This window comes from Cygnus olor, chromosome 10 (assembly GCF_009769625.2).
Source record: "Cygnus olor isolate bCygOlo1 chromosome 10, bCygOlo1.pri.v2, whole genome shotgun sequence".
Taxonomy (NCBI): domain Eukaryota; kingdom Metazoa; phylum Chordata; class Aves; order Anseriformes; family Anatidae; genus Cygnus; species Cygnus olor.
The window spans coordinates 4680096-4803780 of record NC_049178.1 but is presented as its reverse complement, the minus strand read 5'-3'; the positions used below and the strand labels follow the sequence as shown (position 1 = coordinate 4803780).

Genomic DNA, 123685 nt, shown 5'->3' with positions numbered 1-123685 from the left:
GAAAGCATGTATTCATTATTTCCCTTTTCTTTGTTTTAGTATGATTGTTCTTACCTGTGTCAATGGAGATGTTATTCTCTGTAAAGACCTCATAATTTCATGCTAAGGAAAAATACGTGGTTTGACTTACATTTACACAGGAAAGACCAAAATGTGTTTGTATCAAGATTAGTCTCCTCTGAAGCTTAGAGAATGCGCTATTATGTAGTAAAACTTGCTTTAAAGGTGATTCACCGATTCAGTGAAAACTTGCAGAGAAATTCTTAACTGAAATAAGACATTGGTTCTCTAACTGTGCCATTCTTGAGTGCTGTCATATGCTATTTTACAGGTGTTAATAGACACCAATTCTGATTTTCATTTTGGCTGGATTTTAAGTATTTCAATTTTTGTGGCATCAGGAATAGCTTCACAAATATGGCTGATCACAAACAGTAGTATGAGAATCCTTGATGGATTCTCAAGAATTTGTTAAAAAAAAAAATTGTAAAATATCAAAGCACCTTACTACAAAATTGAATCTATTGTTTTTTATCTTGCAATGCATTTTAGAAGTATATTTGAAATCCGTTTTATGGCTTTATGTTGTGGAGACTCTGGACTATATTGCTCCAAAAAAATGCAAATTGCTTTATCTGGCAATTTTTATTTCCTGTATATATTATGAAAACTAGTTGGTAAATCCAATTATTTCAGTTTATTTTAGTTCCTTCCTTAACATAAGCTCTGAATATCTGGTGCAGGTAATTTCACAGCTTCTCTCTTACTCCACATCGGAGGAAGTTCTGTCAGGTCAGATTCACCTAAAAGCAAGGATATCTGCGACTCCTGTATTCCATTCATAAAAGAAGATTTATTGAAACATGCTGAGGTTTGCATTAAGTGTCTACAATATTTATTGTTTGTATTTCCTCTAACTATTATATTAATAACATTTATGTGATTACTTAAGCAGCTTTAAGGGAATGTCCTGTTTAGCTGACTTCATTGTAATATGTATATGAATCAAATTTTTTTAAAAGACTAATAACCATAGGAAGCCGATCTTTTGGTGGTTAGTTAATGATTAATAAGATTGATAACAGGCCATGTCTGTTTTAAAGCAGTTTATTAATATACAGAATTACTTATGAAGTCAAATGATTTGCTGATTTGCATTTCTGTAGTTCAACTGGAATCATTAGCAAGTATCAGGGTAGTTTAAAGGGAATCATCTCATTTTTATCTTTTGGAGTTGCTGAGTGTAGAGTGTAAGAGTCTTCTGCAGTTTTTGATTACCTGAAACTTCAAAACTAGACATCTTTCAGAAATCTGATAAGCATTAATCATTATTTTAAATATGTAAAACTTTGATTATCCTGTTAAGGTTACATTGCATCTTTACATTGAAATATCTATTTAATTGCAGAAGTATGCAAGATCTAAAAGTTCAGAACTCAGGGTTAATATGATGTTTCCTTACCTCTCTAATTTCAGTAACATACAATTCTCTGAGGCTGAGCTGCTTCCTGTACATATGCTTCCCAGATGTCTCTGATGTTCAGAAACACTTCAGTGTGACTTAGAATAACTTCCGTTGTCTAACTTTAATGTTGTTTTCTTTCTCCTTGTGGACCAAAATTGTTCTTATTTTGCTTTTATTCAATGTCTAGGCATTTACTGAGTGAGAAATCATGAGAATACATTCAAATGAAATACCATTAACATTTCCATTACCATTCAAATTCAAATACCATTAACAGATAAACATGTTTATTTACTGGCTTGTGTGTACTTTAATGGCAGGATTTTGGCACAGCCCCTTCAGCTGCAGATACTGCTGTTTAGTAGAAGCTAAACTTTGACCTTTCTTCGTGGAGTAGATGGGAGTTGTATTTGTTCTGCCATGACTTCCTAGGCAGTGCTGAAGAGCCCAAATTCATCTTTTTGCTGTACAACCCAGCAGCCACCATGGCTCCCCAGGAGTAAACCAAATCTGTTGGGAAGAGGGAATGAACAGCCTCAGAGGAACCTACTCTTCTTTCTAAGCTATCTAACAGAAATGTAATGGCATTACATGGCAGTGTGTTTGGGACCGTATCTCAGAGAACACAAATATGACACCTATATCTCACATCTGGAAAGCCATTTAATACTGTTAGAAGACGACAGATCTTGACAGAAAGCTGTTGACATCATTTTTGTGTTTGAATACTATAAAATCTCATGGAACAAATAGCTTCCATTTTGTTTTAATGCTTTTACTGTCCAGAATTTTTATTGTGTGCTATCTCTTCAATGTGTTTTGCTGGCTGAAGTCTAGGATTTGTTATGGAGTAGCACCACATTCTTAAAATGAGGAATTTGAAATTATCTATGAGTTCTTTAAGACCCTCACTTGCTTTCATGCTTGCTTTCACAATCTGCTGTTAAATCCTCTTTGCCTGTGTCTTAGTCTGTTGATCTGGAATAAATTTCACTTAGGGCATTCCCTTTATGTTAAGTGTAAATTGCCAGTAAAATTGTATGCAGTAGGGGTTTTAGACCACATGAGAATGTGCTCCATGGAGCATGGGGCTAGTTTGAGTCTGAAGCCTTCAACAAGTTCTACAAGGGAAAAGGGGCACAAATATGTAAACAACATTTAGATCCATGCAAAAAGATTCATGATGTTCCAGACATGTTGGTCTAGAAAGTCACCAAGGTATGGAACCTTAAATATATGCAATAGAAGTAGTAGCAAAAGTGAATATTTTTCCATGTATAAGTGGTTTCTTGTAGTTTCTCACTTGTCATTTGTAATTTCCCTCGTCCTTTAACTTCTTACTTATACTGTGGTAGAAGACTTTTACTGATATGGGTTTTGTGTGTTTCTGAACTTTTTACTCTGCTATTGTTTAGTATTCTATACTTAGGATCATGTTATATCACTGTTGTTTCTCCCTCGTACTGAATGTGTATTAGCTATTCTTTTAATTGGAATTGCTAATATCTAGTTCATTGTTGCACTACTCTGGCACAGCATTGGGTCATGCGCAGTTCCTGACTTGCCTTTGAATTTTCGTCCTCTTTTCAAGCTGGATCATAAAGAGTCAGATTGCTGAGATGTGACCGAGAGTAGTTTTTGGTCTGCAGGATTCCCAATATTGTCGATAATGTGTGAAACAATCACTCAGCTTCTGATACCAGTTTTTGGGATCAAGAACAGCTCTGCCTGTTTCTTACGGAACCGTTAAGAGCCATGACAGAATCCACGAGTGTATTTCATATGGTTTCCCTTCAGAGTACAACCATATCTTGAGAGTTCAAGGAGAGTCCTAACTCTCCTATGGGAATAGGAAGGATAGCTCACATTCTTGAAAATCTAAATATGTCACAAGCCAACACATAATTAAAACTTTCTTGTCATTCTGCCAGTTGAAGACATCTCTGTTGTGCAGTGCAAGTCCAGCCAGTCCTCCACGCGATGTCAATAGCCATTCTTATTCTGTCCAGTGGTTCAATGTTTGCTGTGTGAACTTTGCATTACAAGTACTCAAAAGCTGACGAGAGCATGAACAGCTGGATGGTAGGATTTTTTCTTGCTACTTTCCCAATTTTTACACCCAAAGTTTTAGTTTTTTCTTTTTTTGTTGTTATTTGTTTGTTTTTAAATAATAATGCAATACTTTCCTTAGAAACAAATAAGCATCTATATTAAAAAGAGAGCCATAAAAAAATATTTGTGACATGGTAAACTTCATCAGACTTCCTAAGAAATAGTCTGAAAGATGTCCTAAGCCTGTTATCATGTTTTCCCAAATCTTTTGACAAGACTTCCTTAATTGTTTTTTGTTTTATTTTATTATTATTATTTTTTAATAATTTTCAGTGCAGATGTTCTGCTTTTGTATATCATACCAAAATTAAACTTTTCCTTCTGGAGGGTTTTGTGCACCTTTTCTCTTTTAGAGCACCTGAATTAACAGTTATAAAAGACAGAAATGCCACACTAGAAGAACTTCGGACTGTCTCAGTCTGTCAATGTGTAAATTCCTAATCTGTGAAAAACCTGCCTACCTGTCCCATTTCAGTTCCAGATCTCTTTCCCTTCCAGTTGCCTGGACTTTCTCCAGAGCCCTAACGGTGTTTAAAAATACTGCAGAACCATACAGGTAGTGCTTTAGGTTTGAGATTAATACAGACTTTACCTATTAGCACTTCAGCTATCTGGTGTAATCATTTTTTCAAAGTTTTTCTTATTTGTACAGCACTTAACAGGTTTTGGAATAAAAAACAGAACAAAACAAAACAAAAACACAACACTGTTTATTGACAAAGAATGTTTTCAGTCTCCTTTATTATCATTAAACCACACCCTTTGGTCCACTACCACTGACAGTGGTGATTTACAGTGAGCAGTGACCAATGAATGGAGGGACTGAAGGGCTTCCTGCTTTGTGATAGTGCTGCTACTAGGTTGACACAGAGAGGTTAACAGTCCCTGCTTTTTTTTTAATTATTATTATTAATTCCCCAGCTGTAAAAAATGTAAAATGTACAGAAATTGGACATATATATATATATATATATATACACACTTGGCAAAGAATATCTCTGTTTTTTGTTTGCAGTTATCCCAGGTCAAAGGAACTAATCTGTTGCTCTGCCCCATTGTTTTGTTGAAGTATTGTTGAGGATTGTTTGAAGTCATGCAGTGCTAACCAAAATAGGCTGTGGCTTGGGCTAATTTGTAGCCACTTTTCTTTTAAGTACAGTAGCTGAAATTCAGCAATCCTTATTCTTCCACCAGCTAATGACTGGTGCTTTGTCCAGGTTATAGTGAAGTCTTCTGAGTGAGTCACTTGAGGATTATTTTAACCTGGCAAATTAAATCGGCACTGCAAAAGGGAAACTGAAGCTACTTCTAGAAGAATTAATAGCAACACACTGAAGTAGCAATGACATGATATACGTTAAGGTATTCTCTATCATAGAGCAGCAAATTTTTCCTCTTGTTTTCCAGTTTAAATGATCTCACCCCAGGATAAGGATGCAGAGGTGTACTCCAACCATCTATAATTTCAGATACAAATAGCTGCCCTCGGTAACTGACAATACAGTGTCTGCCAATGGCAACTTCACCATAGCATTTTTTCAAATCTGATGGAATTATTTTCGCCATTCTTTGACAAGGTAGTCAAAGCTTCCGTCAGCTGTTTGTCTGAAATTTGCATATGAATAGCATGTTTTTTTTCCTGTTTAGTCAGGCAGTGCTCACTCACAGTTGTACCTTCTTGCAGGCACTTCCTTGGATTTGGGAATAAAAGGGGACAGTCAAGAGTTCTAACACAAATGTGTTAGGTTTCCTGGCATGGTGTTTACTTTGTGTTCCCATTTCCTGTAGCAGTCTAAATGCCCGTTTCAACTTGTTTTGCCAATAGAGAGCTATATAGTACATTGATATAATGTACAATGCTTTGCCTCTGGAACTGGAGGTCACGTGCACACATGCATTTCATTTTAAGTGCTAGAAATTTCAGATTATTTATTAATAAAATATTTTAACAAGCTAACAGGAAGGCAGCAGCATACACATAGTGTTTTACTGCTGCAAATAAAGGTGTGTTTTTTTAATTCATTCTTTGTAACTTCTCTCCTTTCCCATACAGTTACTTTCTGTTCTTAAAGCACTCTTTAGGCATTCAAAAATTCAGGCTTGTGTGCAACTTCAGTTTACATTTTAGCACTGGGACATTTGATTTTTTTGTGTGATCTCAACAGAACAATTCATTTCTAGATTTGTTATTGAACTTTATGCAGTACATAAGTAAGAAATGGGAGGCGTTATTCTGGTTTCTTTCATACAGAGGAGGCCACTAATGTTTTCCTCACTTTCCCTTTTGGTCTAATGTGTGTGCGCGCTTAAAAAACTTCAGTTTATGCATCCCTGCCAAGATGAGGGAGCGCTAAAGGAGTTTGGTGCATTTGAAATACAAGCTGTCTTCTCATTTCTGTCATAATTCTACTTTCTAAATCAAAACCAGTATGGGCTAAAACCGTGTGGAGAAATGCTGCTAAAATTGTTGCCGCATCATGTCAGTATAGACTTGGAAGAACAGCGAGGGCAATGGAGCTTCCAAGTCTGGCCCATTCTGGCTGTGTTTGAACCTCTGTTTTTTGACAGCAGTAAATTGCTGCCCTCATTTTTTTCATCATCTCTTTTTGCTTTATTTCCTCCCCAGCCCCATTCTGCCCCTTGCTGGTAGGGGAGGGGTGTGGATGGACAAGCAAATTAATTTTTAGTGTAAAATCTCTTTCAAATTTGGATAAAAGGAAAGGAAATCTATGAAGTAGGTATAATTTGCTTGAGGGTTTTGCTTTGTCTTTAAATGTCTCTGTTTTCATTTTGTGCTTAAAAGTCTGACTTTCATACAGTAATTCTGTAGGTGTTACCACTTCCTCAGGAACCTGTGACTCAGGCAATGTATAAATGAAATGACATCACTGGCAACTTTTGTTTGAATTGCCTGTTTCCTAAATAGGGACTGTTGTTTTTTTTCTTTTAATACTTGCATAATTTTGTTTTGTTTTGTTTTGTTTGGGGGGGAGGGTGACAGTGAAATGAGGAGGTTTAGTTATCTAAGGCAGCCTTGCTATTACAACTAACCACACTGAGTGTTTTATCCTTTCGAATCATTGAAATTACCAATACTGCAGTTTACTTAGAAGATTGGCATTTCTACGCAAGGTATTTGTGAATGAAATCACTGTAATTAGGCGTTAGGAGAGTTCTGTTGGTATAAAGCATTCTTAATTCACTGCTGATATGTTGAGAAAGGAAGAGGGGGGAAACGGAAAAGGCCTGAGCAGGATTTTCCATTAGTATTCTGGAAGCAGTGCAAACAGAAGAAATGTTTTATACTACTGGCTAAACTGCAGTTCTAAGTGGCTCTCCCTTGCTGCTCTCAGTAGCTTCTATTTATACCGCAGGAGATTCTTGGTAGATTTCAGTGTTTATGTCCCTGTAACTGATATTTTTCAGTGATATCATCATGTATATATGTAAGTAAAATAGGAGGACCTGGAGTAAGGTTTGCTTCTTAGCAGAGTGTCTGCAGACAGGCAGGAGCGCCGGTTGCAGCAGGCCCGGGGGGACCCTCAGCAGCTGCATTTCTTCCTCGGACGCAACTCCCCTGATGTCACTGCAGGAGCTGGCTGCTAACCGTGAGGAGTCATGTCAGGAATTGTTGTCATCGGAGGAATGCGGGGAGTTGGATGTCTGTCTAGGTCATTTCTTCCTAGTGTTATGGGACAGGCTATAAAAGAGTTGCATTTATTTATTATTGTCACGCACAAAGGATCGCTGTTCTTTTGTTTAAATAGTAACAGCTTTGGGACTTCATAGGCACCAGTACAACAGAGGCTGCAGAGTACAGCAGAGTCATTTTGGCTCTGCTTCGGTTGTATCAGTTCTCACTGAGTAGACAATGCCATTGTGGCTGCACTTTAAAGGAAAATGCAGAGAAAGCCCATGTGTTCAGGGAGGTGGTGTTAGTGGCTACTGTAGGTTATGGTCTTTCTTCTGATTATCTCAGTCCATCTCAAACTTTGGCACTGTTAAGAACTGCATCACTAAAGTTATTTTTTAAATAAGATACTAAACCAAAGTCCTAAAAAAACCCCACAGGTTATATATGTCTTCGTAGGGTTTTGTTTTTAATAATGTAGATGGCTTGGTGATTTTTATTTGTATATTTTAATTATTATTTCATCCTCTCTTCCTGAAGTTACTGTTCAATTTCCTTTGGATCCTTCATTTTCTAAATGACCCTTGTGCAGGGAACTGCATGCTGTTATTGAAAAACTCCTACTCAAGTTCCACCCAGTGGCTATTAGAGCAATAGTTACGTATTATTATTGGTACTAAGTCAGAATGCTTTGAGATGATAGATGGTATAAATGTAACAACATTACAATTATTTGGTCACTCAGACACAACATGAAAACAGTTTTTCTCCACTTTAATTCAAATGTTTGCTGTTGTATGTCTCTTGCATGCTGAACTAGACAGTATATGTGATTTTATCTAGTACAGTACTAGGAGTGAGTGAGCTGTTCATGTTCTGCCCCATGAGCCCTGCTGGGCAGCAGCTGATGTATGGAACGTAGCTGGATCATATGCTTTTTAGAGACTAGTGCTCTCAAAAACCACAGGAGTAAGGCATCTCAGCTCCTTGCTAACTGTACTTTGTTGAATAGGAATTCGGCAGTGTTCAGCAGTGAAACATTGCAAACCAAGACTGGCTTCTTTGGAGCTGCTTGCTCAGATTTGCAAGGGAGAAGGAGGGAGCAAGTCAACGTGTGTGTGCACAGCGTTTCTCTGTTGCTGGAGATATTAAAGTTTCATTTCCAACAATAGTATCCATTACTTAATTTAGCTTCCTGCTGTTGGTATTTGGAAATGTCATTAAGAGATTCTGATGGATAATGTCAAGATACACAATGCTTAAAAATCAGCTAGGAACAGTAAATAGTAACATACCTGTTGATCTGAGTGCATGAAAAAGAATGTGATTTAAAAGTCAGTGGTATAGATTATATACTTGAGCATCAGGAGGAGGCTGTCTTTTTTGGCTATAAGGGCATGTAGTGGTATGTTGTTTCAGGATATGACCAAATTACTGTTTTTAAATTATTCTGTCGCTATAATAGTAAGTGACTGTGGCTTCATAAATTTTTGAAGCCAAAATGTTATGTTCCAGCTTTCACAGTATGAAGTGAGTTTTAAAAGCACTTCTTTATTTAAAGAAACTTTGTCCTCTCCATAATTGTCATAAACATGGAAAGAAGGATTGAGACAGGACACGGGCTGTACCACAGACCTCCAGTGAAGTCACAGTAAGTCACGTCATCTTTGCCTCCCATCCATTGTCTGAGCTTGTTTATTGGTAGAGTCTCTTTTGTTGGGTCAATGCCTACTACAGCAAGACCAATCTTGATCGAGTCAGCTAGGCAGTAGAAGAGCAGAAATGTATATACAGGTATATTGCATCTCTAACATAGTCAAATAATGCCTTTTAATTTAAGCACCGTGGTCAAGGAGTTAGTGAAATTCATTTGTCTTAATTTTTGGATGCCCGATTTTGGATGCTCTAAGCCAGACTTTCATTGATGTCTTAAACTGGGTTTCAGAGTTCTGAAAGGAGTCTGATTTCAAATGTAAAGACAATCATACATTAAGCATGTATTTTAAATTTTTTATGTGTGTAAAGGAGGATTAAATAAATAAATCTGTTGTTAACTTTTAAATGATTGCTGTGTCATTTTGACTCTTTATGTCTATATGTGCTGGAAAGTATGTTTACCAGAGCGAACATTAGGTTTTGTATAACAAATCAACTGTGAAATATTGAGAAGAGCTTTGTTATTCTGTGTAAAAGAAATAAGGAAAAGGAAGAAGTTAGCTGGATGCACTATTTAAAAACGACTTTCTGATTTTGAGGTTTGTGTTTGTTATCAATGTGACGACTAGAAGCTTAACTGTTTCACAGCAAGTGCACTCTATCCACATTATGCCTGGATTGTTAGCATAGTTGGCGAGCAGGGTAATATAATTTAGCAATCCAGTCTGAGAGTGGTCAGAAATAACACCAGTTTTGTTCTCCAAGGTCTGCACTCCCTTTTAAAGTCTCTGTTCTCTGCAATTAGAGGTTCGGGTTCATTTGCAAAAGGAAGGTGTGGATTGACTTTGGTAATGGAACAGAAGAACTAAGAAGCAAGAACAGATCTTAAAAGGGAGAACTGGGGTAAGAATTGGTCTTGGTTTTTTCATTTGCTTTCTTAACAAACATCTCTTAATTAGTTCTGATCATTTAATGTAAAGATACTCCAGAGGAGAAAAAAACTTTTTAATCCATTCCCAGGATAAAAGGTGTAAACAAGTTGCCATCACCTGTAGTTTGTTGGACTATATAGTAGTGGTGGTGATGTGTTTGCATTTTACTAAATTTTCACAGTGTTGCCATTGGCTGTTTTCCCCTGTTAATCTTTTCATGAATGAAGTACAAAATAAGTCTAGCCTTACATATACAATCACTTACTTCATAAAAGAGCAAGGAGAACTTCAGTTGTGAAAGAAGAACAAATAAGCTGAAATCCTTTGAAGTCATTCCCCACAGCCCCAAATCTCTATTGTAATGAAGCTTCTGTCATTCGTTTGTCTGGCCATGTTAATATTTCCTTTTCTTCCCGTTTCCATTCTAGCTGGGAGATATGAAGGGGCAGAAGAAAAGCACAAGTGCCAGAAGAAGAGGAACCTGGAGGAGAGCCAGGAAAGACAGCTATAAAGATATTTATGTTTGAGGCTTTAGAAGCAATGGATCAAGAATGACCCAGTTTAGGAGCTTTCCCGTCAGAGGTATTCTCATTGGCTTTGAGTAGCTTACATTCCTCCCAAGAGCTTCAGTTCATTTTCTGGTCAGGGTCTGTCTATGGGAAAGTCTCTAGAGACTTAGCATCAATTCTCTTCTATACTGGGGCTTCCACTTGAGTTGCTCTAACTATAAGGTTTCAAAGATTTACAGGGAGTACAGGTTAGCCAGGCAGCTTTCTGCCCTTTCATTCTGTTGCAAAAATTCAGTGCTGCTTCTGTCACCCAACTTTCAAGCACTCTCAGGGAAGAGAACATTCTTAATTTGTGATTATGGAGGAATTAGACTGATATGCTTGCTTAAGTAGACTTCTCACCCACAAACAAAGGGTCTTTATGTCTGGAAACTTCATGATGTGATCGTGCACCTTAACAAATGTTCCTTACACTCTCTAAACACCATCATATGTGGAAATTCTTAAAAATGTTTTGGTTTGAGGTTATAGTGTAGCTAATTCCCATGTCAGGTTTGCAAAGCTAAGCAATGAACGTTTCCCAAGGAGAGAATCTCTACTTTTCATCAGTCTGACTCGTTGGGTAGACGATAGTTTTTGCAACTCTCAAAATGTTGTTGCTGGTCTCTCAGCACTGTTGTTTTTTCTTCTTGGGGGAGGGGGAGAGTGTAGGGGGGGTGTTTTTGGTATTCCTTCAAGTCCCAAGAATCTGTTTTCTTTAGTTTTAAAAAGAACACATCTGTTTTGTGGCTGTGTAGAAAGACTTCAAATGTGAAGCTAAATGGCTCAAGAACAGAATTAATTCCAAATGTAATTATTTATAATAACCTGATTTTAGCTTTAATTTTGCTTCTGAAAAGATTCCAGTGAAATATTTTCTCATGCAGTGATTTCACTAAGTTCTAGAGTAAATAACATGGTTGTGGTGGGCTATCAGTGTTACTACCTTTCCACCTTATAATTGTTCACATAAGTTAAAACCAAAATAACTGCATGGCAAGAAAGCCTTCTAGTCGCTGAAACACTTTGGTATTGTTCTCTTCATTATACTTTGGTATCTGTGCAGGACAAACACCCCACAAATCAACTGAGATTTGTACAAGTAATACAAAAGCAGTGGTCTATATCCTTTCCTCAGTACCACAGAGCAGAATACCAATTTTTGAATCACTGTGGAGCAGTGTAAAGAAAGCCTGAAGTCCAAATCCCGTTGATTCTCTAGAAGCAAGATTATATATTTGGCAGCTGTGGTGTATTATTTCCTCTGTATACCAGCATTAAATGTTAAATTCTGGGCAGCTAATCAAATTGGATGCACTCACAGTTTTCTTTCTGTTGAGCTCTGGAAATCAGCATTCTGAGTATGGAGTGCTAGTCTATTAATAGCTCACGGGAAGAAATTCTTCTCTTATCGTTTAAGTCGGTTCAAAGGACTCTGCATAGTGGCAGATTTTGGAGCCTTGGGCAGATTTCACTTTCATAGTGACTAGGAGGTTACTGTAGGTATTGCTGTAGATAACTAACTCATGGGTTGGCACCCAACTGTGACCAAAATCATCCTGGTTTGATTCTGTTTCGTTCTAAAATACAATTGGATATCAGGAGAAATTTCTTTACGGAACGGGTTGTGCGGCATTGGAACAGGCTGCCCGGGGAAGTGGCTGAGTCACCAGCCCTGGTGGTCTTCAAGAAACGTGTAGATGTAGAACTTAGTAGCATGGTTTGGTGGTGGACTTCAGTACCAGGTTACAGGTTGGACTAGGTGATCTCAGAGGGCTTTTCCAACCTGAACGATTCTGGGATATCTATACCAGCCAGAAGAGTTGTGTGAAGAGGGTCTCGTGCTCCTCCTGAGTGCTGAACTTTGTGTGGATGGGAAGGGCAGGATCTAGTAGAAGATAAAGTGACAGGAAAACATTGATGTCAGAGCTAGATTTACCCGTGCTGATAAAACTAACACTTCTCTCAGGGGAAAATGTACATAGTCTACTCCGGGAGTGTGCCGCAGAAAGACAGAATGTGGAGAATCTGGCATGGGGCAACAGTTCAAAGGAACAAACTATTCATATAAATAAAGGAATATTTTTTCTTGCCTTCATTAGCTTCTCTTTCTTTAATGATGTATTATGGGTGGATCTACTGTTGACTTTAATCCTCAGCCTTTGCCCAGGCATTTTTCAAATGTCCTGTGAGAATTGGTAGGACCAAAACTGCCTCCAGAGTTCAGCTATAACTGGACAGAGCAGGAGGAGAATCCCACACTCTTTCCTGTATTTCCAGGCAGAAATTGTTTATTTGTTGGATTAATCACTAAAGTTACAGACATGTCAGCAAAGTCACAATTTGATTTATTACTGCTGATCTTGCATCATCCTGAAAGGTCATAGCCTGACTCACAGAGTACATTTATAAGCCTGGAAACAACAAAAGCATTATTTTTTCTTATGAGGAGAACTCATAAAAATTTTCAGAATGAGAGCCCCAGAATCTTGCCGTGTTCTTTGTGCTGCTGGCTTGGGATATTTTTTTTTATTTTTTTTTTCCCCCAAAACTCAATGTTTGACCTAATAACATCACACTAAATAGAGTAGGGCAGCTCTGAAGGGAAGATGAAGGCTAAATCAGCATATTTATGGAATGGCAGAGGAGTGGTTTCAAAGTAAAGGTGTCAGAAATGGCGTTTTATATGTCTGTAGTGCAGTCTTTAAAAATGGGAGTTCCTTTTGCATTTATATGGTTGATTATTCTGAATCCTGTTCTTAGGCTATATTCAGACCGGGCACATCTTTGTTACAATAACAAAGATGTCTTTTGTGCTCCTATATGTTATTTTCCCCTGGACTACTCTGCTTTCCTGATTTATGAATAAAATTTTCTCAAAGCAAAAGGGAAACTATATATGTGTGTGTGTGTGTGGCAAGGGGCAAAATGAGAGTATTGCCTGCCCTTGAAAAAAAAAAATATTTGTTTCAGTTGTTACTTTTCTAAGCTGGCTCTGCAGGTTAAGAAATGACTTCTGTGTGTTTTGATTTTGCAATTCCTGGGGGAGGTATGGGAACCACTAGAAAAAGCTTACAAAAAAGCGGCAGAAGGTTACCGTTCAGATGACAAGGTCTCTGAACAGTGGGCAGAGATGTTCTTCCTCAGGTAGATATTTGTTCCGGTTAATTTCTTTCCAGCATTGTCATTAGTAGGGGAAATCAGATTGATGGTAGGAGGTTTTCACCTGGGCTCTTGCCCATTTGAACCGAGTCCGAGTTTGTAACATCTCTGAAAGCAGCCACCTCATTCGGAGTGACCACAGGTGAGGCTGGCTGGGCCCTGGGGCACCCCGGAGGGAGCAGAGCAGGGGGTTCCCTCAAGCACTGCTGAGATTTGTGTCTGGGGGAGGTGGTGGTGGAGGTGGCCTCTGCCCAGGCACTGGTTTGCACGGGGCCTTGCCGGGGGAATTGCCTGGGGGCTGCTCCGGGAAGCCAGGGTAGTTCTGATGGCTGCCTGTGTGGCAGGAGTGTCAAGCAAGACCAATATCAGTAACCATTAATGACATGAGAAAATGTTTGATAAATAAAAGTAATGTTAAGTTAAATAAAGGTGCAACAGTGAAAGTAAGAGAAAAGCATTTTGCTGCTGTAAACTCCATAACAATGCTGTATTACCCATGGTGCCTCTTCAATACATGCGTTTTCTTCTGAAGAAGTTAATAGTCTGAGGCTTTCTGTAGCCTTAGCAGGAGCCCAGGAACTTGCCTTTTGGAAGGAAAAGGAAAAGGAAAGGCCCTTGCTTTAATCTGTAAGTATTGTTAGTACTTGCCACTATTTTCATCCCCACTCCCTGCCGCATACCCTACCCATTCCCTGCCCCCCCCCCCCCCAAAAAAAAAAAAAGACATCTTTTTTAACCACTTAAAGCATTTTTTTTCTGAAAATGAAAAAAAAAAGTACTTTGTTTTAACTAACTAGAAGTAATACAACTGAAATAGTTTATCACTGGTACATTTGCAGGGCACTTGCAGGGCAAGCAGGCGATCAGGCCCAGTCAGCATGGGTTTATGAAAGGCAGGTCCTGCTTGACGAACCTGATCTCCTTCTATGACAAAGTGACACACTTGGTGGATGAGGGAAAGCCTGTGGATGTGGTCTACCTTGACTTCAGTAAGGCTTTTGGCACCGTTTCCCACAGCATTCTCCTCGATAAAGTGGCTGCTCGTGGCTTGGACTGGCGTACGCTTCGTTGGGTTAGAAACTGGCTGGGTAGCCGGGCTCAAAGAGTTGTGGTGAATGGAGTTAAATCCAGTTGGAGGCCAGTCACTAGTGGAGTCCCCCAGGGCTCAGTACTGGGGCCAGTTCTCTTTAATATCTTTATCGATGATCTGGATGAGGGGATCGAGTGCACCCTCAGTAAGTTTGCAGACGACACCAAGGTAGGTGCGTGTGTCGATCTGCTCGAGGGAAGGAAGGCTCTGCAGGAGGATCTGGATAGGCTGGACCGATGGGCTGAGGCCAACTGTATGAAGTTCAACAAGGCCAAGTGCCGGGTCCTGCACCTGGGGCGCAACAACCCCAAGCAGAGCTACAGGCTGGGAGATGAGTGCTTAGAAAGCTGCCTGGCAGAGAAGGACCTGGGAGTATTGGTTGATAGTCGGCTGAATATGAGCCAGCAGTGTGCTCAGGTGGCCAAGAAGGCCAACAGCATCCTGGCTTGCATAAGAAACAGTGTGGCCAGCAGGGCTAGGGAAGCGATTGTCCCCCTGTGCTCGGCTCTGGTGAGGCCTCACCTTGAGTACTGTGTTCAGTTTTGGGCCCCTCGCTACAAGAAGGACGTGGAGGTGCTCGAGCGAGTCCGGAGAAGGGCGACGAAGCTGGTGAGGGAGAACAAGTCTTGCGAGGAGCGGCTGAGGGAGCTGGGATTGTTCAGCCTGGAGAAGAGGAGGTTCAGGGGCGACCTTATCGCACTCTACAGGTACTTAAAAGGAGGCTGTAGCGAGGCGGGGGTTGATCTATTCTCCCACGTGTCTGGTGACAGGACGAGGGGGAATGGGCTAAAGTTGTGCCAGGGGAGGTTTAGGTTGGATATTAGGAAGAACTTCTTTACTGAAAGGGTTGTTAGGCATTGGAATGGGCTGCCCAGGGAAGTGGTTGAGTCACCATCCCTGGAGGTCTTTAAGAGACGTTTAGATGTTGAGCTTAGTGATATGGTTTAGTGGAGGGTTTCTTAGTGTTAGGTCAGAGGTTGGACTGGGTGATCTTGGAGGTCTCTTCCAACCTAGATGATTCTGTGATTCTGTGATCTTAAATGTAACACACAAGTCATATGTCATTAACAGAGAACCATGGTATTTTACTGTTTCAGGAAGCAGGAGATTTGAGCTTTGTGTTTTCCTGAATTAGGAAAGGTAATGCTGATTGCACCATGAATAGCAGGACACTATCAGAAGCATTCTGCTTGCATAGTATTTGCTCAAACTGAGTAAACAGTTTAAAGATAAGCAGCTTTTTGACTATTAAATGTAGCTGGCATGTGGCTGACATGGCTTCATGTTGACAGATGCCTTTGTGTCTGTCTTTGTGATAGAGAGCACACAGATGTTCTCCTTAGCATTTAAGGAAGCTGCTGCTTAGCAAAATAAAATGTAAAATTAGAATGAACAGTGCAACTGTGAGCAGTGTAACTGCTTAGCCTCCCAGGAAAAAGAAATCAAAGAGTCTCATGCAGTAAGTGTTCTTACTGGAACTCAGTAGCTGCTTGGTCATTTTTTAAAAATAGCCTATAGAAAAAAAATCTGGTTTTGTGCCTCTGTTAAAATATAAACGCATGTCAATCTGAATGTCCATGTATGACTAATCCTATGCCAAGCATTTTTAACAGAGAAATGTGTCAGTCAGATGTAAATGCTTAATATACCAATTAGCAGTTAGAAACCCCCTTAAGTGAGTGTGCATTGTTGTCTCTTGAATTGGGCTCCTGATTGTGTCACAAAGGAAAGTACGGGAAATCCATATTTAATATTTTTGAGGGTGCTGGTGTCACGTGGGGACGGAGGCTGCCTTCAGTACAACCTTGTCCTCTGGCACCAGAGGAAGGAGCAGTGCGGGAGGAGCTTGGGCTGGGAGCAGCGTGGTGCTCCGGCACCAGGCCCACTGCGCGGCAGCTCTTTGGGCACGTACCTTGGTCCCATCCCGAGGCGGTGCATCTGGAGAGCTGCTGCTCTTCTTTCTCTTTGAACCATGTGTTGTCCACGTTAAGCATAGAGCATGTATGGAGACTTTAACAGTGGTCTCAGCGAGTCATCCGGTGCCCTTCATGAATGACACCGTGCTGGCCCAGTGACAGCTGTCTGTCTTAACTCAGTGGCTTACTGCTGTGGGAGTTCCTGCGGAGAGGGAAAACCCCATGCGTGACGTTCAGGAGCCCTGAACAGAGCCCAGGAGCTGTGCCCAGGGCGGTGATGTTGCCCTTGCACAGCCCCGAGAGTGTGCACAAGTGGCCTGCATAGGGGTCCCAGCCTCCCCCTAGCGGGGGGCTGGTGTGCTGCTCTGCTCACTGGAGCAAGCCTTGGTATATCTGGGGGTTCAAAAATGTGATGGTCAGATTTGCTGGGAATTACACAGGAAAATTTGAAACATTTCTGCAAATAAAAAGTCTGCTGTCAAGCTAATCAGTTAGTCTAGATTAAAACATGGAGAAACACTAAGTGCATCTCCTGATTAGAACTGTGTGGCAGACCAAGGACTAAGAAATTCAGACTGTACTTTTGAACTAAAAGCTACAGGGCTCTTCAGAAGATTCTCAACTAGTGCAAGGTGCTCCTCCTACTGCTTGGAAGTCAGGTAAAATGTATAAAGACCAGATTTGTCCTTGGACTTTAATTAAAAATAAAGTTTAATTTATTGTATTGCAGTTTAGTCACTGGTTTTGCAAATGCTGTTGTTCTATTCTGGACTTAGTCTTCTGCAGCTTGCTTTCAGCCTGTGCTTGGGGAGTGAGACCTGAGTTTGCTGAGTTACTATTAAATTATTAAATGCCTCAGAGAAAATTTCAAATTAGAGAATAGGAGAGAGCAGCAGTGCCTGTGGCGTTCGATCCAGGATGAAATTACTTGCTGTCCTCTACCTTTCTACAGAAATGATTGGTTGATGACAGTGTCTCCCTGGGATGATGCTTGGTCAGGATTAAGCCTGAATGCACTCAGGAAATCCGCTGCAATCCAGATGGCTTAATGCTGAGGGATGAGCACCACTGGGAATGCCACGTACTGAAGTCGATCAGGGACTGGCACTCAGAAGACTATGGTTATATTCCTGGTTTTGCACACGTGTAGAGGTAAGTGGTATCTACACAGTTTTGCTGGCTCTAGCCTGAATCATTTCAGCTCCCAGGGCCTCAGACCCCCTCCATCATTAAAGTGAGATAATTGAGTCTCTTTTTCAAGGCTTATGCCCTGCTGATGGAGGAAAAAACGTATTAAATATCACTCTTGGTGAGCAGCACTGTCCCTGTCAGCCTCCCAGCACCTCTCACGGGTGTACAAGCCTCTCCCATGGGAGGTGAACATACTGCTTAGAGTGTGTGCTTGGAGGAACATTCCCTCGGGCACCTCTGGAGCCACACGGTGCTGTTGCTTTGCATGCTGTGTTGGGAGAGCACCAAGTGAAACTAGGGCAGCTGTCTGAAGAACAAACCAGCTGCTCTGGAACTATATGTAACTATAATTTAAAATAAGCAATTAAAATATCTACCTTGGCTGTCTTATACCCAAGTAATGCACTTGAGATAGCTGTTCCACAGAGAGGGGCAGAATGTTCCCATTACAGCAGAGATAAAAAATTATTGTTATTAAATTGCTATATTTCTGGAATATATTTCCTGGTCTTTCAGGAATAAAGTGTGCTTCAACACACAACATAGTCCAGCTGTGTAATAACTGCGTGTTACGGAAAAAGAGATGGAGACACCCTTAATATGCTATGTGCAACACATTCTTGTATCTGTATCCGTGCCAGATGAAATGGAAGCTTTCGTGCATCATGAAGATGCAGACTAGTTTCTTATTTCACTGTTCCTCAAGAAGGATCTAAAGGTAGTAGTAAACATTCTCCTCGGCCAAGCATCAGCGTGCCAGCTCTGGTGAGCAGAGCTCTTACACAACATTTAAAATACTTCTGATGCATTTTGCCAGGATCACATTAAGCAATATCACATATTGGTGTGGTGGTTGGATACTGGAGACATCCTCATTCACATGGCCATTGTGGGTCATCTCTTTTGTAATGTAAGAAGTTATAACCCACCGTATATGTTGTAATAACTAACTGCTGTTGTCCAAAGGCTTCTGAATGAGGCAGAAAGATAATTTTACATCTTTTCTCTCTCAACTGATTTGGCCTCCTAGGAACATCTGGATTTGTTGCCACCCCTAGCAGCCCCTGCACCCTTCTGGGAGCAGTCAGCCCAGCAGTGACAGTTCAGCTGCTGCTTGTGAAGCAGCTTCCGAACTGCTGGTTACAACTCAAACGTATGATGGTGAATTGGTTACAATTTTGAGTTTTGTGCATTTGCCAGTTTTGAAGCCTAGCAGTTCAGTTACACAGTGTAGTAGTGTAGCTGCTTTATGAGCAGCTGAGCAGTCGCAGTAGTTCCCTGCTGAGTTCTCTACAGCAGTGGCAGGAACCTCTACAGCCATATGACTTCAAGATGCTTGCATTCAGCACAGACCATGGAAGGAGCAAAACTTGAGTTTGGTATTGTCTTTAAACTCCCTTCGCTGTGTCACATATTTTTTGTTTTAAAGGAACTAAACATTGTGCTAGGTCCTTTCTGCCCTACAGGGTAAGCACAACCTGCTGGGTAGGTTCAGTCATCATTTTCCAGCAATTAGGTAAGTACAAGGTCGGCAACTAAGCACAGTGCATGTGTCCGTATACCCAGTTATAGACGCCTCTTGTACAGTTATTGTGCCAATTTAGTTTCTACATGTATTTGCATATAAAGTTCATTTTCAGACCTAAAGCAGCTTGAAATACATAGACCCTGCATTCAGGAGAGGTCACTCACTGAGCTATGCAGAAAGATCTCAACTCAGTCTGTGGTATATTTGTGATTTCAGATCTGTCTTCTGAAATTAAATTTGTTTTGAATTAAAGTAGCAAAAAGAATGGGGGGGGTGTTTAACAGCACAGCTGGATGTTGCCTTTAATTTTGCTCACAGGGAAAGATAAGCCATTACAAATAGTATGACGTCTATGAAGTATATGTGTACAGACCAGTTTTCTGGGCTGTGGTGGTATGCTTTTGTATAAAATTAATATGTGCTGCTAATGAGAAAAATTATGTGTTAAGAAACTAAATTACTGTATTTTTCCTTTTGCCATGTAGAAAGTAGCACACACTATAAGCTACTGACCTGAAAGATAGCAATGGTGCTTGTCCTGTTTCATGTCGTCCCCAAAATGTTGATGTAGGGATGTCTTTTTCCTAAAAGGAAACCAGCTCCCTTCAGAAAGCAGACTGAGAGGCGTGTGAGGCTTGTTGTAGTTGGCCTCTCTCCCAAAAACTCTTAAAGCATCTATTTAGGCTTCTTTCCACAGATAGTTAGTGAGGGATGGTTTTTCAGATGTGTTAAACTAATCATTCTTGATGTATTCTCATGGAATCTCCCACACCCCAAAATAGCCATTTACTTCAACAATGTATATGCATGTAATGCCTGCTTTGTTTTTCAAGCCAGTTAGTCATTTCGACTACAATACAACAGTAACTGTGTCTCTTGTTATTTTTAGGGGGCTCCCTTTGGAAATTTGGTGACACATCTGCTACATTCAGAGTTGAAATTCTTCTGAATTCTTGCCTGGTTCAGCCTGATTCACCTGAACTTTCCCTAGATCAGGTAAGAAGAACAAGTAATTGTTTTTAAGGATTAATGGTCTCTTGTCAGATGAATGATCTTCTGTTGAAATGCTGCTTATCCAAAACACAAGACCATGCCTATCCGCATTTATAATACAGCTGTTGTCTTGAGGGAATAACTTCTGTTCTCTAGATAAAACTTGAAGACTTTGAGAGACAAAACAAAATGAAAGGAAATGAACACATTGGTCTTCTCACAAACAGTACAGAAATGCTTGACTAGCTGCTATTTTCCAAAACAGAAAGTGTTCAGGAGCTGCTACTGGTGAGCTACATTAGGATGAACAGCTGCCTCAGCCCTGCATGGAAAGCAATACTGGGCCAACACTCAAAGACCTGAGCAGTGGGAGGTCTGCCAGTGGCCTGGGATGTGCTCCTAAAGCTGGTGGTATTTCTGTCCATCGCGGCAGTGGCAGCAACAGGTTCTCTTTGTAGTTTGAAAGCCTATTACTTGGCAAATGCCTTAGCTGGGGAGGGGAAGAAGAAAAGAATATAGCTATCTCTAGTCACATCAACAGGGTAACAGAGTCCTAAAATGAGATGGGTTTCCTCAGAAGAAAAAAAACAGGACATGAACAGTAGTTTGTTTCTGCTTCCAGCCCATGAAGTATAGAAATCAGTTTCCTTTCTTACCAAACAATACAGAAGAGTATGTACACACCTGTGATTTAAGAGCACTTTATTGTTCTTTAAGGCTACTTTTAAGTACAAAAAAAAGATGGCCTGCCAAACCTTTTTTTTTTCCAGGTGAAACAAGGCCACAAAAGAATGGTATATTACAGATTTACAAACACAGAGAGAATCTTTCCAACTGAACTGTAGATAACCTGGCTCTGTGAATAAACTTCACCACGTCGTGATGGTGAGTTCAGTTTAGTTTCCTTCCACCTCCCCCCAACCCTTTGGCTTTCATGGCATTATTGTCTTTAATATATGTTTTACTGGACATATCACATTAAATCTTTATTGCCCTCAAATCCATTTACCTATCTCAGATAAGTAAATGTAACCTTGTAAAACAGCTATTATTGAAAATATTAGCTTTAAAAACATTATCTTATTTGTGTTTACAAAGAAATATAGGAGTCACATTTTCCACAGAGTCCATCTACAGTATTAGTATTTTACTGTTATAATGCTCAGTAGCCTGTAGCAATAACAAACTAGTGGCTATTAATGCTAATGCAGTGTTCTCATAGAATAACTGTGTTCCTGCACTTTTACTGTATTACAGACAAATCTACAACAAAAAAAAGATCAACTTTTTTCTCCAAACAAAAAAAATGAATGATTACAATAAAGGAAAGGGAAAAATTAAATAGCTACATATCATTAACAAATTAATTGTTCCTCAAAAAATACCTACAAATTTCTCTGTACATTCTTTACGCACAGCGTAACGATGGTCTTAAAGTTACCTATATAAAAAAGTGTTTTTTAACAATCTTCCTACAGAGAGTAGGGTACTGAATGCCAAAGCAAGTAAGCGTTGACTACCCAGTAAGATGGTAGTGAAATGTGTAAAACTGGGGGCTTAGGGTTTTTTTTTTTTGCCTTTTTTTTGATTTTTTAAAGAAAATTGAGCAGCCACCTTCTCAACAAGAGTAAGAGCCAATCTCCTGATCTTTCTACCCTGCACCTTTTCCAAATTAAATAGCTTAACTTTAAAAAACCCATAAAATAAAAGCCACAATGGACCCAATACTGTAACACAGTCCATAATACATCACATGTAGTTCATCTTCCAACTAGTTCTAACTTTCCACACTGAACCACTCATTTCAGGTAACGCAGTATAAAAAAAAAGCCCTAGTTGCAACTGTACTGGGAAGATGGAATGTATGGGGGAGAGTAGTTATACTTAACAAGAAGAAGAGAAGCTCTTAGTACTAGCACAGCTGTGGTTTTTATGCCTGCCTCTATTGCCTAATTTCTAGTTAGTAGCTATTAATATAGCAAATGATAATAAATGCAGTAATACCTGTATAAAGTTTTCTAATGGAGGAATGTATGCTGCAACTTGGCATAGGTTTATGAATAAGCTTACAAAAATTAAAGATCATATTTCACAAACTGTAACAATCTGTTGTCCAGCCAAGATACGTAACGGTAGCAGTTTCAGTTTCTGCAGCTAGTTAAAGGTGGATTACACAGACTTAGTTTTAGGAAGCAAATTCCTGTTAAGCAGACAGTGCTGCAGACAGAAACAATTACTTAGTCATGCGCAAAGCTATAGCATCCTGTACCACGCATCATATATTTCTAAACTGCGTCATTTGAGGCCTGTCCTGAGGCTGTCCTCTTTTGCTGGCTGCTACTAAAGTGAATATCAAATACAAATATCATAGAGTACAACTGTACCAGCAGTAAGTATATCTAGGATTGTTACTGACAAAAATAAACTAATTCTGAAGAAAAGCTAATAAGTATTATGATTCTTACTGTCTATACATTAATAGATACCAGCTATTTTTCATAAAACATGCATCGTTAAGCACTATTGAACCCTCCAACCTCAGCTCTATTCTAACAAACTGCAGTGTTTAGGAAAAAATGCCCGTGTTCTGTAAATTATGCAGTCCAGTTGCAAGCACTAAGCACCTGAAATCTAAAGAGAGAAAGACCTATAACCTGTATGAGACTTCCCCTTCCAAAGCTGTTTTGCTTTAAGAAAAATCAAACTGATAGAAATGTCATCCTTAAACCCTTTTTTCAGCAGTTTGCCCTCAAAATATTAGCATCTTACCAGAAAGTTGCTATGCAACTTCAGTCCTCCTCCAATAGTGCAAATCATACATGACAGTTCTTTTCAAGTATATACATACAAAATTACTTCACAGAGGGAAAAAAAAAAAAAAAAAAAAGCAATGTAAGCAAACCAGACAAATTCTAGTCTCAAGAAGCTAGTACAAGCAAAAAGCATTTGGGTCAACCAACTATGTGTAATGGCTTTTGTGGATTAGCGTGCATTTTTTAAGGGGCAGCAGATTTGCATCAGAGGTTTCTTTGGTAATTGAGGCAGGAAAAAAGGATGCTACATCATATGAATCTTTATGAAATAGTTCCTGCTATCATCTTTAAAGGGCACCCTTTTACAAATAAAAAGTGAGTACACAAAAAACGTGTTGAAAACTAATCTCCCCTCCCCCAACACTATTTTAAGCACTGTTCAAAGCTCAGTCAAACCATGCAAATTCACAAACGTAACGGTCCTCTCTTCATGAGACTACAGAGGGCGAGTGATTATGATTGACCATATGGGAGGAAGGGGAAGACTGGCCCCGCCGTGAAGCAGACTCAGGACTGCTGGACACTCCGTCCTTCGCAGCTTTAATCTGAAGCCATGTATCCCCAAGTGCTTTGGCAAAGTGGTCATCAACTGATCCTGTGATGGACACAGAGTTTGCCACTGGCTCAGGCTCCTTGTAATTCTTGCCAAGGCTTCGGCGGAAGTGCTCTTCCACCACTGGGTCACAGGCAGTGGTAGCTAGGCAGGGAAAGAAGATAGAAAATGCATTATTTCAGTGCAGGCAGGAATTCTTTACATCATTATAGAACTGGTAGTGAAGGGGGGGGGGGAGGGAAGAAGATGAAAGGATATAAAATGAAAACAAAAAAATGGAGCTTTTTTTCTTGTGTGTGAATGAGCTGCACCAGGTAAGTATTTTCTATATAATTACTGTTCTCCCTCAAGTTAGTAACAGGATTTTTACACAGCTGCAGTTCTGATTCTGTACAAACCCTCTCTCAAAGCAATCACATAGAACTTACATTTAGGCTTAAACAGAATTAAAGATGGGAACAGTTTTTGAAGTCAGCTCCCAAGCCTTCTGAAATCAGTCAGTTGTGAGGAGGACCCTGTCCTAATTTACTGCATGCCAAAAGCTGATGTCAGGGTTTCATCCTGCTTGATGTGCTTGTTACAAGAGCCAGACAGAAAACAGCATGAATCATTACCTCTGTATCAGGTACTACTAGCGTTAAAATGGTGTAATACAAGAACCTTAAAAATCAAGTGTTGAATAATAGCAATAAATAGTTCCTCAGACTAAATATTAGAGTGGCAAAATTACAACTTAGGAACAAAATCTGTGCCTAAATTATCTTTCAAAAACACTTAAAAGCATGGGATCTATGCCATTGTCCTTCATGCTACAAAAAAAGGTTTGATGGGTCCTAAAATAAACCAGTATCATGCACAAATGCCTCATCAAGTGACAAGAGAGAAATATTTTCTGAAAGCATTTATAACTATTCCAAATCCCATACAACTTCAGCTGGGGTCTCAGGGAAGAAGCTTTCCTTAGACAAGTAACAGCAGTTTTCTAGAAAACTTCTAATGACTTATATCTCTAACTGCCGCTGTCTCCAGCAGTGTAATGTATCCCCCGGGGTCTCACTTCAGCTTCTAATTCCAGTTTTCAACAATACATCAATCTTTTAAAATAAATAAATAAATCCTATCATGGTCTTTTAGGTCCCTATGCATGTCACACTGGTGCTCTTACATTGACACATTCTGATGATGAAGCTGCCAAGGAGTTGAACCAACCCAAGATATTCTGTCTGAAATGCTGTGTGCTGAATCTCGGCATCAGCAGCTATAACGTGATAGGAAGAAGGCTGTGCTCTTCCCCCAGTCACACAGTGAGAGAAACTGAACAAAAATTTTCCAAGGTTCGCCAGCATGCACTGCATGAAAAGATCTCATGAAAAGTACTAATTGCATGGAAGGCAGAAAATGCCATCCCTGCGTTGCTATAGCAACTGCCCTCCAAAACATGTTGTGTTATCCATGCAGAGAAAGGTGGAGGGTATGTGCTTTGGAAGAGTATTTGTATCTACAGGAACAGATTTTTTTGACTGCAGCTGAATCATAAATATCCACTCACTACTGAAAGGCTGGGAAAACTATGGCACGGTTGGGTTTGCTGGTCCTGTCTGCTTGCTGTTTGTCAGCTAGACTAAAATAAACATAATGACTTACTTGGCTGTGTGCGTGCCTGTCTTTTGTTGTTGTTTAAAAAAAAAACCTAAAACTTAGCAAATTAAGAAAAAAGAACAACACTCACTACCTTCTGCTGTGGCATGGCACTGACGGTTAGAAGTACTGCAGAGGGCACCTGTGCTGGTACGCCTCTGGGTAGAGAAAAAGACTTGCCTATTCTTTCACCTCCTTTTATTCTTGGTAATACACCTGTGCCTACACAGTTAAAGTTAGCGAACAATTTTGCTCTCCTCCACATGTAATCAATCAGGCAGGTTGAATGCTGATAGGTAACTTACTGCTAGAGGGTCTTCTGTAAGCAGGCACTGCCGAACCGCAGCCGCTGTGAGCAATGGGGCAGTGGGAGAGGTTGCAGTTCCGGTTGTTGGCAGAAGCACATGTAATTACGGATGGACGGTTCTAACATGGGAGAAGAAAGTAAACTGTCACTCAGTAAGACAGTTAGACAAACCCATATAGGAGCACAACACTGCAGAATCATTTGCTATGTACATAACTGAACTGAATCCCAGCACTGAAATAACTCATAGAATATCCAGTTCAATAAAGTGCATTAAAATCCCAAATATTCAGCTATTATTTCCTTCTATCTCATTAAAAAAATACATTAAATTTCCATAATGGTTCTTAGTTATTTAAGTGGCAAGCCGCCATACAAAAAACAGATGGTATAAAAGCATTAAGGTGATTTTTGTAAGGACAGTTTCAACTTTGTATGCATTACATAAGCAGCACTAAATGCTTGTTTCATTATTTATCCACATCCTTGTGATTACAGGACAAATTTTACAGGTATGCATCTTCTGAGTGTTAATCAAGTTTTAATGGCATCATTTTTCATTCAGAAGTTAGATTTCCTAGCCTAATTCTGTGCTTCAGCCACAAAACAAGAAGCCAAGAAGTATAAAACATTAAAAGCTCCTGAGCAAGTTTTGACTCTAAGTACTTTCCTGTTGAAATTAATCTGCCTTTCTAGCACTAATTAATGATCATTGTCCTTTTTCATTCAATGAAATACATGCAAATTAACCAAAATATGTATTCACATAATTTTAATTCCACTATGTATACTTTCTACAAAGCGTAAATACAAAATGCTCTCCTTACAGCTCTTTAGCATGTAAATGTCATATTGAAACAAGGCCTTAGCAAAAGAAATGTCCCAGTTTTACCAGATGGCAAAAGGGAAATAATGCAGGTATTGAACTATTTTTGCTTTGCATCTTTGGTATATTTTGTTACATAAGGAGTCCCTTCTGTTGTACTCAATTCAAGTTAATTGTTCGGTGTGTAAAAGACTAACATAATTAATTTAATTAACACAGTTTTAATTTCTTGTCCATTTTATAAATCTCCACAGCAAACCTGCAAAAATCACAATTTTACCTAACAGCATACAAAGTAAATGACGAAGTTTAGTGGTCCCGTAGTCTAGACAGGGTAAGAGCAAGAACAAAGTAAAAGAGATGAGCTTTCAAGTGAAGATTTAACTCTATTAAATTATTATTGTCTAGACACAATCAGAACAAATGCTATTCACATCTTACTGCACTAACAGAAAAGTCAAAAAGTAAATAAAGAAAAAATATTGAGTTATTTGATTTTTCTGTAAGAAGTTCATGTATGGCAGGTTGTTATTTTTTTATTTTTATAAGGGGCGAGATTTTGTGCATCTAAGAAGCTGTTTGGGCACTGTATATATGCGTTTTTAGATATGCAAGACGTGGGAAGTAGAGAGACAGGTAACAAGAGAGCTTGTTTCAGGAATGCATGTACCAGCACCGCAAACAATTTGAGAGGGAGGGATAAGGCATCTTACAGAATCCCCTGGTATGATTCTGGGTGTACAGGTGCACTGAGCAGATTGTACCTATTTATATAAAAATACTGAGATGAGAAGCTGAGAACTTAATAACAGTGACTACAGCACCTGTACACTGCCTAAAATAGGAAGGTATGTTTTCCTGCTCTCCGTCAGAAACATACAGTAAAATGAAATCACATTCAAGGTGCTAAGGTAAAAATAAATAAATAAAAAACAAACAAATGTAGGTTTTCTTATTGTTCAATACACTTTTCCTTCTTTTTATGATTTCTACTCTGTGATCTTGGCAAGGTACCTCAACATCCTATTTCCTCAAGAAAATAGATTGTAATCTAGCTCAAAATGTCAAAGATAACAAAATAGAGAGGAATCTGGTAATAGGCAATAGGAACGAGCCCAAGTCAAACACTAAAATAGAAGTGTCAGTGGTGTGAGCTGCCAAGCTGAGGCACAGCAGTAACACTATCAAAGGGCACCAGTGTCGTCAGTGGAAGCCTGTCCCTTCCTCTTCTGTCATCACTGAATGCTGAGAGCAAAGAAGAGCTGTTCTGCACAGAACAATAACTCTGTGACCTGGTGCCAACTGATGCAAGATATCAGTGACACTAGTGTAAAGCTAGGCATTTTGGCACAGCAAAATATAAAAGATTAGTGTATGTAGCCAACCATGTTAAAACGTACATAGTAGATGTAAAGTATATGCTCCAGTGGAAAAAGGCTTTCAACAAATTGCTTATAAAAATACCAACCTCCAAAAGACCATCCACTCGAAGCGTTTACCCTTTGCAGTGCATCATTGTAGGTGAGGAAGGAGGGAAGGAAGGAAGGAAGAGCTCGTGTACATGGGCCAATTTAATTTCTCATCACAACTCAATTATCTTGCTTCACCTCCCCACTTGTGAGACGGATAAAAGCAAGTCTGGCACATAAGAAAACTGTTTTTGTATAACTTGCAGAGAGATGGCTCATCTTCAGCAGTTCTCAAGGAAAACAAATGCAACGTATATGATGGCAAGCAAAAAAAAAAAAAAACAAAAAAAAACCAACCAGCCTGCCAGCCAAAAACAAAACAAAAAAACACTCCAGCATATGGAAATGAAGTGTAACATTATCAAAAATCATTACTTTGCTTTAGGAAAAGTCATCATGAAATAGTGATCCAACATTGGTCTGGAACAACACAGTGAATGCTTTTGGCTGGCTGAGACAACTAAAGTCACTCCACCTTCTTTCACTTGAACAATTCAGTTTAAAATTCTAACTAATGCCTTTTCCGTCACCTCTTCCTCAGCAGTACTGGCAGGATAGAGCTGGTAGACAGCAGTCCTGGCAGGGTAAAGGGTAGAACAGCACTCATGGATTGCCAGTGGGAGCACAAATAAAAACCCTCTTTACCTCTGAATTGCATCGGTTATTGCCTAACAGGTACTGGAGCCTTGCTTATCCACAGAGCAACTCAGACTTTGCATTCCCAATTCAAACACATGGGCTCAAAAGCTTAGCAAAGCATCAGAAGAAGCAGGGCGGCTAAGAACTCTCTGACATACATTTAAACACCAGAACTTCTTCACATAGAACACACTGCGCTGTGGCATTCATTGTGCATTTTTAAAATATACTTTGCCTGAAGAATTGTATCGCCTACTATTGTAGCTCACAACATGTTCTGCTTACGTCTGGGAAGTCCTCCCTGTGCCTACAGCAAGGATTTCTACAACCACCCAGAGCTTCTAGAAGCCACTACCTGCTGCCGTTCCACAGAAGTCAGTGTAGGTGTGATGCCGACTGTTCGGGTTGCATCCATGCTGTTTTTGGTCAGTGCTAGAGGTTGATCCATGGTCAAGCTTGGGATTGAGGCGTACATGGCGTGATTGGCATGAAGGCTCATTGTTGGGGCAGCAGCCCTCTCTATTGGGCTGCGACTCCTCTCTCTGTGCTCCTTCCGGTAATCTCCATTGGCAGTCTTGTTTCTAATACATGAAAGAGAAAAAAGTCAAAGGACTTACTGATTTTTTACAAGCTGTAATGACATACGCAGCATTCAATCCCTTTAAGAAAGGTGAGGCAGGGCATGTTGCTTGGTTTGGGGGGGGGGGGGGGGGTGTGCAGCATCCCTCAGTACGGTAACCCTGGTCTATCCAGCCACCTCCCAGCAAAGACAAGCAAATGATTCACACCTGCAAGCTCTGGCAACCAACTTCTTTTTTTCAGAATTCTTCAGACTTTTTTATAATTTCTTAAGATATTTATCTAAATGCAGTGAGCTAAAATAACAACTGATAATAACTGATCTGTTAAGATCAGACACCCCCACATTTAAAATACCATTAGTCCAGCTCTGCCTCCTAACATTGCAGTATTCTCTAAGCATTGCTGAAGTCCAAAAGTTTATTTTACTCAAAAGACATGGGTTGATACCAACAAATACAGTGGGTCAAAGCAGGAAGCACAATTTTCAGAGCAGCAAATGAAAGAAGCACACTACGCTGCACATCTAATTATTGCAGTTAGCCTTTAAAAGAGTCATTTCAAACTCCTGCTGAACAGTAAATCTCAGTGGCGGTACTCGCGCAGTTAGGCTATCACTCATTGCAATTAACAAAAACTGATTTTGTACTCATGAGATATTTCAGTTTCCATACACCCATAAAGTATGGTGTCAAGTGTTCACCCCTTCATGAAAGGGAAAGCAGCGCATCAAAGGAAAGGTGCTTCCTCCGCCTTGGTGAGGGCAGCCACTCGCAGCTGCTGGCAACTGCCAAGGTAAGCATGGGTACGCCTGGCAGTCTGGCACAGCCCCCAACTGCACGCTGCTATAGCCAGCACCTCGGTGGGAAATACCAAACTCAGCCCGTCCTTCACATAAGCAAGAACTAAAGGAGAAAGCTGGTTCCATGGAAAACACGTTCTGTCTTCAGCAGCTCTTGCTGAAGTTCCCTGAATGTCCTGTCTATAGCAGAAGTGGGTAAAATACATTTACAAGCCTTTCCCCCAATTTTTAACTGCATCATAGCAAATTAATATGCAGAACAATCTTTAAAAGTGCTCTGGTGAATGTTAGGCAAAGACAGAAAAGAAATAGAAAAATGTTTTCTCTGATAATGGAAATATGGATGTACGAATAGTATCCAATATTGGAACAAGTTACAACTCCAAGAAGGTACTGCCTATTTCAACCCCCGAGAGTCTCTCAGAAAAGGAATGCTAACAGCTGAAGCGGGGGGGAAAGCCCTGCAAACAGAGGGAAATAAGGAATCCCAGGGTTATTACAAAAATGCTATAGAAAAATCTTGTAGGGTTATATGGGGAACAGTCAACAGAATAAGGATACAATCTGCAGCCGTTCAGCCCCCTGCCCCACTGGCTATCACTTGTCCCTTAACTGAGAAGCTGCAGATTAGCAGAACCAACCATAAAACCTCACCTTTAAGGTTTCACAGCTGGTGCCCAAGATGTTCTCTGAAAATCACGTGTTTCTTGAATCCCTCTTTATAGGCCAGATTTAGATGCAACAAAGCAGCACACAAACCACAAGGAAATACATTCTCAGTGTCACATTTAGGTCTTTTGCCAGCTTTGGTACCATTTCAGTACACAAGACTACTTTACAGTATCAGCATTCAGAAGAGAGAAAGCTCAGGATTGCGTTGCTCTGAGCCAATGACTGATGAAGTGTGTGACTTAGTGGCAGCAAAACAGACTCTATATTTAAAGTACGGTAGCTTCATCTTAAGTTACAGTGCAGAAGACTCCCAATGAACGCTCAACAAACTGTAATCCTTCACTACCCCCTGAGAAGCAAGCTCACAAACAGTATGCCTTTACGGACTGCTTTCATACCTGGGCAACAGCCATCAGAGAGCCTGGTACGTAACATGTGGAAAGGCAGCACCAAAATCGCTGTTCAAGTGAGAAGGGCGGTGATGCTATGTAGGGATGGCTCATTCTTCTCACTGCAATGCGCTATCTGTGGTGTCTGCAAGCCAAAATCTTGCTTTTCAACTAAATATTACTGGTCTACTGCAATTTAAATAACAATTTGGAGGCTACAAAACCAAATACAGCTACAGTAGATTCCTACTTTCCACTGCCTCAAATTAAAAAAAAAAAAAAAAATCCCCGCTCAGAATGTCAGAACGATTATACTTTGTCTTAATAAGCATGAGCTAGTTCTCAAAGGAAGAACTTTGTTTTCTCCACCAAAAATACTTGTAAAATGAAACCAAAAATGTAGCTACACCAGTTTGTGTTGTTTTTTCCTTAGAACTGTGATTTCACCTTCTTAGAGCTGCATTTACAGCAGGGGGAAGGCTGTCCAGTGGCCAGAGATGAACAGACCTACCGGATTCCCAAGCAAAATAAATTCACCGTTTTACACAGTATTTCACCCCTCCTTCAAACAAGTAGTCACGGCCCTAAATACTGGTGACTGCTAGTTTTGCTGCCAAAAAGACTGAAGTTTCCTGCAAACGTTTTTGAAGAAGAAGGGACCAAGAAACTGGGATCAAGAAACTGGGCAATGGGATCAGCGTGAAGGCAGGGAGCAGCGCAGACCTTCCCGCAAGGTACCTAAAAGTAAGGAGTTATCTCCGTAACCTCAGCAGGCCCCACCCCGATCCTTTCTGCAGGCAAGTAACTCCCTCCTCCTCCATCACAGCAACAACTCTTCCAGACTGAGAACAATTTATACTCAAAAATCTGCTCAACATCTACCTTAAGATAAATAGTCTTGGCAAAAATGAGAAATACCTGAAGTTCCTACATCCACATCAGGTATTATTTTTTCTGAGGCCAGCTCAGAATTTGATGGCACTACGTAGCATAGGAACGTGATAGCTCTGCCCCTGTGAAAGCACACCAGCAGTCTGCAGTCCCTCCTGTTTTACTATAAATAGTAAATCCCACAGACATCTGACTCCACTTGTAAAACTACTGTATGTAAAATTCATCAATTTCATATTACTAAATAAGTTTTAAATATAGCTTTAAAAATAATTTTCTATTAAAAATGCCTTTATTCAACTGAAAATTTTCTCTCTTTTTGTTATTGAGAAAAGTAATCTGAAAAATGTAGGAAATGCAAATTTGGCTATCTATAAAAGAGGCACACAACTCGTAAATTAGAAATAGTTCTGTTCTTGCTAAAAAGCCAGACCACAGGAACAGTATGAAAACTATTACTCTATTAACTTATGTGAAAACAGCATTCGATGTAAATATTTCATTACGATATTTTGTATATTTTTCTTCTGACTACAGCGATGAAACTTCTGTTTTGGAAAACCGCTCTGTTCTTGTTCTGATGTTAGATGCTTTGACTGAAGGGGCAATCAGAACTGCATGTGTTTCATGGTAATTGTGTTTCACCACAGTGAATTAGTTTCAAAATTCCCCACGTGCTGAATGAGTACAGAGATGCATCTCTTAGTTTCAAATGCAGGGTCAGAAAGTTACAAAGGAGGATTTCTGGCCATGTTTGGAAAATAATTTGAAAATTCCAAAGAGCTTTACCATCCCCTGACTCCACTTTGTCTTAAAACTCATCAGTTACCTAACTCGGACCCCATCTTCAGAGGTGCATCCGCCAGTGCATCGCCATGGGCTGGAACATGGCTCTCGGTGTCAGGGGGAAGCTAAGCCAGCATCAGGCAGTGGGACGGCACTGCCGCAGCCTTACACGTCACCCTTACCTCCCTTCTAACGGAGTTATCCAAACTACTTGCAGGTTTATTTTAGCAAAATTATACATGACTCCAACCTTAAATTCATTTCTCCAGCACTTGAAAAACAGACATTGTTTTCCATGTTTCTCCCCAATGAATCATAACCGAGGCTCCAGCACTTACCAAGCATCATGTGCTCAGATGCATGTCATACCAAAACCACACACATCCTGACTGTTAGCTGAAAGCCTGCTTCAGTTCGCTTCTCAACGTTTGGTAATTGAAAGCAATGTTTCAGTCCTCTGCAGGAAGCAGTTCAGAAGTAGCTAAAATGCATTGTTCTTAGATATTTTTTGTACAACCTTTAAACGCAGCTGTTCTGTCCACTGGCACCAGGCAGCAGTAATTCACACTCGTCCTGGAGGAACAGGCTAACTCTGCCAACTGCTTAAGGAAAAGGAAAAAGAGAGGCCCACTGAAGGGGACAGTTTTGCTTACACTCACTTCCAGCCTTTAGATTGCTAAGGAACAGATGCCAAAAGTATTACTGTACCTCCAAGTGAAGAAATCACAGACGTTTCACACTCCCTTTGGCAGAAAGAGAGCTCTAACTTGAAATGGTTGTATTGTAGGAGTGTTTCTCTTGCAGAAAGAACAAGTATCCACTTACATTGCTTCTTAATTAGCATGTAAGATGTTTTTCTTCACACAAACACAATGCATACTATTGCTAAATGAAAACTATTTCATTTGTGTAACTTAATTCAAATATTATTATTTTTGGCATCCTTTATAACGTTCATTTTCTGACATCATCTACAGTACTTATTCACTAACACTTAGGCTTGAAAGAGGACAGCTGCTTTTGTTACAGACCACTTAAGGATTTATAGGCCACTGATACAAAGTGCCTCCTCCACGTGGTGGGGATCACTTCCTCCAGAACCAGCCATTTATATGCGTTGCTTCTGTTATTGTGAGGCAGCGAAACAAGAACAGAAGATATTGCAAAATACAATGATATATATCCAGGGGGGGAAAATCCTAAGTCGTCCTTACTCATATATTTTTTAAGCAATCTAAATTTCCTTGAAAAACAAACAACACAACACAAACCTGAAAATATTAGCAGTTTACTTGCCATGTGTCAGCCAATTACCTGAAACATTCACAACATGAAAAACCAGCCCAAACAGCTCTTCAAACCCGGTCTCCATTGACTGGCGGCCACCTAAGTACACGACCCTTTTTCATCCCCTTCTCTAAGCTCTGTGCCTCTCTCTTACGTTGAGTAGCCCTTCCTTTTTATGGCTTAGCACTCCATCCCAAAAAGCTTCCATGTAGGCAATATGCAACAGATAATTGTTTTTGCAAGAATCATTTCCTCCGCAGAACATGGACATGTTCTCTGGACATTCGATATGGTTTCCTAACAAAGATAAAGAACGCCTCCCCCTTTTTTTTTTTGCCACTGCTGCCATTTCAGCGTTACTTTTTTGGTGCATCCCCCCGCAGGGAATCTTCTGCCCTACCTAAAACTCTAGTTCTGCCCAAGGCAGGTAAAACGGGTGACTGAGCTCTGCTAATGCCCTTCTCACAGCACTGCTACAGCAGCTCTACGCTGTGGCTTTGGAGAATGTGTTAGGACTGCCAGAGCCCTGCAGCACAGCAGCTCCCGATCCAGCTGGCTGCCCAGTGGATCTTTAACCAAGGTCTACATCTGGCAAATCTGCCAGTTCTTCCCCCATTCTAGTGGAGAAGCAGGTGGCAAAGTTTTCACTGACCATCTCAGGCTAGAAACAACTCAGCAAAGGCACCCAGGAAGTTAAGCACTGCCTCAAAGCTTCTCCAGCTACCTATAAATAAACTTCACTCTTCCCTGAAAAGAGCTTTTGTTCTTTTGAATTTTTCAACTTGACCATCAGGCTGTTCGGAGAGTTAAGCATCATACTTACACAAGTTCTTCAAGCTCAGAAGTACGCATGCACTACTGATTTCTCCCCTGCTCTCTCCACCCTCTGTAATCAGAATGCTGCAGTTCCTTCCCATAAAAATTCAAATCATGATTATTTTTTTTTGCAGCTTAGTGCTACAGCCAGTGGAAAACCCTTTGAGATGAGAAGTCAACTTAAATAAAACAATTGAAACATATTAACAAGAAATAGGATAGCCTTACATACAAATATAGGTCAAACTTTCTAAATTTATCCTCGCTAAAACAAGATTTTTCAGAGTTTAAACCTTGGACTGGATAGTTACTTCCAAATGTAATCAGCCAGGAGACAATAAATCACAGTAAAAGAAAGAAAGAAAGAACAAGCTGTAAAACACATAAAGGAGCATCCCATCACTGCCTGCCTGCAGCAAGCGATACAGAAGAGCTTCCTGAAGGTATAATACTCAGAAGTATGAAAGAATGCAAGACAACCGCATGATGTAAGACCTTAGTCAAAAGCCAAACCCACAAAACTGAAATCTAAATCTAATGTACAGTAAAATCAATTAACGCAATCCCAGATCCTACTTACATCAAAAAAAGGAAAAGGAAATCACCCAAGTCTCTGCTCACCCACTGCTATCTCTGCTCCGCTCTTCCACTGGCTGCTCACTCACCTCCAAACCTCCTCAAGTTAGCGCCTGATGCCAGCCTGATGGCTTATTTTGAAGTACCATAATTTTTTGAAGAGGTCTTATGTGAGGTTATACCTGAGCTGTCAATAGCGAATTTTAATATATAGTAAGTATCTGCAAAAAATCTGAAATGGTAAGTGATCTATTTCGTTCTGCTGAGGTAACAGTATATATGAATTAGCCTGTTAAAAAATTAAATTAAAAAAAGACAAATCCCTAACATTTGAAAAAGTAGAATGACAGAAAGTTCCAGCATTTCAGTATTACCGCAATAACAAGGTGTCCAAGTATAACAGGACATTGCAGCAATTATAAAAAAGTTTCTTAAAATGCACCATTGTGGCTACGATTTCAGGAATGTAAACATGAGCCCATTTCATCTCTTCAACATGTTGTTAAACTTTGGGATCTAGGTGGAAACCAACCTCTGACTACAGCTCTCATCTGCTCTGGGTTTTTAGGGATTTGGGGATAAAAAAAAAAAAAAATGCTCAGCCAGTCTCATTAGCCAAAGAGAAAAATCTTTCTGGTTCTTTAACCTGTGACATGATATCCCTGGCTTCCCTGCTCTAATTATTTTATCACAGTGTCACAGAACAGCACATTTCTTGGAGGGGCGACAGGAGAAATAACTGAACCTTTAAGATTTACCTGATGCAGTCACCTCCCCATAACTCTACTCAAAGAGCAACAACAAATTAGCTCCGGTTTCGTTTGAAAAAACACACAATATCCTAAAAAATGCATAAGGGAAGAACCATTTCTGCCAACTGTGAAGACCAGAACACAAAAGATGCGGATGCTACAGAGCTGAAAAAAGGCTCTGCAGAAGCTGCAGTCTGTCCTTACAAGACACGGGTACTGAAATTACAGAGTACTTTTTTTTTTTTTGGAAGATATCTGCAGTAAAACTACAAACCTCATACAGATCAATGCAGACCTGACACTCAACCCTAGGCTTGCCAGTCAGGACCCAGAACTAACATTTCATTTCTTTCTCAAAAGCAAATTATACAAAAGTCACCATAGTACCTGGGTGCTTGAAGGCACAATAATCTAATTCTGAGAAAGTCAAAATTAAGCTGATGAAAGAGAGGGAAGCCACCCAATGTTGCCATCTGGAGTGCAAGTCAGGCTACCGCATATATTGGGATGAAAAGGACCTGATCAAGAAAGGGAAGTCACCACCGGTATGGAAATTAAAACTATCTGTGCATAAGTCTGAACTGTTTCACATCCATAAGGCACTTTGAATTGCTCGGAGGAGAAAAACATCCAGAAAAGCAAGCGATAAAAGATGAGGTTACAGAGACACTTCAAACTTTCCCTAAAATTTCTAACAAACAGGAAGGAAAATCCAACAGTTTAAGGAAAGAGTGAAGAGGCTTCCGGGAGAAAAGAAGGTCAGAGAGGTTACTGGAAAGATTCAGAGACGGGTACAAATTAATCATTTTATAGCTAACTGCAATGCCCACCCAAGAACTTCTGGCAGGCAATTCCTCTTACATTCTGCTCATTCATGTGCTGGGTCACGTGCAGCTTTTATACTTCAGCCATGTTAACATCCTTTTGAAGTCAAACTTGGCACATGCAACAAACCTTTTATACCGAGTCACTGGAAAATACTGTAAAAACTATTTATGATCACACAGAGAAAACTATGGGCCAATGTCAGGAGAAAGCTTGCATATAAAATACACACGGCAGTGGGTCATGCCCTAGTGCAACGAGATTAGCCACATACATGTGTGCTCAATATTGCCAGGGTACATCAGTCTGTTCTGCAGGCTCTGGGAAAACTTGGTGGTGTTGAAACTCAATGGTGAAACTGTGCAGAACTGTTAGAGGAAATAAAAAATGGCAGTTAAATTTTCTTACAATATTTTCTACTTTTTGATTTGAAAAAACAAAAATACTTGCATTCATTACTTAACACCTGTCATGCAATGATTTTTGTAAAAGTTGAAACCAGCTTAAGTCAATCCAAGAACCCCAAATTTGCAAAAGCGTATGGATTTTAGTTAGTTCAGTCACACAGAAGACTTCAGCAGATAGACTCGTAGGGCTGAGGAACAGATTAAACATTTCCTTCAAATACATGAAGTGCAAAGTAAAAGATGTCAACATGAGAACGGAAAGTTTACTTAGGAAGAGCTTTAACAACACAAGCCATTCTGGAAATAAGGTCAGAGTGCTGGAATTAACTGTGTCAAATTGTCAGGAGATAGGATTATAGAGATTCGTTTTCCAGCTTGAACAATTCTTAAGAGAAAAAGGGAAAAGGGCCTGGATCATTAATGCCTAGAAATTATGGTCTCTATCCATCAGATACACAATGTAACGTTAGCAGCTGTGAAGCAGGGAAAGCTGAGAATGCACATTCATTCAATTTCAGACAGAGATTTCAAAAATATCCAAAAACCAGGCTTTAGACCTTTGGACAAAAAATGGTGTTTAAATAACCTTTTTTTTTAAAAAAAAAAAAAAGATTTTTCATGGGCTGTTTTATAAAAGGAATAAACATTTCATTAAAACTTTATTGAAACTGTTTGTAATTGCTAATAAAATCTGAACTACTGAAACCTCTAGAAGCACTATAAATGCACTAACAGCTTCATTACATTTTGCACAACTACTCCTAACAATATAGTAAAATAATTCCTGTGAGAAGCTGATAACCAAAGCAGCCACAGCAGCAGCACCTCACATCAGTTACTCCTGTGTTCGAAGTGCCCAAGCCAAAGGTTGTCAAATTCTGCAGTCAACAGCTTCACCTTGCTTCTGGCTTAGGGGAAACTTCAGTCAGAAAAACAGATCACAAGGAAAAGCATCTGGGGTTTCTGTTTCCACCCTTCCTAAAAGACTGATTTGTGAATACTAAACGTTACTGATGTGAAACCTGTGACAGCAAGGGTCAGGAAGCATCACTCCTTCTCTCAGACAGGATGAAGCAACGCGTGCCCACACAGGCCACAAACGGCGGGACTTTGATAGGAGCAGGGGAATCGACCTTAACTTGACTGCAATGTGCGACTGCCCCGTTACTTGCAGCAACTGTACATCTGTGCCACATTAAAGGCTACATGAAGCAGTAATTAGTGTGTTCTAAGACTTCTCCCAGATGTTTTGGAAAGTTTTTCTCATGGCTTGTAGAAATCATCCCACCTCCCCCCCTCTCCTATTCTATTCACTCCGGCGGTGTGATGGGACGCATGAAGCCCAGCTCCAGGCATAAGCCTGTGGGCAGCCAGCAAACAGGGAGCTTCGGGCTCATGTTTTGGGCACAGCATTTACCTAGTTGGGCACCGCATGTACCTTGCTGGGCACATTTACCTAGTTGGGCAGCACGTGTACCTTGCTGGGCACATTTACCTACTTGGGCACCACATGCACCTTGTGGACAAGCACCTATGGAGCACTGCTGTGCTGCAGCGTTAGTTTGCGGTGCTGGAGGAGCTATACGAAAAATGTACAGGCCTGCCGGGTTTCAAGCAGGCAGCATGGACACGGGTATCTCGTTTATTCAACAGCATGGCAACTACAAAGCGTGGCGGCTTCCAGCAGAATTTTCCACCGGGGGAAGCGGCCAAATGGCTGAGGTCAAAGCCTCCACACTTCAATCGCGGCGAGGCCCTTCGCTTCCCCGGCACTCCTCTGTCGGGATAAGCCCTCGCCGACAACCGGCCCGGCGGGGCGCAGGGCCCGCCCCGTGCCCGGCACCGCCCGCGGCCGGCAGCGCCGCGCCCCCCCCCCAGCCCGCCCGGGGCCTCCCGGACTTGGCGAGCGGCGGCGGCGCGGTGCCTGCCCCTCGTCACGATAAGAGTCCCGGCCCGGCCCGGCCCGGCCCGGCGGAGGGCGGCCGGCGGGTCTCTGCACCGCGCCGCAAGAGGAGAGAAAACGAAAGGAGGCTGGGCAGGCCAGCGCGTTCAGTCTGGGGGAAAAAAATGTCCTTCTTCGAGTAGAAATTAATGTAGCGTTTTATTCCGATTCTTACTCTTACCGAGTCATTGTCTATAGCAACCGTGTCCATAACACTCTAATTCTCAAGAGCGCAACTTTCTAGTAAATGGTACATCTGTCAAACTGCAGGAAACATCTGGGAAAATGGTTAAATAAAAATGTGAGATTAAACCTTTGTTTCCATATGGTTATGATATACATCTAGAATATGTTTGTAAATGTTACTGGTTCTTTTCTTGCCTCTCGCTAGATATCCGGCTTTTGGCCCGGTGTTGAATTTCACCCCGGTGTAGATACATAACTTCTGCGATGTAAAATTCCCCATTAATGAAAACAAAGAATGGCCCCTTGGGATAAAAAACCAACAGCAGGGCTCGAGGGATGCGTGTTCTGTTCCTGCACACACAGGCTGCCTTGTTGCTCCGGTGAGCGGGTTAGGCCCTGCGCTGCGCTGGTGCCTCTGAAATGATGACACAGCTCTTCACCTCCCAGGGCAGCCTGGAGACTCAACGTACAAATGCCTATGGAAGCGTCATGCTACTTTACGAAAAGAAGGAAGATTAAAGTGGAAAACATTATATAGAAGTAGGGTTCTGGAACTAGCTAACAAAACCTTTCCATTTGCAACTGGAGACACGTGAGGAGTGGAGAGACCTGAACTAATCCTGCCTGTTTTTTTTGTTTGTTTGTTTCTCTCCAAATACTTACAAAATAGTTCCAAATTTTGACTGAGAGCCTATCGGTTGTGCACAGAAAGATCTGATCTGTCAAAATTTTTAATTTTTAACCCTGAAACCGTCCATACCCAGCCTTTCACACGTGTTTAGCTACAGGCTTCTGAACTGAAAGGGACTTGAGTATTTTCTGAAATGCCCCCTTGGTAAAGAACTTCTGTAAAACTCAGTGTTAAATATTAACTCAGACACATTAGCTCTTTCAAGTCAGTCTATGAAGGTTCAATTTAATCTACATTTGTTGGAAAGAAGAATTTTGTGTAGTGAGTGATCTCCATTAATAATTAGGAAAATATATCCAGTTGGTTTTGGTTTGGTCCATCATTCAAGGAATGCATTGGAGAAAGGACAAAAAAAGACAAAAGAAAAAACTTGGAAAAGCAATTTGAAACCTGCTATGTAATCCTTTGACCACTGTAATCAACGACAGCCACATTGTACCAGTTTCACTAGAAGTACAGCGAATTTCAGGTTTAGCAGAATCTCTTTGAAAACACCAGGTTAATCCCTAAAATACTTTAAAGGCATATATATTCATGTCAGAAGTAGTGAGTGAAGATGCCTGCAAGCAAATGAGAGACATTGGGTGTTCTGAGTTGTTTTGTTTTCCTAATTCCAATTTGTCACAATAAAATGACATTGTAAACATACTTCTTAATATCCCACGAATTTTGGAAACAAAAAAGGGGTAGTTAGCAGCTAAGACCATTTCTAAAAACTGCCACACTACCTCTGCAACCCAGTTCTAAATCTTTTCAAGCCCTGCTTGGAGCTGAAGCCAGCCTCTGCCACCACAGGGACCTGATTTTCTGCAGAGCATTTCAACCCTGCATTCTCAGCCCAGCTCAGAAAACAGTATGGAGGAAAGTAATGGGGTCCTCCTATAAAAAGGAATATTGTTTATTAAGTACTTCAGATCTTACACAAAATTCCTTGTCTTGAGCTACTACATGCTTGCAGAGAACACAGCTGAGCCTGCTTTGAGCAGGAGGCTGGATGAAATGATTTCCTGAGGCCTAACCTGAATTTTTCTGTGATTTGCAAATCCAGGTAACTTCTAGGACAGCTTAAGACAGATTTAAAAAAAATGGCGCCAAGGTAATTTCTGCTATAGTGTTATATTAAAGTAAGCAAACTCCATTGGATATTCATGGTAAGAAACTTGTGATACACAACGGCAGCTTCCAAACTCCAGGAATCTAGCCTGGCTTTATGAATCAGATTTGCCATGGTTCTTCATTGTAACAAAAGTGAAGACACAACCTATAATTTGAAACAGAAGTGTCTGGGTCTGCTTGGCTAGGTCTAAAACTAAACATTATCTTAAGCGATACACATTAAATTATTCATGTGTAGACCTTTCTTTTAGAATAGAACAGAGCAGTTCAGTTGGAAGAGACTTTCAAAGATCGAGTCCAACCGCCTGGCCACTGCAGAGCTAACCAAAAGTTGAGGCCTATCACTAAGGGCATCACCAAATGCCTCCTGAGCACCGCCAGGCCCGGGGCATCCGTCAGCCACCTCCCCAGCAGCCTGCGCCAGCCACCCCATGGTGAAGAAACCTTTCCTCAGGCCCAGCCTGAGCCGCCCCTGGCGCTGCCTTTGCCTTCTAACTTAACGGCTGCAAAATTTTGTAATGGTAATTTTCATGTAGAAAGTAATATTGTGATCCTATGCCACCATGCCAAACAGCAATTGAGACCAACAGATCAACAGAAACATTTCATTCATAGTACTGCATGTACTGTACACAGCCCCAAACCAAAAATGCTAACTTTCAGCCCGACGTACTCTACAAGCAAAGAGCAAAAATACTAGTATTCTTCCAAAACACATTCAAATGGTCAGTTTTACATACAATTTCACCAGTGACACAAAATTCAAATGCTTTTGAAGATGTCTGTGACAAACTCATTTTAACTGTAAATACAGTGATTTGAAACCACAATTTGCTAGCATACAAACTATTTTTAAAATTGCCACACCACAGCTATAAACTATTACCCATAACTGTCCCTTGTCCAAATGCAGTTCAGTTACTAATTTCTAGTTCCTAGTAAAAGCCAGAGAAGCAAAAACAGCACGGTACCATTTCTTTTAAAAAAGAAAGAAAGAAGAGAAAAAGATTAGAGAAAAAAAAGTCAAAAATTAAGAAAAAAAAAAAAAAAGATTTTTGTGCTCTTGGCATTTACCGATGTTATTTGCTCCTTGGCAAACAAAGTGCCATGAGCAGAAACTTATCAGACCTCAGTTCCCTGCGAGGACTTTTAAGGCAGAGATGATGCCTGCTGGGAAAAGGCTGATGTCAGCTCTCAGAGCTCCCTGCAAGGATAAGGCGGCCTTTGTTTTCAGCTGAACTGTGAAAATGAGAAAATGCCTCCAGCCTGACAAACAAGAAACCCACATAACATAGGTCAGGCCTGAGACCTTCACTTAAAGGTACAACACGCTTCACTCGCACTCCACTTACATCACAAAGCCCAGATATGGTTAATTTTACACCGGGCTTACCATGAAATGCTAAATACACCTTGGAAATATAACAAAGAAGCTTCATCTGTTAAGGACTGGTATAGCTCCAGCCACTTTACCCATACTTGTAATTCTTACATAAATCAAGTTCCTAATTACTCTTCTGTAAATCAAGGTGAATTTAGTGAGGTCATACAAAAACAGAGGCATGTTCCAACTTGGGGATTAAATAAACTCGCCTCTCCTTTACAAAGCAGCAGAAAATGAAGTACGGTACAAAGCACATTTTAGTTCAGCAGGATTATACTTTAGTGAGTGCATTTTAAAAAAAGCATTTGAGAGACAAGAAAGTATGCAATGCAAATAAAGGAATTTCATGTTACAGTGCCTGGGTTTTAATTTGAGGTGGAAGTATTCATTTTTCCCAAGTGAGGAGTTATGGGTGTAATCTCTACAACCACAAAAATACAAAAGCTGTATAAATGCAGTCCAGTACACGGCCACGAAGTATGGACTTTTAAAAATTAGTCTTGCAAGGTCTTGAGTATATTTTGATATCCTAAAGCTAAGAATTATCTCCTCTGAAAAACAGAGCCTTTGATAAATTTGTTTTGTGCACAGGAGTTACGTTAAATAGTTTAGAAACATAAGAAGATTGCCAGGGCATGTGATTTGCCCTACTCCAGAGCCCACTTCACTCCAGTAGTTGTGTTTTTCCATGATAAAAGTAAACCCGAGTACAACTCTGAAAGAACCTAATCAAAGAAAATACATGAGGCAGTTACACCTGAGCAGGGAATATCTCAGAGCTTTAAATTTCAGAACAAAAGGTTGGAATTGTTTAATAACCAGCGCATTTAAATGGATTCATTCCCATTGATGCACAGTGACTGAGATGCTAGGGTACTGGTACCTAGGAGTTAACATCAAATTGCTAACATTCTGCCATCTATAATGAACCACAGCGCACAGTTCTTGTCCTGTTCAATTACATTTCCACCCACAATATGCTGGTGTTAAGAGGATGAATATTCAACTGCTTCACAGTTCCACCAAGATGATCACAAAGACCCAGATGTCTGAACAAGAGATGCTTGTGGTTTTAAAGACTTCTGGCTTCCGAGCACTGCCTTCCAGATGAAAAAGATCTGTCCATTCTGGACAGTTAGAATAACTGAAGACATTCAGCTAAAGGAGTAAGGATTCAAACAGCGCTATGTGGCAAAGATGCGCAGCTTGTAGCTCTGCTATTGGGTGAGGCTGCTATGCCCAGAAACAGGTTTTGTATCACCAACTCCTTCCTCCTGTGCATTCAGGAGACTTCATGCTGAAAAGCTCAAAATACAGACGCTGAACCTCATCTTTGTGACTGCAAGTCACAAAAATGGATTTGTTGCCACCAAAGATACTGTGCCATCTATTCTCCAGATTACACTGTATAAGTGATAAGGGCATCGCGTATGGATTTGCTTTTCTAAATTGAACGTTATCAAAACTGAACTTCTAGAAGCTCGAAGTCACTACAATCTGTATTGTGCTCCAAGAAATATTTCTTTCTCCAAATTAACTTTTGGTTAGTGCAAGCAAATCAAGCTTCTACAACACACTTCCCATCTCCAGAATTTTTAGGAAACTTCCACAAAGTTTGAATAGTTCACTTCTATAGTTAAACCAGAATGAAAAAAAAAAAAAGACTATGAAAAACATGAGAAAAGGCAACTTTATTGGTGGTGGTGTTAGGGAAACAGGAGTAAAATTCAGAGAACATTTGTGATCTTTTCTGAAAAGTATTCAGCAATTTCAGTTATACTGTAAAAGTTCAAGATTTTGTAATACTCAGTTGAAAGAGCTGCAGCCAAATCTAACTTATAAAATATGGTGGAAAAAAGATGGTCTGTGTACGCTATGTTAGATTGTGGTTCCTATGCAGTTGAAGGTTTAATTGAAATAGATTAAGACTCATCTCATGAATACTAGACAGACCACCAGTGCCTTTTATTATCAGAAGACACACATTTCATATATGAAAGAATCTATTGAGTAAAAATGCACCACACCGGAAAAGAGTATGCAGCTTTAAAATATATCTAAGGGATCACGTGAAGTAACTGCCAGCATCTTTTAGTTTAGAACTTTGGTTGCACACAAGTCTGTTGGTTCAGACTTCATTATTTTTATGGCCTCCACTGTATAAAGTGTTATAATGTATGTAACTGCCAGCTGTGTTTTATTTCATCACTAGCATATGAATTTTTATAAATCACATCTTTTCCCACCAAGTTACATAATAATTCAAAAATGCCATAAAATTCTTCAGTTGTGTCATGTATGTATGCCACAGGAACAGAGCATATGGTTCTTTCCAGTACCACCATTTTCAGCGCCAAGAAAAGACTATAAATAGTTAAGTTTTTAGGAGAGAGAAGAAGGTATCTTGTAAATGAGAAGTCTCTCTCTGCTTGTGAGCTTTTATTGTTTTGCATTACTTCAGTGCTGGATTCCTGATTTGTAACAAATTCCAAGACTGCAGACTACAGGCCCAGCCTCTGACTAACACTATGGTGATTTATTTGAGGATAAATACCTCTGTCCGCATCTTATGACTGAACACAACAGTCCACAGCAGAGTGGAATGTAAGGAATGCAGAGGCTGTACGAGCTGAGGCAGCAGGGAACAGTGCTCAGCTATCAGGCTGCCCTGGACTGCTGAACCGCTCTGATCACTTCCTCCAGTCAAGAATGAAAGGAATTTTTAAGCCTGTACTTCATGCCAACCAGACCTGCATTCCCAGGAATGAGAACACAGCAAGAATGGCATTTGATGATTACCCAACACATGCACCTAACTCATCAACACCTTACCTGTATGAAACATTCCACATCCAACTGTCAGAGCTGGAGCGCAATCACGCAAGTAATGTTTAGCAACAACTGCAGCTTGCCCAGTTGTCAAGGCAGACTACAGAGCAGCTGGCTCACAATCTCCTGGCCTCTGAAAAATGCAAACCACTTCTGTTTCTCCTCCTCCTGCTTCCCCACCCCCAGAGTACAGACTGCTCAGAATCTGAGGAAGTGAAACGAGCAGATTACAAAGAACAAATGAACAATGCTTTAAAAATTCAAGGTGAGAACTTATGTTTTGTTACAAATAGTTAAGTTAAACTAATTCCTGTTTCTTTCTGTTGTATGCAAACAAAACAAAACGAGTCATCACCCATCTAATCACAACAGCCTTTGTGCAGATTTTCCATACAATCTGGAACAAAGGAAAAATCTAGCACAAAGTTTAGCATGCACAGAGATGAAGAGGATAGCACTAGATTCTGTGAACCAGAGGTAATAAAAGCAAGACACTTACAGATGTGGATTGAACATTCGACTCATTTTAGAAACATGTTCATTTTCACAGTCTAGCTCATCATCCCCTTGGTCCATGCTGAGCTTTCTCTTGCTGGGGCTGATAGGAGGAGGGCCTGTTCGATGGTTGGTTAGAGCAGAGGATACTGGAAGAGACTGCATTCTGGGCTCACCTCTTAGAGCTGCTTCACCTACAGGAAGAAGACAAGTGAGGATGAACACAATAGGGAAAACAGGTAAAATAGCGGGTTTTTTTGAAAACATAATTGCAGAAAAATTTCCCAAAGAGATGTCAGCTGTGCACAGGCACATTTGAGACATGGTCGCAGGATAAACAAGGCATCATAAGCCATACCTTAGTGCTTCATGCTGGAACAAAGCAACCATTGAAAAAAAGGTAATACAAGAGGGGTCAACTCACCCCCAGATAATCTGAAATGCTGAGCTAACACATCTTTCTAACAGTATTTTTATTCAGAAGCATTCCTTCTTACAAGCTGCCATTCCAACATTGAATTTGCATTACCTCATTCTGCAAAGCATGACTATTTGCAATGAAATGTGCTTTGTTCCTTTTCTTATGGTTGTGGTATAAATTCCAGGACTACAGTTCACATTTATGCCAAATATGCAAGATCTAAAACTGAATAAGCGTTCAAATTCTCAAATTATTCTTTTTATAAAAAGCTGTCCAAAACAAGCTTCTCTGGTATATAACTATGCAAGGTAAAAATTAGGGGCGAAAATGGAACTTGCTGATGCAAGTGTAAATTTGTCCTTAAATGTCCTTCTCCATACTTTTAAACTATGTTTGGTGCAATATACAAATAAGCACACTTTTTCAGCAGAAGAATCATAACATTTCAATTCTAAGAAAGCTGTTTTTCCACCAGGCAGACTGGTGTTAGAGTATTCAGTAGTTTATAAATTTTATATATTTTCTGATAACACTAATCAGAAAATGCCATTCACAGCATGCGGGAGTTACGTATAAATAATTCCAGAAATGATACAATTAGCTTGTATATAAACACGTTGACATAATGTTACTAAGCATGCATTAAATGTGACCATAGTATTTTTCCGGTTTCAATTAAATGTCTCACTAAATGTGTAGCCTGAAGCACAGTGCTGCATTTCATCAACAGTTATGGACTTTACTGGAACTCACATCCTTACAGCCACAGGTCATATTTAGACCTCATCAGGATGTAGAAATGTTAAAAGAAAAAAAAGTTTGGGGGGCTTTGAAGGGGGGCTTTGAAGGGGGGCTTGAAGATGAATTAAACTGAACAGTGTTCCCTATTCTGGTAATATCCCTGAAACAGCTACTTTTGCTAGAGTTTAAAATTTGTATTTTTCCTATGCTGCCAGAAGCATTTTGTTTTTTACATGGCCATAATTTCCAAAACTAAAATTAGGATAAAGTTAACTTCATCTACAGTCCTGAGGTACCTGAGAATAGAAACCTTTGTATGCCACCACACATTTTCACATCATCACTGAAGCAGACGATTTATAAAACGTTGACCTAATTCCACACACAACAAATACTATTTTGTTGGAAAAAGAACGAGTGAGGAGAAAACCTCCTGAATGTTTACCAGTAAAAATAAGCATTTTGCCAATTTAGTCAGCATAATATAAACTAGCAAATATACACTGACCTATAATACACCACAAGTCATGATTTCTATTAAAGACTCTGGCACCAGACCTAAATTGGAACTTTCCATCTCAGCTCTAAATAGTAAAAACTGTGCCCTAGTGCAGATGCTCTCAGACAGGCATCCAGACCCCTTCTGTTTGAAGCAACCAAAGTGTTAGTTTGGAAGACCCCCACGCCCCCCAAGCACCGACATATCTCAAGAGAAGCTTTTATCAAAAAGACCCCTCATTTTAAATAATCTTCCTATCAATACAATTTCTGTATTTTTTTTCCTTCAGCCTTTACATTTTGCCTAGACAGTGATCATGTTCTGACACAAACTTATTCAACTTCAGAAGTAAACCACATCATACCAATTTGTCTCGGTGAAATCAAGGAATCGATCTCAAGTCTCTCTTTGATAAGCAAGTTAATACCAATGTCAAAAGATAAAGCTTTTATAAATTAAGGTTTGTGATGCTTTCATCCCGCCCATATACAGTCACTCTCTCTGCAGTGTCCCAGATCACTTCTGAAGACTTGAACACAGAATTCCAGTAGAGAAGTCGCAAATTCCACGTCGGCATCTATTTCCTACTGATCTCCTGGGCTGCTCCTGGCAAGAACGCAGCCAACCTAAATGCCATGTAAGGCTGACTCTGGGGTTTACAAAAAAGACAAAAATTTCTAGACATAAAATTCTTCAAATGAACAGAGCTTCAGCTTAACGAGGCCGGGGGACAGCGAGCAGCGGAGGGCAGGAAGAGCTCCAATCACCTCGGCCTCCTTCCAGGAGCGGCTGGAGCTGCGCAGCTCCTCCTCAGCAGACCCAAGGGGCTGGTGCTGAGCACTTTATGCAGCCCACCCTGAGGCACAAGGCAAGCAGGGAACAACACCAAACAGAAGAGTCCAGATAACTGGGTGAGATCAAGAGGGAAAATATCCCTACATTGCACATGGGGGTAAATCACATACACATATACTGCATTTGTTCTGCACCAGGAGTTCTCGTGTGGCCTGTAATTTTGATTAGGGCTAGAACTGCTTTATACTTAAATAAAAGACGACTTCTTCCCCCACTACTTTCCTCCTTCCCAAACTTGAATTTAAACCAGAGAGGGAGAAACCACAGCAGAGTCTGTGACACAAAATGCTGCTTTTCTGACTGGATTTGTCTCCCCCAGCTGACCACACTCCATGGTAACCAGACTCGCATCATACAACTGGCAAAACAACACTCTGATAAAACAACTGTGTTTTATAAAATTCCCCAAGTCTAAACTCCAGTCTTCAAAATTCATTATTGTGAAGGGTTGTGTCTGCACTGCAACCGAAAGCATAGATAGCAAACACATTTATTGTGCCTCTCATACTTGCTTTGTTTCAGTAAGCAGCTGCTGTAAGGCACTCTAGATCTGCTGCTTTCAGATACTTCTGTGTACAACTGTTCATACCTTTTTCTTTTTTTTTTTTTTTTTTTTAAAGTTAGGCAACATGATAAAACACAAACAAGCAAAACCCAGATAACAACGTGACGTCGTGTCTGCCTATATACCAGTACTGCAGTAGCACACTCACTTGACAGAAGTTCATGCAGTCAGCAAGAATGTTCTTTATTTTAACCACTTAGGAGCCTAAACTGAAAGTGATCCAAACTAACACAAGCAAACTAAATGATTGTAAAAACAGCATGTCTCTTTTCAGACATAAACACCACCAGGATAGCTGAATCTTTAACATTATTTGTGTTCCTCTTGCAGTTCAGTCAGCAGTATCTGCGTCCCTACTGAAACATCCATGCAATACAAACATCACAACAGCAAAAGTCATGTTTTCACAAGTGTGGATTCGACAGCAAGACACCAGAGAAGTCTTGAAGTATGTCTGAGAACTGCAGGAGTTACCAAAGACTGGGGAAAAAAAAATACGCTATTTTGGCAGCTAGCTTCCTTCCTCTCTGACCTAGCAACTCTGCACTAAGAAATGGCTACCATATCCTATTCCCCCTCCCAGTTTCCTCTCTCCCGCTGGCTACCATTCATCCATAAAATCTGAGCATTAGTTACAATCCAGAAATGAAAGGCTTCATCTTTCCAGCTGGAGATTGACGTGATACAGACCTTGAAACAGAAGGGAAAAAAAACAAAAAACAAACAAAAAAAAAAAAAAAAAAACAAACAAACAAAAAAAACTTGAAAGAAAATCCAAGCACTGCCCTTGCCCATTTTACTTAGGATCTGACGAACAGATTTGTCCCAAGAGTAAGTTCCTGACTCACTAACTTTGCAAAAAAGCCAGGAGTTGTGTGTATCAGCAGGGTCTTTACCTTTAAGAACTTGGACTGAATTACCATGACCTCAGGCCACTACTAATTAATAAAATCATAGGCATGAGTGTTTAAAAGACTTTAATTAACACGCATTACACTTTAAATTACTTTTTCCAATATCTTCATGCAGACAAACTCTCATTAGTAAAAGGAGTTACCTCATGTTCTTAGAGCCAGACATTCCCAGGATTCAATAGTACATGAAGATCTTCAAGGGCAGTTTTCTGTACTGATCCAAGACCAAAATTAAGCATCAGGATGTATGAAATATTTCTTATGAAAGGCCAGGACATTCACAAAAGCTATATATATGTGAAGAGGATACTATATAATGAAACTTGTTTCATCTTTCACTCCTACAATCACGATGAGATTAAATTGTAAGTAGACTCAAATCAATTCATAAGCTATTGCATATTTTCTTCCATTATGTCAAACACAAAAGTCAGTCTGTGCCAACATGAATTGAGAAAAATGACATTAAATTTTCAATTTGTGGACAAAAATCACTTGATTTGAGATACCAGATATCAAGCAGGGAAGTCACTGTGGATTACTCAATTCAGTAAGTTATCAAAACCACTAAGAATCACAATGTAGTAACACTGAATTAATAGGCTGATTTTGTCAACTGTCTAGGTTAGGTATTACTTCACAGCATATTATACATTGTAAGAGGAGCGATATCTTTGAAATTGTGAAATTCCCCAGAATTTAAGTATGCGTGAAATATTTAGGCTGTTGTCTTAAAAGACTGTAACTTAAGGCAGATTTACTTCACTTGCATGGCCAATGCAAATTAATTAATCCTTTCGGACTCCTCAGCGGTAGATCTGTTTCATGATAAAAGATACCCTAAGAAGCAGCCACAAATAATATTACTTTTATAACTGCTGAACATTTCTATAACCCTATGCAAACAAAAGAAGTCTAAGTAAAAGTATGATTTTGTATTACTACATTATTTCTGGATTGCAGTTTTGATAAAAGGTATGATTTAGCTTAAGGAAGAATTGATTATGAGAAATACTCTGCCAAATACTGTAAACGAGTCACAGTAGCTTGTATTTGCTTTGAAGTATATAAAACCAGGCCTACCTGGAGAGCATAATAAACCAGCAAACTACAGGAAAAACAAAAAATTAAGTATTAATGAGAACAGCCTAATCGTAAAACACTGCTATGAAACCAGATCTTGGAAATATTTTTTTTATTACACTTGATAGACTTCTTTCAGCAGCAAACTCACTAATTCACGTATTTGACACACATTTTACAGACTTTCTTGCAAGATGACAAAAAACTAATTTAGGAAACCAAAAAAATCACATACACATTTACAGAAAAATTGGTAAAAGCCTGCTCTCATCAGCTTACAAAACATATGAAAGGCACTTATTACTCCTGGAACCACGCTCTGGCTACCAGTGTGCAGAGATATGTATGCCAGAAAACCCATGGCCAAAACCAAAATACAGTGATTAAACTGACTGTTCTATTCTGGCTCCTCCATCTGACCGTGCTTGCCAGTGAGGGACACGTTATGCTTGACATTGCAAGCAAGAACATAAAATAATGACCTCTGCATTCAATCACCTCCACCCAGTTTTTCCTCCTCTCTTGTCCAAAAGACTGCACAATGTAAGGAGTCAGAATTTAGGTGCTATGAAACCACTTGCAAAGCACAGGCATGGTTGCTTGAGGATCCACATCTTTGTTCATCATTGCTAAGTAGCACAGGCTAAAGTAAATTTCAACTTAATAGGCCTCGAAAATGCTGTATTGTATACAAAACACTAAATTGTAATAGGATGGAAAAATGGACTCCCCAAACCTAATTGTAACTGCTCCCTCAAATGTACTATGAAAAACTGACTACATCATCTTACATTCTTTCTCATGATACTGTAACAGCACAGCTGTACGAAAATAGCACATACTCTGTATATAGACAGACTTATATGAATAGGTGATTCAATTCTACGAATTAATTCATAAGCATGAGAGAAGTAAAAAGTCTCTGCTGGCCACTCAGACTAAGGCTGAAACAAATTCTCTTCACGCTGCTAACCAGGTACTTACTGTAAGAGCCTCCTTTTAATACGCTTTTGTTTGTGAGTAAAAAAAAATAATAATAACTGTAAAGATATATCTTGGTAAATAGACATGAAGTTGATGGTATGGAAAGGAGAAAGGGTAGCAGATACGCCATAAGGAAGGCAGGCTGGAGCAAATTCTAACGCTCCAGTCTGGCAGAGCTCCCTGATGTCATAACACTAATCCCCAAGTACGCTAATTTCCTCTGTCAAATTTCAATTTTCACACCTCAACAGTTGTGACTGTGGGGCTGTGTTGAGATTCAACACAACAATGAACTCAGGCTTAGGTCTAATTGTAGAGCATGAGACCACCTGAGAATTCTGAAAATCTCCCTTTAAGATAACGGCCCACCTAGCTAACTCTTGCAGCACCTCTCTGAGCTAGCAGTCTAAATGATTGTCCTGTCTTCTGCTTAGAGTGCCTGAATTCGTGCCAACTATGGCTAAAAAAGACACCAGTTATCTGGCAGACAAGATTTAAATGCAATCAATGCTAATTTACACTAATCTCCAATAAATAGTCCCAATAACGTCCACAATACTTGTTACTATCAATATCAAAAAAGGACTTCCCTCAGTTCGACTGATTTTTTTTTGGCTCAGAAAACAAGGTTGATCCCAAAGAACTCCTTTCTTGACCTTTTTGCCAGCTCTCCTGTATCAAAAATTTAAAGTCAATTAAGAGGGACTAAAAGTTAAAACAAGTTACCATTTTACGTTTGCTCAACGCATTACAAAGGAACATAAAAAGAAAGGTGAGCTGCTGTGCTAAGTAGAGCCACCAAGTAAGAGTGGGCACAGAAAGCCACCCCTGCCTTAGTACGGCCCTGAACGTGGGCCACCTAGCCCTGCTCAACAGCACAGGCCCGGGTATGCAACAAGAACAAGGCAGGGGATAAAAGAGAAATGAAGACAAAGGGAAAAGCATCATTTACATTTTCTGCAGCAAGCTGTGCATTTCACCTTCTGTATTTGCTTTTAGAACATGAGATTAGTATTTACTGGTCAGCAGAAAGACACATGATCCATTTAATTCCCTGGCAAAACATACTGCATCCTAAGTGCTATAAGAAGTTCTGGTGAATCCCAACACATACTCTATGTACAGAACCAGTGAAGTTTCTTTGGTGCTCAGTACTTTCTCCTTCCTGCAGTTTTAATCTCTTATGATCCCAGCTCAGTTCCTCTGGGCCAGATCCACAAGGGGAGGTGACTGTCCTCCACCCTTGGTGGCTCAAGGTAGGACACAGGCACTTTCACTTGTGACCTCATGGGAAGGCTTACTGGGGCACGTACACTTGAGAAAGTGAAAAACAAAGGCCGTGTTGATGGGTACAGTAATTCCTAACATAGAAAGTAAGTCCAGAATATGTAATTAAAACTGCCACTATGCAAAGCCTAAATAATAAACACATCATCAGCATTCAGTTTCCTTTAAACTACTTGAAAAACTGTTACAGGGCATTCTCTCACATTTCTGATACGCTGATTTTAAAATATGCCTGATAGATAGACTTTTGTCAGCATTAAAGTATTTTTTTTTAAAAGAGTAGTGTAAAACAATCAATAAAAAATGTGAATGAAATATAACTGTATATCAACACGTTGAAGATGTTGCTTTCCACTATGATGGTTAGTTTCCACACCTAGGTGTTCTTTCTTTTGTCACTCAGATAAATGCCTTACTGTGTAACATAAAAGACGGGAAAGCTGAACAGATCAAAGACTAGCCTGTCTTTCAGCAGAAACAATCAAAGCTACAAGATCTGCCATCTACTTCAAAAGTAAATTTCAAAAGTCACAGCAAGGTCACAACAGAAAAAAAAAAAAAAAAAAAACCTGTTAGGTGCTTAAGCAGTATTTCAACATCCTAAATACCTCACAACTATGTATTTGCACACAGTGGCAAAGAGTGACAAATAGGAAAGTCAATTTGTGAAAACACAGATTTGAATAATTCTTCCTAAGCAGGCAGAAAACATTTGCTGACCTTCCCCCCCTCACACACCTTTCTTTTCTTAGATACCGTTTCTGTTAGTAGACAGCAATGTAGATACTCAGATCTGAAGCAACACATTTTGCTCAGAATATTTTAGACTGCCATATCTACATAGGCTCTGCCTAACTGGTTTTCCTTGGGCATAGCACACCTATGTTTTCTCAGCATTCTGTCCTACTTAAAATAGACAAAATGATTGAATATATTTGAGAACACACTGCAAGAATGTGAGACGACTTCTCAACAGACTATGCACCTTGGTTTTCTTGAAATTCCTTAAGCAATGCTAAGAGGGGTATGATCTTGTAACATAAGTTGAACTCCAGACTATTGCACTGGGTGTCCCTTGCAGTCAGTATCTTCTATGGGAACTGTTTTTCAGACATTAATTTTGTGATGTTTTCCTGTAACATGGCCACATTAAATCCAATAAATCATACATTGTTTCTTTCATGAGTATTTGAAGCAAAATCAGCTAAGCAAAAGTAATATATATATATATATATATATATCTCCACTTATTGAAATTGGAGAGTATTATTAGATAAACTGCAATATTTTATTGTAGTTTGCTATAAGCATACTCCAAACACCTTTTCTCACATTATTCTCCTTTGCTACATGTGCAAAAAAATCAGAGCATTACTAAAAGTGAGCTTACCAAAGGAAGGTTAATATCTGATACTGCACTTTAAAGCACTGTTTCTTTTATTGCTATTTGATTTTTCCGCAAATTGCCTGGAAGGTAGAAGGACCTTGAGAGAGAGGGAATAAATGCTGTATCTTTAAAATAAAAACACAAAAGCAAATATATTCAAAATATGTTACGGAAAAATACATATGCACAGGTGGCTCTCTCCAGAAAGGATCTGGAGAAAAATAGGGTCTCTGATAAGAACCCTGCATTGTGTGCAACTCCCGCAAAGCTTAGTGCCAAGTTCCCAGACTGGATTCCCTTTTGTAGCACACAAGTGACCTTGGAACGTTAAAGGAAAAAAAAAGCCACAAAAAACAAAGAAGCCCAGACTACTACATTTTTCGCATATGGCACATAGCCAAACAATCAAATGGCAGAAGCTGCTCCTGCCACAGGACTGGAGGGAAGGGGTTTGGAGAGAGATGCCTTTATCACACGTGTGGGCAGACACACGACTAGGAGCTGCTCCTGCCCTCACGGTCACCAGTGTGATAATCTCTTCCTAACTGAGGTGACATCTCTTCTTGAGGAAAACTACTTTTGGCCTAACAAAAAAACACAGGAAAAACTTCAATTTCGGTTTTCTGCTACATGATTGCAGCCTGTCTGAAATGGACTCACTTATTTAAGGAATACAGAGCTCCTTCAACCAGGCTGGACAGAATATTGCAGACTGCACTCCACAGTGTCAGAACAATTCCAAGCCATCTCCACAAAGAATCCTTTGTACGGTACAAAATCCCCTTGTCCTTCAAAATGGGCTCTAAAATCCCTTCTACAGAAGGAAAGAAAGAGTGAAATGACAACTGTGTAGGGCAGTCAAGCACTCTGAATCCAACAGCAAACTACACGAACCATTCAGATAAAAAAAGATATGGTCTTCTGATCATGCTATTTACATAGAAAAAATAAGGAGGATGTGTCAGCTTGCCAATTCCTTGTGCACAGAGGTTTACTGTAACTGATGGTAGTCACTCAGTAGGCTGGGCTACAGCCAGTGTCTCTGCCTGTAAAAGAGGATAGATTTAAGTTCATCGTAAGCACTACAAGGTTGAATAATACAGAACATTCAACCCACTGGCTTTGTCTTGTTCTGAGACATAATGCAATAGACTTCCTCAGATGTTGCTCACATGCAGTGTTTTAATAACCAAAAACTGTAAAGGCTTCATCTTCTAGAAAAGCCCAGCCAGCAGTGTGACTCACGAGATGGAGAGGAAAGGATGTCCTATAATTTCTCTGGGGGTAGCGGAGCTGATATAAAGAACACACATAAGAAAATCCCCAATATTACCATTCTTTCTTCAAGGACTGCCCTCCAAAACAAACAACCCCACCACTACTACTCCTGAGGATAACAGATTGGAAAGTGCCATTGATAAATTCGCTTACTGCAATAATCGAGCTTGAGTTAACAGCTCAGTGCTTCCGTTAATCAATGTTTTCCTGGTAACATCCAACACAGTCAGAGGCGAGAATCTTACCAAAGAAGCATGCATCCCTACTGGGAAGGAGAGCTCTAGGCCCATCGACCTGTCTGATAATTGGACTTCTCGTGCTCAAAATAGAGGCTTCTGAATACCAATTTGTATTTTGGGCAAGGTGGGACTAAGCCACTTACTGCATGCCGATCGGCTCTCAGCAAGGGTTGTTGCACTGTTCGTCTGGAAGAAAAGAGCTGAGGCCAACATTTGGTACAGACAGGTTGCTTTCCTGGCTTCACTTGAAACAACACCGGGCTGTGGGCCTTCCGCCTCACCCCAGGCCCCGCATCACTGCTGGAGTTGCAGGCCTCATATATGCTGCAGATCCAACTGCAAACCTCCAACACCTGTCCTGCTTTGGCCAGATGAGCCAGATAAGCATGTCAATTACCTCACATTCCTGCATGTTAATTACCTGACATTCCTGCATGTCAGTTACCTCGCAAGTCTCAAGTCTCAGCAATATTCTGCTGATTTATGGTCACTCTGTATTTCAACACCAACAAGCCTGGCAATATTCCACTAAGGAAAAGGACAAAACTAATTTTATTCCTCTGACATAGCAGTTTTTAACATGTCTTGGGTCCATGACACATAACTAAGATAAGTAGTTTATTGAAAAAAAAATCAAAATGAAGAGATCCACAGGAAAGTTTTAGGTAACCACAGAGTTCGAGAGCTTGAAAACTGTTGTTCCACTTGAAGACTCAGTTGTCCAAAACCTGGTACCAGAGAACATTATTCATTCATTTGCTTCCCAAAAGGGAAAACGGGTCCGAATTCATGCTCCCAGCCACTCCAATAGTCAGCACTACTATGTGGTGACTGAGGTTGTCAGGTTCCAAGAGAAAAGAGAGCCCTATGGCACTAAGGGATAGATGGGAGCACTGTCTAAATCATAGCTGAGCTGTTTATCTCACGAGGAGGAGGAGGACAGTTTATGGGGCCAAGTTGCAGGGTCACTTATAATACGTGTTCTCTCCAAGGGAAGCTGAGATGGAGGGAGGGATTGTGTTTGCTACCAAGAAATTACATGCTGACTGGATAGCCTTTCTCACAGATTTCTGGGCACTGAAGGCTGGTTTTCCAGGGCACAAGCATATATTCACATATTTGAAGTTATCTTTACAGTCACGGGATTGGAATTGGTGACCAGTACCAAAGTTACACTCTGCTTCTCAAAGACCCTTAACTGGGGCTTCATCTTCCTCCCCCTAAAAGTACTCATCTTAAGCTGAATCTCCCTTTTGATTAACTTAGCTCCAGGCTCCTTGTTTATTTATTTAAAAGCTGCAGAAGACAACTTATTCCTGACAAAACACAACATGGGGGGGGGGGGGGAAGTGAAGTGCAGATGGGCTGATAAAAGAAGGTAACTAACAAAAATCATCTGTAAGTCTATCCTGCCATTCATATGAGACTAGCTCCACAGGATCCAGAAATTAAATCTCCCAGTATATTAGTATGGTTATCACTCCCCAGTTAATTATCTATTAAATCCTTCCCCGTTTACTTGAATGATGTACATCCGCAGATCTCTAACCTCCACCACATATTAAAGATGTTCCACCCCATATACACTCTATTAAATACCACCGTGACATGTTTGGGTTTTAATGAAACCAAATAGCCACTTCAGGTGCAGTTGGACAGTGTATTAATTTAAAAGGTTTCAAAGTACTGCGTTAGGTCATAAATGGTTTATCAGCTTGCCTTTTGCTGAGCCTTGCATTGCATGGCCACAGTTGGACAGTTATTCAGCTATTTAACTGAAGTTTCTTACACCAGCTCATCTTGTGAAGAGAAGATGAAGCTAACTGCTGGCATCAGTGGACACGTTCCTTTTATGCAACTCGACAGGGCTGAGTTAAAAGAACAGACCTGTAGAGGTCTTTGAGCCTTGTGGCTCAAAGAGGGGAACTCACAATCCTTCTATCCCCCAGTTCTTTGTAAGAACTCACTCCTGGCATCAACTGGAAAGTCTTGACTACTTTCACTGAAACAGCTTTCATCATCTCAGTTTAGAAGGACACCACAATAGATGAACCACAGTCACAGTAAATTTAGCCCAAAATATCCTGTTCCCTCCATGACTGCTATCCAGAAAGCAAGCATCTAGTCTATATATCACAGTCCAATTTTCAAAGATCAGAAATTTTCTCTAGTCAGTTGATTAATTACATATATATATATATATTGCACATCTCAAACAGCTAAAAGCACTGTTTGATTACTAAGAAATCAAAGTAAGACTTAGTGGTTATGGCAAAGTATTACAGTCAAGGCACTGCATCTGTTGCTGTCAGCTTTATCCCTGAGTTATGTGAATTTAACCAATTACAACTCTTTTCTTCCCCTCTGTAAATAAGAATAACACTCGCTATTTTGTGGGGGTAGCTGAAGGCTGAAGTAATTAGACTCCTGTGAGGGTTAAAAAAAAAGTACAATACATTACAGTGACTATTAAAATGTTTGTTATCACACTTGCTTCTAAACAGACTGGTTACGAAATACTTGAAACCAAAGAGAGTACTGTTGAATTTACTGTACTACAAAGAAAATCTCAGTACTTCCACTAATTAGCTTTTAAAGTAAGCATTCTGTACCTCCAAGTAGTTAGTCTTAGAAATTATGACTTAAGTATTTTTGAAGGAAGAGGACCTTTTTTTTTCTGATAAGCTAGATTAAATACAAAAACATTGATAAGAGAAACTTTTTCTAAAAGACAGAAACTAGTTAACATTCTGTAAATATCACTGCTAATGCTGGAATTCCTATTTTTGACACCTTTGGTAAATAGCTCGGTATGATGCCTACAGCAAGACAAGAGCAAAGTGTTCACCTCTTTAACTGTAGCCACCGGTTTTAGAGTATTCAGCAGGAAAAGTGTGCACGTCAGCATTCTCCCAGCTGGCTCTATGAGATCTAATTTACGCCGACCACAGAGTGACTGCGATAGCTCTCCGAGATGCCACAGCATGAAAACTGAAGGGTGGGGGTTAAACAAGCAGCAATGCACACCAGATGTCTGAGGAGGACATCTAAAAGATCAGGAGCACAAGGAAGCATATTTAAAAAAAAAAATCCCCTTCGATGCCATAAATATTTATACTAAATCCAAGAAACTGGCTGAGTTCAAACTTGTCCTATATGAATCACACAGCACTTCCCTTACCCCATCTTCATTTAACGCGTTCTGGATAAAACCACCACAAAGGAGGTGTCATAGTTATGTCAACTTTTTTTTTTTTTTTTAATATATATACTAAAGAGTATTTTTTGTAAAGCTACTGCTTTTGAACAGATTACTTTCCAAAGAATATAACCAGAACAACTAGAGAGTCTTAATTTACTCGGCCAGCTCTTGTGTGGTATTTACTGGTCTTCCTAGATAATTTAGATTCATAAAACTAGTTTCCTTTCGACTAGACAACACTAATTTCCTTCATATGGCCATACAATAACAATTAGGAACACATCACACAGAAGATGAATCCAACAGAGTAACCTGGAACCAAGGAATAATAATTTTCTGAAAGGTTCTACCCTGGAAGTGTCAAAACCTGCTAATTTTACAAATTTTTAAATCTACTCTCAGAAGCGAGACATACAAAACGTTAACAACTATGCAACAAAACCGGAAGTCACAGCATCATCTCTAGAGTGCAACCTGAGCGCACTAATGCCATTTTAATACATGTAAATACCCATTCCCCAAAAGACAACAGTTATTCCAAAATCTCCAATGACTTTGCAGCTTTGGTTTTCACTTTTCTTACACAAAGAACTGCTGTGCTTGGCACTTAGTAGATGGTAACTACAAAGACTATCAGCAATTTGGGGTTCTGTGATTTCTCATTAAAATAAAACAGTATTTCAATATTGGCTTATATTCCCCTACTGCAATGCCATTCACATCCTGGTGTGCTAAAAGACAGGCCAATCTACTAAACTTCTCTTACTTGTAACTACAGTTCATGTTTAAAGACCCCAAATCCATTATTTTTGCATGCTGAGGAATAAATACTAAACCTTGTGAACCTGGGAAGCATAATGCTGAGCGGTTTCCATGCCTGCCCTGTCAAAACGGGTTTCCAAGAAAAACTACTGTTTTTTAAACACAACAGGTTCCAAACTTTTCCTGGGAGAGCAAAGATATTTCCTGGAACCTGCTAGCAATGTTTGGAAGAATAGGAGGAAAGTTACACACTACAGAGCTTGATTCTCACAGCTGACAAATACTCCAAAATGATGAGGAGTGAAAAAGAGTCTTTAAATAATCAAAGATAGACTCCTGCAACAATGTAAATCCTGAAGACAGGAGACATTTTCTGTGATGGAACGAAATCTGTACTTACCAGTTGAAATCCTACTTTTCCCCCTCCTCCTATGCCCCAAAGGCTCTAACAACTTTCCACTTTATCCTGACTACCTACCATCATCAATGCACACTACATTGTAAATGTTCTTTTCCTTCAAAGACAAAATGAGGCAGAGTTTCACATGAAAAGTTTGAAGGAAGAAGATGGCCTTCACAATGCACTATGTTTAACAGGGTTTTCTTTTTTACACTAGCAATAGCAAAGTTAAAAGGCAAAGATAAAAGCAATTAGTGTTAACTAAAAAAATAATAATCTGATACCAAACAGTGCCATAAAACTTTGATAAAGCAAACATTCTAAAGCTGCACTTCACACCTTTCCCCTACACAAGCACACTCCTATCACTTGTATTACTTTTTACCAAGAGTCTTTCAGTAATTAAACTCCTGTTAAAATGAGATATCTACATACTTTGATAAAGACTCATGGCCTCATTATTGAAGTTTCTGGATGACTTTTTCTTTAGCTAGAACCAATACTGCGGTGGTCCCAGGAACATCCTTACTTTGGTATCACCAAGGCTATACCAGAAAAGCTGTATGGAGCTCTTTCCAACAAATCAGGACACGCCAAGCTTGCCTTATCTCAGAATCAGTACCAAACTACTATCAACGTTCAAAATAAAACTCTTCCCACCCCATCCATCTGTAGCACAAAGTTTACAAGTTGACAGAGATAACCCCAATTGAGACCTCAACCGCCTGTTCAAGGCTGCACTTATGCGAGATGACGTACGGCCGGCCTCCCTTGCTTTCCCACCGAGGCTTGTGAGATAGGTGCCAGCACACCCCAAGCCACATGCGCCACTGCATCAACTTGCAGGGAGAGGCTGAGCGTGTTGGGTCTTTCTTAAAAAAGTCGTTAGATGAAGCACCAAGGGAAACCTGCCTCCAGGAAATAAAACCTGTGCATCATGGCACTCGTGGTGTGTGTTACTGCACCCACAGACTTGGCGCGGTGCTTATACAACATCGAGCAGCGCCGTATCACACAGTCCATTATCTTCCAAAGCGTGCGGCTTTTACCGAAAGGGAAAGGCAACAATGACTCTTTGTGTGTCAAGCAACCATTCCATGCTGAATTGTAAAGTAATTTTGAGGGAGATGATACAGACTGCACAACGAAGAAAAAATTGGCTGGTTTTAAAATTAATGTTAAAAACAAAAACGCTTGTGATTCTTCAACACTGAAAAAGTGTAATACAATTTTTGTAAACACTCCTCCAGAAACTTGTATTTGTCACTACCTCATGCTATTATCAGTGAAGAATTATAGGCTCTGTTCTGCTGGATTATTGTTAGTGTAAACAACTTTGCTAAATTGCTTGGCACACTGTCTGCATTCAGCATGTTAAAACTCTGTAGTCTATTCAGCCAAAATCAAATATAAAGGCCCATCTGTATTAATCCTCAAGAAGAAATTAATAGACAACTATTTTCATGCAAAGCAGATATTTAAAAAAGGCAAAACCAATACATATGGATGAACTTTTTCATTCATAATTTTAGATGCCACACAATGAAGACTGTTATTTAAGCTTTTAGTTTTTCTCTAACAGTTCTCCATACAATACAGCGCATTGTTCAAACTCTGGAGCAATTTAAGCTTTTTCAATGTCTCCTAAAATCCCTGGATTTATATCCAAAGAGACCTGGCACTGTAACAAATCTGACTTGTGAGTAACAAGTTACAGCCTTTAAGCAAATTGCTCATTAACAGAGAATTCAAGTTACTGCTACAAACCTCACTACCTTTTATCACAGGGAAAAAAAAAAATGCTATCTCATCTGCTTAAAAGTTGTGGGATAAGGCTATTCTTAAGTGTTTTTTTTTGTTTTGTTTTAATTTCCTTGCTTGAATTCTCAGTATACATGCTGAACTAGCATCAAGGGTGAGGAAAACAAGAGAACTCCAGGTAAAAATGCTTAAATATGACCTAAATCTATCTTGCCTTTGCTGAATGAGGAAAATACACTTTTTTTTTTCTTTTTTATGTCAGTACTGAAAAGGATATTCCCAGCTTCATGCTAGGAGGAAATGAGTAAGAAAAGCCCAACTGTGAAGTTGGAGCTCTTTGTTTTTTCCTAAAGATAAGACACTGAAAAAGAAAAACCTACAGAATGTTCTATAAATAGGGGACATTCAGTAGGTGCATCTTAATTTACATGACTTTGAACAGAGATTTTACACTTCATTACAAACAACAACACTTAATTCACTATGAAGATTTCTAGCCCATTTATTATTTCACTAATTCTTAGTAGTATAGTGTTAAAGTCATTTTATATATTTAGGAACTAAACCAAACTTTGGAGTTAATAGCAGAAACTGATGTTACAACCCCAGAGTAAAATGCAAGGTCAGCAAAGAAATCTGATGGAAAGTATTCTTTAGAACTTAAGAAAACAAGTTATATTTCATTAAAAAGCAAATGAAGTTACCAGAAACTGTTTCATGCTCCACATTTGATATCAAACATCTAAGCTGGCCTTTCTGGGAAGATATATATTCAAAATGGCTTGCAGTGCCCTAAGAAAATACATGGTTCTGTAAGTTCAGTACTGTAGCCAACTAACGCTTCATTGTTACAGGAAGTCAGTGAAATAATTATGTAATATGCCACTAACTAATGTAAGCTGTCCTGAAACCAAAAAGGGGTGTTTTTCTTTAAATCTGGATCCAATTTATTCATTAAAAAAAAAAATCCAGTCTTCTGGACTGTCCAGAGAACCCTGTATAACTATTTTGAGTGCTCCAAGTCTCATAGCATGCCTGGGGGATTTCTTAGCATCTTATTGCATTTCTTTATACCTTTCCCAGCACAGCCGTTCAAGCCTTGAGAATGCAGTAATAACACAAGGCATTTGAAAATGCGAGAGAGGAAGGAAGACAGAAATCTGCCTTCCAACACACACCATCTGTACACTCCCTCAGATAAACAACGAAATGAAACAAATCTTTGACTTGGAGACTGCACCTTCTCATACATATTCTATTTGAAATGGGGAGCCCAAACTTGCCCGACTGCCCCTGCATTAGTCAAAGCGCAAGATCACCTGTGATTTGTTTTTGTTTAACCCAGAGCCCTCCTGCCATTACCTCACACACAAGGCTCTCAGAGAAAGAATATTAAGCTAAAGTTAAGCGAGTTTCCATTGCAAAACAAGATGCAGATGTTCTACCCCTGAATACATGCCCAGATCAAGTGCTTGTCACTTGATATGAAGCACGGGGGATGCCAGACTGGTACAGAATGGTTCTGCTTCACGGCCTTTTCACCTCAGTGAGGACAACTGTCTCCCAAGAGTTTTCTGTTGTCTCTGAGCTACTTAGGAAGAAAACAGTGATATGAAAGCACTACTCATTAAACTGGCCACTGCTGGTAACTGGCAACAAATGTTTAGTAGGAGAGCATCAGATGTGTTTACACTAAGAATCGGTATCAAGATGCTGAGTCAACAAGTCTCTGTAATTATTTCTTCTTTTCTTTTCTACTGCACCAAAAACATTACAATTAATTGCTTGAAATGCTAATATAGTTGTCATTTTTCCATTGTTGAAGACTGAGCAGTCTTATTTCAATGGTTTAGAAAGCTCTGCCTTCACTGGTGAAGGAGAAACCATTCAAATATTCATTTTTATGAACTTGTTTAAAAGACTATGTTGTTAAAATTAAGATTTTCCCCAAAAACATCACTTAAAACTGAGATTTTATCATGGAGCATCATGAGGAGCTCAAAACTACTAATTATATCAAGACAATGCTCAAAAGGACACAAGTTAGCCATATGAAACAAAGCTCCCTGAGGAAAGGAAATGGCTTATTCTGTGGTTCAAAGTTATGGACTCCCATTCAAAAACCCTCTCACCTCATCCTTGGTTATAATCTTTTCGCTGGTTGGGGTTGTCTTAATTATACACGTGTGCAAACCCTTCCATCACATTACAGCATCACAGAGGAGTTAAGGCTGGAAGGCACGTCTGGAGATAAGCTCGTCCAAACCTCCTGCTCAAAGCCAGGGTCAACTCAGAGAGGTTGCTCAGGGCCGTGTCCAGGTGGGTTTTGTGTTATCTCCAAAGACAAAGAGATTCCACAACCTCTCTGGGCAACACGTGCCAGGGTTTGACCACCCTCACAGTTACAAATAAACAAACAAACAAACAAACAAAATATTTTCCTTATATTTGCAAGAACCGTCAACTTCAGTTAAGATTTCATACTACAAAGCACTCTTAGCTGTACCTGCAACACAGCACTCCTTTGGGGTTAATGGAAGAACTTCTAGATCTCCCATTTTGCCCCCAACCTCACCAAAAGCCAATTTTCTGTCCATATGCAGATCCCATCCATATTAGTCATCATTCTGCCCTCTTCCCATAAACATCCACTAAGTAAGGCAAAATGAGAAATTTGTTTCGTGAACTGAACAGCACTGTCAATAAATGTTCTCACACTCACTGGAGCATGATCGTGACACTACTTTTTAGGAACAGAATAAGATTAAGACAAATCTGAGGGTTCTTGCACCTACCAGTCAAGGAAGACTAACCAAGTGATGGCATTAACTCCGTACCTGGAAGCTTCCTAACAATTATTTGCTGTCTGTAACTCTCGCTGGGCAAAACCAAGGACTCTTCTTACAATGCAAACTATGCACTTTTACTTCATATCCATCTAAAGAGCTGCCAAAGGCATGTGATGGAAGAACTTTTCCCCTTTCTTACGTACCACAGTACACCTATTAACCATAAGTTGCACCTATAAGTCAATAGCATGTAATTCCAGTGGCTTGGGCCAGAGGTTAAAGATTAGAACAGCTAGTAAAAACCTTAGAAAATGATAATGGTACATTTCACCAGCATACAAATTCTCTCAGTAAACAACAGCAAGTGCTTCAAGAGAAAATCTAAAGGAATAAGGAATCCATTTCATTTGTTTCCTGTAGGATATAGGTCCATAATTATTTCAGCTGAAATTTCAAACCTATTTTCACATCATACAATGCATTTGTGTCTATGTCTGCAAAAAGTACTTTTCAGGAAGACATCTATTTATAAGTAGTTCAAGTATGACCTTCAATAAATCCTAATTAATTGAGTTTGAAAGGGCACTTTGTCCTCAATATACTTACTACCATAGCAGTATCTTTGAAAAGACAAGATCCATCACTGCTGACACAACTCTCTTATAAAATAAATACTATGGCAGAGGCATGGAAGATCTGTAGGCATCTCAAAAATACCCTTAGAGTTCAGTGCAGATGTTGTCAGTGTTTATACTTTTTAAACCACTAGGATATAAACACCTCACTATAAACACCACTGAAGTTTTGCTTTTTTTCCCCTTCATTTTTTTGTGTGTTTATTTTAGTGTTAAAAATGTTAACTTCCATAATAAGGAAAATAGCAGCAGATGTTTAAGCTAAACAAAGACTGCTATAGTAGAGTGTATTCCTTAAGCTGTTCTTTTGCTTTTGAACTACTAAAGGAAAGATCTGTTCAAATAACAATTAATGGAGAAGAGGGTTGGAAAAAAGGGGCTGGAAAGAATCATCCATAAATATTAGGCATAATTTTAATGAATTGAACTAGTGAGCCAAAACTACAGTTTTTCTGCCTTAATCAACACAACACTCAGAAACATGCACATAAGTAGTATTTTATGCCAAACTTTGTGGCCTCCAACAGAAGCTGTCACTTGTTTACGAACAAAGCACTGGTTACTACAGAGAGCAACGACAAAGTTGAAGGATCCTGCAAGTTGTCTTTCTTTAACCAGCCCTGTTGATATAAAGAAGAAAGCATTGGATAGGAAAGAGATTGAAAGTTCAACTAATCTCACACTATCCCAGCTCTGAATTATTCAGTACTGGAGGGCAAGCTCAATCTTCTGTAAAAAGCTTTCTTCAAGCAAACATCTTTGTTATTTGTATAGGAAAGAAAAAGAAAGGAAGGAAAAGAATGAAACTGATATGTACAGTTCTCCACACTTCTCACAGGAAGGAAATGTGGCCATTCTGATTTAATGGTAAAAAAGATGGTATTTTCCAAAGTGAAGTTCAGCTCCCCGTCTTATTTCTTACTTCTTTTTTTAAATGTAGGAATAGATAGCTCCTATTCCTATGTGTACTACTTATTGTTTCTTCCCTGACAACTACAGCAAGTTTATTTTCCAAATGAACATGGAAAATGTTCCTGCTGAATCAGAAAAAAGATTTCTGCAAGGCTTGTGTGTGGCTACAGCAAAAACAGTTCTACTGCCAAGCTGAATTAGCTCAGTGGTGCCTTTCTTTCCAGTCAAAGCCAAGCCATAACCACTTCTTCAAACTGCACGTAGATAAAACTCCACTAAGATTAAGAAACTGATTTTACCCTATTACCTCAGGCAACTTCAAAACAAGACTATTAATGCTTACAAAATGAAGAGCAAATGCCAACCTACATTAGCCGAAGACGACATAAGTAAGACTCAGAGTCCAGCAAAGAGAAAAAAAAATTACGTTTTCCAGCTAGTTGTGTAATTCTTTCCACAGGGGACTGGAGCGTGGGGTGGTTCTTGGGAAAGGAGGGGTGTGCACGGTGGAGGAGGGGGAGGCATCGCGCAGCCAGGGCTTTCTCCGAGCTGTGCAGGAAATGAGAAGTCAAACAATGGGCCGCTCTGTGCTCCCTACGCTGCGCCTCGGCAAGCCCCATGGCTGCGCACTGAGGCTCCTCATTGTTCGGCACCTCGCTGCTGCACCGACACGAAACGAGTCCCAGGCACACTGCCTAAAAGCGTCTCTCACGTCTAAAAGTGGCAGTGCCCGACTGCTAGGTTGGATCACAAGGAGAAATGTGAATTAACACTTGCACCCATGTTACAAACTATTTCCTTCACAGCAGCAGAAATTACGAACAAAAACTCTACCTGGCAGTCACAAAAACAACACGGTCCTTTAATCTAACTAATGTTAGCTTTAAGAAAAAGAAAGAAAAGAAGAAAGAAAGAACACTAGAAATATTCTTTGTAAAACAAACAAACAAAACAGAAAAATTATGTGGAAAAAAATCCTTCCTTAAACAGAGCCTCAGCAACAACACAGACTGCAAGGTATCTTACAACCAACAGCACCAATCTCCTTTTGGGAGGAACATTTCATGCTTAGAAACAACAGAAAACACACCCGACAAGAGACACTTCGTGAAACGAAAGCATTACCTTCATAGCACAGAATGCCAATATTGTTGTTCATCTTGTCCAAGTATTGGTAGTTCAACAGGTCCATCTTCATAAATAGCATTTATCGGGCTAGCAAAAAAGACCAGCTTGTTTGCTTTCGCCCAGGTTCAGGGAGAAGTAAGCCAGGCAAATGGTGCCGAGTAAGCTCCCGGCTCCCTAAACTTCACTAGCACAAGGCCCAGCCTTCAGCTAATCAAAACAAAGTATATTAAAGGAAAGTTGGAGGGATTAAAACACACGCTCCCTTCCAAACTTCTGCAAACTACAAGTATATTGTGTCCTTCAGTACAAAGAAGACTGTCTGAAAACTTTTCAAGTCTTTTTCCAATTTAAAAAAAAAAAAGGGGGTGGGGGGAGGGGGGAAGAAAGAAAACAGAAACAAGGGAAATTTCCTAGGACAAAGACACACTAGTTCTCCTCACAGCCCGCTGCAAGTTAACTGCACTGACATGCAGGCTATGCTTGGTATGACTCGTATGTAAACCAGCTTCCTCTCTCTATCAGGCGGGGAGGACTGAGCATGCTCAGTGAATCCCTGGAGCTCTTCAAATGTCAGGGATATTTTCTGCACAAGATCAGGCTCTAAATGCACTAAGTGTTTGAAAGAAAGAGAAGGAGGAGGTGGAGAGCCTGCACAGAAGGGGCCTGTACAGAAGGGGCCATGTCGGAGCGGCTCCTGACAGGAAGCAGCGCTGCTGCTGCAAGCGGTGCGGGGCGCACGGCGTTGGAGCCCGGGGAGCAGAGGCCTCAGCGCGGGCAGGGGCCCGGCGGGCTGCTCAGCAACACCACTGCATTAAATCAACCCTGCAAAAGCCATTGTTTCTCTTAAACCTTTACTTAATTTCCCAGCACGGCCTCAGACATGGCCTGGTATTGCTGCAGTGAAAATAACGCCATTTGCCAGGGGCAGAAGAGAACAGCTGCTCTGTTATGATACAGATAACTGCAGCTAAGGGACCGAGACCCAGCGGGTATACCTGTCCGCATACACACCCTGCCATGATTCAATCACACCGTTACGTGTGATTTCTTTAAGGAACATTAGCAGTTAAAAATTTCTGTGTTCTGGATTTTTAACAATTGCCACCGCTCCACTTTACGTGACACAAATAATGGAGATTTTTACAGCAGTTGCTGTCATCCCAGGATGTGGTCTGCCCTTCTGCAGCTCAAACCTTGATCACAAAGGCTCCAGCCGCTTCTACAGATGTGTGCGACTCATCAGGAGAGGGCAGGACATCTGTACGTATGTAAGCATGTGCTAGCCTAATGGGCATCAGCCTGCATTTCCTGTGGCTGATCAACACCTGAAGTCTGATCTGACAGAAAAGGAGAAATAAATATGGAGGAAGTTTGGTCTAAGATGAACAACAACAACAAAAAAAAAGCGCTAATGGAGTCCTAATCTTGCCACTGCCTCTCTCCTCTTTGGCTTGGACCATAATTCTTCCCTGCCTTCCTGGAAAAGAGAATTTTAATGGTACACAAAGGAGCGTGCACCCACTGAGAACCAATAACACACTTTGATTTCCACCTTAGGAATTTCTCCACTTTGTTAGACAAGGGGAAGATAGTACTTTACAGAAGCACTCGTGGAATGACATTTTGTTAAAGCATGTTGAAAACTGCTGCTTTAAAATGTTCTGGATATTTCAATGAGACTAGGTAATTTAGGTAAAGTTACTACTACTAAAAAGGAATAAGAAATTTATCTCCAAGGAAGATTCTCCAGAACCCAAATAAAGTTTCTTCTCCCTTCAAAACCAAAAAGTAGTCATGTGCATTACCTATATGCTTCATTTGAAAGATAATGTCCACTGAACAACAATGAATTTAATACAGCAAGAAACAAACTACCTGAAAGGAACCATTACGAGGAAAATGAAGGTCTAGAAGTCTTTTATTCGTTATTTATATGCAAAAAGGGCCCTCTCCTTACTAGAAGCATTATTAATCTTTAAGATTTTAATATGGTACAAAGATTTAATGGTTAAATGGCAATATATTTCTCAGATAGTATCTAATAAAAAATGTGTGTTTTTCCGCCCCCCCCCCCTCACAGGATTCATTACTGCTAAAGTTGCAATCACTCATCTCCAGACTGAAGTAGTAAGTAGTACCTGGTAGTTTCTAGAAAGAGAAATGTTTTTAATAGTGAGAAGAAAATTATTATTTTCAAGCATGGGGACCAGAAGTTTTAAGTAGCAGATCATGTTGTCCATATGCAAAATTCAAAGCTACTATACATCAATTTTATAGATTAAAACAACCACTTAATAAAGGCATCAAAAAAAGTGTTAGCCCTTTATAGTGCAAACCGAGATAAAAATCCATACCTACAACTTAACAAAAAGAGGCAAGTTTCTTCAGCATGAAATGCAAGTTTTTTATGTAGATATGCCAAAGCTTTCGGGGAAAATATTTGTAATATGTGAAGTTTTTAATAAACAGAGCATCCCTGAATTTACATTACTACAACACATTTTATGGATCCTTAGGAGGGATAAGAAGAGGCAAGCATTGAATTTTTCCAGTTTAAAATACTTAAATTTTTACGAGAAGTGCAGGTGATGAGGAAGAAAAAAAGTCATATTCTAAACTTCTTTAGAGTAGTGGTCTACACAACAGGGCTTGCAAATAATGTGTTAGCTATACAAGGACATTATAGCTCCTAGTCCAATATAAATTCCCCTCTACATGCAAAGATACATTTTTCTTCAAATTGTTTGGAAAAGAAGTATTGGGTATTGTCTACAAATCACTCACTCCTCAGTATTGTTGACCACACACTAATTAAGAAGTTGTCCTCATTAGACCAGTAGTCACAGCTCTACTGGTTTTTAGACAATGGTGATCATTTTATTGTATGAATGACTTCAGTATACACTATGATTAACACTTGTGAAATGTTACAGAATGAACTTAGATGCTGCATGTTAAATAATAACAACCTGTTACCTGGAAGCTTTATCAATACCTAAATTAAAATATCAATACTGAAAGTAGAGGAATGCCTGGTTAAAGAATAAAAAAGAAAAATTATCAATGTAAACACATCTCAAGCATTCCAAAGCCCAAATCCACTCACATGAAATGAGTTTTCTTTGAAAGAAAACTTTCAAAAGCTCAACAACCAGAGGACGTTAACTTTTAAATAGTGATAGGTTTCCTGTAAAGTACTGTCTGCTCTTGAAAGCACAGAATTACCAACTGCTTCATCCAAACTGCTGTTCACCAAAGTCTTCACCAGTTTGAGATACCTTCCACTGAACTGAAAACAATCACTGCATCAGCAGATTAGATGCAACATACATAGAAAAACAAGCTGTTATCACCCCAGGACCTTTGTTAGTTCTTACCTGCTCTTCTGTACATTGATGGTTGCAAACGCAGTTATATGCTGTACTATCTCTGTTTTATATTAGCTAGAGTACTTCCCATAGCATTACACACACTTTTCTTTTGTAAGGCAGATAAATACCCAAATCTATATATAAAATGTTTAATACACTGGAACTTTTGACACAACAGCATCCCCTAGAGGTAGTTGAAAATCCACATCTTTCTGAATCACTCTGGACTTCACATCAAAGTCCATTAAATTTGACTCTAATTAGCACACATAGCAGATGAGGTAGTTCAACTTCTTAGTGATCTTTGGATTCACTTTAATAGGAAAAGCAAATTCAGTCTTCACAGAAGAATGTCTTATTGAAGTAGTCTGAGACAAGGAAAGCAAAACAAAACAAAAAAGCAGTTCTAAGAAGTAGGTAAATCACCATTGTCAAAAACAGGGAATTATATATGCACTTAGACAGCTAGTGCCTACATCAAGGAAGGAGTCAAACTTGGAGTTTGACAAGATTTTTGTGTTGCTTTTCTACAATTCTCATGATAAAAAAAATAACAAAACTGTCCCTCTTAGACAATACAGTGGTATGTCTTCAAAAGTTGTGTGAAGCAAATGGTACAGTGGCCTCAACATCTACAGTCTGTATGCTTTCTCTTGACTTGCTTATGTCTGGTCAGATGGACCGATGCACTTTAGTAGCTGAAGCACATCAGGAGCACTCTTAGTGAACCTCCTTCAGCTTCTTCTCATCTGAACAGAATCTCATTTATGGCCAAGACCACCCTGTGACAACGAAAGGAGGGCAGTTAGGAGATGCACTGTGAAAGCAAACACCTGACCCAGTAAGAACACTGGTGCCAGTATACCCAGTGCGACTAGCCAAGAGCTGATGAGCGGAACAGAGTATTTTTCAGATTTAAAAAAATCTTGACAAACTTGTCTTTTCAAAGAGTTACAGTGCACGTTACAAACGTTGTACATTACTGTATCAATTACTAGTTCCTAAATGGTGGTGGAACTCTTCCACTATAAAAACAAATAAACCTGGCTTAGTTGAGCAATAATAGGAATTTAATTTAAAAAATAAATTCTTATACTTGTGTATTGTTTATCTGAATTTCTGTAGGAAATAATGGAAAAAATCCTGGATATATTAAATCTGTAATACTGGATTTGACAGTAAGAATTTACATGATTCTTACAGCTCTTAAACGTATAGTGCGCTGCTTCAGAACAAACTGTTTCAAATAAGCTACCATGGAGCATTCTTTTCTACCTTCTCTCTGATGTCCTTAAGCCTGTCCAGTCCCTCTACCTCTGTCCTCACCTCACCTTTTCGTACTCTCTCCCAGAGTGAGTACTTTTCTCTCATAGAATGGCTCGGGTTGGAAGGGTCCTCAAAGATCACCTAGTTCCAACCCCCTGCCATAAGCAGGGATGCCACCTACTAGATAAGGTTGGCCAAGGCCCCTTCCAACCTGGTCTTGAACACCTCCAAGGATGGGGCATCTCAGTCCTGTGCTGCCTTAGGCAGTAGCACCGAAGGGCCTGCAAAAATGGAGTTGGTGCAGTTCTACTAGTTTGGTCCACACTCCACACCACACACCATCTTTCAGTGGGGAAATGTATGGCACTGGCTGAGAATCAACACTGTAGAAGATCTGCAATCCACTCAGTTGGATGTGACTCAAATTTCATTCTTGATGATCATCAGCACAGAGGAGCTATTTCAACAGTGATCAATTTTGCAACTAAGAAAAAATACAGTCTTTATAGAGGTGTAACACACCGATGTCAAACACCTTACAGTATTACCCCATATAACTCTCATTTCTGAATGGACAGAAATATGTTACAGCTCCTGAGGTCTGGCATGCGTTTATGATCTATGATCTAGCTGATATATCAATATCCTTTATGAAAGAGGCAGAGGAGTACTTCAGATATAGGTTTTACCTTTTACTTCAACCAAAAAAAGAGCAAATTTTAGTTAGCAGCTGCTAGGTGGCGATGTGCCTGAAGGAAAAACACTGCTTCTCCTTTTCCTGATACTCAACTGCAAAGTTGCTGTACTTACCACCTACTTTTTTTTTTTCTTGAATTTCAGTTAGAATACATTTCACAGAAAAAAAGAAAATACAAAAACTTCTCATTTGAGCAAGATGAAGTATTTGCTTTTAAAATACACTCAGATATGATAAGGAAATATAGTTAACATGTATGAAACACTCAGGAAATTCAGAGATACATGATAAGGAAAATGATTTTTAATGTTTCCCACAAATGGCCATCTCCTACCCCAGACTAAATTCACCCCACTATTGTACCATTGACCTAAGTAAAGAAAAAGTTAGAGGATAGAAGACCGGGTGGTAAACATATGCAGATGACAACAATGTTTTTTAGTGAACAGTGAGTAGGAGGAACATGCAAAACACACATTCTGCACATCTTTCTAAAACTAAATAACTGTTCCACAGCTGTGGAAAACTGCAGGGCAGTGGAGGCAGTGAGCAAGGTGATCGCTTCCATGTTCCACAAAGTGAAATACAAAGGAGAAGAGCATTCACTAGCACCTGATTTATCTTGACTTACTTCTTTGACTGTTTGCTCAAACAGAACAGCAGGCAATGGAGATCAGATTTGCCAAAAATATTATTTGTTTCACGGTAACACTTTGCAATTTATAATTCGTTGGTGTTTTTCTCTTTTTATTCTCTTAAGCCAGGTTAAAAACAGTTTAAAAATGCAGCTATATGTAACAGATAAATCTTGTTTATCTAGGTTGAAAAATTATTTGCTGATTAAAATCTTGATATTCTTTCTTGTTATTTGCATACTATTTTGAATTTCTGAAGGGTTGATGATAATCAGAAACATAATTTATCTTGAGCTACAAGAATCTCATACACCATCATGGCCTCCAAATGCACACAGAGAAGTGTTAACTTCACCATGTTCTAAAAGCTAAAATATAAAGTGATGAGGAGGGGGAAAAAAAAAAAAAAAAAAAAACAAGAAGAAAACCTGAAAAGAGTGCATTAAAGAAAAAAGCTAGTCAGCTTGATGTGAACAGCTCATGCATCTGAAACTCTTTTTACTTAGAAAAGTTAGGAGGCAGACCACGCTTAGAGGCTAGATTTCAAAATTACTGTGCGTATCCCTCATCTTTGGGAAGAAGCAAATCCAGTTTCCAGAAACCACTAATTACAGGGTTTAGAATAAAGCAAAGGGCTCTAAGATTGCTAAAGTCTTTGAAAAGATTTCCCCTTTATTGCTAGCTTGGCAAGACATCAGATATACTCACAGGGCCTAACTCTACTTACATGTCAACGTATGTAAATCTACTTAAGTGTGTGGAGTTGACCTTGTTTGCAAAGACTGAATGAATATATTATAGGCAGCACAGGTAACAATCTATAAATTAGATTAAAAAATGAATTCCAATGCTATCTTACAGACGACTGTGTAGCACAATCAGCTATAACTTTTGTCACAGAAGAAATTAATTTTGTCTTTTGAACGTCAAAGTAATTACTTATCCTTGACATTCGGATGAAAATGTTAATAAGCATTTATTACAGGATCCAACTATATAACTTGCAAGGTATTACTTCATTAAGTGAAAAAGAAATTTCATTCAAATTTTAAGATTTCTTTTCCAATTGAGGGTCTTGTTCTCTACGATTAAAAAAGTATTTGATCTTAATAAATCATTCTACCATCCTAAACAAACAAATAAACAAACTGAAATTAAAAAAAAAATACACTCACTTATCCCAAAATGTAGTGTTCTCAAAAACAAACCAGCCACCCAAGGAACAGTGCCTTTTCTCGAGATGCTGGTGATCTGTTGTCCTCTGCATCAAGCAGAAGAAAACAAGAAATAAGAAGCACCACATACTAGCTATCGGTGTTGCACTTATATTATTTAAAGTAGTAATACAAGGAAGAATACGTTTTAATATGCTTGTGTACAACATACACTCACATACATATGCATGTGTATAGTATTATGTATCATACATGTAGAATGTCAAAAAAAATTCTTCATTCCTCTAGCTACTAGGGAGAATGCCCATGTTGTCCGTAAGTACAACTTCACAGGACTCAGAATTAATGAAATAACACTCCCAACAACCCTTTTTAAGAGAAGACCTTTCAGAAGTAGTCAGCCCTCCCTGTTCCAAAATATTTTTATAAATTTCAAAAGTTCATGGTCTGAGAGCCTTTTCAAGCACTGACAATGAATGATGTGGCATTTACGAGGAAGCTGAAAAAAAGCTGACTTTTTCCAATGGATCAAAATTATCATTTCTAGTCCTACAGGTACACAAGATGAGACATTTTCCCTTCCAGAAAGTCCATTTTCAGTCTCAAAATCAGATGTAGATATTGCTGAAAACTCTGTTTTCCAGTGGAGAAACAGCTAGTTTTTCTTACTTGGCTTTTGCTTTCCCCCTCACCTCTAAAAAAATGGCAACAAGAGGTTTTAAATAAAGTTTTTCACATTTTAAACAAAAGATACTTGTTTTTATTACTTGTTATTAATTTCCAGATTTCTGACAAAATAGCAAAGTATTGGGAATTTGTATGTATCCCATATTGTTTCCTCTCTGCACAGCTGACACCAGCCCTATTCACACAGGGGTCACAACTACCACTCACCAGTTTAATAGGAGAGACTATTGTACAGCAGGGAAAGTAACAACATGAGGCTTCCAAACTGCAGTGCTAAAAATTGCATTTTAAAACCAAATGTTAGCATTTGATTTACCACAAAGAAGTCCAAATTTCCCTTTGATGAATCCTGCCCACGGCAAAAATTTTACTCAACAGTCTGTGGGACTACAGACAAATGCAGCTGTAATTTGAGAGTGAAAACTATCAGAGCACAAAGCTTTGACTTGGTTTTGTCACTTGCTTGTCTTCAATCCAGTTGTCGATGAAAACATGCATTGTACAGCCATATGTCCTGCCACTCTCCTTACCCCAAACTTGGAAATGGTGGGCAAGTGTCAATGATACTTCAAAGAGAGCTATAGTCCTCAAAGATAACTGTGCTCCTGTCCTTCCTGTGAAAACAGTGGCAGGGAGAGAAGACTGACCACAGTTATGTCACCACTCTGGGAAAAGCCACAACTCAACTGTTGTCCCTTCTGGAGTGCTGGCAGGAAGAAGCAAGCTAGCCCTGACTACGGAGGAGGGAAAACAGAGGTAGGGAATAAAGGATAAAAACTACCAAATTTGTAACAGCAAATATGGGCACATGTCAGGTAACCTCGTGCATGACAGCAGGACCTGGTCAGTGTTTGCCTGTCACCACACCAAGGCGTCATTGATAGATGCAAAGCTGAAACTAATATTTTATGCTAATTCCAGTTCCCTTCAAAAAAGTGCTTTTAAACTGTAGAAACCCTCTTTCCCTTTTCACTACCATAGGTTTATGTTTCAGTGACGCTACTTCATACTCTTCCCACAAAACTCATATCCAGGAACCCCTTCACTTCCTGAAATTCAGTGCTTCCCAAACAAGAAAAATATTCCCAGATGCCCACAAAATTTCCTCAGCTTTTTAAAGCATTTCCCATCTTAACATCCCTTCTCATCCATCTCAAAGCTTCTCTCTCTTTCCTTCCAACTGTCCCAAACACCCTTTCTCAGGACACATTCTCCAACTGCCCTGAATTCCCCCCACACTTTCTCCCTGCACTAAGCAGCTCCTTGTCTCTTCAACCTCTACTTACCAATCACCCCAGAGCCTCCTGTCCTCTCTCACACCACGTTTTTGCAGCCCTTCCAAACCCAAGTGTAATACTCTATATCAGGCCCTAAAGTTCACTCTGACTTCTCACATCTATAGCAGCAACGGCTGCTGCGCTTCTCTAGCTCTGGGTGCTACCAATCCTGGAGTAACAGGCCTGAGCGCACAGTACTAAAAGATGTATGATCCCCAAAATGAAACGAAATGGCAGATCTCACTTTCAGCTTTATACCTATTTATACTTCTCTGACTTTTTTTTTGCCTCTCGACCTTCCATTTCCTTTCTCTGAGCCACAGCTACAGGAACAGAGACTCAGGATACACAGCATTTACTTCTATTAACCTGGTAATACAACATCATCTTCCTAAAGTGCTAGAAAAAGGCAGAGTTGTTCTGGGTATAATGGAATCTACATACATACTCCTTCAAGGGTTTTACTTTCAGAGCGTAAAAACGACATACTTTTGTAACAAGACTGGTGGCTAAAGAGGATGAGGTCCTAACAGTCCCAGCATCTTCTTCTGATAGACTCCACTGTGGAGAAGATTCCCCTTGAGGTAGATCCCAGCTCCCATGCAAGAAAAAAACAGTTGTAGAAGGTGAGCTGAGGGTAGCAGAGACTTACTGTCAGCTAAGCCAATCTAGCTCCCGCACATTTCTCGCTCAATAGACTGAATATCACAATGTACACTTTTGGTTTTGGTATCATTAATCCAAAATTACTTCCTATTATTACTGCTGCTATTCAATTCGCTCAGCTCTCACCCATTAGGCTGCTGGTGTGTAGGTCACTCCTGTAATCTGCTATGGTCAACCAAACCTGTCTTTATACAGCTTATCCTACAGAAATAAGCCCAGCGTACCCTCTTAGGGATTTAAAAAACACAGGCACAAACCATGCTTATCAAAAATTTGTGTTGACATGTTCCTTGAGGGCCAGGTGACAAAAAAAAAAAAAAGAAAAAAGAAAAGTAATAAGGCAGCTCCAGGTCAACAGCACATAAAAATACAATATATCACTTCAGCATGCAGTGTTACTCAGCAAACTTTCTTCACTTTTGTTAAAAGCTCATCTTGTGAATTTGAGAGTCAAAACCACTAGCCTAATGGAGACTGACATCCACAAAAATATAATGAGAAGTTGCATAAATCTGAGTTGTTTTTAAAATGCTGCCTAAATATATCGAGATTGACATAATACAGGTCATCAGTCTGGGTTGACTACACTTTAGACAGACTTAGTACAAAGCATTCATTGTATATACTGAATCTCCCCTGGCCAGAGAAGTTTGTAATACCTGAATGTTATCATTCTCTTTCCTTTTTATGCATATTACTCATGTAAAAGATGATGCATTTCTGAAACAAGCCTTCTCTTTCAGAGATGCAGAATATTAAATTTATTAACATCACAGTGTAGTTTGCATGTGCAAAGGTCATTAGTGTGCCTTAAAATTAAGTAACTGTATAGGCAAAAGCTAGCCTATCACTAATTTAACCACACATTTTTCACACGTGGCCTATAAATCAGAAGATTTTATATAAATGTTGCATTCTTGAAGTTTATGTTGATTAGGACTAGTACCAGTGGCCTCCTTATTTTCCATAAAGCAATGAATAGATTGCACAAAGACAACAGTATCCATCTTGAATGAAAATATTATCTTAGTGCAACCTTATTTATACAAATAGAATAGGCACTTATCTCAGGTCTCCATTCAGAAACTTAAGGAAAAAAAGAAACTTTAAAAAAAATACCAAGGAAACAATTGCAGTTAGCACTTGGCAGAAGATTCATCTCTGTAGCAAACAAAACAAATTCATTTTTTTCTAATTATATCACACCAACCCTAAATGAGGAAACTCATACCACTGATGCTGCCATACTGAAAACCTTATTAGCAAAATTTAACTAAAAATATGAATGTATTAACTAAAAGCTAGGTAATCACCATATGCTAGTGCAGAACTGGAATTGTCCAGATATCCACTGCACAGAATAAATTCTGTGCTCTGCCCTTTCACAGACCTAGAATTTGGCAGGACAGAAAGAACATTGTACTTAACTCTTCAGTTTAGCCTTCCACCCACAACATAAAATTATGGCTCACACTTACTGTATCAAATTCCATTTGGGGACATGGTTAGAAACAAAAACAATCCGATCCCATTGTGAAATAAGGCAGTAGAAAATTACTAAGCTTTACAACAAGGCGAAACTATTGCTAACCGTATTTCAGCAGAAATCCCCTGTTAGTATGACTCCACTCAATGCAGCAAGCATACATAGGAAACAATATGCAAATTAATTTACTATACAAAGTACTATTTGCCTACAAATGATTCTTGGGAAAAGGAAACACATAGAATATCCCAATTTGTAAGGGACCCACAAGGATCATCAACTCCAGCTCCTGGCTCCACACAGGACTACCTAAAAATTAAACCATATGTCTTGAAGCATTCTCCAAACACTTCTTGAACTCCAGCAGGCTCAGTGCCATGACCACTACCGTGGGGAGCCTGTCCCAGTGCCTGACCACCCTCTCAGCGAAGAGCCTTTTCCTAAAATCCAAGCTGAACCTGAATATTCTTTTTATCAACTCACTTGGAGATTGCCAATATTATAATTCTCCAACTAACTTAAGAATATCATTTACTTATCCTTAAATAACAAGAAGAAAACCATTAGAACTGATTAGTACGCGTAGAAGGAGAACAGGAGTCTTTTCTATAAGTGATTCTTTTGAGACAAGATAGGGAACCCCATTTAAGTGAGGTTACTGCACTTTCAACATAGACTACACTTTCAATTATTCACAAATACATTTTTTTGGAGCAAAATGGTAGGGCAAAAACTTAATTACATAACTCATATTATTGCCAAAAATTCTGGGCTTGCTCCTTCCAGAAGTTAGAGAAATTAAACTGTCACATGAAAGCAATTGCTCTGGCTTGGTAAGAACAACTAAATAAGGAGTCGTATCATTGGTTTGAATTACCGATTTGTTGAAACAATGACAAATGAAGAGACAAACAGACATAACGTGTACTAAGAAAAGCATTTAAACCATGCATGAAAGTATGCTTTATATCCCCCAAATCAAAAGCTCTCAATTTACAACCTTAATATTCAGCATAACTGAGTTTGTGTCAGCCTTGGTAATCAGTCTAGAAGCCAGACTCCAACACATGCAAGATGCCCTGACTAAACTACTCTACGAAGTACACAGCCCTGAAATGCGTGTGCACATACCTGAGCTAAGTCTGGTTTTGCTGGTAGTCTTAGCTGTGCAGGTTTTCTTTGTGTTTTTTAAAGGCAGAACTAGTATAAAGGTTATAAAACATAACAAATAAAAAAAGCCCAAAATCCTGACCTAAAGGTGTTCTGTCCTTTCCACTACATGTCTTAAGAAGCCGTTTTCAGGATAAATACTGTTATATATAATTTTTACTGTGGAGAAATGTTTAATGAGTATTACCATGATTGAAAAATCCAACACTCTCAAGTTAAAAAATGATAGCAAAATGATTTTGGGGGGTAATCCTGATTTGCCATCCTTACACAGTTTTATTGTATAATCATATTTGATTACCTCACAGGTTACTATATTCCCACAAGACCTCACCTCATTTTGTGTAAAGAAAGATTTACTGGCTCTGGTCCTGAATAATGATTGAATTGAATCATATCAAAGAGGTGTTGTAAAGATTAATTAAAGGTTTATGAAGCTTTGTGACAGTACAGTGGTGTCATACAAAATCGTACAAGGAACTGAATAATCCTGCCTGTTGAGCCTTGTTTGAATAGTGGGCAGAAAGTGAAGTTTTGGCTCCACACAAAGCAATGCGGAAAAAAATAAATTAGATAGTTCTCTCAGTAAGCACTGTGCCTCTCACTAAATGAGACTAAGGCCTTATGTAAAAAATAGCTTACGATGAGGAATGCTCTATAACATACAATTTTAACATAGAAGCTGAATTTAAGCACCAACTTCAAAACGTCTTTCCAACACAGTATTCGAGTATATATTATTTTCCTCACAGGGCAAGTGAAAAACAAAAGAACAACCCCGCAGCTACTTCACAATACTAGCCGCCACAAGAACTAACAGGGAGGCTGAAATACTTCTATCTGCCAAACAGGCAAAATGCTTAGCAGCCTCTTTTGTCTTGTCCCTTTTCCAAGTGCTCATATTGCCCTCTTTCTCATACCTGACCTCCTATGCCCGTCTCAGTGCCCTCCTGCAGCTAGTCCTAATATCTGAGTCTCAGACTCCCGTGTTCATTTCCAATACCCTTTTACTAGTACCTACTTGTCCCAAACTCTTGCCCAACCAGTCCCAATTCCCATATTCTCCTGCCAAAATCCATTCTTGCTTTCCAAACCACGCCTTCCTCCTCAGACACCTCACCTCAGCCTGCTCGCCCCTGAGCCTTCAGCACGGGACGCATCGTCCCAAGCAGCAGCTCCCTCTTGGGCACCGCCAGACCTGCGACTGGACGAACGCTGCCTGTTCTCACTCTGCCTCGCACAATGGCAGCCCCAGCAGCCCCACTCACCATAAGAAGTACAATATTCATCGTAGGCAGAAACATTCACATTTTTAGGGACAACCACCTTCAAGTTTCTTGTTACCTTAAACAGATTTTTACACGGTGGTAGAAAGTATATGTGTGACACAAAGGTCAGACCTCAACACCTCCTCCAGAACAGAAGCTCACCAGAATGAATGTTCTTCTAAACACGCAGAAAAGAATGCTTTATTTCCTTTTGAGTTTTGCTTTTGAAAATTGGTAACTCATTCTGAAGTTACACAAAAAGAATTGGTCATTTTGTGTGTGTGTGGTTTTTTTTTTTGTTGTTTGTTTGTTTTTTTAAACAAACACACACAAAAGGTCAGGAAAAAAGCATCACCCTATTTAGACCTTTATCATGAAAAATCACATCTGAGGCTGTTAAAATCCAATTTAATATTAATTAGAATATTAATTAAGATTAGGATTTTAAGAAGCCTCTTGTCACTAAAAAAAAACATGAAAACAATCAGTGTTACCTATTCCAGCTATGTATACACACATGTAGTGATTTCTAAAAAAATAAAATAAAATAAACCCAACAAACACTAAATCATTAAAACAGAACTGAAGAAGTGAAATACATTTTCCCATGCATGCTGTTGACTGAATTACAGTTAAAAAAATTAAAAATATTAGCAATATTCAGCTTAGCTAGAGAGAGTAGATGACCTATTTTCTTTTTTTTTTTTTAATTATTTCATTTTATTTATCACACTATTTATGTAGATTACTAAATCATTTCATGTTCTCAAGAGTATTTAAAATTATGCTTTGGACAATGCCACTCACTGATATAAGAATAGTAGATTATATTAATACTGTTTAAAAAAAAAAGTCAACTTATTATTCTTTTCCATTTTTTGATCTAAATATCCATAAATCAAATCCTCCATTAAATGACGGTAAGATCCTTTATCAAAGAAAGCAGAGTAAATATTGCCACCAAAATTAATCCTACAGGCTATAGAGAAAGAGGATTAGTGAAACAATTCACTGCATCTCTTGTAAGTCAGAATGTATTTGTCACACCAGGTAGTAAAACACTGTGATGCCTATGGACACGTTACAGCCTACAAAGTACAACAACTATTTGCAGTTAAGAGAGAAATGCAACAAAACCAGTAAATACAGTCACCATTTCCCAGCGTTTTACCCGAGTCTTTCCTGTACTAGTCATTTTGCATGTGGATTTAAACATCTAAATGGTGAAATTGTGTCTAGAAAAAAAAAAAAAAAAAAGGCAATCATAAATAAATAAAGAGATCAGTACACAAAGACAAACTGCGTTTCAGCTTTCCTCTGCTCAGCTGCATAACCAGCCCAAGCTTCAACTCCCAACACGTTTTCATTGGCTTGTATGTTGCTCTGCCAAAACTCATTGACAGCATGCACTTACCAAACAGCCTCTAGGGCAGGGCGAGAGAGCTTCTCTACAGCTGGGGAAAGCAGTTAAACCGTTCTCCTCTGTGGTGATATCACACACTCTTGTCCACACTTGCAGTCACATGAAATGCAAATCACAAGATATGTGGATGAATAACTAACAATTTAAACCCACAGCACTGGAGTTGAAGAAGGATAGGACCCAGAACAGAAAACATTTCCAAGTATTTCATATATGTCTCCAGAAAAATTAAATATAGCAGAGAGATGACAGCGCTGGGGTCAAAGAGAACAAAATCCTGATGTGCCTGGAACAGTATTCATGTTTCACATTTCCAACTACGACCACAGACTGCGTAAAGAAAATGAAATAAGGAGACTCCAGTTCTGACAAACTAGAACCCAGCAGTGACCTTGTCCCCTTCTCCCCCATGTTCTTTATGTTGCAACTCCATAATGTTGCAAAGTTTTGCAAGACTTATGTTTTTTTTTAAAGCTCCATTTCTCCCAAGGGCATCTGAAGAAATTACACATAATTTATTTTTACCTTTTAAGCTTTTAATTCTAAAGGATAAACAAAGAATCTGGTAAATTATAGCTCAAAGTGAGTCCAAAAGCTCAAAACTAGAAAGCAGTGAAGTCTTATTAATTGAATAATTTTGAAGGCCGATCCTGAAATGCTAAAATGTTTGGGTTTGGCAGAGCACAAAACTTTAAAAACAACATAAATGGATAAATACTCTTAAAAGGTTCTTTCTTACAGGTCTCATTCATCAAATACACTTGATCCTTTCAATACTCTCTTCTGTCTCAGGGCAAGTTTGCTATCATAAGCTCTCTCTGAAGTCAGATATTCAGGAAACTCATAACACAAAATTGAAGAAATTATCATTTTGGAAATATTTACAATAGACATCTTGAGAGGAAATTTTCCAGTTACTTTCCACAAAAAGAATGCAACTAAACCAAACTGAAGCCACGTGATCAATGTTTTTATTAAAATACATTTATTAAAGAGACTTAATTTTCTAACATCTAATACATACAACATATTAGAAATATTATGTGCATAACAATTTCTATCTCCAAGGAACCTAGCAAACATGAATATATTCAGTTTCCTCCTGAGGCAAGTATCACGCCTATATCACAGCTGGAGAAATCAAGGCAGGAAGACGAAATTTACCTGGAGGCATAGAAGCTAGTCAGTTCCTGACTCTACACCGGGCCAAAGACCACACCTTGCTTTCATCCACTCTAGTAATTAAAAATAAAAGAATTCTTGGTCTGTATATTCTTTTCAGGCAGAACCTGTCTGACCTGCTAATTTACTGACAATGTATTTTAAAAAAATCACAAGACAGCCAGCCAGTGGAGAGCCCTGATTAAAAGAATCTTGGCACTTCATGTTTCTTGTAGAACACCTACCTCCTTTTCCTTACTCGGCACTGTGGTTGTTCCATATACCACCCTCTGCAGAAAGCTCAGCTGGGGCTGATGCATGACATAAATTATACCAGATCCCTGTCCTAGGGAGGGAATGCCTTCTCTAAACATTGCTTACAGGAAAACAGAGAAATTAATTCAGTCATTGGGAAAAAAAAATAAATATGGGACTTTACTTTTTTCAGGCAGAATGAACTATAAAGAAACTGCGAAGTGGTAGAAATTCACAGAAGGGATGCTGGTGGAGCTCAGATTCTTCCAGGGACTGCAAGGGAGAGGATTTGATCTGCTCACAAGAAAGCGCAGCCTGCATTTGCCCTCTGCAAAGTCAACTGCTTTCATAAAAGTGAGTGAAGGCAGCTAATTCTTGCCTCTAAGTCCTGATTTGCAAGCCTGGCATTGCATTAACCGAAATGTTGCTGTGGACAGCCCTTGGGTAGGCAGCTGGTCGAATTGCACATCAGCTGACATAACTGGATTCTTCTTGTAAACCTTTATACACCCAGGTGAGCATAATCTGTTTCTTAACTAGAAAAAACAGTCTGATGATGGTCTGAGAAAGCCTTCCTTTCAGAGTTTCTTTGGGTTTAAATTGGGATATGTCTGACGCCACCAGAATATAGGAAATATAGCAAAACTAGTCAAATGAGGACTTTATATCCACATATATTACATTAATTAGAATTTCACAATACTGTTCATGGGAATAAGCAATGGCAAGATTGCAGCCTTGGTAAAAAAAATAAAAAATAAAAAAAATCTGCAGTACAGATGATCTCAAGATCAAAGTTCACCTTACAGACTTATCAGCGGGGTTCAGCTACAAAGGGAAACATACCATCATAATTATATCACATATCTATACCAACACAGCTCGCCATGTGTATGCATCATTTCCTTGGGGAAAAGTACCTTCCTGGGGTGGCCTGAAGAATATAAACAGGGTGCTGAAGGCATGCCTGTAATTTTTTCCTAAATGAATAATCCTACTCAATTCAGAAGCCAATAGGTGCTTTATATTTTGTCAGGCTGCAACAGATATGCAACAAGTAAATGAACGTCGTTAATACCATAGCAGACCAACTGGGCTGCCTGCATAAAACACACACGTTATTCCCTGTCAAAACTACTGTCTGATTGTTAGATTCTGTGCCACCAAGAAAATCAGTCTCAGGAGAGCGATACAGTCTTTACACCCCTCCGTTCTTCTCTGAACACAAACACGTATATGTAGAACAGGAATTTTCAAAGTTTAGCACAATTTTTACAGAGTAGTAATTTTGCAAGCAGTAATACTTGCACTGTAGTCAGTAATCTCATGTAACTCTTTTACTGATAGGCAGTAACAGCTTCCTTTTTAGACACCACTTTCTCCTACAGTTTTCCGCATACTTATTGAAAACAGAAAACTCTTATAGCTTCAGAAGTTTGTGAACTGTCTGTGCTGATTGACGCTTCTCTCCAGTTAGACTAACACAAGAGATAGCCATCACATTATAGCATAATATTTGAGTAGAGGGTCTGTATTACACGCGTTGTGCTAATTTATGCTTTTTTTTTTTTTCCCTATAATCCCGAACAGGCCAACCAACTTGGGTTGAAGCCTGTTTGATGAAGCTTTCCTTTGCTTGCTGGAAGACAGAATTTTTCTCAGGAATGTCTGTGCAATGAAGACAATCCCGAAGAAACCAATTAGCCACACCAACCACCACAGCAGTTGGCTTGGGATTAGATATCAAGAATACTATCTGGAGACTGTCGGAGATTATATATCAAATAACTTGTTAGGTTTAAATGAAAAAAAAAAAAAGACTATTAAAGTGATACAATTCAGTGAACTGTGTTGCATAACAAGCTTTCAAAATAAATTCTGAATCTTTGAATGTCACTGCAAAAACTTGTGTAATATCATTTACCATAAACTTAGTAAGACAGCGATTCTAGATAAACAGCTGTAGTTGCAGAATTTCAGTAGATGACAGTGAGGCCTCCTAACTTAAAAAACACATAAGAAATTAATAGAAACATCAAGTCCTTGTCTTCACACACTGACATGTATACCACCTGCCCTTACATTCCAGTTATGAAGTTTAAGAATAAACGTATTTAGTTTAACTGCACTAAGCTCTAATAAGACGTGAATCATTTTAAATGGTTGTATATTGATGAAGGGTATGTTAATTACAGGAATAAACTCCAAATTAGATACTATTTTGTCATCATAAGGGTCTGCACCAGTTACACTAAGTTGATTCTTTGCATTAGTTTCCAAGTAAAGTTGCTATAACTTCTATACATAGCCTAAAACTGAGGAAGTATGATACCAGTATCTAATTGTTTAAATAAATAAATTCTGATTCCTTTGCAGTTGTGGAGAATCCTGCTTTCCAATACTCAATGTGCACAGTGGAAAGGAATCAAAAACAAAACAAACAAAAAAACAACATAGCAGAAATGTTGGCTTGGTTTCAGAGACTAAATTGCAGAAAACTCCTCAGTAGCACCTCTGGGAAGTCAGTGGCAGACAAGCATCTCTGACCCAAGCCAGGGAAGGAGCCTAACTGATCCAGGTGCAAGGCAGTGATTCCTGTGCCAGCAGAAAATCCGGGGGAGTAAGTAGAGAGGCATAACCCATCCACTACTTTCCACAGAAATCAGACAGAAAGTCAACAACCTCACCTCAGCCACCCTCAGCTCCTGCGGATTTCTGAACTCAGCGGGAGCCAGACCTCACAAGATAACCACTCTACTCAGTGCTGCTTACATCGGAAATACGAAGGCACAGCACACTGAGCATCACCCATAACCTCTTTAGAAAAAGCAAGACTGGGTTTATGAAAAAGAAAAAGCTGAAACAGCTTTTAATGAAGAAATACACCGATCTACCATGCAAATTGTCACCAGTAGTCATCTGAAGTTTAGGCTAAAGTCCTTGGCCACTTGGAGAATTCATGTTAAAAGCACGATTATACCTTAGTTAAGGGTTAATGGGTTGTTTGTTTGTTTGTTCTTCCTGCATGGTTCTAAATTAAGTTAGGAATGAAGCCTGATGTTGTAGTTACATGAGCATTACATACACAGCATAGCATGGCTTCAAGAAAACTGTGATGGTTCTTAAATACACCCAACCATCAGATCAAAACTATCTGTAGTCTGACAATCTAGAAAGCAAGGAAATCAGTCAATTTCTCAAATTCAGAGGAAACTGGAACAGTTACCATTTTGCACTGTGATAATTTTATTCCTCATATTTGTCTAACATAGCACCAGTAAAGTTAGAGACTTTTGCCATTCATTTAAATCATGACAGATTCAATGCCTATTTCACAGTATAGTGACAAAACCAAATCCTATAGCCTGAAAAAATCATTATCAGCTAAAATATGACTGTAACAGACGTTAAGAAATAACTTTGCAGCTCTTAAAGGGTCTTTTAAGGCATCAATTCCTCCTCTCCCTCCCCCCAGCTTAATTCCCAGTAGAACCTGCTATGCTTTTCCAGCTTTCTCCTCACACATTTGCTTCAGAATGACCTGGATATTATGGCTTATAAAAATGTTTATATACCCAGACTTATGAATTACAGGCTAAAACAGCCCGTCAAAAATTCACACCACTGCAAAGAAATTGCGCTAAATGTGCTAAGAATGTACAATTGTGGGACAGCCATAATCAACCATCTCATAATTCCTGCACCCCTATATTCCTACATTTCGCACCCCATCTTTCACTCATTGTTAGCAATATACTCTCAGAAGAACAAATCTCAAATTGCAGTGAGGTACGTTTCAGTTGAAGCTGATGGCCCAAAACCTCTCTGTTCCACTGTTCTAGGCATACTATCTCACCTCAAACCAAGTATCTTCAAATTATTTCTTGCTATTTCAGCAAAAGGCAAAAGAAACATTAAAAAAATAAACAAAAAATCAAGACTGACATATTACTTAGTTATTGGATAAAAGTATCTAATAGTTTAAATATCTCATTACATTAATACAATTAATTTCAGTGTAATTTCTTGAAATTAAAATAATCTGTTACCTTACAAATGACATTAAGTGGATTTTCTCACAGACATACAAACACCAGAAATGTGATGACAACAATTCACAATGAACATTTAATTAAACAGTTAGCCTATGGAACTTAATTCCAACAATAAATTGTAGATTCATTTTCAGCCTGCAATCTATTACCCCTATGCACAAAGCAAAGAACTACGAGTAACCACACAATACTGCCACCATGGTGGCAGGTAAAAAAGCAAATCAAACAAAAGACCTCAGAGAATGCAGAGGACTAATTTTGAAAAAAAAAAAAAAAAAAAAAAAAAAAAAAAAAAAAAAAAAAAAAAAAAAAAAAAAAAAAAGATCTGATTTACTTATCACAAATACCAGAACTTATTTGCATGTTCTGGAGGGCATAAAACAATTGCCGTAGGGATTAGGAACGAACACTGCTGGGATTAGGAACGAACACTGCTCTCTCACACGTGCATACCTCATGTGAAGAATTATGCAAAAATTACCGAAATGCGTGCAACCTTTAACATGTGGCTGCCTCCTGCAGCTGCCAGGACACAGGGTTATCAGCAGCTAAGCTGCTGTCCTGCTTGGGATCCAAAGACATCCTTTGGGTGATTACACACATACGCTACTACACATGTCCCCAGTCCCTCTCAGGATTAAAACTGTGATAAGCCATTTATCAACATTGACTAATTTTTCTGTACTTGCAACAATTCTCATTCTGAAACAGCTGGTAGTTGCCCCTAAATACAAGAATTTAAGCATTATTTTTTCCACAATCTCAGACTGAATGCACATGCATATTTGCCTATCTCACTTTTACAGACAAGTACATACTCTCTAAAATCTGTTTGCGGGCCACCAATCACAAATCCTTTTTGCTCTGTTTTATCTTTTCTTTGTTTTAAATGAATGCATGTGTGTAACTATTTTTCTTCATATGTTTAAGTATTGGCTTAAAAAAACAAGAAACAAAACACAGCTCAAAGCAAAAATCTACTCCCAGGAACATGAGCATAAATACAGAATACATGCAGAAAACCAATTAAATTTTGAATGATCCAGATCAAAACTTAGACATAACTAATCTAAGGGAACACAAAGGAAAAGAAAATCATTACAAAATAGAGATTAGCACATACTCTTTCTGAAGCTCCCATATCTGCCACATCTTTTCATAAAATAATGGTTAGAAGAAATACAAGAAAAGGTCTGAAGAAGAAAAATTGTAATCTGCTTTAAACCATAACAGTACCACTGGAAAATATGATCTCACATTAGTGCATTTGATGCTACCTCTACATTTATCGTTATTGCAGAGGTTCATCGCTTCCAGAACAGGGCATGACAAAAAGAGAAGTGAGGGGCTAAGACGGACTCTGAGTGACCCAAAGAAGCTGGGGAGCATTCAATATTCCTAGTCAGACCCCTCAAAACACTGTACAGAATTTCTAATACTATTCTATAGCTAACGCCAGTTCCTCGACAGTAAGAAATCATGAAAACATGCAACACTTCATTGCACCTTTTGGGTGTTTTTTCAAACCCCTTTTCCTTTAGGGGGAAAAAATACAAAATTGTTTGTAATCATTCTGTATATCACACCAGAAAATAAAAAAGCACCTCCCCCTTTTCCTACCAGTTTAGAATCACCATGTAACAATTACTAAGCTTAAAATGAAGCGTATAGTATAGACTCATTCATTTTTATTGTATCATGAAAATAGAACCTTGAGTGGAATACGTGGAATAGCAAGCAAGCACCCAACCTGTCTGCCAGCAGTGACCTTCGCTGCAAGAGGATCCTGGCAGAGAAATTGCAGTTCTGGGTTCAAAAAGTGAAAGAACATAAGACCAGAGTGGAAACTGTCATATCCATAAGGGAGCTCCCCACTGAAATATGATTTTTATTTTCAATTGAGGTAAGGTACATTTGCCTTTAAATGTTGAGATGCTGTGGTTTACAAGAATGTAGTAAAAAAAACTCAGCTAAGTTTTTTCCCCCCAGTATGGGAGACAAAGAGAACCTGAAGTACCTTTAAGAGAAGACATAGCTCTACTGGAGTTCTGACACATCATGAAGTAATTCAAATAACGATAAGAAAGTTGACCAAGAAGAGACACATGCTAGCAACATAAGCTTACCCTTTTTTTTCTGGACATTTGAGTGTCTGGGTGAGCTATAGATACTCGCACATAGGAAATTACCAAACCTTCTCAGAAAAAAAGATAAAGCAGATTTATCCTCTGGCAGAAAGGCACTTATGGCTATTTGTACTCTGTTAGAAATTCCAAGCAGTTATCAGAGCATAGCATCAAGCACAGGCAACAACAATAGGAAAAATCCTGGACATAAGAAGTTGGTAACTATAACACTTGGAACAAGATAACAGACAGATAACAACAAATCAAGGCCATGTACTGATGAATTCCTACCTTTAACATTAACAAGCAGCATCTGCAGCTTGCAACAATATGTAAATGAAAGAGCTTTTGAAACACCGCTCATCTGTACTGAAGCTTCTATTTCTGATATGCAATAACAGGTGTTCTATACCTACTGGAGAAATTCTTCATCTGTTTTGGGTAACAGACGTCAAAGGAAAAGTCAAAGTAGCATCATTTTTAGAAATATGTCCACTTACTTCATTGAACATACGAATTTCAGCCATAAAATGAAAATGATAACCTCCTAACAACTTCATGGAGAACAGGGATTTATAGGGAAAAAGGAAACAGAGTACATTAAAACATAATATTTAGTATCCAAACTGAAAAATATAAGAAACGTCATCCACCCAAATCCTCCTTTATTACTTTATACATCCTCATTATATTCACAGAATCCCATACTATATATCACAGGGGAAAAAAAAATCTATGAAACTGGTTTACAGACTCACTGCTACATTCCAATGTCTACCATCTCCTATCTTGCTGGCACATCACTTTCCAGCTTCTCAAAACCATCAAAAAAAAGTCTAGTATACCACCCCCCTCCCCCCCCAAACATCCTGTGTTGCATTTCAGCCAGAAGACTTGGACCTCCGTTTCTGAGCTGTACACACAAACGTCCCCAAACAGAGCCCACAAACGTTACGTCCTGCTAGAGATCACCTAAGTGGTCACAACTCTTTTCAACCAGAAAGTCCATCGCTGTCATTCCTTAAAAGTTTCTCCTGGCTTGCAACATTCATCCCATGCTGGACCCTTACCAGTATAATTTGTTTTCAAATACAACACTGCAAGGCAGAAAGCATGCACCTATCCTGCTTTAAAAGTGACTTGGAAAGACTTGAGTGCTACCAGAAAGAACAGAACACCACTGTTGTTAATAACTGAAATAAACAGCTAAGGAGAGCATAAGCGCACATGTTCAAACAGATCACCGCATTGCCAGGAGTGAATAGCCAAAAGTGGCAGTGAAAACCTGCATTTGTCTATTGTCACAATCTTCCCCTCATTACTATTAACTTTTGGGTACAATTGAAAACAGAAAGCAGCATTAGTGTTTTTGCATTAAGGTCAGTGGAACAGCATATACTACCACTAATGCCATATATCTGAGAAATAAAAGAAAAAAGAATTGTAAAATAGACCTGTGAGATTATCGAAAGATCAGGCAGACACCTGAGCAGATCACCATTAAAAAATAACAGTCTAGATAGGAAGAATTATGAAGTACTAGACAGCTACATAAGATTGAAGTTATTATTTCAGCATGGCACTGTAGCTGTCATGTGGACCTAGCAATTTGTTTGGTTCTTCTCTACCTATAGAAATGGAGATCTTAAACTTTCAAGGGAGAATTAAGTGAAGAAACATTTTTTTTCCGCCCTCTCCTGAATACAGGAGAATTCCTGAACCCTTCAGCAAAGCTGCTGGTTGGGAACCCAATATTGTGCATGATTATTTTAACAATGAAAATTATTTTAGTAGTGGTGGTAAAATACTGAAATTTTCACACAGCAGATATACACAAAACATATACATGTGTGCCAAATGATGTTTTCAGTTACATCATGGAGTAAAAAGTCACATGACTGAGCACCATAATAAGCACAGTAATAATTCACACATGGAAATCTGCTGCATGTTTGGCCACAGGTTGTGGGAACAATCTACAAAACAAAGTCACAAAATATTAGCAGGAATCCCAACACGGATGCAACCTCCCTATTGCATTCCAGCACGGTTACGTTAGACAGGCCAACCTGACATGCTTCAGGTGTGAGCCAACAAGTAACTGTCCATGGTTGAGAAGAACTTTTCTTTGAAATACCTGCTGCAGACTTCTGCCAGTCACAGGGTGTACAACTCTGCTTCAGCAAAACACATCTCCCCTTCCAACAGAGGAGCAAATTATGACTCTCTCTAACATTAGGATACAATCGTATCTCCTTTTAAAAGCTAAGTTTCCTGCTGAGAGCGTATGATTTACTTTAACTTCATTGCTTTCTCTGGTCTTCCGTGGGGCACCTTTTCCTTGCCACTTCCACTGTTAAGAATGGTGTTGGAGTCCATTAACTGACTGGGTTGGTTTCTCTGCACGCATTTTGTTTTAACATCAAACATGGATATGCACAGCATACATTTTGGATGGGAATTTAATTATGCCTATGTTTTAATGCCTAGCACAACCATGCTGCAATATACTATTGTAATACAGGCAAACCTTACTAAAATACACTACTTGGAATGATTCTGCCTTACAGCTTAAAGCTATTCGCAGTAACAACATGATCTAATTCTTCATGTTATCTTCTTCTTCTGACATTGTATTTTCCTTTTAAAACATGCTCTGCAGTTGTTACGAAAGTGGGTATCATATGAGATTTGATTGAATAACTAAGGAAGTGAAAAAGAAATTCATGAGATTTCATTCCTGATGTCAAACTACATTCCAGTTCTTAACTATGTTGGCATGCTCTGGGAAGCAAGGAGCTAGTCTGTTCAGAAAGTTAAACTGACCTTTAAAGGCAAAACATCTGTTGAGAGTCATGAGAAGTTCAGTCAAATGGATTAAGGCAGCTGACCCACTGCTTGATGGAACCACAAGACAACAACATAACCAGTTATTGCTATTAACTCACGGAAAGCCTATCGATATCAAGTACTTTGGACAAGAAGAGTCAGTGCAGAGGTTTCTATCGGGACTAGTTAACTATTATTAGACTTTTAAAAAAATATAGATTTTTTTAAAAAGACATTGAAAATTCACAAATTGTTTTTTCTTTACACGGAGAAGTATGAATATTGTCACTTTTTCAAGGCTTTAATATTAAAGAAAGCAGTCTTAAGTTTTTCACATATTTAAAAGAGCAATAATATTACCGATTTCAAACTATTTTACTAAGGACTACTATAAATGTTAATACAGCTAATAATTTTAAAGCTAATTAGCTATTCAACTATACTTCTAATAATAGAGCTCATCATTTTCATATATAAGGATAGTTTGGTCAGGTAAATATGACAAAAGAAAGCAGTATAACTATGGTAAGTGCTAGCATTATGCAATACACACGTTCTGAAATTCTCACCAAGACCGAGGCCCTTGCACAGTAAGATCATTAATTTCCATCAGAGGCCAACACTGCTGAACTTCAATGTATTTAAAATCTAGACCCTGTTGGAAAACCACGATGTAGTCCACCGACAAGATAACTCTAAAGATAAGAACTACTGAAAGAGGTTCTCCATTCATGTCGTTATTTGGAGGTAAGTTCGGGGGGGAAGTAAAATTCTTGCATGCTTAGACAGTCAAATTCATTCCAGGCCAGGCTAAGCAAGAGGTACATTAGGATATAAAAACTGGGAGGGGAGGCAGATGGAGCCATAGAATAACCGTTGCTCTTTTGCTGTTATGAACCAGATATATCCTGGCTCTAAAGGCCAGAGATTTATAGTAGTAAAGTTACAACTGCAGTAAACAGCTGTTCTCACAGGAACCAAACAGACAACATGGACATGACCCAGAAAACAAGAGCAGTTACTGCTATGGCCGATTTTTCAGGAAAATTTAAGCCTAGTGCATGGGATAAAATGAATTAATTTAAAACAAAACCACAAGAACACAAAGACAATTTCTGTCCAGCTACCCTTTAGAATTTATCTTTCTTACAAAACAATAAATCTATTTAAACAAATTTAATTCCTGTGTTATCAAGGTATTATCACCTAATACAGTATTGTTGTATCAGATGGACTAAAATACTCCTTTTTATACAGTTTAGGGTGTTTGTTTTTTTTTAGACCCATTTTAATGTATGTATCATTGAATTTAAAATCAGAACAGAAGTAAAAAAAAAAAGAGTAATAAATCACTTCACAATTTGCGAAACAAGAATTTCTCCTTTTAAGCTTATGGATGATAGACAATTCTGTAGTGACACTGTTTATAGCTGCATGGAAGATTTGTAGCAAGTGTGCTTACACAAGTAATTGATTTTTGGTTCAGCAGCAAAAGAGGGGAATATTTAAAAGCAAGTCATTCTGGTGTTTGCATCTTAGGGGAGAAATATGCTCTCTGCAGCCTGAAGCAAAGTATTGCAGGGTTTTTTGTTCGGTTGGTTTTTTACTAACAACAAAAGGAATGAGTTGTAAAGCAGAGTGGGATAGCTGCCTCTATCCTCCCTGTATTTCATTAGCCATTAACACTCATCCTGGACTGGAAAAACCCATGATCAGCACTCTCCTCCTTCAGGTCAGAATCTCAGCGGCATGCCATAAATGAAGTCCAGGCTCCCAGCAAGGGAAAAGAAAACACCAAACATATGTTCATTAACTAAGCACTTACATATTTCTGTTTACAACAGAACTGCAAATACTCAACAATCATTCCACTGAAGACTGTACAACAGAAAAAGGAGTCGAGATTGCATAAGACCACTTCAATTTTAACACTGCAGGGCTTCTAAAAGAATTGACTTCACAACTTTAATACTATTTTAACATTGTGTGTATAAAAACAATGCATTTAAATAAAACCATCCCTTTATTTCAGCATAAGGTCTTTAAATCATAACAGAACACAAAGCTTTCAGAGTCCTCCTTTCTTAAATACAATCTTGTAATTTACTTACAGAAAAAGGTACTTTCATATCTGCTTGCCTGCATAAACAAAGTGGGGAATTGTTACATAGCACCAAAGACATTATCTTTCCCCAAAAGCCAAGTTTTCCCATCTGGAAGATGAATTACACTCATTCCAGAATGCATGGCATCTGGTGCATAGAACCTGAGCGACAGGAGGGGCAGCACGCCTAGCGGCAACGAGCCGGGCAGGAAGTTGTAAAGCACTCCTACTCCTAACATTTCCAGACACATGGATAAAACTTTGCAGTAACTATAAAAATATTAAACAAGGAAAGGGATAGACAACAGAAAATATATCAAACCCAAAGTATTTCTGAGACATTCCAACTCCTTTCTCTCGAATTCTGCCCTAAATGAGAGCAGTAGCTTTGCATGTGTGACACAGATTTCCAAGCACGTCCTGACTCTCTGTGCTCTTACAGATGCAGGAAGAACATCCTGGGAAAGCACCCTGCATTTCACAGCGCAGCCTGTAGCATTCCTAAGTAAGGTAGAACTTTATTTTATTTTATTTATTTTTTAATATTTTTTTCGTGAAATAAGCTGAATAATGAATATGAATATGAATGAATATGAATAATGAATAATCTACATTAAGAATGGCCTGATTTCCACATGCTACTATATTCTGCTTATCTGGAAGAAAAGGCAACATCCATTTGTGTAGTTGCAATTACCCACCATAAAACAGAAAAAACACAATGACCAAATATTTTTCTCCATTTTTTTCCCCAAATGCAGAATACAACAAATATTACTGAGCATAAAGCTCCAGGTATTGTGTTTCAGGGAATACAACCGTTCAGAAGCACGTGCACTGACAAGTTGCACATGGTGGTGTATGTGCTATCACACTCACAATATGGCATTCACTCAGCTGCAATTTTCTGAGCAGTGGTTGGTATCTGATGACAAATTCCATTCTAGTAAGAAGATTCTTCTCCCTCCCCGTGCCAAACAACATTTAAAGAGATAGTGTTTCAGTAAACATAATTTCCTTGGAGGTAATGCCACCAATCACTGCAAATGTTTTATCACCAACTACCTAAAAGGGATTCACAAAGAAAAGACACATTGTCTGGCTGACATTGCTCAGGAACTCTGAGCAGCCTGTTTCTGAGTCAATGCAGCTTGGGCAGAAACATCTGGTATGTTGAAGGATGCTACATGTTTACAAACTATAGGCAGATGAACGTCTTGATTTTTTTTTAATTAATTTGAAAAAATATATATTTAGACAGTTTGTTCCTGAAGGCATTACCATCACTCCACTGGCTATGCTAATGGTGTTCTACTCCTATTAAAATACATGTAGGCGCCATGCAGACAATAGCCCCATTTTCCAGCCTATTTAACAAGTTGAAAACATAACTCTACTCATTCTTTATCTCCTTGCTACAATAAACTTGGGGGGAGGGCGTGGAGTGAAGCTTTCTGGAGGTAAGAATATTTGATGGAGGGAAGAGGGGAGGAGAACATACCAGGCAATGAGTTTTCCCATTTAACACTCCTACTTTCAAGAAAATCCTAAAAACGATTAAATGGCCCTGATATCATTTTACAGAAAGCTCCTCTGTGAAAGCGTTGAGTAATAAAAACAGCTGAAGTGTTTCTGAAAAACAAAGAGTTGAAGGCCAGGAATTCATCCATTTGAGTATTTTATCTAAAAAAAATAAAATGAATTAACTGATATTTAAAACAGGGAAGATATTAGCATTTTCCTGGTTCGTATGGTTCATAAATCTAAAAGCAGAACACTACGCATGTTATTACTCAGAGAGTTTTATTATTTAAGGCTTTTGGTATTCATGCAGCAACAACAGATGATTCAGGCTGCACTTCAATGATTGAATCACATATGTTTTTCCATCACACGATTACCAAACTGAAACATCACACTTCAATACTTTTCCTCCTTTCAGTACTAACAGATGAGTTATGCCACAAATTCTGCTCCAAAACATAGTAGGACTCCTGATCTTCTCCTACTATTGATTAAATGTTAAGTAAATGACTAGCTAACAAATTTATTTTAACACCTCCAATAGCTGTTGAGGGTTCATAAATGTAAATCTTCGCTGATACTGCTGCTTAGAAATTGTATTTGCCTCCAGAAAACTTAAATTTCTGTTTTGCTAGACATCACATATAAGTTCTGACCATATAGTTTCTAATTCATAAAAGCTGTTCAATAACTTAATTGCTCATTAATTTCTGTAATTAAAGAATTCAGTATGTTAAACTGAGTTGCAGAACACTGAAGTCTAACCTTACAACTCATTTTCATAATTTAACTCTGTCTTTAGTACATATCTGCCTTTTCTCTAAACCTACAAACACATTCATCCAATCATCAAACTGATAGAAAGATAACAAAATTGTTATTTTAATTTACCATGAAAGAGGAAATAACAATTCATATGGACAATTCACTTACTTTCACAGGAGAAATAATTGTGAAGCACTTCATTTTCCCTCCTTTCACCCAGTGAGGGAAAAGTCTTCTGAAGAAGTCAAGCTCTACATGAAAGATTGGGCTGGGTTGGTTAGTAAGAGACACCTAAGAAGAGCTGACAAACCCTGATTAAAAATCCTCAGACTTTGAAAGTAGTGAAGAAAAATGTGCATACAAACTACTGTGAAATCTATTTACAGAGTGCAAAAGAAATAGCCTGGTTTGGATGGTTGTGTTGTCCTCAACTTAGCCAAGTGGGATTTCAGCAAGCATTGTCAGCAAAACAAAAAGTAGAACATTCAGATAAAAAAAGTGACTCGCTCATTTACTGGTCTTGAAAGTCACAAGAAGCAAGATTTTCAGTAGAATTACATAAAAGTTTTTTATTATAAGGGAGATATTTATCTACTCGAAACTGGGGAAAAAACAAGACACTGATTTAGTCAGTACCCAGTGGCAATGGTATCTTAAGATTATCTATAATGACTGATCACTTGCTCAGGTAAAGGAACAGAAACTTGCACGATATTCTTCAAAGCAAAGGATTTTTAAAGGACAGTTTCCCTATGCACAATTTTATGGTGCTACTATGAGCTCCTGTAAAAGACAATAGCAAATTTATTTCCTGAATATTCCAAAATCAACATGCAGAAAAGGATAAGTACTGCCACCCACCCACCAAATTCCACTTCTATGGTAGCAAAAATTTTTGTGGCATCAAACTCTTGTAGGATTTTTTGCCAGACTGCTTTGCACACTAAGAACTCAGGCTTTAAATGAAGTTAGGGCATTAGCAGCATAGTGAATAAAGTGCTACAACCAGGTACCAGGAAATGCAAATTTCCATCTCTGCTTTTGACATCCTACCTAAGCAGATGTGGCCCCATCTCACCACAGCAGTGCTCTGCTTCCTGCCCTTGACGGCCTCGAGAACAGGGACTACATTTTCCCCTGTATATGTACAGCACCAAGTGTTACAGATAACATTAGCATTCTCAACAGTGTTACATTAAAAATAAATAAAATAAAAAAGATCAACTACAGAAGTACAGGCAAAACAATTAAGACAAAACATAAAACTGGTGATATACTAAATTATTAGAGTATTATACCTATTACTGGGGACGTAAAATGAAGGATTTTAGCACGAGAGGAAAATAGTTTACCATCAATATAGTCTGTATGAGAATTAATGTTTAAAGAACTCAAAATATGTTCTAGGTTGCCCTTACTGAACCACTTTGATTCCCTTCCACCCCTAAAACAACCACTCCATAAGTGACAAATGATAGTGAATTCTCTCTTACCTACAATATGCAGCTGTAACCGTTGCCTTGTATTGCTTTCTTACAAGATTTGCTTTGGACATATAAATGTAAATAAAAATACAAAAAGCAAGTCACATTACAGACTATGCTCTATTAGAAATTTATCATCTCTTATTAAGGACTACACTGCTGTAGAATATTTATCACCCTTACTGCAAACATGTATTACTCCCCTCGCTTCTACCAGGAATAGGCTGAATTTTTGACTAGAAAACGAACAAGGACTGTGACTTGATGCCTCTGTTTCACTGCTTGTAAAAATGCTATCACTGTTTCTCATTTTTCTAAAGCAGATAAATCTCTTTAGCAAAGAAATAAAATAAATAAATAAATGAAACTGATCTTTAAGGCTGCCCTTGTGCTAATTTAATTCATATAGCAAGTTCCATGCTATTCCTCACTTTTAGTCAGCCACAAAATATTCAGGATCTTGAATATTTTCATTGCTGATTTAATTGTTCACACAGTAGGATGGAAGATATTTAAGATTCTGCAAAGATTGCTAAGAAAACCTCCCTTAGACTCATTGTCCGTAATTTGCTATAAATTTACAAAGCAGACAGAAGAGTACAGGAAGACTGCTAGTGATGCTAGAAACGCTGTCATTAATTTGTTCAGCACAAATAACAACACTCAAGTCCAATTCTATCACAAATATTGTCCACTTTGTATTTTAAAGTAATAAGCTTACAGTCACTATCTTCAAGAGTGTTAAAAAATAATGAATTGTTCTCAACTCAGCCTGAAAGTATTCTTTTTAGGGTCAGCTTTCAAAAACAACGAATTACTGTATATTAATTAATTAAGAGATGGTAGACAGCACAAAATTCATTCTCCTAGCTGAACTGATTGACCTAAATGAAGAAAAGTAAAAACTTATCCGTAGGTATTGTCTACATGAGAAATTTATTGCAAAATAGATTAGGGTAGGGATTTTAAAGCACAGCAGTTCTTCTGCACTAGAAATACCGACTACACAGTCTAGCTTATTATTTGAAGTGAATCAAACTAAGCCACATAAAAGGAACCATCGCCAAAGAATAATAGTCTTCACAGACAAGAAGTGTAAAATAGCAATTCCAGGTTTACTTACATACAAAGATGGCACACACAACTGCAGTACACATGCAAGAAGCATGACTTGATCAAAGCTTTATTATTATTATTATTTTAAATGCAGTCCTCTATCACAGGATTTCAAAATATAAAGCAAGACTCAATAGGTACGGACTTGGTACACTGTATTAGAATCCAAAGCTATTACCCTGGACTTTGCTGTGCCGTTTATCAGCTGTTTCTAAAACTTTCATTTCCTCATGGAAGCATATTATCTTCTGTCTGCCAACAACAGACTTTTCACTATAATATCCTGAGAGGGTAAGAAGCAACATGTATTTTTCTCATTCATTCCCATATTCTTAAACTGGAATTGCATGCTGGAGGGAAGCACAACTGAAATGTTACTACAAAATAAGCACATGACAAGAACACAGTGCTTTCAATGCATTCTGCAAGTACAAGTCCTCATTTTCTGTCAAACATCTCAAAATAAACTTGACTTTTGCAATGATACATTAATCCACGTTTGATAAGGTTTCTACCAGCTCTGATAACAATTAATAGACAGCACACATACACAGGTCTTGCAGGTGTTCACTTCATAAACAGCCCACTTTCCAGGCTCTGGAAAACAAAAAAATAAACAAAAAAAAACACAGCAAAACCTTACAGGTGCCACTTACAGATAAATAGTTGCTCATCACCTACTCTTGCACTGAACAGTCACTCATAAACAGCACAGACTTCCTACATCCTATCCCTTTCACTGTTGAAAATTGAGTGATTAGAGACAAGCCTTCAAGATGACAGGCATCCTTGTATGCTTTCTTTCCAGTGAAACAAGAAATCAAGTTTGGACAGCAAGTAAAAGTTGCTTATCCCATCCCTGGCAGTGCCCAGGGCCAGGCTGGATGGGGCTTTGAGCAACCTGGCCTGGTGAGAGGTGTCCTGGCCCACGGCAGGGGGTTGGGATTGGATGGGCTTTAGGGTCCCTTCCAGCGCAAACCATTCTGTGATTCTTTAAAAAAAAAAAAACAGCTCCATTAGAAAATATCTTTGTCCTCTGCTTTAACTGTTATCATGTCCAAAGCAGTGTCAATTTACCTTCTTTTGTTTGGCTGCAGTTTTGGTGTGTTGGTTTTTTTTTTTTTTTTAAAAGTATAGATCCACTACAACATAAGCTTAAATTATTACATCACTCTGGTAAGAGTTACAAATAGAAAATTACATTAATAATTTATTTTCTGTAATTAATCATTTCCATGAAACAGTAGTTAAGCAAATGTTTTGTAAATTTTCTTTCATAACAAGTGCAGCATGATTTATACTGGGAGTTGTTGAAATAACTGCCAGCATAGTTCATGAAATAAAAAAAAGAGATGCCATTGAAAGCAACATACAGTGCAAACATATCACCAAAGGTCAACCTTACTAACATTGGTGAAAAAACAAAACAAAACAAAACAAAAAAACCCACCCTCAAAGTCATATTTGTTTTAAAAAAACACACACTAACAATTCCAGGAAATCTAATAGCCATACATCACATTCATTTGTTATTTGTTTAAGTACTGGTACAGTTAAAAAGATACTTGTTTTCAACTGAGTGTAACCTACGCACACACTAAGACACTTCTACATTACTTGGCATTTCAGTGAGTGTCCCACAGAGATAAAAGAGGATACTTCATGTTAGAAAGAATTAAATTTATAAATAATGATAATATTCCTCCTGAGAATACAGTTAGACAACCAAGAATAAAATGAAATACATAGCAGCTTCAGGAAATAAGCCTTGCTATTAACAGGAACCTGTATGTGTACTGCTTAGGTACAGTAAATGCACTTGAAAGCTGCTGATTTATTTAAGTTAGTTTGAAGTTGAGGTTGAGATAGAATTAAAGTGTATCAGGGTGCTCAAGTTTGTAATTTGTCTGCAAGAGGATCAATGTCTTGTATACAAATAGTACTAACACTTTCAGGAAAAGAAGTGGCTAAATTAGTGATATGCATGAATAAGAGCACTAACAACTTAAGCTAGCTTTATATCTTACGTAGGAGCATACATAGTTTAACTCCAAAAACATTTTATACATGTTATATACTATTATATACAGCATACACTTCCTTCCTCATACTACATGACAGAATTGTTAAGGTCACGTTCATTTTTATTTTAAAAGCTTTAATATTAAAATACTTTGAAGAGGAATAATTTTCAGTGATTATAGTTAAAATGGACGATATCTTAATTGCTTAAGTTGATCTTGAGGTAACAGATTAGCTGTTTTTAATTCTTATACTGTATGTGGCTTAGATGAGCCTAATCATCCTTACGAGGAGATTTATTGTCTCACTGGAACCTAACCACTATTTTCTTCATAGTACTTTAATGTCAGAAAAGTGTATGGCTTCATTTCCTCCTGGTCCCCATTGGAGAAAAAAAAAAAAAAAAAAGGTAAATTTCAAATATGAAATGTGCAAAGAGCATCAGGAATTATCTGGTAGATAAATTTCTATTCCAGAACAAAAATAAAAGACCACAGGTAAGACAGAAATGTTCCAGAAGCTTAAAGTATCTGAAATCCTTATTCAAAAGTCAGGAAGCAGGAAAGTTCACATTATCATTGTCAATGTCAAGAAGAACCTGTTGTTTTTGTCATTCCTGTCACTGTCCATCCCCGTCCCTGCAATGAATGAACAATAAAATGACCTGGATAGTATTACCTAAATACAATCAACATCACTGAAATAATTCAATAGCTTGTTCAGATACCAAGTATCTAAGAATAATGTGATTTAAGGAGGAAAAACAAAACAAAAAAGAAATGACTGGAGTACAGGTCATGACTGGAGTATGAGGAAATCCACAGAATTCCATTTGTTACATAAAGTCAGCATGGGATATACAAGTCCAGAGACGAACCACTGCTAAAGCTTCAGGAGCAGCCTGCCAGGCACTTTACTGGAAAGCTCAAGGATAATCGCTAAACTTAAGATTAAGGCTAATTTCAGCCTGTTAGTATCCATTCGGCAACACCACAGAGGGAACTGCGCTTGCTGGTGCAGTTTCCAAAAAAATGCAATACAAAAAAGTACAGGTTCAGAGCCTGGTCTGCACTCCTCAGATCTTCCTTTTCGCAGCTTTACATACAATAGCGTGCTTGGTGTGCAGCACGCTCAACAACAGGACAAACTTAGAGACAGTATAAGTTAGAAGCTGCAGAGTGGCATAAATCTAATTAAGTCTAAGTGGTAAAACTAAAGGAATGTAAATTAGAACCAGATACATATCAGCTTCCTCACATGCGAGCTGCACTGAATCAGACTTCCTTTGGATTCTCTAAACACAGCCCAACATTCCTACCCTATGGAACTCAGAATCAAAATCAAACTAGAGTCTCAGGCAGTGTATATATATATATATATATATATATATATAAATGTAGTCAAAAGAAAATAAGCTAGGCTTTTGCCCTTTGAGTAAACATGCAAGTTAATTTACAAGAGAAATCCCCCAGCCAAAATCAGTTATAACAATTTCCTTGAGGACTTTCACTGCTGTTCTTTTTACCAGTAATAGTCAACAACTGTAGCATTCAACTAAATCATCCCATTACAGAGGGATCAGTACAAACTTAGTCCTTATCTAGCAGTAAGGTGAACATGAAAGAGCAACAAAAGCAATATTCATTATAAAGCTAAGAGACAGTAACACAGAAGTATGAAACTTTCATTTTGCAAACTTCTTCAACAGTGAGCTACTGTTATCTTGACTATTTGAACATACACAAAAAATCTGGGACTTGATCTCCAAATGTGTTTGTTTCATATTTCAATTACTTTAATATGTTGATTAGCAGCAGCAGTAAATCAATTGCTTAATTCAACATTCAAAACCTTCACTTTTCAAAAAATATATGCAGAATAAAAAAGCAAAGACTGAAGGAAGAAAAGCAGAAGTCATCTTAAAAGGCAACTTTATGCACAGAAGCTACACACACACACACACACACACACACAAAGCGCAGTTTAAAATCCAGAATACCATTTTTCTAGTTAGTATCTATTTAGGTTGATAACCATGATGCATACATTACTCAGAGAAAAAAAAAAAAAGAAAGAAAAGGTTATTACTAACACGCCATTCTACACAGTAGCACTGCAATTTGGCAGAAGAGAAAACATTCTTCTAACATCGGCTAACCCATCTTACACATTTTTTGTGAATGGTAAGAGAAGTAAAAATATTACTCAAATGAATGGCAATGTGATACTCTGTAGCTGCAACTGACATCATTTACAATGTTAACATCCTGTACTAATCTTTTACTAGCACTGAAGGGAAAATGAAGTGCTTATTACTAATTGTAACTGTCTACCTCTAAGTTTTTATGAGCTGGAAAGGAACCTTTGCCCATCCATCCATGCACACCTGGTTACATGTTCTTAAAACGGAACAGGCCTACCTGATGTAAAACGCCTCTTTAATTTGACAGTGATTCCAATACAAGTTTTTGTCTGCTAACAATCCAAAAGTAACTGGGAAAAGAAGGGCACCTTTCTATGGATTGCTAAGTACATTTTTAAAAATAACAGAAACAATTGTCTTGCATCTTGCACACTAACCAACTTAAATGCAATTTTTATTTTTTTTCACCTTAAGACGACAACCTTAAGAGCTTCTGAAGACATTTTCCTATGTCTGAGACTCAGTAAACTAGAAAGATGGGTAAAGCCAGCAACTAGACTGATGCACAATACAAACATAAAGCATCTGGATCCAACAAACAGAGAACCAAGTTTCAGACTTACGTTTCTCGTCATCAGCATGTACTAGAGACGCCGCTCTTGATAAAACGTCCAACGGAGTCTCCATTCCTCTCTGGATCCTGGAAAATTCAGAAAGGAAGTCTTAAATTTTACAATGTTTTAATAGTACACAGCTAGTTGGTCATTAAATTACAAATGCTAAAAATCTTATCATCTTGCCTGCAAGTACTACAGGGTCATCTTGCTTTACACATTTCTTTTGCATTGAAACATCTGAGTATTAAAAAAAATTATTTGTTTCTCCTGTTTGTTTTGTTTTTTGTTTTTCCCCTTTGGTAATCTTTTCTTCTGCTCTTTGCAAAGAGTAAACTTAGAGATTCATTACCAAACCATACTAGGCAGTATGCCACTCATTCACAGAGTACACACGTTAGGTATTACAGAAGGAAAACAAAAAACAAGAGCATGACAGCAGGAAGAATCAAAAACCCAGTTTTCTGCTGTTGTCATGTTACAACAGCACAGGATTTGTTAAAACCAAGTCACTGCTGAAAACAAGGGAACGTAAATATTAGCTTTCCCACCAACTACTCATCCTAAACAAACCAGAGGACCAAGTTCTCAAATACTTGACTGAAACTGACAACCACTGCTCACGTATATTGCAGTGTTATCTGCTATATATTTTACGGGTTATTTTTCCTTCTCACATGCCTTCCTTCCATCCAAATAGCTACTTGAGACAATATCCAAAGGCGCAACTCATCTGAAGAAGACAGCTGGTCTGATTCCCCACAGCAGCATAAGACTATTAGACCTACAATCTTCAATAAACATGCACTGCATATTCTCCCATGTCCAAAGCAGAATCATCCAAAGATTTATTAAGTCATTAAGAGATTTTCTTACTCATGGATCAAGCACTCATCTATACGGCACAGACTGAAAACTATAACTCCTATAGTTATCATCACACCTCATTAGTTGCTTGTCCGTGTTTTTCCCCTACAACTCATAATTGCCATACAGGAAAAATTAACCCCATCCCAAAACGATGTACACTTCAGGAATATAGCAAGCAACATTCTCTTAAAATAAAATAAAATAATAATAATAATTGTATTATAGCTTACATAAACCTGTAAAAGTTTCACATATACAGCTTCAAAACTAAAAAGAATCTCCAATATGAGAAGATATGAAAATGAAAGTAAGGAAGAGAATAGCACGTTGTCAAGACGCTTGCATTGAAAGGCCAACAACTTATAACTGTTTTTAAATAAAGCAACAGCATAGACAGAACTGGTAAGAAAACAAACAGAGGAAGAGAGAAAATCCAAAATTGCTAACAATTTCTTTCACTTTTTTTTTTTTCCCAAAAAAGTTGCATGCTATTCTGTCATAAGAACTGTTTACTGTAACTTACTTTCCAGTGTGACTTAAAAAAAAAAAAAAAAAGTAGTAGCAACTCCAGAAATCTCAAAACTTATATACTTATATAGATTTAACAAGCACGTGCTTGGGTAGCAATTTCCTTGACTTTGCACGATGAATAATAAATATTAAACCTCACTGTTCTCCCGCCCTCTTCCCAAATAATGTCAAAGACTTTAAAATTCAACAAAGATTGTAAAGCATAAGAGAAAGGATTTTTAAGTATATTTAATTTTCCATATATTTTTTTTAAAGATTTAAATCCAGTCTTGTTACTGCAGGACTGAACGAAGAGAGGAGATATATTTGCAATAACTAAATATAGCACTCAAGGATAAAGACACACATTCTCCCTCCCTGTCAGAATCAGGTTTTGCTCAAGAACAGTATTTTAATGAAACTGATAAAGATCAATTAACTTTTTTTTTTTTTTTAAGACTGTATAGGTGGGCAACAGGTTTTAGAAAATAAGATCTTAGGCTCTTTTTTTCTAAGTCTGTCTTCATTCAATATTTCTTTTTGTCATATTCAGCCTCTCTTTCTTCCAAACCAAACGGTGTCCTCTACAGAAGGCTTCCTCATTCCACTCCGATTCCCTAGACCATGATGCTTGGTTCTCTTCTGATTTTTGTTTTATTGGCATTTAAAAGAGCACCACTTTATTTCTCTCAGAGTGTTGATTGGGTCAGTGTTGACTGACCCTCTCACACAAACTCTTCTGCTACAGTAAAAGCTCAGCTGGAACCAAAGACTGCAGTACTTGGGATCAGAAGAGGCAGCGACACCGAACTAACTGACGGCTACCCACGACTTAGCACTAACCAGCCTTGTCCTCAGTTTCACGGTACTTCAAAGCTTTTTGGACAACTCTTTAGAAAAACCTCTCTTGATAAAGAACAATGCAAAGGATATTATGATCTGCCTCTTACCAAAAACAAATTGCTGTTCCCCTCGAGTCTGCCAGTAATATCCAAATAATGGGAGCAGCAGATGCCCAGTCCCTTTCCGGAACATGCTCCTAGTAAGAGAATTAGCTGGTGACACAGGTTCACGTTGACAGAAGGAAACAGGAACCAAGTCTTAATTCTATTCAGGAAATTAGACACTTGTAAAACAATTTCAGTAAAATTGGCCTCGATGCAGTTTTGTAGCTTTGCATATTCTTGAAGCTTACATCATAGGAGAGCTGCAGAAGTGTTTTGCTAGCAGTTAATGTCTTGTGAAGGATGCTGTGTCCATTCAGCAGCTTCTTGAAAGAGATGCTGCTAATACAGAGATCTGCAAATCCCAGGGTGTGATTCCACATATGCTGCACTTTTTCAAACACGCTGCACACATTTACAGTTATAAAAATTACTTTCGAGGAGCAATAAACTCCCAGGTTATTTTTCAAACGATATGAAATAACCCTCTATCCCTAAATTAAGCTAACAAGTCAGGAATAGCAGCTCAGAAAGGGAACAAGGGTTGCCTACAAGAATGAGAGGAGGAATCTTCTGAAGATAGTTCAAAGCTTAAAATTCTCATTTCATCTCGGCAAGGACAGCAACTGCTGCAGCTACTCCAAGGCAGCCTTCAGAGAACAGCCCAGCCATCCTCATAAGGAGTCACAGTTCAAAACTGAATGAAGATTTCAATTTCCAGGGTTCTGATGCAAAACCAGTAAAAAGCAGACTTCTGATAAGTCAGTTAATTCTGTGTTACACCAAAACTTGTCTATGTTGTAGAAACAGACTTAAACCAAATCTAAAGTTATAAATGAAAGTATCCCATAAGAAGAACAAACAAAAAAACTTTAGCCTATGTGCAAGTATTGCTCTACACCCAGGCCTCAAAAGGAAAAACAAATTACTAACGAAACGTAGGTACACAAATTTAACTTCCTCTGGCTAGGCTCGATCTAAACACAACGGAAACAGTCTTACAGGTCTCCTACTTGATACATACTCTTAACTCCTCGATTTAAAGCAATGCAAACCAAAAGCACTTTTTCAAGAGTTTAAGATAATTTTATCTACAGTAATTTCAGATATTAGTTTAATATCTTAGTGCTCTTACTTATCAATTGCTGCTCCCACTCAGTATTTCCCTAGCCTGCCATTTCACCTGCACGGCACCAGAGAAACATTTGGAAACGCAGTAAACATGCAGAATGTTAAATGCATTTAAGAGACTGTCTGAACCGCAAATGAATTACTAAACATCTCAATGACACTGATCCCCTAGCAGATTTTTATGCAGCATCTGCACTTCAAGAACATAACACCCTTCAGTTTAATGAAACAACGCATTTTCCCCCTTCTCTTCAAACCTCTGCAAATGCCATGCACGTGTGGAGTACTCTCAGCTTAGCAAATACCTCACAGTTAACATTTTTGAAGACCATAGCAACAGAGAAATTAGAGCTTTTGAAAATGAACCGTTAAGTGTTTTCATGAATTTACAGAGCACCTTCTGAGCATCAGGGAAAGCTCACAGGGAAAGTCCTAAACTTGCTTATTTGAAGCTTAAGTAAACAGGCAGCAGAGAAACTGACACCAAAGACTAACTGCAGACTGGACAACGAGACATTCATTCAATCCCATGTAAATTATTATTCACAGTGGGGTACACCAGGAAAGAGTTCAAATAAGAGATGAATTTTATATTTGATTAAAGGAAAAGGGAATAACGAAGGAATAGAAAAGAGAAATACGCAAGGTAATATTTGCAGCAGTAATCGGCATGGAACTACGATGGCTTTTGTCTAGAAGGAATCTTAACTAGGAACCAAAGTAACGAGGCAGATAACAGAAAAAAGGGATACGTTGATGAGAACAAAGACATGCGGGCAGATGAAAAAATCAGGAGGATTTAGACATAGTTTGGACGTGAAGATTTAAAGAGAAGTCACCATCATAAGGATAGCTGGATCACAGGTCTGACTGACACACAGAACAGCAGCACAGCCAACGGCTATTGCAAACAAGCTAATGAGAAACGTCTGAAAGCAGACACTACTACGAGGTATCCTCTGAACTTGCTGAGTGTGAACTACAGATAGACATCTACACGATGCCAAGGAGAGAGAAAGACTGAACCTTTCAGTGATGTGGAGAAAAGTCTGGCATTTGAATTCATATGCCTGGTGAAATTACAGAGATAAGGCTGGAGGGAGAGAAGTGGATTAATAAGCAAAGCCCATTGTAACAACAAAAACGTGAGACAAGAATGACAGGAGACTCAAGAAACTATCAAGAGTGAAGATGAAAGTGAAGTAAGCATAGATAAACAGAAGCATAGGGAAAACAAGATTAACTGAAGAGCACTGACAGATAGTCAAAAGCACCTGACTTCTGGGAAGATGCAGGCAAAGTACGTACTGGTCAGATATCATACCCCAAAGTCACTAAAGAGAGGTGTTTCAGTTCATTTCAATGGAACAAAGCAAAAGTGAAGAGGGAATCCAGACACGACTTACCAGAACAATTAGTAAGGCTGCAGAGGAAAGGAACGTAAAGTAAAAATCTGATGCAAACCAAGTCAAGAGCGTTTTTCAGACAGGAGAAAGCAAAGCATATTTGTGTTGTAAATGAAAAAAATGCTAAGCACACCGTATTCAATGTATGTCCTCAAAAGCTGCAACGTGTTTAAATTCCTTCAACTGCACCTACATCACAGCCTCTATTTGTGGATACATAAATCCTGTGTTGAGATAGATACCCATATGAAACATTAACTGTTAAGTGTTCAGTTCAGATTGTGATAACCATGTAGCACTGATCACCTTTCTGCATTTATGACAGACAGGCTTTCATAGTGAGTTCAGGCTACTTGGCCAATGGAACCATCAAAATACTACCTTTTTTTTTTTTTTTTTAATAAAGTCTTTCCTCAGTACCTTGTTTTTTTACCATGCTTGTTTTATATGTGAAAAGTGTGTTTGAACAGGCAAACCTCCAAACAGAAACAACTTAATGATTTGACTTATCACATATAAAAATAAAGCTTAAAGCAAATCTTTGGCATTTAACCTTGTGTTGTTGTTTTCTGTTGCATAAATCCTCTTTAACACGGAAACATTCTAAAAAGACAGCTCTTAGCAACAGTACTTGAAGAAAAATCTAACAAAAGTAAGAATTTAAAGGTGGAAAAGTCTAACCTGACCATGTCTTGCTTCGAAAAGATCATTCAGTCCATCATGTAATAATTTCTGATGCAAAAACCGTATGCAACATCTAAATATAATAAAAGGACCTGAAGAGAAGCTACCTTTTACAATAGAAAACGTAGCTAAGAACAAATCAACCTTCTCAGTGTCTCCAAATTGTGTCAGTTACCAAAGTTATATATATTTAAACAAGAATTTCCTGTCGCTTTAAAATATGCTTCTTGAGTTAACACACCCAAAAGGTCTATACCAACTATTTACTACCATGTCTTAGCTACCAGCCATATTTTATACCACTAGACTGTCAGATTCACACCTTTCAGCACCAGTTCTGGGTGCTCACCACTTGCAGAACTAGCCTAATTCCTACACGAAGATGGGTGTAAAAGCGAGGTGGCAGCGCCCACGGTACCGAGTCCTTCCCAAGCAGAGGTAAGGTGTGCTAGCAGCACAGCATCCTACACCAGACCACCCGGCCCCCGTTCCCCACAGCACAGTGGGGGTACTGGTGGTTCTGCAGCAAGGGTTTCATCCCAGAGGTTTGCTTCAAAAACTGAAAAAAAAAAAAAAAAAAAAAAACAATGCAAATGTACAGCACAGACACTGCCAAGTTCTACCAGGAGTCTAACAGACCAGGTCTGTCTTTTATGTATGATTTAAGGCAGTTTTTGAAAACGCAGCCTGACCCCAAATATCAGGATTGTAACTGCTGTATCAACCAGAACAAACAGAAATGTAAGGGATTTAAGCAAAGCACGATCTACATCAGAAATGTGTGTAACTATTTCTTACAAGTAGGCAGATGGGAAAAACACAAATAAAGAACAAGAATTCTGTAGAAAAGCCCTAAAAATATTATGTATGAAGGTAGGAAGAGAAGATTACTGCCAGATTTTACACAGTTCTAGATCTATGGGTTCTTAATATCACCATCTGCAAACAGAATGTTACTCCCTACCTGCAGCTTGTTCCCCTGTGAGGAACGTTCCTTAAACAACTGCCTAAACTCTACGAAAATCTAATCAGAAAAGTTATGCTCCAGGAGGAACTCTGCAGCTCTAGATCAGTTGTTTGTCTTTGGTTTAATTAAAAAATTCCCATCGTTTCTTATTCCTGATAATCCTGCAGAGCAACAGAGTGAAAGGAAAGTGAGCTGGCTTCACGGCTTCTCTGTCAGTAGAAATGGTTGTTAGGCTCCCATTCACTGCACTTGCAGAAAAGAGGTGCACTGGTGTCACATGCTGTCAGTTTGACTCAGAAACTTAATTACTTCTGATTACATCTGGGAAACACAAACCCAGCTTGACTGCAGAGACTGAAATTGCACTGCTAAAGACTAAAACATATACGTATGTACAAATGGAACATGCTAGATGCAGAATCCAAAGCTTTAACAGCCCCCTTGGGGCTCGTTCTCGAAGACTTTCACCACAGGACCCCTTCCTGCTGGTGGGACGCCAGAGGCTTGCCCTACGAGCACAAAACCCGCTCTGCTGAGGCCAAGGTGTAAGATGGCAGTCCTAGCGCTCCCTCACCGGCCCTACCGCTCCCAAGCGAGCTCCCCGCCGGGACCCGGGCCCGGCACGCTTCCCCCCAGCCACCTTCAGCATCTCCCCCTGCAACCTGCGCGGCGGCCGCTCCGCCGAGCGGGGCTCTGCGGCTCCCCAGGCCGGCCCGAGGCGAGCGGCCCCGCGCCGGGGGAACGCCCGGGCCCGCGGCAGGACACAGCCGACCCCGGCCGGGGACCAGGCCCGGGCGAGCCGCGGCCCCCCGGGCAGCCCGACGGCGGCAGGGCGCCTCGCCTCTCCTCTCCTCCTCCCCGCCCGGCCGCCCAGGCGGCAGCGCCGCGACCGCTCCTAAAAAGCCCCGCGGCGGCGGCTGGGGCTGAGGCGGCTCCGCCAACGGCCGCGGCGCGCAGAGCCCGGGGGTGACCCGGCTGCTCCGCCGCGGGGCCCCGGCCCTGCCCCGGGGAAAGCCCCGCGGCGCGGGGAGCGGGACGGGGCTTCCCCTCCCCGCCCGTCAGCGCCCCGGGGGCACCTGCCCGGCTCCATTCGCCCCCTCACTCACCAGTGTGCTCCCGGCCGGGCGGCTGCGGCGAGCGGCGGCGACAGCGTGGCTGCGGGGCGGCCGGCGAGCGGCTCGCTGCAGCGGCCGGGCCGGGCGGCCACGGAGCGGGCGGGGGCGGCGGGCAGCGCCTTCACTGCCCGCCCGGGGCCGGGGCCGGGGCGGCGGGGCCGGGAGCGGAGCGGAGCGGGCGCGGCGAGCCCCGGCGCCGCTGGCCCCGGCGCCGCTCGCTGCACGGGCCCGGGGAGGAATCCCAGGAATGATGGAATCCTGCTCCTAGCAGGTGGGGACGGCGGGGCGGCCCCATTGGCCGCGGCCGGCTATGAGGTCAGCATAATTAGGGTAATGAGCCGCTGACGTCACGGCCTCGCAGGTAGGCAGAGCGCGGCGCGGAGGAAGCGGGAGCCGCGCCGAGGCTGGCCCCGCCCGCAGCACCGCCGCCGCCGCGGGGGAGGAAGAGGAGGAGGAGGGACCGGGACGGGACGGGGCAGCGGCGCCCTCCCCTCCCCGCCGGGCCCGGCCCCGCAGCTCCCGCAGGCGGCGCTGGGCAGCGCGGGGGCACCGGGCCGGGCCCCGGGGGAAGCGCGGAGGGAAGGGGCAGGGCCGTGGAAGTAAAGCGCGAGGAGAGCCGCGGGGGAACAGGAGGCGGCGGGGAGCGGGCAGAAGGCGGCTCTTCAGCGTCTGCCTGCTCCCAGCCGCACCCTCACAGAGCTTTTCGAAAGCCAAGGGAAAAGAACAAAAAGTTTCTCTTAAGAACAAACCGGTTTTAAGAACAGGATTATACCACATGAGCTTGGAATCAAAATGCATTATCATTTTATCATGGCCTAACAGCCACATAGATAAATAAAATACAATGAAAAGCCAGGTCTTCAGCTCCTATGGTAACACCACGAGTAGGATTGAGGATGAAGGAGGTTGTGTCCCCATATTTGATATGAAGATGTTTGGGCTGAAGAGGTCCAGCCCAAGTAACACAGGCCCTCGAGGCTGGGTAACTGCATGAGGCAGCACCACGCTCAGACCCAGCACTGCCCGGGCACCACCCAGCCTCTGCCCTTCCCAGTGACCTGCAGCAGTGTTCATTCCTAACTCCAAATTTTCAAGACTCAAGCAGTTCAGGAGCACAGCATCGTAAATATTTTTGCCTGTTTTCAGTCATTTCATGAAATTAAGCAAACAGACTCGTACAGGATCAAAGCGAGCATAAGCTTTTCACACTAATTAAGATCTCGCATGATAAAACAACAACAAAGAGATAAGAAAGTCCCCAGAAGATATTCTACCAGAGCCATGCAGGCTACAGGTGAAATCCAGACCACTTGCCTTCTGACCCAACCATAGTTTTTGCGGGAGCAAGACGCTGCAGTATCTCCACATTATACCGAGGTGCTCTGAAGAAGCTGGCAGTGCTGTTCTCTGCAGCAGGCCTTTTAGCTTGCACGAGTTGCAGGGAGGGAGGAGGTACAGAAAAGCACCGTACTCCTGCTGTGTTGCCCATTGTGAACATCAGCCATCCTCCAAAGAATTAGGTCTATTAATGCTAGATTCTCACCTTCACAATGCCGGAAGGAACTGAGGTTTCTTCACATGGCTCTTACAGCCCATGGCAAAGGGAAAGGCAAGGACAAATCAACCCAAGCCCACCACAGGATGAGTTCCAGCTGCAGATTTGTGGTGGGACCTGAGAAGAACACAGGAGAGCAGAAATACAAAACGTCTCTATACAATCCTGTTCGTGCTATCTTACTCAGCTCCTCCTCCCTTCTCTCAGCGTGACAAACACTTGTGCTAATACATGCATAAATATATAAATGGCAGCACAGCTGTACTTCTTCACTGAAGGAAAAAAGTACTAAGACACACCAAAGTTTATTTTAGATCCTGAAACTGGGATTTATGTCTGAAGGAGTGGAGGGAGCACAGCTCCCACATTTACACAGCGAGGCAGCCAAAGCAGAAGGCCAGCCAAGCGGTGTGGGGAGGCTGCATGGAGGGGAACAGGCAGAGGTGAATCCCCACACCCTGTGTCTCGATTCCCTGAAGGATTCAGAGTCCACGACAGGTCTGTGGTCTCCAATTCTAATTTTAAAATCTATCAAAATCATGCAAGAATAACTGATATTGAAGTATTTTTCATATCCTTGCAAGGACAGGTCATGCAATCTCAGGGCCATCCAAAGGCAGCCAGAAATGCATTCCAAACGCTAAATGAAATCCAGACTCAGACTCAACACACTTAGTGTATCTAACAGAATGGCTTCAGTTGCTAAAAAAAGTGAAAGGCAAAATGCCTAACAATATCATCATATACATTATTTTATACATTTCTTAAACTCTTAATCTACTGTATTTATAACAATATAGGGAAACAGTGTTTTTATTTTTTTTTTAAGTTGATATTTTGTTAATGGACTGGAAAATATTTTCTTTACCAGGAAGAACAGGAGTTTGATGATCTAATTTCTGGAAAAATGGTACTCAAGATAGCAATGTGTAAAATTATTAGAGAAAACACTAAACAAGAAAAACACTTTGAAGTAGGGAAAACAAAACCACAGGCACTGAGCAAAGATCTGAAATAGACATTAAGTATCATGAGGATGAATTGCTGTAGACTAATTACAAACCTTTTTAATATGTATCTTCAAGAAAAAAAGTTTGCTGCTCCTGTTTACAACTGCTGAAGGGAAAGAGGTAGGCAGGGTTTCTTTGTTTAAAGAGACAGGGCTCCTGGGATGAGAAGCAGCATTAAAAAGTAGAGGTCAAAACAGCTTTTGATCTTTTGGAAATGCTATAACAGCTCCCAGCAAAAGTTTTAGAATGGGATGGATAACTATTAAACCTCTAAGAAGTCTGAGCTTTCTGGGAAAGATGACCCTATGCATTTCCATACAAACACTGCTAGTATAGATGGGTTCCACACTGAAGGTAAGCATCAGCATTTGTTGGTGGGGAAAAAAAAAAAAAAAAAGCAAATTGTCAAATGCTGGAAATCACCAAAAAAAATAATCTTAACAGCTATCAAGCCATAAAAAAACCTTGTTGAAGCTGCTGAACACAACACATGCTAATGCTTAGCCAAGCTGTTTAAAAGGCAAATTCACAGATTAGTAGATCAAAAACAATCTCGTTTGATGAACCATATTTTGGCTTGCTTGGGTGTTACAATTTGTTTTTCATTTTGCACATACTTTACAAGTGAATGGTATCAAAGGCTCTTTGCTGACTCAGATGCCAACAAAAAAAACATACTTTGCTGAAACCAAAACTGACCGAGATAGCTGCGGGTTTGCACCTGAACTAAAACAAAAAGACTTCAGTCCAAATTTAGGCAGCCAGGTAGAGAGTGTAAGGTGTGACTCAAATCCTCAAACAGGCTCCAGTTGAACAAACACCTGTTCCACATGTATATTAATCACTGAAAAGTGATAACTGGGGGGGGGAGAGCATGTGAAGTTCCAGTAAAATGATACCCAGTACTCTTTCTCCACTCCATGAAGTATAACCAATGGAAGACTTACCACTGCCTGACGGAGCTAGGACAGCGACCAAGGACTGCAAGCTGCCAGCTGAGGTGTGATGCACATCTGCAGGCTGGGAAGAACCAGCAGCCACGAATACAGAACTGATTCCAAAGCTATGAATGTGCATTCCGGCACGGCAGTGTCCCCTAGGCTTCCTGCTGTGGAGGACACTTATCAACCAAGGATTTGCTACGCAGAACTTGTGTAACATCTCACAGGCCCTGAGCCCACCGCATGTAGAATCAGCTCCGTTTCACAGAAAATACACACACACTTCATGAGCAACGCAACCTGCTAGCTAACTTCTAGGTACATTTTGAGAACTTTCTTTGAGCAGTTACATTGTTAAGTATCTTGAGGGTTTATTATTATTATTATTATTATTTTATTTTAAGATCAAGTATGGAAAGAACCTGAAACCAGAGTGGGGAAAAAAAAGTATTACATCAAGCCTAGTTGCAGTCAATAGGGAGATTTGATGTCCTAGTTCTGCAGACCTTACTCTGCCAATAATCTTGTAATTATTGTTGAGATTAAGCCTGACATCTGTTCCATGACCAACTAAGAAAATATTTCCACTATAATAACAGTTGGTCAAAAATGCCTTGGGCAAGCATCTCCCTACATATGGGCCACAGCAGCAATATGCCCTACTATTGTGAACAACATCAGTGTCAACTAGATAGGGACACTCAATGTGGAGTGAGGCTCAGACCTGTTTTGCTATTCTATTTTCAAGTGATTTCAGCTCTTAAGACTAGCAGCAGGGGGCACATGTTGCGTTGCATCAATTACCAGTACAACTCTAAAGGTACAAAGAGATGGTGCTTTTTTCTTTAGATGTCCACAGAATGCAGTAATTTTCCAGCTGGTATTCACTGCATGTGAAAGAGGAATTACCTTCATTCTTCCAGTTTCTTGCTGCAATTTCACTTTTTTTGTTGTTGTTGCCTTTCTTTTTTCTCCTTCAAACAGCAGCAATACAGATACTTTTGTAACAACACAGAAAGACACAAAGTTATCTTAAGTCCGAAGAGAAATGTGAGATATATTAATAGAAACTATGTACAAAGATGATTAAGTTTGTGCCACAAAGCGCACACTTCTTGGAAAGCTGTAACAAAACATAGAGAGATATATATTGCAGGCTTAATAAAGTATGTCATTACTTCAAAACATCTGCCAGTACAGTTACAATGCATAGCTCCATCTATTCACATCTTTTAATAAAATGTTAATTTTACAAATGAAAATAGCTTTTAAAATCATCTCAAAATACATTTATCAAAAACAAATTACATAGCCTCACAAGCAAACATTTTTTTCTTCAATGCTAATACTGCTAAACTGAATCTAAAACTCTTCCCTGTAAAAGTCTGGATTTGTTTGCACCGCACCTCAAAGCTACCTTATATAAAAACACATCCAGATCCAAAACAATGTACCATGTAAGTCACTTTAAATTTTTTTGAAGATAGTTTATTATTTCATTAAACCATAATGTGTTCAATAGCAGTAATTCCAGACAGACAAGTTGATCCAAACTGTAAGTTGATGGAGTTGGTTATTTATTACCTGCTTCAAGACAAAGCTTGCCCTCTTCATAATTGTCTGCCCCGTCATCCAAGGGAAGATTAAAAGAGACAGTATAATTTCAGCTGGAGCAGGGTCATAACAGCAGCATAATCTTCAAGCAAACAGTAAGATACTTTCAGAGATGAACAGAAATATGAGCACCACTAACTCTTGTTTCAGAACATTTAACCACAGGTACTTTTGTGTGCTTTGTTCTAGAGAAGAAGAAGATTCTACCCTATAGTGATTCCCATAAGGTGAAGGAAGAAGAGATAGCTAGGCAGAAATAGGAGTGTCAGATTAGCAAATTAAAGCACCCTTCAGAATTAACCTACTGGTTTTAATTTGTAAAAGTTTATTGTTAAAGTTCATTAACACCAATAAAATGACCACAACTGCAAAACTTTGAATGACAAACTGAGCATAAAAGAAAGTTCAGTGTAATCAGTGATGCACAGATGTAGTTAAATATTCAGAATAATCCGTTGCATATTTTTCCCGATTCTACTCCTTGTGCAGAGAACACATTCATGTAATAGATTTACCTTCCTACTAGGTTTCTGCCCTAACTTTCACATAGGAAAGAAGAAATTTTAGTGTAACTGGGATCATTAAAATAATGAACAGGTTGCATTTCATGATTAGATGCAAAATTACTTTAAGAGTTTACATACTAACTCACTGTAAACTACGTAATTCACATATATTTCAAAGCTGTAAGAAAAAGTTATTTAGTCACCGGGATTGTTTCTAAACCAGACACCAGTAGTAAGTCAACAGACAAAAGTAAAATGCCTGCCTAAATGAACATCAAAAGACTGTGTCTGTCTAAAGCTCTTTTGACCCCACCTACCCTGAAAACTATCAACTCTAAATACTTTACGGAATCACACCTGAGGAATCAAGTTTAGTCACATTTGTTGAATGAGACTTCCTGCGCCAACTTTCATACTGTTGCTCTGTGCCAACCTTAATAGTTTACTGTCTGGTCTTGGTGATTACTGAGGACTTGAAATTCTTCCTGACCAGCAAATTCTAGACTAAGATCACTTATCCCATCAGAGCAATTAGGCTTTCTCTTCAGGCTTACAGATGTGCCCTTATCACTGTGATTTCAGTGCAGCTTCCAGAAGGATGCAGCTGACCTCAGCACAGCTCTCTGGGCTTACCAGGGACAGGGCTGGCAGGTACCACTTGGGCAGCTGTGCTAATACAAGTGGAACATCAGACGTTGTTTTTATTTTAACCATAAACTCAGGAAAATAGAAGGGTTTGGGATCCTAGTTTTTGTTTGTTTTTAATTCTTTTTCAAAATGGTTTACACTCATTTTCAAATTGCAAAGATTCCTGCTGAAATTACTTACAAAAAAAGCTAGGCAAGGAACACAGATGAATTATTTAAACAATTAAACCAAGAATGCATGGTCAGAGTTAGCTATGAGTGTGCAGAACATGCAAAGTCTCCTAATTTAGGATGTATACCTCAATGCCAGACTTGAGAGGCAATGAAAGGAAAGATCTAGATAGTCAAGACTTCAGTACGAAAATAGTTCGGTTTTAAAAGGCCTTGCCTCAGACTGTAATGCCAAAGCACTGCAACAAGGTCATGAGACAGACACTGGTAGGCTGCTTTACTCAGCTCTTCCCCCAATCCTGCACCACTTCTCAAGGCATTCAAAGAAGCTACTAACTTCTTGGCTCCCACTCATCTTTACAGGGAGTGAGCCAGACACTTCATCACTGCATAAAAGCAAGATAATTTGAGGATGGCAACATTAAGGAAAAAACCACACACACACGCAGAATGCCTTCTTCTCATGTTTCACTACTAATTTTAAAATAGGAGATTTGGAAAAACTTTGGCAGGAGGCAGAGATTAAAAAAATCCACTCTGTGGGAACACAAGCTTTTAAATTTACCAAGTATACCATAGAGCTAGAAAGACTCCATGTGAGAGAAGTAATAAAAATGAATTCAATACAGCTAAAATAAGACATTCAACTAAACTATTTACTTAGCTTGTTTAATAGAACAGATTTCTTAAACATCAGGCTCAGGACTTTCAAAGAAGGCCTCATGATACAGCAAAGGTACATGAAGCTACCAGAAGATAGAGTTATATCCAAATTATTTATTTATTTATATATTTTTAAGACAATCCCTTATGGTTGCAACTGCTAACAAATCAAATTCTATTCAAATTTAAAAGCAGGAAGAACCCTCTAAAACCATTACATTTGCACAAAGTTTCAAACATCAGAGTATCGGTCTCTGCTGCTGCATGACCTTCATTTTCTCAGAACATGCTTGATTGTCAAAATAGTTACCCACCACGGATAAAAAGGTTTTGGTGGAATGCTGGATTCTGAAGGTAAAAATGACACCTACGTTCTTAGACTAGACTTAAACATGTAATAAATACATGTTTTCATATGAACAATTTCAGAATGTATAGTCTGAAGCTTCACGGTCATATACTAAAATTTGTGAAATTAGACATTAAAAAACTGATCAAGTCTAAATAAGATGTTAAAACATGCAGGAGTAAAATGCTTACAGCCTCTTTCCTAAAGTAGCCATTAAGTTCAGGATCAGTTAACAACAGTCTCTAGATAAAAATCTAAAGCACACAGGTAAATAAGGTCACTCGACACTCTGCTTTCATAAAATTTTGCAGAGAGCAGCTGTTTACTCAAACCAAAAAACATACTAGAAAATAGCCACACAAAGGTAATATCTCTCCCTCCTGCGGTACATAATACAAAGGCAATTGTCTACACATTCAGAATATACGTTCAGCAGAAGTGACCTTGAAAATGAAGAATGTTTTGTCCTCTGTGAACACCTTACCCATTAAAAACCATCAGACACACACACTGACCTGACATTCTGACCTTCAAAGCATATTTCAATTTCAATTCTATTTTTAAATTAATTGCTGGGAAAAGGCATGAGTCACAACCCTGGTTGGATCCCCCCCTACTGGATACTCACCAAGTGCTATGTTTGTTCTAAAGTTTCCCAAGGCGGAACAGGCTCTAGCATTACCTCCTCAATCACTTTAAAAAAAAACATGGACCTTACAGTTCAGTTCCCTAAGCCACACAGGAATACCGCGTGGAGTACTACACAGGCATATCTCCCCAGCTTGGCTGAGACATTTGTTCCAAATGTTTGTTCTGATGAAAGCAGTGGGATACTGTAAGAGTCCAGCTCTGTAACAGAAACGAGTCACACCTGTTCAGCTGCGTGCTACCTAGAGGCACCTTGTTTATGATAAGGTTGCAGCTGTTGCACTCCATCTGCTAGTCACATTCACTCACACACAAGGTGAGCCAAATCTAAAGAGAAATCACACTGAAGCACAGGTGAGAAATACCATCTCCACAGTTAAAACAAAGTCAGGTGCATTCAGTGTAGGTGGTATTTGAAGGGTCATACAGCCAGCCACCTGGAGGAACTCACTAGTCAAATACTTGGAAAACTTGGAAATAAGCACGCGATAAAGAACACACCTTGCACACATTGATGGAGGAAGTTACCTTGTGTGGCACAGCCAGTTTTATGCACTCCCCAGATCTCAACTTTAGGAACAGCCAAACCTCTTAATGCTAGTCAAACGGGTTGCTTACAACTACAGGCAAGTTAATAAGGGAACTCAACATCAAGATTAAAGACTGTAAGCAGTAGAAACCAAAATCTCTGGATTATGTATCCAGTCAAACTTTGATTTATCCTGTGTCATGTAGTTTACTCCTTCTGAAGCATGAGATAGAGTTATACCTCACCGGCACTGTTGACCTCAGGGTCAGCTAGGCCAGCGGTGCTGACTCACCTTTGGTAATCCTTCATACTTTGATTGGGTCCAGGCTCTTCATTACAAAGAATCCTTTTAAAAATCAAGACATCCTTGGTTACCTTTAATGAAAGCACTGCTACACAGAAAGAAAGGGGATGGAGATGAAACAATATCCACAGTGGAATGGCCAAACCAGAGAAGAGGGACGTCTGAAGAACTGAATAAAAGTCTTGTGAATTAAATCAAGAAGAGAAACAATAAAACAATAAAGCAGTATGAAAATAGAGCAGGAAGGTATAAACAGGAAAGTTACAAATGGAATGAAAAGCTAATGTGACTATTTTTTGTGGAAGAACAAACACACTTCACTGCGACAAAGAGTCAGTACCATTCTCATGTACTAACTTCCCGTGCAACAATCACTAGTTATTTTAGTGGATTACAGCTGCACGACCATAAGAAATCATTTCCACATACTGTTGGGGAACTTCAAAAGCAACCAGCATGTCTGAAATCAATCTCTCTTCTCTTAAAAGTTTTACATAGCAAAACGTTGTAACAACTGCATAAAGTATTTTATATTAACAATAGAGAGGAGTTCAGACTGTAAACTGCTCTAGGCTATGATTCATTCATGGCTCTCTGCCAAAAAAATAAATACATTCAAGACCAACGGCCTCAAGGGGAAAGGTAGGCCACTTTTTAAAAAGCACGGAGATAAATGATTTACAGAACAGAATACAGTTTAAGATTTCAGCCTATATGGATGATGAGGAAGAACTTTAAGTCTCACAAAGATTTACTGCACAGACTTGAATACTGGCAGTGTATCAACAGATGGAGTAAACTAGGAACTATTAAACTGGGATTTGCAAAACTCTCTCCAAAGAGCATGAAATGACCAATTATATTGCTGCACACAAAGAAAGTTCACAAAGCCAAATCAAGATAGGCAGTGGGTATTTCATCCCCGTAAGACGAACACGGCCAGCTCGGATTACAGGCAAGCTCTGCAGTAAAGTAACACCTGTACAGTGAAAGACCAATCCGCCGGCAGTGCAACAAACAGTGTAAAGGTTGCGAGGGTCTGATGCTGTACAGCATCTGTTGCACATAATGTTTAATTAACTGCTGAACGGCAAGCAGCATATTCCTCACTTTTCTAAGAGAACATTATTTCTTGTTTAAAAGGCCTTGCTTAGCTAGCAAGGTTCCGAATCAAGATAGCTCTGTTGCACTACGGCAGCTGAGGTCAACTCATCCTCATCTACCAGACTGACCTGTAATTGACTTTGAATGTTCTGAACCACCATTTCAGTAGCAGGCATCTTCTGAAACACCTTAACAACTTTTAAATTCATCTTATATTCAAAACATAATATTTAATTGTATTGTAATTCATCTTATATTCAAAGTATAATATTTAATTGTATTGTGGATGGTTTTAAAGGAAAGCTGTTCTCTTAAATGCTTCCATGGAATTTTTTAAACAATGAAATGCTGTTACAACTCCACATTTAGCTGCTGCTCATCCTCAAACTTAGCAGTGAGAAAATTAACAGTGTTTAAGAAGCACTGAGCCTCTTAGGATGCAAGCTACCCTCATAGGATTTTCTATTTAAAGCTCAGGTGCATACCTCTCTAAGGTACCCTATCTTGATAAACAACAAACAGCCACAACCTCAAGGTAACGAGTAAAAGCCACTGAAGTGAACAAGCCGTTAAAATTCAGCCTTCACACTGCAGCCATATCCCAAAGGGTTCAGGAACATCCAACTGTATTGATACATCACACGGATTTTTAATTTTTTTACTTCTGTAGGTTCAAGTATGTTTCTGTAAAGTCTCAAAAAAGAAATTAAATACCTATTTAGCAATGGTAGGTATGTATACATTTTAAGTCAAGCATGTGACTAAATGTAAGTAAGTAAGTAAGTCTAGTAAGAATTCTCAACCAGATGTTGGGCAATCTTATGACACAGGATCTCTTTCAACCAGTGCTTGAAGCAATTATAATTTATGAGTTAGTGGTTTCACATCCTGTGGTACTGTTTTTTAACCAGGTTTTAAAAAGCCCCATCCTTGCATTCTCATGGAGAAAGAGAAAAAAACAG

At 39.3% G+C, this 123685-nt stretch overlaps 1 protein-coding gene and 2 long non-coding RNA genes across 11 annotated transcripts; 1 reads left to right on the top strand and 2 right to left on the bottom strand.

Moving 5' to 3' along the window:
* Positions 1-12786: 12786 nt before the first annotated feature.
* LOC121075599 lies at positions 12787-17137 on the bottom strand. The gene is made up of 2 exons (XR_005823059.1): positions 16509-17137; positions 12787-14090 (listed from the first exon to the last, which is right to left on the bottom strand). It is a non-coding gene; the product is annotated as an uncharacterized LOC121075599 (long non-coding RNA).
* Positions 16502-39084, top strand: LOC121075598. Its single transcript, XR_005823058.1, has 3 exons — positions 16502-16512; positions 18961-18967; positions 38662-39084. It is a non-coding gene; the product is annotated as an uncharacterized LOC121075598 (long non-coding RNA).
* VGLL4 (vestigial like family member 4) lies at positions 20912-112809 on the bottom strand. Of its 9 annotated transcripts, none has more exons than XM_040569052.1 (6): positions 112674-112809; positions 105065-105141; positions 45899-46088; positions 28825-29050; positions 25534-25654; positions 20912-23734 (listed from the first exon to the last, which is right to left on the bottom strand). In XM_040569052.1, exons 2-6 carry the CDS (start codon positions 105126-105128, stop codon positions 23466-23468), a joined length of 870 nt encoding a protein of 289 aa, XP_040424986.1. In that variant the 5' UTR covers positions 105129-105141; positions 112674-112809; the 3' UTR covers positions 20912-23465. The 9 variants fall into 9 exon arrangements, with proteins under 9 accessions (XP_040424986.1, XP_040424985.1, XP_040424988.1 ...); XM_040569051.1 differs by lacking the exon at positions 112674-112809 and adding an exon at positions 107386-107469; XM_040569054.1 differs by lacking the exons at positions 105065-105141; positions 112674-112809 and adding an exon at positions 82849-82867.
* Positions 112810-123685: the final 10876 nt, after the last annotated feature.

Bases quoted from the DNA above. Each gene is read 5' to 3' on its own strand.
- VGLL4 (XM_040569050.1), bottom strand. From the start codon at position 67,815: ATGCTATTTATGAAGATGGACCTGTTGAACTACCAATACTTGGACAAG. The intron at 46,089-67,733 runs GTAATGCTTTCG...TTCTTCCTGTAG, and splicing joins TGGCATTCTGTGCTATGAAG to GTGAAGCAGCTCTAAGAGGT. The intron at 25,655-28,824 runs GTAGTGGCTTCT...CTCCCATGTTAG, and splicing joins CTTCTGTGGAACGGCAGCAG to AACCGTCCATCCGTAATTAC.